The sequence below is a fragment of the Cryptomeria japonica genome, chromosome 7 (genome assembly GCF_030272615.1).
Source record: "Cryptomeria japonica chromosome 7, Sugi_1.0, whole genome shotgun sequence".
Classification (NCBI taxonomy): Eukaryota; Viridiplantae; Streptophyta; class Pinopsida; order Cupressales; family Cupressaceae; genus Cryptomeria; species Cryptomeria japonica.
Window position 1 is genome coordinate 510,632,253 of NC_081411.1, and position 144,179 is coordinate 510,776,431.

The window sequence follows — 144,179 nt, forward strand, 5'->3', positions numbered from 1 at the left end:
TCGATTCCATTATTATTGTTCATGAGAATATTCACTCTCTTGTTAAAGCGAAGAAGCAGGGTCTCATCCTTAAGCTAGATCTCTCCAAAGCCTATGATAGGGTTGACTGGTCTCTTCTTCAGAAAGTCCTCACTGCCTTTGGGTTTGCCCCAAGAGTTGTGGATCTTTTCTCCCAACTTACCACTACTGCGTCCTTTGTTGTTCTTGTCAATGGTTCTCCTTCAACCTTTTTCCAAGCTTCGAGAGGTCTTAGGCAAGGAGATCCTATCTCCCCCATCCTATTCATTATTATGGCAGAATGCTTTGGACAAACCATGGAAAATTTGGTGCAGATAGGATCCTTTAAGGGTCTCCAACCTTCTTCTACTAACCTTATTTGTTCACACCAGCAGTTTGTTGATGATACAATAATTATGGGGGATTCATGCATCTCAGAAGCTAAAGTTCTGAAGAATACCTTGTGTAAATATGCTTCTGCAACGGGGCAGCTTATTAACTGGGCCAAAAGTGATGTCTTTTTCATTAACACCCCGGAGAGAAGACAACAAAGGATCAGCAGAATTCTGGAGTGTAAGATTGCTGACCTTCCTGCTACCTACCTTGGTCTCCTCATGGGGATTGCCCCTCCTGACTCCTATTGGAGTTCGCTGGTTGATAAATTTCACAAAAAACTTGCAGGTTGGAAAGGGGCTCTCTTAAGTCAAGCTGGTAAGCTCCTTCTTCTTAAGGCTACTCTTCAAAGTATCCCCATTTATGCTCTAAGCTTATTCAGAATTCCAGTCAAGTATGCTGAAGCTATTGAGAAAATTCAAAGAAGATTCCTATGGTCTGGGGTTGAGGAAAAGCAAAGAATGTCCTTGGTGGCATGGGATCAGGTCTGCAAGCCAAAAAGAAAAGGTGGTCTGGGGCTTAGGAGGATTCGCACTTTAAATGAAGCTCTCTTGTCAAAACAAGTTTGGAGATGGTTTAACTCTGATTCTGAATGGTGCAAAATTTGGAGAAGTAAGTATTCTCTTCTATCCTCTTCTCTATCTTCTTTTCTTAATTTGGATCTCAGTATAAATGGATCTCATATCTGGAACCATGTTTCTAAATGTAAAGAGGTGATTGCTAAAGGTGTGACATGGAAACTTGGAAATGGTAGAAAAGTTAGATTCTGGGAGGATCCCTGGATTTTTGACAAACCCCTAATGGATTTCTATGAGTGGGCTTCCCATGCCCCCTCCTGTATTGGCTCTTTTGGTACCTTAGTGGCAGATTACTGGGATGGGAACAACTAGCAGAACATTGATAGTATTCATCCTAGTCTCTCCAAGCTCAAAACCCAATTGTCTGCTATCTGGCTGAATAAGGAAGAGGATTCCCTGATCTGGAGATATAACCCCAAAGGTACCTTTACTGTATCTTCGATGTATTGTATCCTCTCCCCCTCCCCTCCTATGAATCCTTTCTGGTCTAAAGCTTGGTTATAAGGGCTAACTCCTAAAATCAATATGTTCTTCTGGACTATTCTCCAGAATAAGATCCTTACTGTTGACAACCTTAAATGCAGAGGTTTTGCCCTTCCAAATAGGTGTGTGTTGTGCTTTCAAGAGGAAGAGTCAGTGGACCATCTTGCCCTCCACTGTTCTTTCTCAACCTCTATTTGGGAAAGCTTCCTCAAAAGCTTTAGTCTTGCTTGGGTGTTTCCCAGCAACATCAGAGATTTGTTCTCTTCCTGGAAAATTCATTGGACCAACTCTTTTCTGAGGTGTATGTGGCAGCTCTCTCTGCCTCACATTTTGTGGGGTCTTTGGAAGGAAAGAAACAACCGAATTTTCAGGGATGTGTCCTTAAATCAAGACATTGTTTTTCAGAAAATTCAAAGGGCTATTCAGGAAAATATGGGAACTATGGAGGTCTCTTGTTACTCAAACAACTCTTTGGAGTCAAATATCTTAAGAGCCTGGAATATGAAGATTACTGATGGTCATAATATCAGCCACAATAAAAGGCTTGAAGTTAAATGGCAAACCCCTCCCCATGGTTGGCTTAAAATCAATTTTGATGGAGCAGCCAAAGGAAATCCAGGTCCTTCAGGCTGTGGAGCTATTCTCAGAGACGACAGAGGCATTTGCAAAGTTATGGTTGCTGTCCCTATTGGCATTCAAACCAATCATAAGGCGGAAGCTATGGCAGCCCTTCAAGGCATTATTCTAGCCAAAAAATGGAACTGTACCCATCTCTGGATCGAAGGGGATTCCAATAATATTATTAAGTGTCTCAATGGGACCTCTAAGCCCTCTTGGTCGATCCACAATATAATTTTCTCTGCCATTGACATCATCAGAACCTTCAAAAAATGCCACATATCCCATATATATCGGGAGGCCAACTGTCTGATTGGGCTGCAAACGTGGCGGTGAAGAATGAGACAATTACCACGTGGACAGGTCAGAGCGGTCTTCCCGGAGATGTAAGACAAATCATAATAAATGAAAGATATCGAAGTACCCCAAAGAATCTTGATTGACAGGGCAATTATGATATGTACTGAAGTAAGCACTTCAAGTTACTTCGATAATGAGGGAATTACTCATTATAACATCAAAGCTAGCAGAACGTGCATTATAACTTGTCAAATCACTAATACTACGCATGCTTTCTGGGCTTTTGTTTTAGCTTCGAAAAGCTTTCTGTTTCACCTATTCTGTAACCTAAACTTGACTGTGAGAAACGACACCATGGGCGGAAATAGGAGAAGATATGAGCCAGGAAGTTGCAAGGAGTGGAAACAGAAAGAAGAGGTGTGGGAAATTTTGCAGAAGGGTGGTCTTTCGAGCTTCATTGAGAGACTCCATGGCCGTGATGGAAAGATAACCAGCTTCTTCTGCAAAAATTGGAAGAAGGGCAAGCTTAAAATGGGTGACCAACTGGTGGAAATTGACGAAGAGTTAATAGCTAAAGCTACGGGACTCAAAAGGGAGGGCAGCAATTTCTACAGAGACAGGAAGGTCAGCAGGGAAGCCATTGAAAGGTACCCGGTCATAGAGAAAGAGAAGAAAAGACTAGTAAAGTTGAGCAAAACCTATTACCCGCCTAGGGCTTTTGCAAAGCCCTGGCGGAAAATTCTCTTTGTTTTAATGAGGTATATAACTCTAGATGGCAGGTTTACGAAAGTATATGGATATCACTTTGTCCTCTTAAATCATTTTAGGCATAACGATAAGGTGAATTTCCCTTACTTCTTGCTCTGTTCTATGAATGCATCCCTAAAAGCATATAAAGAAAATCCTCGGGGTGACACTGCAATGCACCAGGGACTTATGGTCCTCATTTATGATCATCTAAAGGCCAGTAAAATCAATCGAATGCAGCTCTCTATGGATTCGGAAGAAGAAATGTTTGATTCTGATTTCTCGGAGGAGGAGGATTTAGATAATGATTCCTCGACTGGTAATGAGGAAAGCTCTGACGACTCAGAGTATGAGAGGAGCAAGAAGAGGAAATCAAGACCCTCTTCTTCTAAGAGCAAAAAACCCCAAAGCAAACCCTTGATTAGTATTTCTTCGGAAGAAGAGGACTCTGATTTCCCTGAGGAGAAGAAGAACCCTAAGGGAGTGCTGAAGGATAAAAGTAAGAACCAAGCCCAGCCCAGGAAGAAGCAAAAGAAAACAGAGGAGACTGGCAAAGATCCGGAGGACACGGGCAAGGAACCGGAAGAGGACAAGCAAACAAGAACCCTGGAAGCTGAACAAAGCCTGGAGATGGAGACTATGGAGGAGACCCTCAGGGCCGCCGACACTATTTTTGCCCTCCATATTGCTAAAGATGAACAGATAACCCCTGGTAAAGTTACTCCTTCTCCTGGTCCTCACCCCGAGGCCTTGAAGGATTTTATGAAAACCATTGAATGGCTTATTGATGGGAATAAGAATACTGCAGATGAATACAAAAAACTCTGCAACATAGTCATGACCCTGGAGACCATTAACATTGGAGAGGGGAACACTATGGCCGATTATATTGAAGATCTGAAGAACACTATTGCCAAAGCGGAAGACATCAAAGATGCCTTTAATCCCCGGTTTGAGAAAATTGAAAAGGAGATACAGGATAGAAAAACCCTGGAGGAAACTAGTGAAAAAACGCTCTCGGATACAGTTGCCAAAGTGGACAAGATAGAGGAGTGCCTCAAGAACATTGCAGAGCAGAGTCTCAGCATTCTAAAAATCTTAGCCAACAACACCCATACCCTCATCAACAAGCTCGATGATGAAAAGGAAACCCAGGAAATTGACCTGGATGCAGAAGGAACCAGGGAAGCCCAAGGTCCCAGAACTCGCACCCGTGGAAAGAGGAAGAAAAAGAAAGTGAATAAGGTTATGGAGGAGCTAAAAGCAGTTGGGGCAACCTATGATGAGCTGGTGACTAAGGCAAAGGATCTGCTGAATAAAATTACTATGTAGTGTCTCCTTGGGTTCTTTGTTGTTTTTTGTTGTTTAGTTGTTTTTTCTGTTTGCTGGTTTTTTGGACCAGTCGCTTTGTATGAGGACTCTATTTTCTCAGCTTTTTATTTAACTATGTTGTAATGGTTTCGGGTCCTTAAAACCTGTTTTTCATTCAATCAAAACAAAGGACTCCTCCAAATTTATTTCTTTTTGTTTTTAGCCCCTGATAGACTATCCAGGGTCTTTTGTCTCCCAATTGCAACATCCCTAGTTGTATCTGTAGCTTGGGTATCACTTTGAGAGGGTCTACCTTGTTTGTTTTCCACTCCAACATCAACTTTCTTCTTCTTTATTTGTTTACCACTAATTTGAGTCTAATCCTTCTTAGAAGTATCATTTTTGTATTTCTTATTAGGGGTTTAACAAGAAATAGTTCCAAATCCCAACAATGCCATAGACTCTTGAGTCAACAATTTCATTCCATGTCATTTTCCAAATTGAATAGACTGAGGACAACTACTCTTTGAGGTTGGATTATTAATCTAGGGGATCCAAGTCACTCAATTATACACACATCCAGGGTGTTTCTCAAAAATCTATTTTTTTACTAATATGATCTCATCTATTGTTGGCATTTTGATGATGTTTGTACTTAGTTGTGATTGTCTTTGATGGACACACACTTATTTGTTGTATGAGTTATTCTCAACCGGTAGTATGTGATGTATTGTTCAAACCGGTATTATATGCCAATGTATGCATAGCCTTTGTTTGTAGAAGACTATCGGTGTTTGCAGAAGGAGCTTACCGGTCAAAGCATGACCGAGGACCTCAAGCGGTACGAGGACCCCAAGCGACAGCCAATCTTTTTAAGATTGGAACACTATGTTCCAGTTTACCAGTCTTTGTTTGTAAACCGATAATCGGTATACTTTGTTTTGTTAACCGGCAAACTTGTAAAGTGTGATGAATTATCATCCACTGTTGTAAAGTGTGATTAGTTATCATCCACCAGCATCGATGCAATGATTTTGTGTCGTGTTAAAATTGTGTCTAGATGCATTGTACCTAGGAAATTGTAATCTAATCTCATTGCACTGACATGAAATCCGATTCCTATATGAGGACATCATGTCTAGGGTTTTGGGTGTGAAAGATTAGGTCTTTGCAAAAAAGGTATCTTGCGACAGAGATTGAACGTGCGAAGGACATAAGACTGAAGTAATGCTGCAATGCATTAACAGAGAGCAATCAAGGATATAACTAAGCATTTTGTGTTACTTTGTAGATCACTTACTTGTTGATTACTAATCTCTTCGACAAGTCAGAAACCCTTAACCGAGTAGGCTCTATTAAGCCTATTCTAAATCCTCTAACAAGGTGGTTCACAGTTGTGGATCTGAAATCCTTTAACAAGGTAGTCTTTAACATGACTTATCTCCTAACAGAGATCAGGATTCCTAACAGGACCTGTTCTGGTGAAGAACATTGTAAGGCCCTAACCGGTCTGACCTTAACCGATCTGGTTGCTATTTTGCAGATAGTAGACTTGTGAGTTTTACTCACCGTGGTTTTTCCCATTTGGGTTTCTACGTCAAACTATCTTGTGTTATGGTGATTGTGTTATTGTGGGTGAATGCTTTATTTGCTATTTGGCTTGTTTTTGTATTAACCGGTTTGTTGTTTAAAGGGCTATATCAGTCTGTAGTAAAATTTCTTAAGTGTTTGGTAAGGTTTTTGGGTATACTAATTCACCCCCCCTCTTAGTATTCATCAAATTATACACACATCCAAGGTGTTTCTCAAAAATCTATTTTTTACTAATATGCTCTCATCTAGATTAGCACTTGTGTTAAATTACAAGTCCTAAGTTGAGTTCAATGGTATCACGAGGCCTAACTAGTCTTCAATGATCATGAGCAATTGTGCCAATTGAAGCAAGATATGACACAATTTAATTCCTCTCAACATTTCATCTTCCTCTCTTTTTGTATAATAATGTACACTACTATTCTTTGTAGTTAGTTAGGGAGGATAAACAAGGACAACCATCATACATTATTCTCACAAATATCAAACATACACAACTTTGTTAAATTTTGATTTGGTTGCCAAATGCCTTATCTACTTTTTCTTGTGTAATTGTACTCTACATAATTCAAACCTATCATTCGTAAATTGTTTTCATACGTGATTCAATTGTCCATCAAATTCTTCTCTCAACTTGGGATCAATGGCATAAAACCAAGTAAAGCAAAAAGTTGACGAACAATAAAGTGGAAGAATTGATTTCTCTACGACTTCAATCATATAATCTTGCTATCTTAAAGAAAAAAAATGGATAACAAACTCTCACCCCAATATTATGGCCCTTATTAAATTTTGCGAAAGATTGTTATTGTTGCATATAGAGTCACCTCTGACAAGAAAAATATGTCAAATGTGTCTCTTGCATAAAGAAAGTTATTAGGCAATGGATTCCAAAACAAATAGTGGTCTTGAGCTCCATGTAGAGAAAATAATATCTCATCTTAATGTAATTCTCTAGATAGGCATATAGAAATTAAAGGATTAGGAATTCTGAAGTTCCTCATTAAATAGAAGAATTTGCCTATTGAGGGCATTAACTGAAAAGACGAAGTTTCCATGCACAAGTGTCCATGATTAATGCATGTTAAAGGTAATTCTTGTTTAAAGGGGAGGGGTACAATACATCCTTAAAACCATTAATTATATCGAGATATGGGATAACCAACTATGCCTTACATAATCCTTATTGAGGTCATTTGTTAATTTCTAAATATAAGTTTTTTTGCTAAGTTAGCCTCATTGGAAATCAAGAATTAATATTGTCTGGAGCAAATGAGTGTTTGTTGAGTATTGTATTACAAGTTCTATTCTTATTATAACATTTTTAGAGGTTGCCTCCTCAAAATGCCTTATTTGAATAAGTATTCACATCTCTTTTATCACATATTATTGTCTTGTGCTAAGCAATTATATTACACATGGGCACTTACACCAATGATTTTGGTATTTACGAAATTGTCACCATTATACTAAATGGTGAAAACAAGGGGGTGGAATACCATGTCTATCATGTTGAGAACAACTCACACATCAATATAATATCCAATCACAAAGGTACATATCTCCCTTTTTCTACAATGGTTTATTTGCATTCTAGACTGTTCATCAAACCAAAAACTCCTACCCAAGTTGAGGCTTATTCAACATTTTCTCTTATTCCCTATTTAATGTCACTATTTTTCCTTCACAATTAAACCCATTCCCACACTCTTCCAATGCATGCCCTACCCTTTTAGGTTGGGAATGGACTTCTTACACATGCTTCAACAACAAGAAGCTTCGCCCAACCCTAAACATGACATTGCACCTCTCCTCCTAACCTACATTCCATCTAAGAAATCATCCTCACACACACACACACACACACACACACACACACACACACACACACACACACACACATATATAATTTATTAATTACCTAAGATGTCTAGTCGTCTAGTGGGACCTATAGGCTTGGTGGCATCCTACTTGGCGATGACTGTATAACAGATATGTTGCACATGTGGAGTTAGGCATCCCACTTTGAGGATCTTGACAAGTGTCATGCTATGACACATTCTATGACATATTGGACAAGTGGTAGGAGATACATTTTTGTACACCTTTTTGCACGGAGAAGGTAGGTGCCCAAACTGGGTTATGACAAATTGTAAGAGAATAAGCTAATAATAGTCAACGATGGATTCTCTTACAGTTGTAAGTGTTCTCTTACAGTTGTAAGTGTTGTAAGTTATGATAGTTGTAAGATGTGTAAGAGCATCTGTCATACCTCGAAATAGTAAAATTTGAGTGCCCAACTTAGGAGGTTTGAATGGGGAGTCATTTGAAAACATACATGTCATTTGCATGCTTTTTGATGGTTGAAAAATAGGGCCAAATATTTTGCACAACCTCATCTTCTTGCTTTATCTAGAAGCTTCCTTCTTTGTTGTGTTTCTCTGAAATAAGATAGCCTTGGAGAGAATTAGTCATGTTATCTTTGCAGATGAAGTATTATGCTGCCAAATCAATTCAAAGTGTTGTTGGATTGATTGTTGAAGATTCTTGTTGAAGAAACAATGTATTGCAATATTGTGTTGTAATTGTTATTTCAGTAATGCAAAGTATTGTGCTTTTGGAGTGTGGGATTTTTCTTCGGAAAGGGTTTTCCCCACGGTATATCTTGTGTTCATTATTGTATATCTTTATGCATGTTCATTATCTCTTTGTGACCGTGTTTCTATTTTTGTAATAGTTAAGATTTGTAAGAAAACATAAACTATCTCCCTCACTAGATTAGTGTTAGGAAGTGTTTTCTGCACCTTAGCTTCCTTTCAGTTGGTATCAAAGCCTGAGTTTTAGTCATGTTGTTGGGTAGCAAGTTTTTTATAATGATCTCAGTTTGAGTGGGAGCTTTTGCAAAGTATTTTCAAAATCTTGTTGTAGGAAGAAGATGGCAAGCACATCCAAAAAAGTTGATATGGAGAATTATAATGGCAGCAACTTTGAACTTTGGAAGTTGAAAATGGAAGATATGCTCATGGATAAAAATCTATGGGCTGCAATATTTGAAACAAAACCTCAAACCACAATGTAGGATGTTTGGGATAAGATGGATCAAAAAGCTAAGGGCCACATAAGGCTCTGTTTCGAAGACTTTGTTCTATTGAATGTCCATGAAGAGAAGACTATGAAAGATTTTTGGAAGAAGTTTGGGGGTGTTTATTAGGCTAAATCCTTAGTAAACAAGATTTTTCTAGGAAGGAAGATGTATTTTCTGAAAATGGAAGATATAGGATTTATTGCTAATCATCTCAATGAATTCAATATGATTGTTGCTCAGTTGGGTTATGTTGGTGATAAGATCAAGGAGGATCATTGCATGCTCCATTGTGTTCTTTGATTGACTCATGGGACCACCTTGTTATGGTTATTGGAAGTACATCTACCAAGTTCAAGATGGATGAGGTGGTAGCATCATTACTTTTTAAAGAGATGTGGAGGAAGAATTTTGAGTTAGCTAAGGAGGATCTTGTTGTTTGTGGTAGCTCAAAAGAGAAATGGTATTTCCAAATTGAGGGAATAGATTATGGTAAGATTTTTTCTCCTATTGCAAAGCTGACATGCATTCAGTTCTTGCTATCACTTACTACAATTCATGATTAAGAAATTGAGCAAATGGATGTGAAGACAACATTCCTTCATGGTGATTTGGAGGAAGAGATTTATATGTCATGGCCAGAGCACTTAATGGTGAAAAGGTAAAAAGAAATTGGTTTGCAAGTTGAATTTTTTTTGTATGGTTTGAAATAATCTCCTAGGATATGGTACCAAAAGTTTGATACCTATGTGTTATGGGATATCAGTGGTCTAAATCCAATCATTGTGTTTACTTCAAAATTGATAATGGTTGCATTCTCATTATTGCATTATATGTGGATGATATGTTAATGTTTGGGAATGGATATTTGATTTCTGAGTTGAATCTCAATTTTCATCATAGTTTGAGATGAAAGATTTAGGTGCAGCTAGGTACACTCTAGGAAAGAAGATCAAAAGAGACAAATTTAACATAAAGCGTGAATTCAATGTTGGAGATTCAACATGGAAACTTGTAGATCTATGATAGTTCCTATTGCATTGGGAAGAAAATTATCTATGGAGGATTCTTCAGGATCTCCTTTTGGGTTGGAAGACGTGGCCAGTGTATTATATATGAGTGTTGTTGGGAGTCTCATGTATGCTATGGTTTGTACTAGACCAAACATTGCCTAAGTGATGGGTCCTTAGTCGATATATGGTTAATCCTAAACGAGTGCATTGGGATGCAATTAAGCGAATGTTTAGATATTTTAGGGGTACTTTCGAGTATTATTTGCGTTATCATGGTTATTCTAATAGACATTGACATTCTGTGAGTGTTCGTGAATATGTGGATTCAAATTGGGTAGATGTCATTGATAATAGAAGATCCACCAATAGTTATGTCTTTACTATGTATGGTAGTGCTATTAGTTGGATGAGTAAGTGGAAAATTGTCGTCGCTTTGTCCATGACAAAAGTAGAGTATGTGGCAGCTACTCATGCTTCTAAGGAAGCCATTTGGCTTAGACGACTATGTTCAGATATTGGGTTTGATGCAAGATTGATTATTATTTGTTGTGATAGTCAGAGTGCTATTTTCTTAGCAAAGAATCTGACATTCCATGTTAGGGAATGTCAGAACAAAGCACATTGATGTTCAATTTCATTTTGTTTGAGATATAGTAGAGGATGGAAGGTAGAATTGGAAAAAGTTGACACTTTGATGAATGTTGCAGATGCTTTGACGAAATTAGTGAGCACAGAGAAGTTCAGATGGTGTTCTAATTCTATGGGCCTCCTGGCCCCCCATAGTTGATCTATGGGCTATTTAAAAGGTCTTTGACAAGTGGGAGAATGTTGGGATTAAGGTGTCTCAACTTTTGCAAATCCTAACATTGATTTTTTAATATTTATTTATTATTTTAATTTATTAATTACCTTCAATTCTCCAGTCATCTAGTGGGACCTACAAGCTTGTTGGCATCCTACTTGGCAATGACTGTATGACACATGTTGCACATGTGGAGGTAGGCATCCCACTTTGAAGATCTTGACAAGTGTCAAGTGTCAACTTATGATAGATTCTATAACATATTGGACAAATGGTAGGAGATACCTTTTTTCATGGAGAAGGTGGGTGCCCAAGTTGGGTTATGACAAGTTGTAAGAGATAAACTAATAATAGTCAGTTATAATGGATTCAATTACACTTGTAAGTGTTGTAAATTACAACAACTATAAGATGAGTAAGAGCATATGTCATACCTCAAACTAGTAAATTTTCATTTGCATGTTTTTTTATGGCTAAAAAATAGGACAAAATGTTTTGCACAACCCCACCTTCTTGCTTCATCTAGAAACCTTCCTTCTTTGTTGTGTTTCTTTATATAAGGTAGCGTTGGAAAGTATTAGTCATGTTATGTTTGTAGATGGAGTGTTATGTTGCCAAATTGATTCAAAGTGTTATTGGATTGATTGTTGAAGAAGTAGTGCACTGCTATTGTATTGTAACTGTTGTTTCAGTATCATGCTTCTGGAATGTGGGGTTTTTCTCCCAAAAGGGTTTTCTCCACGATATATCTTGTGTATCTTGTGTTCATTATTGTATATCCTTATGCATGTTCATTATCTCTTTGTAACTATGTTTCTATTTCTATAAAAGTTAAGATATTATTGTATATCTTTATGCATGTTCATTATCTCTTTGTAACTATGTTTCTATTTTTGTGTAAAAGTTAAGATTTAAGAGTTGTAAGAAAATTTGCACCATCTCTGCCAATAGATTAATGTTAGGAAGCATTTTCCACATCTTAGCTTCCTTTCAATATTGTCTCTAAATTAATCAGCTCCTTGAGTGGGTTGCCCTAAGACATTAAGTTTCAAGCATAACAAAATCAAATCTTTTAATGATTCAATATGTTGGTGAATCCTTAAAGGATAACCACAGAGATGCAACACTCTCTAGGAGAAAGGGTAGGTGCTATCGAGGCTTCTGTATCAGTGGAACTGAATCTATCAATAATTTACTAGTGCCAAACGTCCCTTGCAAGAAAGAGCTGCTGACCATAATCGATTTCCACACTATCAAGTGCCTTGAGATCTTATATTGTGAAGCAGCTACACCTTAGGAAATATCTAGCCAAGTAACAACTTGAATGCTCGTTTTGATACCCCTATTGATTGTTGTGTTGACTGGACTTGGAACATGGACGAAGGCCCTTCACTTCAACAAACCTCAAGAAAGCGTCAATGCAAAACAAACCACTGTTCAAGATAAATCATGTTCTAGGTTCTGATCTTTCCAGTTCTTTTTATGTCTTAAGCTCTATATATAAATAATCTGATATAGAGCTTCTCAAGACCCGTTTGATAGACACTTTCATCTTCCTTCACAAGCTTAAGGCTAGTTGATGAATTCTATAACTATTACTTATTGATATCAATTCATACTATTTTGGTCCAAAAATAAATAAACTATCAAAATATGCTATTACCTCATATTTTTAGTTTGGCTTTGCATATCAGCACACTGATGCCGTCTTGTAACAGCAAAGTGCTAATCTATAAATATACCATCTAACAACGTAAGGTTATTCCTCCGAACCAGCCTCCTCCATTTTCTTCAAAATTTAGTAATTTTGAATAGACGAGAGGGCTGAGGGGACTGTGAACCATAACTGTACACCATCAAACAAAACTTCAGTTCACTGATATTTTGTAGTTAAAAAAGACACTGAAGAGAGTTTTTAGTATATTTTTTTACTTGACATGGCTTCTTGTATATATTCATACTTTAGCTTGCTAACTTATATCGTAAATCTATTGTAAAGATTGGCATATGATTTAACAAATGTTATATTCAGCTCATGCAAATATGTAATCTAAAATCATCAAGCATTTGTCTGCAAAAATGCTTACTTTTTTCCATTAGTGCTTTCACACATTACCAAAATACTCTCCCATAATAATCCTCACCATGCATACATTCCTAATAGAAATCCTTTTATACAGTTATGCAGGTGTCTACAAGTTCTCATCTTGTGAAAGTTAACATACCAGCTCAAGGATCTAACTACAATTTACAGTTTATCCGACATTGTCAAGAATCTTTCACAGCAATATGTGAAGCATCTTGAGCAGCAATTACATTGTGAACTGCTCTTAAAATATCAGAAAGTGCCACTAGTCCAATTAATGACCCACCTTCATTTATAACCCATACCCTATGCACATGAAAATCCACAGCCTTGGAAATTACTTCTTCTAGTGGTGTACTCAAAAGACAAGTGACTAAGGGTCTTGTACCACGACTCTTGCTACTCAAAGAAGCTGATGCAGCCAAATTGTGCTCAAATTTCTCTGTGAACTCAAGGACTGAAAATGACATCCACGACGGAAGAGTGCTAAGTGAGCAGCCTCTCAAATCACTGGCAGAAAAAGTACCAACCAATCTTCTTCCTTGTCCCTACAAAACCAAAGTAAATTCTTAATTGATTGTAAAAGTGTAAAGCTGCATCAATTCAGCCAATATATAAACCTTATGACAACATGGTTAATACCTTGTAAGCTTATTTCAGGTAAAAGTCCTAGATCAGTGGACCGGGCACAAGCTTGAAGTTCAAATTTTGTACTCACAAAGAAAGAACACTTATGACTAAGTTACTTTGTTGGATGCAAAGTTCAGCCATCTATTTTCTGTAATTTTCTTATTACCTTAAGGCTGAAGGAAATATTTCTCTAGCTTTCAGACGACCAACGAAAAATGCTTTGACCATCTAATTAAATTGGATCCATGCCTTGTGAAAGATCCCGGATAGATCTTTGCTGTTAACCTGCTGTAATTTTTTATTTTTAATTTTGTTTTCCTGTTTATTTAAGTTTTTCTTATAGAACTAGACAGAAGTGCAGAAAGGGTTGTTTGTTTTTGTGTTTTTGATTGTTTTATAGCATAGGAAGGAATAGATAACAGCAAATATGAAGCAATACTGAAATAAATGAGGTATACAGCAAAAGTCAGAATTATTGCAAATCGTACCAGGCAGATTTGTCTGAATTACAAAGCCAAACAATGAATCCAATGTATTTCCCAAGCTCTCATACAAATTCGAAGTCAAACTGGAAGATGAAGAATGTTCTCCAACCCCACATACACTGGAAGTGAATACAAGCAATACCCTATACACCACGTGGTGTATTTGCTGCAAATGGCATTCCTCCAGCTGCAATGAACCACGTCTCCACTGGAAAGATGGTAGGCTACGCTGAAACCTGTTGACGTGTATTTCATACACAATCATACACAGAATAAAATACCAACAGGCATCTTATCCTCTCTTGAGAAAATAGTCTCTAACTGCTGAAGATCTGCAAAAAGGATCAGTTAGATGGACTCCAAGGTTCTTTTAGTGGGGTCTCCACGTGTGGACAAGCTTTTTAGTGGTATGATGTGATTTGCTGTTTCCTTCAAGGCTTCTTACGGATTCAATGGTTCGAAGATTTCACTAATCTTAAAAGGATCTTTCAAAAAAAAATGGAAAAAGGATAGGGTTTAAGTAAATCTAATCTAGCCTAACCCTATGAACGACTTAGCATGAATGAGATTTGGCAAGACTCAACCAACTTCAATTTTGCCATAAGATAACAACTCAACTGAAATTAGTGCGATCTTCTAAGGTAATAATGGTGTTCAATGCATCAAAGACCAAGGACACTACTACGAAGGTACATATCCTAGATGCGAAAATGCTTGAAGGTTAAGGACTCAAAGTGTTTTCCAGTCGACCACGCAAGGCGTTCCTACAATCAGCAAGAAGCTAGTGGTTTGGATTGCGAATCCTACCAAATATCAAATCTCACACTTAGTCTTTCAAATTAACAAACTACTTTGATTGAGTGTGATTCAAGTACATCCAACAACCATGAAGATAACTCAAGAAACTTGCAACAAAACACCATAACTTCAATATTTTATTGATTTCCAAGTCATCATATACAACAATTGCTTGAATTTCTCTCTTCAAGACTCAATCTTGCTACAAAATAAAATTGCTTACAACTCTAATCTCTCTATTTCACTCTTAACTATTTTTTCTATTATTCTCCTCTTCTATTACAACTGAAATGAAAAAATGGGGAATAAATAGCATCCCCAGTTACAATGAAAGGTCCAGATTGAAAGCAAATCAATGGACAAGATCATGACACCTAAACCCTAATTAGGGTTTGCTACAAATGACCTCCTTTTTACTGAACAACATTAAATACATAGCCAAATATTAAATTTGGCACAAAAATCTAGGAGGTATCAACCAATGAGAAATAAGATGTCATGTCATCTGTAACAACCTTTCATCTAGAATCTTATTCCCTTTCCAATTCTCTTTCTTAGCATATGCAATGAATTTTGTCACGATTCCTTCGATTTCTGTGCTTGGAATCTCGGGAAGATTCTTGATACTCTCTTCTAAGTGGATGACCTGATCAAATGCATCTAGAAGAGCTGCGTCCCAAGTACGTTCAAGTTCCTTTGTTCTATCAATCAGGAGCATGGTGGCATACATCTGATCATACTGCTCATCTGTAACATCTGCGTCCTTGCGAAAGATGATCGTGATTCTATCCTCAAATTCTTGTAAATCCACATCTGTCTCGACCTCGATCCTTCTGCCAAGAATGGTACGAAGTACCTCAAATACTCTGTCCTGGATCGGATTGATCACCTCCTCAACTTGACCACATCTAACACTGATGTCCTCGAAGAGAACACTCTTTATATGGAGTAAGGTTGACCACTGAAACAAACTGTGAGAATCACCTTCTAAGATCCTCTCCTGCGCTAAAATTCTTCTGGATGTGTGTCTTATAACTTTCAAGACAGGGATGACAACGTCCTTGGTATGGGCAAATGCAGCTACTGTTGCCATCAATCTGTGAATAATCTCAAGAACTTGGATAGCCTGATGGGTGATCTTCGACATCCTTGTAACAAACTCAATGGCCACCGTGTGAGATCTATCCATCCAACCACATGTACGCTGGACCAGGTTCCTGAATCTTTCTGCTTCATTGATTGATTGAAGGGGCAATGCCTGCAATGGTGATCTAACTGGATCCTGACGTCCCAAAGGTTCATTGATGTGACTGAAATATGTCCTCCATGCACCGACCTCTCTCTCAAGCTTTCTATTCTTTTCTACTTCTTCTCTAAGCTTGTCCTTCAATGCCTCAAATGTGTCGGTGGCATCATCTAAAGTCTGCTCTGTTGTGGATGGTCCTAACTCAATAGTCTGTATATGATAGTCTTCTGCTAGGATCTCACCCTCATATTTGTCTGCTGCCGGTGTAGCTATCTGCAGTTTTCTAGATCCAGTCTCATCTCGAATCATCTTGGACATCTTTGTAGCCTTCTTCTTCTCTGTTGTCATATGTGAACGTCCCACGAGGCTCTCTAAATCAATTGCACTGTCCTCGTCCTCTATTACGATCACCTTAGTCAATCTTTCCTTCAACCAATCTGGGATATTTGATCTTGTCTCTTGAACTTGAATCTCTTTATGTACTACTTCTTCTTGTCGGGGAGGAGATGTTACTTCGTTATCATTATCTAAATCATAGTCTTGGAGAGATCCATCGGATGAAACATGCTGTGCCTGTTCTTCCTCCTGTTTGTCATTCTGTACCATCGATTCCATGGACTCTTCCACTCGAGCTGCTCTATCTTCTGGTCTGGAAGAAGTACCTGGTGTTTGATCTTTGTTGGCACCTAACTTTTTCTTGGAAGACTCTTTCTTTTCTGATCTTTCTTTTCTCTTCGAACCTCTCGAATGGAGATTGCCCTCACTGGCACATCGAAGGTTACCTTCACCTGAATTCCTAGGATTAGGATTGCCTTCACTAACACTGGCTCCACCCTCGGCTGGCTTTTCTTCCAAAGTAAAAGACATAGCTATGCCTTGTTCTCTCAACTTCTGATGCTGAACGTCTACCCATCTGCGAGTACAAGACAAGACTGGTGCCATCAAATCATCTAAATCCACGGCCTCGGGCTCATTCCAATTCAAACTTATTGTTTTGCTTTCTCTATCATATGAAGATTGGATGTGCCTGCCGTTGTCCTGAGCTTGGTCGGCCACTCTGTAAATCTTACATTTCCTGATGAAATCCAAAGGCAATCTAGAATGTATCTTTCGTTTCACTTCGAGATCATCTAGGAGATTCATCATAAAATCTTCAATTTGGTACTCATGTCTAAATCTTCTACCGACCGTCTCCTCTAAATGTCCATGAGGATCAAAACTATTCCTCCAAGCAAAAGATGAAAAAGGATACAAGGCTAACTCCCTCTCTGCGTCATCCATGGCTGAGACATTGGGACATACCTCAACTGAATTACCCAAAATAATAGGTACCTGAACTCCATTCTGATGTCTGTGTCTGAATGCCTTCACATATGCTACCAACTGCCTTGTTACTTCAAGTAACACAATTCTATCTGTCGGGTACCTTGGCAACATGTATGGAGGTAAAGGACATCCATACACTCTAATGTAAGTGAACTTGGGAAACTGAATGAACCAAGCACCGTACCTCTTGATTAACTCCTGGGCATCCTGAGATAATCTGTTGTGAATCCCTCCTTGCAACGTCCTTGTGATGTTCATCGTGAAAGTATCATTGATTAACTTGTAGTTCTTCCCTGGTGGATGATGCAAGTAGGTATAGGATTCACAAACTCTGACCTCGCCAGGTCCTCTTCCAATCACTCCTCTGTGAGGTAGTCCTGCGTACTCAACGCTCCTGATTAAGGCATAGATGACGTATGAACTCATGTGGAAGGACTTAGTAGCCCTGAGTCTTCTCAACTGTACGTCTAAGCAATGGCTAATTATCCTAGCCCAATGTATTGTACCCTTTCCTTGAACAATCACCTGGATGAAATAAAACATCCATTTCTCAAAATAGAAGGCATGAGGTGCTCCTGTAACTCTGTTGAGCATAGTAATCAAATCTCTGTACTCCTCTTGGAAATCAATCCGGTGTGGTGTGTTCGGTACTTTGCTCAGACGGGGACGACTCTTGAGTAGCCAGTTCTTGTTGATTATGCTTAGGCAAGCATCTGGATCATCATCGTACACTGATCTGGCTCCCTCAATGCTCTTGTATCATGTCCCTGTGCTCTGGAAGATGGAAGGCTTCACTTATGGCTTCCTCTGAAAGGTACGCCAAAGTGTTTCCCTCATTGGACACAATTGTCCTGGACTGTGGATTGTAATGACGGGCACACTCGATCATCAACTCGTGGCACTGAATGGCTGGAGGAAAACCGGCCGCCTTGATGATGCCACTCTCGATTATTCTCCGGGCGACAGGTGATGGCTTGCCGATGTAAGGGACCTCTCGGAACTTCTTCGTGCTAAAGTTCCCCAAGTTTGTATCTCCAACGTTGCTCCACTTGGACACGATCTTGGTCTCCACTTCTTCGGTCTTCTGATCTTCTTTCATGAGAGCCGAGCGACTGGTGGATGCTCCCGCCTTTGGGGTCGCCATACCTACACAACATTTCATTATAAGAAATAGATTTTGCAATAAATAACGTAAATAAGAGAGATAGATTTTAGGAAACCTCATGATAAGTCTCTAGAGTTATCAGATCCTAAAATAAACGATTGAGCTAAGAGAAATTCAAGAATCAAAATTTCAAAATTTGAAATATGACGATGAATGAATAAAGCAATAACAATTAAATCGCCATACCTCAACAGAGAGCTAACTCTAGAATGCAAAAAACAAAATTTGCCTAGGCAAAATTGAGGTATAAAGATAATCTTCAATATGATCTCCTCAAATTTGACTTCGCCACCTCTGGAGAGAATGTGATCTTCAACTATCGCCTTGGACGTAGTCTCAAATGGATCTTCAAGTTCGCACTAACAAATCTCCAAGTCCTTAGCAAATTCCCCTTTGGCGTGGTTTTAGATGGATCTTCAAATTCGCCTTTGGTGTGATCTTCAAATTCTTGCCACCTTTTGATTGCTTACGCCACCTTGGATGGAATTCGCACCCCTTCAAACACACTTCGCACTCCTCACAAGATGATATTAGCGCCACCTTTGGGTCTTCAATGCAATTCGCACCACCTTTGGAGTGTCTTCGCCACCTTGGATGAACGAAACTCGCACTACATTCGCCTCTTGTCAATTCGCATGAAGGAAGGTAAAATAATGATGTAGAAAATGATAATTCTACCCCCCTTATATAGCGCTTGCCTCCTTCACCCCTTAGGCCGACTTAATAAAAAATAAAACCATTTTTTAAATGATTTGCAATGAAATGACAAGGCCGACCTCCACATATGAGCGCTCAAATCGATTTTTTATTAATTAATTAATTAATTATTTAATGCCTTGCGTTTTTTAATTGCAAATTTCGATTTTAAATAAAGGCAAAAACATAATTAATGTCTAACGCCATATTAAATGCCAATAAAAGTGGATTTTTTTTAATTTTTAAATTGATTTAGCATTTAAAGCAAATTCGAATTGTTTAAATTTGGCGCCAAAACTGGAAAACAAAGGGAACGTACCTCATCGCTCTGGTCCCTTGGAGAGGGACAGGAGCGATCCATGATTTTGGTCTAGATTCTTGCATTTTCAACGTTCAACTCCTTCATTTCCACGTCCCAAATCGATCACCTGGTGGTCCTTCGAATTTGATTGCCTTTCTTGTGCGAGCAAATACATCTTATGGCCATTATCGCCCTGGTCCCTTGGAGAGGGACAGGAGCGATCCTAAGTTTTTTGCTTGAAATTCTCCATTTTGGTACGATCCTTTCCTTGTATCATCTTCCAAACGTCATTTAGAACCTTGTGCGTCCTTGTCTTAACGTGATTTTCAAAAATATCATGTGTTCTATCTAACATCGCCCTTGTCCCTTGGAGAGGGACAAGAGCGATCCATTATTTCTCCTTGATCTTGGCGACTTTTAAACTTCGATCCCCTTTGCAATGTCCTTCAAACGTCGTCCTTCGCACTTCCTAACCTCGCCTCGCCTTGATCTTTGAAGGAACGTGAGTGTTTTGATAGTATCGCCTTGGTCCTTGTCCAAAGGACAGGAGCGATATGAGGCCTTCACACCATTTGGCGATGCTTGGACGTTCAAAACTCTTGTTTATCACCTTGTTGTCATACCATGGATCCTCCAGAACATTGCAATATATTGTCCTTACGTGAATTTTGCATGAAATGATCAATACATCTAATATCGCTCTGGTCCCTTCCTGAGGGACAGGAGCGAAGTTCATCATTATGTGCTTGTTCTTGTTTTTACCAACTTGCAATTATCTTCATTGCGTGGAATGATGTCCTTTCGACCCTCTTGGTAACTTGAAACTTGTTTGCCTTTTGAAATTTACGCCATTATGTAGATATCGCTCTGGTCCCTTCCCAAGGGACAGGAGCGATCTGGGTCTTAGAGCGCAAATCCTTCCATGTGATGACCTTTGCAACGTTGCGCTTGATGGAAATGCCTTGAAATGTCTTCGCCACCCTTCGTCTTGACTTGGATCAGCCTTGAACCTTGGAGGGACGACCTTGAACTTGCGTAGAGAGTATTATCATCATCATCGCCCTGGTCCCTTGGAGAGGGACAGGAGCGATCCTTCCCTTGTGGCTTTCATCTTACTTTGCCATGCTCTAAGTTTATATTCAACGGATTCGTCCTTCTTCACTCTATCCGCCCATGCCTTGACATTGTTTGTAATTTTGCAAAAAAAGGCAATTATATCAAAAATCGCTCTGGTCCCTTCCTGAGGGACAGGAGCGAACTAGACATTTAGGACCTTTGTGGACGTCCCAAAAATCTTCATTTTGTATTCAATGCGTCCATCTCATGTTCTTCCTTGCTTTTGAACGTAAACTTGCCTTGACCCTTGTCTGGATTTTGCAAAATGAAGGAAATCGCTCTGGTCCCTGGGAGAGGGACGAGAGCTACAAGGTACCTCGCCCTGGTCCCTTGGAGAGGGACAGGAGCGATTTAGTCAATATAGGTCATTCTCCTTCGTTTTTGCATCTCAAATTATATTCATTTGGCAAAGTATCTTCCTTCGGACGTCCTCAAATTGCTAAGTTATCAAAATCTTGCACGGACAAGGTGAAATTTGAATTGTAGCTCCGGTCCTTCACTGAGGGACAGGAGCGATTTTCCTCCTGGAGGCATGTCTGTGCTCACGAAAATCTTCAATTTATATTCAATGGAAAGATCTTGTCGTTCTCTATCACTTCAAACGTAAAATTTGTCTGGACTCTGCAAGGACAATGAGATATTCGAAAATGAGCTCCCGTCCTTCACTGAGGGACAGGAGCGATTTTGCTCCTACAGGCCAAAATAACAAGATTTTTCACATTTTAACACTTCACGAGGCGAAAACAAATCAATTCCAATGCTCAGGATCAAAATTCAAAAAAGTCAAAATTTGGTCAAAATATTCAATCGGACAAAAATTCACATTGACGATCAACCTTAGACAAATTTAAGCCCTGCATGAACATTCCAATTGAAAAATTAGACCATTTTGGCGAAATCATTGCATTCAAAATTTGCATTCTAGAAAAGAAGCTCAAAAGCTCTCAAAAATGACTGGATTTTGGCTTGAAAAGGCAAAATTTAAAACCCTAAGGCTTAGCCCTAAATCCAGACAACTAACTGACTAACAAAACCCTAAAAACGAAAGCGAAAACGAGCGAAAAACGAGCAAAAAGAGGGGGTCCCCATTTGCGATGGGGCGATGTGTGAAATGGTCACAACAAAACCCTACTGAGAATTGATGCCTCTGTCCTTAATCACCACGCACAATGCCTTATAAGTCCGGTGCCAAAGATTGCTGAGGGCTACGTCCCAGCCAATCCTAATCCTGGGGTTTGCGTCCCAGTCTAGAAATCGCTCTCCAGAGCAAATTCATACAAGTTGTCAAATATGCAAAAGATAATCATAGAATGAAGCTCCTATCCCCTTATAACCCCTCTCAATTGCAAATCGAACCCTAATTGTCTCCAAGTGGCGTGGTCTAGTGGAAATGTTATAATTTCTTATTTTAAAGTGGTCATGTTACTAGAAAATGACCTTTTTCCCCATAGACAGAAATCCGCTCACTGAATTGCCCTGAGACCAAAGAGAAAGATTTAAAGAATTTCAAGATCTTTCCAACGAGCTATCACACAATAGGGTGCGCATCCAGATGAGGCCAAAAATCCCCTTATTACTCCAAAATGGCTAACAACTTAGCCTTATTTAATTATTAAACGCTAACTTAGGAAATATTAAAAATATAACCCAAATAGCCACAAAATGCCCAACTGACATTACAAACCCTAAAATCATCCTGTCACCTGTCTGTGACTGAAGTCGGAAATCAAGGATTCACTGGTAGTCTCATCCCTAAAATCTAGGGATGCTCCTAAAATTTAGGAAACAAGCCCAATCTCTCTGAAACTGAACCCAAAGAGGCATCTCATGGAGACCCAACCTTGGGCATGATCAAACCTCCTAAAAAGTAGGAACTGCCTCCTAAAAACAAGGAATGTCTCCCAACTGATCAATAACTGCTAGAACACCAAGTCTCCAACACTGAATAACCAAACCGGGTCTCTGTCCAACCCTGTTAGCCTACAAGACCCCATAATAAGCTGACTCACATGTCTCTGCTAGACTGAGCTAGAGTGGGGACATGACAGTCCTCCCCTCTCGGAGATGCTTGCCCACAAGCAACTGTAATGCTGGATGCTGTAAAATGCTCTCACCTTCCCAGGTGGCATCCTCTATGGGAAGATCTCTCCATCGAACCAAATACTCTCGAATCACCCGGCTTCTCAGTCGTCGTTCCCTCACCTCAAGAATCTCATCAGGAACCAAAATCAATTTACCCTCCTCATCCATAGGAGGTAACTCGGGTGAAACTGTAATATGCTGTCCAAGTGCCTTTTTCAGGCAAGATACATGAAATACATTATGAATCCTGCTGCCAGGTGGTAACTCAACCTCATATGCAACCTCTCCCACTCGCCTGAGTACCTTGTATGGACCATAAAAACGTGGTTTGAGCTTCTCAGCTCCCCCCCTTTTTAGGGTGCTCTGCCGATATGGTTGTAAGCGTAGAAAGACCATATCATCCACCTCAAATGCTCTCTCAATCCTATGCCTGTCTGCGTACATCTTTTGCTGATTCTGGGCCTGCTGTAAATTCTCCCTGAGAGATCTCATGACATCCTGGTTCTCCTGTAACCAATCCTAAGCCAAAGGAACTCTACTATCACTAACTGCCAAATCAGTGAAAGATAATGCCTCATATCCATAGAGAGCTCTGAAAGGCGTCATGCCAATGGACATATGGTGAGTGGTATTATAACAATACTCACCCAAATACAACCAACGTACCCATGCTTTTTGTTGCCCTGACACATAGTTACGCAAATATCCCTCAGCCCACTTGTTGACTATCTCGATCTGTCCATCAGTTTGAGGGTGGTAACTAGTACTAGGTGTCAACTCAGTGCCTGTAAGCCTGAAAAGTTCCTGCCAAAAGGAACTCATGAACCTGCTGTCCCTGTCACTCACAATGGTCTTGGGAAGACCATGGAGTCTAAATACCTCCCTGAAAAATAACTCAGCCACCTGTGATGCTGTGAAATCCAGTGCAATGGGAAAGAAGTGGGCATACTTTGTTAGCCTATCCACAACAACATAAATACAATCTTTCCCCTGAACCCGAGGAAGACCTGTAATGAAATCCATTGAGATCCCTGTCCACTTCTGTTCCGGTATAGGTAAGGGTTGCAACAACCCCGCTGGGTAGGTATGCTCCGACTTGTTCTGCTGACAAGTCATACACTCACGGACATGGCGTAAAACATCATCTTTGAGACCCTTCCAAGAGAATCTCTCACGAACCGCCCTGTAAGTCTTACCATATCCTGGATGTCCTGCTGTAGGAGTATCATGGAGAGCATGCAAAATTTGTTCCTTCAACTGAGAACTCGGAACAAGATAAACCCTACCCTTGTAGTAGATAATATCATCTACCACACTATATCTGTCATCCACTATCAAACCATCCATGATCTCACAAGCATGCTGATCCTTGGAATACTCAACTAAGAGTTGAGCCTTCCAATCTGCTGAAATCTCGCTCAATGAGCAAAGGGCAGCCAATGAAGGTTTCCTAGAGAGTGCATCAGCCACAGTATTATTCTTCCCCTTTATGAATTCAATATCGAAGTCATAAGCCTGAATTTTGCTAATCCATTTTTGTTGTCTATCATTAAGCTCTGTTTGATTTAGGAAGTATTTCAGACTGTTGTGATCAGTTCTTACCACAAATTTGCTGCCAACAAGATACTGTCTGAATTTGGCTAAAGCATGCATGATAGCCAACATTTCCTTGTCGTAGGTAGAGTACAACCTCTCATTAGTTTGCAACTTTCTGCTCTCATAGGCAATGGGATGTTTGTTCTGCATCAACACGGCTCCTATACCAAATCCTGAGGCATCACACTCTAGAACAAAGGGCTGCGAGAAATCAGGTAGTGCCAAGACAGGACAAGTGCTCATCACCTCCTTGAGTCTATCAAAGACCCCCTGCGCTTGTTCTGTCCATCTGAAGGCCCCCTTTTTTGTAAGATCTGTCAAAGGTGCTGCCAACTGAGAGAACCCCTTCACAAATCTCCTATAATAAGCACACAATCCAAGGAATCCACGTAACTCCGTAATGTTCTGAGGGACGGGCCAATTCTGAACTGCCTGAATCTTCTCCTCATGCACCTTCACTCCATCAGCACTGATCACATGTCCCAAATATAACACCTCCCTCAATCCAAACTCACATTTGGAAAGCTTAGCAAATAGAGACTGATCCTCCATTATGCCAAGTACCTCCTCAAGATGTCTGAGATGATCCTCCCAAGTACAACTGTAAATCAATATATCATCAAAGAACACTAGAACCGACTTCCTCAGCTGCTTGTTGAAGATATGGTTCATACAGGACTGGAAAGTAGCTGGTGCATTGGTAAGGCCAAAAGGCATTACCAGGAACTCATAATGCCCATAGTGACAACGGAAAGCAGTCTTGTGTACATCCTCAGCGCGTACACGAATCTGATGGTAGCCTGAACAAAGATCAATCTTAGAGAAATAGACAGCCCCATGTAACTCATCCAACAACTCATCTATGCGCGGAATAGGATATCTGTTTTTATTGTCTTCTTGTTCAAGGCTCTGTAATCAATACACATCCGTAGAGTCCCATCCTTCTTCTTAACCAACACTACGGAAGAAGCAAATGGGCTAGAACTCGGCCGAATGAAACCCATATCTAATAGTTCATGAATTGTCTTCTCAATTTCATCCTTATAAGCTCTAGGATGACGATATGGGGTAGTAATCACTGGCTTTGCTCCCTCCTCCAACTCTATACCATGCTCAAAACCTCTATCTGGTGGCACTCCAGGAGGTATATCACCAAATACTCTACCATGACGATCCATCACTGACTGAATGTCCACATGAAACACACGGCCATCCTGGGGTGTGGGTGTTTTGGACTTAACCAAACAATGCGTAGCCCAGAGTACATCATTATGCCTGAGGATAGTCTCCATCCTGCGAGAAGTCACTTCCCTAGGTCCACCATCTGAAGCTGCCCTCAAAATCACTTTCTTCCCTCCAGACAGAAACTCCAACTGCATACGGTGGTGATCAATAATGTAACGCCCAATACCCTGTAACCACTGCATGCCCAAAACCACATCATAATCCTCTATAGGAAGCACATAAAAATCATCAGTCAAAGTATAATTCCCCATCTGAATACTAAGCTGTGGAATCCGTTTGGTGCAACCCAAAACTGCACCATCTGCCACCTTCACTCCAAAACCACCAAACTCCTCATACTGCAAGCCACGCCTCTCAACTAATTTCTGATCAATAAAGTTATGCGTAGCACCTGTGTCTACCAAGCTGGTGACCCGCTTACCCTTAAGTGTACCTTTCAACCGGAAGGCATGAAACTTAGGATAACTGGAGAGAGTAGCCATAGCTACTTTGGTTGACGCCAACGGCTCAGGGATGTCTAGCTCCAACTGTGTCTGAACCTGCTCAACATCCTCTGTATCATCCTCAATATCAGTATCAAGAACCTCCTCATCTCCTAACTCAGAAGTCACCTCAATCAAATGAACCTTTCCTTTACCCATGCAACGGTGTCCTGGTTCCCAAGGTTCCTTGCAGGAAAAACATAACTTTTTCCTCCTCAATTCATTCCTCGTTTCCTGATTCATCCAAGGGATTTTCGCTGAAGTCCCTTCTTTGTTCTGGGACGTATTGGCCTTCTGTGCAGGCCGTGAATCTCTAAATGGTTTCTTATCTGCCTGATAAGAAGTGGGAACAGTATCTAGTCTCAATGTCACCTCAATAGCCTCCTTAAGAGTTGCTGGTTGGAAAGCACGCACTAGTCCCTTTAGCCTATCCTGCAAGCCCTCAATGAACAACATCACACTACGTCTCTGGGGCATATCCGGTACCATCATTGCAATACGTTGGAACTCATTAATATAGGCTTCTGCATGACCGGTTTGTCTAAGGTGAGCCAACTCCCTGTAATAAAGTTTTGTATCCTTACGGTCAAACCGTGCAATGAGACGCTTAGTGAACTCAGTATAGGAGTGAACTAAGGTGTGATCCTGGGTGACCAATCCATGGTGCCACCAATCATAGGCAATCCCCTCTAAATGCAATACAGCAAACTGAATAGCCTCACGCTCAGGCATGGGCCTCAATGAAAGATATATGTCCAGCTTGTGGACCCACGCCCGTGCGCTAGTGTCTCCTGTGCCATTATATGGGGCCAATGTAATCTTCCCAGTAGCTCTATTCAAATCATAATTTTGTTGCTGGTGGTGTGGTCTATTACCACGATCTCCCCTAAACCTGGTTGTATCTCTACGCTGTGCACAATACTGGGGAAGAGGGAAAACGTCCCTAACCTCAGGGGGTAGAGCTCTCCACTTAGCTGTGGCTGCTAAAACTGACTCCTGGAACCCAACCTCCGGTGGTTCCACTTGTGCTGGTTGTTCACCTGGTATGAACTGAGGAAGCAATGGCCTATTCGTAGTAGGTGTACGATGGCGGTGCCTCCTGCTGGAATGATGGGAACTCCCAACTGAAGATTGGGACTGATGGCTGCGGTGACTACCAGCCACTGAAGGTGACCTACCACGCCTACCTCTGTGTCCATCCATATCCAAACGATCCAAGGTATCTTGTAACCTATCTAATGCCTGGGCGATCCTGGGCTGAGTAGTGATAAGAGTCCTCATCATCTCTCCCTCTTCCTCATCCTGATTTCTTCTGCCGCCCACCTGTTCCTCAGCCATGACTGGATCCTGTTCTATCCCAAACTCACGCTCGTACTGAGCTCTTCTGCGTGTGTAATACCTATTTATATCCGCTCTACCCGAATGCATAGAAATAAAATCTGACTAACCCCACAGGCTGGCAGAATACATAGCTCTGATACCACTGAAAGATCCCGGATAGATCTTTGCTGTTAACCTGTTGTAATTTTTTATTTTTAATTTTGTTTTCCTGTTTATTTAAGTTTTTCTTATAGAACTAGACAGAAGTGCAGAAAGGGTTGTTTGTTTTTGTGTTTTTGATTGTTTTATAGCATAGGAAGGAATAGATAACAGCAAATATGAAGCAATACTGAAATAAATGAGGTATACAGCAAAAGTCAGAATTATTGCAAATCGTACCAGGCAGATTTGTCTGAATTACAAAGCCAAACAATGAATCCAATGTATTTCCCAAGCTCTCATACAAATTCGAAGTCAAACTGGAAGATGAAGAATGTTCTCCAACCCCACATACACTGGAAGTGAATACAAGCAATACCCTATACACCACGTGGTGTATTTGCTGCAAATGGCATTCCTCCAGCTGCAATGAACCACGTCTCCACTGGAAAGATGGTAGGCTACGCTGAAACCCTACTGAGAATTGATGCCTCTGTCCTTAATCACCACGCACAATGCCTTATAAGTCCGTTGCCAAAGATTGCTGAGGGCTACGTCCCAGCCAATCCTAATCCTGGGGTTTGCGTCCCAGTCTAGAAATCGCTCTCCAGAGCAAATTCATACAAGTTGTCAAATATGCAAAAGATAATCATAGAATGAAGCTCCTATCCCCTTATAACCCCTCTCAATTGCAAATCGAACCCTAATTGTCTCCAAGTGGCATGGTCTAGTGGAAATGTTATAATTTCTAATTTTAAAGTGGTCATGTTACTAGAAAATGACCTTTTTCCCCATAGACAGAAATCCGCTCACTGAATTGCCCTGAGACCAAAGAGAAAGATTTAAAGAATTTCAAGATCTTTCCAACGAGCTATCACACAATAGGGTGCGCATCCAGATGAGGCCAAAAATCCCCTTATTACTCCAAAATGGCTAACAACTTAGCCTTATTTAATTATTAAACGCTAACTTAGGAAATATTAAAAATATAACCCAAATAGCCACAAAATGCCCAACTGACATTACAAACCCTAAAATCATCCTGTCACCTGTCTGTGACTGAAGTCGGAAATCAAGGATTCACTGGTAGTCTCATCCCTAAAATCTAGGGATGCTCCTAAAATTTAGGAAACAAGCCCAATCTCTCTGAAACTGAACCCAAAGAGGCATCTCATGGAGACCCAACCTTGGGCATGATCAAACCTCCTAAAAAGTAGGAACTGCCTCCTAAAAACAAGGAATGTCTCCCAACTGATCAATAACTGCTAGAACACCAAGTCTCCAACACTGAATAACCAAACCGGGTCTCTGTCCAACCCTGTCAGCCTACAAGACCCCATAATAAGCTGACTCACATGTCTCTGCTAGACTGAGCTAGAGTGGGGACATGACACCTTGTGATCCTCGCAAGGTTATATTTAAGATGACAATTTGTCATTGAGATTCGATTGGCACAGATATGAGATAGAACTCAACAAAAACAATGAAAGAAGACATGGGGGATGGCATTCCATTTGAAGTCAGGTCCAAAAATCTTCAATTTTATTGGTTTAGCTGGTAAATATGCAAAATATAGCAGAAAATTTCCTCTTTAGAAACAAAATAGAAAACTAAGTGCCATTTAAATATGTACTTCATCTCGGTAAAGAATCCGTTGTCTGCAGGGAAAATTTCAGAAACAGTTTCAAGTAATTATTTAGAGCTGTAATTACTATCTAATCCTTGTGCATCTGCCACAGATAGGGTAGAACTAAATGACTTGCTCTCTCCTATTATACCCATGGTATGTTCATGGATGTAAGTTGTGTTTTGCTATCATTTGACCTCTATTCCTTGGGGAGCTGACACAGATTAGCAGGGTAGAATCTAAATGACTCGCTTTCTCCTATTATACTCATGGTATGTTCATGAATGCATGTTGTGTTTTTCCCAACATTTGACCTTTATTGCTGTAGAAGGATAGAGTTAGACATCTGGACCACTATAAGATGCAAAGGGAACTCTGGAGAGGAATACAAGGTACAAATTCATGGATATCAGATTATCCGAACCTTTGAGAGATTAAGGCCATTGTAACTAATTACAGCTCAAACAATGCCTGTAGAAGCTGTGTCAGGAACAATTCAAGTGACAATAAGTGATTAGATTTCAGCCCGACTCAACCCTTAAGTTTCTGAATATGCAAAGGAATCAATTTATGCCACTAGAAAATGTGCCAAAGCCTGAAAGCTTCTAATCCTTCTCCCATACATGGCCCAAAAATTGCTAATTATGGTAAAAAGTCCAAATGTGCAGGTAGCAATCTTTCAAAAGGCTGAGGCCTAACACTACCCTGCCAACAAAGAAAAGATCCAAAGGCCATTGATCAGACTGGATCCAGTGTTGTGTGCAATTCCAAAAATGAACTAAGGAAAAGGAATTCTCAAAAGTGGTGGATCCCTCCCCACCATGCAGCAACTAGTCAGATGCCTCAGTCTGACAAACCCTAGACAATGAAAAGTTTTGAACATCATTGATTTGATCTAACTGAAAAGTCTAAGAACATAGAAGGGATGAGCAAAAACCATAGTCACCAGGAGTGGGGGTACTTGGAGATGCCAGAGAATGGTACTAGTACCAGTACAGCTAATTTTTAAAAATAGGAGATGGAGGTACTTGGAGACACCTTTTTTTTTCATATAATTTAATAATTTCTAGAAAATATCATGACATTGAACTTCGAAAACAAGAATGGCAAATTAGTCATATAAGAACAGTAAATAGTAAAGGTAATTTCTCTAGACCAATACAATGGCAGGAAATCAGCCATACAACTGTTTATGTCCCTCTCAAAAAGTCTACATTGTCAGTAGATCCAATCACTATAACTTCGCATGGACTTTTTTATCATCCAAATCATCAGCATGAAACATTATGGAGGCTTATTTTATTTATTTTCCCTAATTTTTCTGGCGGGAAATGTCAATTTCTGGTTGGGAGACTTTGGAGGTGGTGGGAGATGGTGGCCATAAGAACCCTGTGTGTCAAGACGTCTCCAGATACGTCTCTGGTACCGGAGATGCGTTTCAAGGGGTAGGAGACACATCTCTAGGTTACTATGGCAAAAATTAATTATAGATGTGCAGATGGAAAATTTTCAAAGGATTTGCCCTTGACATCAGCCTGACAAGAAGTACAATATTTGGAAACTATCGATGTAATTCAATATAACAGTGGTCACAGATTCTAAGGTCTGATATTGAATCAGAGTTCCAATGAAGAAAAAGGGAACTTGGCCCTTTTGATGAACAGGTGATCTTTCAGAATATTGAACCCCTAACATTGCCCTGTCAGAAGGCTTAACTTCCAAATGTTGGTGATCAAGATGAATCTAGCAAGAGATTGTGGCTCCAAAAGACTCAATAGAAGTAATTAAACAAGAAGAAATTAAGTGAAATATTTGGAAACTATTGATGTAATTCAATATAACAGTGGTCACAGATTCTAAGGTCTGATATTGAATCATAGTTCCACGAGAAAAATCTAAGAAAGAAAAGGAAAAGGAAAGTTGACCCTTTTGATGAACAGGTGCTGATCTTTTCGAATATTGAAGCCCTAACATTGCCCTGAGTCCTGAAAGAAGGCTGAACTTCCAAATGTTGTTGATCAAGATGAACCTGGCAAGAGTTGTGGCTCCAAAAGGCACAATACAAGTAAATAAACAAGAAGAAATTTTACGAGATGTGGGTTCCTTTTGGCCATGCAATGACCGTCATGAATCCTTGGACCTTCCAAATGACTATCTCACTGAAATCCACATGTGAAAGAAGATCAACTTCTATTCTTCTACAGTGAAATGCAGCAACACAAACTTTATAATCAGTTTTGAAACTGGTCAGAAATGGAATCTCAGGATTCTCTGCTCCTTTTCACAACACGATCAACTGAAATTTTTGGGGGATAAAGAAATAATTGTTACAAGAAATGTGTGTGCTCTCAATATAACAAGATGAGTATGCCATTACAAGAATATTCTACAACCATCATTTGATGAACCCAAGTCAGCAGTTGTTGAAATCATCAATTAAAGCAGGGAGAGCCTTTCAATCACAGCTGATCATCCAAATAAATTCCAGCAGTAGATAACTTTAGCAAATCATTCCCTGAGATTTTGAAAAGTATGAACAATATTCGGTTATAAATAAGAGCATTGAACATATTTTGTCTCCTTGACTTGAGCTCTGTGTTGCAACAATTAGATATTAACATTACTTTTATATTTGTAAGCATTTTAAATAATTCAAGGCTGAAACAAACTCTATCTATGCTTCTTGATATTTGAATATTAATTCTTAGTATTTTTGTTTAATTTTTTCTATTGTATTCATATATCATTTCTGCAATCTCCTGGTGTATTATTCTTTCACTTCTTCAACTGAAAATTTGTTTAAGAATGCTGCTCCAGTTTCCTTGCCTAAAATCCCATCTAAATCCCCCTTTTCCTCGGCCAATGGTTACTAGCAACAAGGTTCATCTTAACCACCTTATGCTCAACAACTACTTCAAATTATTGCTGGATGACATAAAAAAACCTAACAGGACATTTACCAATTAGTTGAGAGATTTGGAAAGGAAGAATGCACAAAAGTTCAAAACTATTAAAAGCCATTATATTCCAGTAACCAGAAAAATCATGGGTATATGATCAAAGTCAATGGCATCAAAATCACAACGGTCAACCTGGAGCACAATTTCCTTGGCCAGATCCTCCCTTTCGAAGAATTCAAGGTCCCTCATAGGCCAATAACAACAATTCTAAAGCAATTATGCCTATATATCAATACAAAATAATATTTTTAGCGCTTGGCTTTGTTGGTACACCTACAAAACCTTTCCCTTGGTCAAATTTGTACAATCTAACCATGTCACTCTTTTCAACGGTATATGATCAAAGTCAAGGGCATCAAAATCACAACTATCAGCCTGGAGCACTTTTTATTTGGCCAAATCCTCCCTTTTAAAAAAGTCCAGGTCCTTCATAGGCCAATAACAACAATTCTAAAGCAATTATGGCTATATTTTATCAATACTAAATAATTTAGTAGAAACCCAAGACTTTTAGCACTTCCCTTTGTTGGTACACCTACAAAACCTTTCCCTTAGTCAAGTTTGTAGTATGTAACCATGTCACTCTTGTCATGTTGTCAATATCATCCAAGTTTTCGTTCCTATATAATTGCAAGGATATCAGTTCTTGGTCTAGTTTGTCAATTAACAATGGTTGTAGGTTGCTCAAGCATGAGATGTGCCAAATAAAATGAAAAAGATCTTGATAGCTTGATAGCTCAACATAGAAAGGAGGAGGATGAAATGTCAAAGTTCTGAATCTGAATGCAAGATTGGCAAGTGTCAAAGATAACTCCAACACTCCATTCAAGTAGCACATCAGGATAAGGAAAAGCAAGAAAGAGGAAGAAATCAGTCAATGTGGCACCATTTTTGGTGGTAAAGACAGATCACAACCACACCAAAGTTTCATGAAGTGTCAAACAAACATTATGAAGCTGCACTAACAATTAAAAAAGTACCCAAGAGCTAGGGAAAGTGCACCTAATGAAATAAGGAGATAAGGAAGTCTAAGTGCTTGGTGCCATTTTGGAGTGGCAATGTGTTGATGTGTCTTTTGTACATGACCAAACACAAAATAAAATACCTAAAGGTACCTTATCCTCTCTTGAACAAAGTTTCCCGAATGCTGAAGATCTCGCCGAAGGATCAGTCGGAGTAACTCCAAGGTTCTTGTATGTAGGTTCTCTACGTGTGGATAAGCTTCTCGTGGTATGATGTGATTTTGCTGGAATCACAAGGGGACTTACGTTTGACTGCCTGAACGTCTGATTTGCTTTGGATATTGCTGGAACGTGAGATTTTACTGGTCCTGGATTTTGAAAAAAAAGGAAAAAGGAGAAGGGTTGAAACGGGATCTATTTCTAATACTAAGAATGTAAGAGTAATGAATGACCTTTGATGAAATTCTAACTAAGTCTTGTTTTGACATCCCAGGACCATCTCCACAAGGTTAGTGTGATCTTCTGAGGAAAGCTTTATGATGTTTAGATCACCGCTATAGGCATGGACACCATCAGGCTGATGCATATCAATGAAGAAGCGACAATTGAAGTTAAGCTTAAGCTGAATGATTCCAGCTGACTACACAAGGCAAGTCTGCAATCAACAAACTGCTAGTAGTATGGATATACAAATTTCACCATCGATCATACACATTTCTTCCACTCATCTAATAACATGAAATCAAATTTGAGAAGTATAGAGACCATGCAAATTGTTGAATCGACCCATAGAATTCACCATTTCTTCAATGAAGTTTACAAGTCCTTTACAACATCTTGGCAACAATCTTTGCCTTCTCTTTCTATTCTACTCTAACTATTTCCTACTCTCTGACTATTCACTACTATCTATTCTCTATTAAGCAACTATTAACTATTAACCTTTACAAATGAGGAGCCAAGGCTTTATATAGAGAAACCCTTTACAAACAGACGGCTCTGATTGACTTAAAATCAAAGGCTCAGATTACAAGATAAAAACCCTAATTAGGGTTTGTTACAACAAACTTCCTCTAGCCAATGAGAAAATTACACTTCAAGGGTGAGGACCAATAAGAAGCCGGGGTAGATACATTGAAGTTTGTGCCATCCCCGATGAGTCAGGTACATTGAATCTGGACACGTTGAGGTGGACCAATCTGACTAGAGGAATGATGACTGGGATGCCACCTTGTTTGACACTTGTAACTTGGTTGATGTCAATTTGATGATGCTAAGAAGCTAACTTTAATTAACTCTTTTGAAACTATCTGCTTCTTCAACAGACCTTTGCTTTTGTTGTCGGGAAATATGTATATCTTATGTTCTGGGTAGTAATGTTATTTTTTAGTAGTTAGTTAGCCAATGGGTAGGTAGTTGGAGTCGCGACGGTTGTGTCGCACCCCTTCGGCTGTTATATATTGTACTACCTGTGAGTATTGAAGGATGTGTTGTTTTACGACAGATAATACTATGAACATTGTATACACTTTGAGTTATTAAAGGAAAGCTTATTCTCGAATTCATGTTGTTATTGCATTGCTTATTTCTGCATTATTTCTGTATTCCTTTTGTTTACCCAGTGAGGTAAACATTTGGCGTCGTTGCCTAGACGTACTTGGGAAAGGAAGGAGCGGATGGCGCACGGACACGATGGGCCTACCCATTGGTGAGATAAACCCAGAGGCCGACGACGCGCAAACAGAGCTCTACCACAGAGAAGACACTGCGATGAGGGAATTTTCAATCCTGCTCCAGGTAGCCATCGAGACCTACGTCTGAAGAGAGGCCACAGAGGCTGAAATCCCACCAAGTGTCGTGTGGACAACACTGGAAGTTAGCCCGGCAGTAAATTGGTTGATGAACCACCTCCCCCAGTTGCTTGCGCAAGCATCACTGGCACAACGAACTCGCCTGGAGGAGATTACCCGGGAAGAGCGACGCCAACAAATCCTCCAACAGTATGAAGAAAGCAGTCGTCGGGAAGGGGAGCAGGATGGCACGAGGCCAAGAGGGAATTGAACCCTGAATCCCATAGGGATGAAAGAACATTCTATATTCAAATAAAGGTGTCATAATATTGACACAAGTTGTATCTGATGAAATAAATTAATAGAGGAGTGTTCTGGTTTTATGTGTTATTACTTATGGAAATATACGGGAATTAATGCCCAACCTATTAAATAAAGATAGAAATAAGAAAGAAGAAACGGAGGAGTGGGAGGCCGCACAGAGGGGCCTTGATTCTTGAACAACGAGTAGAACGTAGATGGAGGCTAAGGCAACTTGCCGAAGGACGACCTGTCGAGAGGTTGCCTGAAGGGAACCAAGGAGGTGTCATAGAGGGTGCAAAAGCCGAGGGAAATTTCCACGCGTCGCCAGAACACCGTAGGGTGAGAAGCCACAAAGAGTTTCTGGAGGAAACAAGGTTACGGAGGGTGGGTTTGTAACCCCGCCTCACACCAAAGAAAGGGCATGGAAGAATATTGGTGTTTGGTGGGGTCGTAGACCTGTCATACACCATGTTTTGGTGCATGGCGAGCCTACGGCTCCGCCAAGCACCAAACTTGGTAATACATAGCGAAGGGAAAAAGTGACAAAACATGGTGCGGGTCGCGGTTGTAGATCTGCCATGCACCACTACAAAGTGTGATGTGTGGCGGGCCTACGGTCCCACCTCGCACCATGGAGGTAGTAAAGACAGTGAAAAGTATAAACATGGTGCTGAGCGGGGTCGCAGACCCGCCCAACACCACTGAAACTTGTGGTGCGTGCCGGGCCTACGGCCCCACCCAACACCACCATGGAAAGACAACGTAAAAAACAAAACAACGCCATGCAAATAAGGAACAAGGTGTCACCTAGGTCTATTGACCCAAATGACATCACAAATGTGGTGTCGTTTGGGCCAATGAACCCGTGCGACACCATGGGAATAAAGTGTTGTAAATCTAAAACAAAATGCATTGAAAATGAAATGCAATGCAAACCATTTCATTCAGAATATAAAGGGTTTCTAGATCCTAACACAAAGAACAGTGATTAACAAAGATACTAAGGAAAATCGGGATGCTTTGAAGTAGAAATTGAAATAGAAATTCTTCCTCCATGACCTCTGAGCGATTTAAAATGAAAACAAGGATAAAAATGCAAGAAGGAAAAGATTTAAAGTCAAGAGATTGACTCCTATTCGATTTAAACAAAGGGGCATTAAATAACATGGAGTGCCATAAATAGGTGCAAATTGGGTTTACTTGCTAAGTTGTAAATCGGGTTTATAAACGCGATTTGCGCCTAGGGGCAAAATGAGTGAAATGAGGTGTAAATCGGGTTTATAAACCCGATTTGCACCTAAAAACCATACTTGGTGTAAACCGGGTTTACAAACCCGATTGGCACCTAAATTTCACACTTGAGTGAAAAAGGGGACAAACAAGGGAGAAACACACTTACGACAATGATGACGTCTTGTAAAGCGTTCATAGAGCTCTAAGACCACAAATGGGCAAAAAATTTGTGGGGTACCCTCGATTTTCATAATGCGAAAAATCGAAGATAACACACCACTAACTCAAAGTGGGACCACTGCCAACTAACCAAGTCGGTGCCCAATCTATCACTTACTAAAAAAAGTAAAAATAGACAAATTGTCCAAAACTGCTTTAGAAAGTGTCATAATGCAAATCTTACCAAACTGAGCTCAAAGCAACACCTATTAATGCTGAATTAGTTGGACTAAATGGTCACCAAGTCCCCAAGAGTTCCCTAACCCTAATTCATTAGCCTATGAGAACCCGCTGAATATGCTAATGGCCACTAAGCTATCATTGCTTAGGAAGGGGACATTACATAAACCCATTATACTATGATGTAATATTTCCAATAGTGGGATGAATCTAGAGACTTTTCATGGATATCCTATTAAATACCATCAATTAATTATTCCATGATGAGATAATTCCACTTTAATTAACTTACTCGACTATCATTAGTTTAGTAACCTCCACAAACCCAATGACATACTAGCTAGTAACATAGATTTATTTATTTACTTAACGATTTTACCGTTTCTAACCTCAAACACTAACAAAATTCGTTTACCTATAAACTCACTTATTTTCAACATAAGGATGACTCTAGAGACTTCTCATGGCTATCCTATTGAATTGTAATTTCCCCTTATGTAATCTCTTAAGATTATAGGACTATTTACATTTCAATTGCAAGAGACTTCTTTCTAATTTAAAATCTTACTTGTATAACAGAATACAATATCTTGATACTTTGCGAGAATTATATGGCTGACACCTCTTGTGTAATAAGGGAAACTTTTTAACTCAATCAATTGTCTTTAACTTATGAATTGCTATATTATAATCCGTAATGTACCCAACTGCACGGTACCCGAATTTCACCTTCGACGGGGTTTCACTCTCGGCAGAACTACACCTTCGGCACTTTTTCACTGTCGACAGGATTAAACTCTCGACATATTGGATTACATTCTCGGCGTACTGGATTACACTCTCGGCGTACTACAACTTCGATGGGTTTCACTCTCGGTGGAACTACACCTTCAGCAGGTTTTCACTGTCAATGAGATTACACTCTCAACGTACTGGATTACACTCTCGGCAAGATTACACTCGGCGTACTGGATTACACTCTCCGTGTGCTACACCTTCGGCAGGTTTCACTCTCGGCAGAACTACACTGTCAACAAGATTAAACTCTCGACGTACTGGATTACACTCTCAGCGTACTGGATTACACTCTCAGCGTACTGGATTACACTCTCGGTGTACTACACCTTCGGCGGGTTTCACTCTCGGCGGATCTACACCTTCGATAGGATAAGTATTTCTTGAGCCTTGTGTAATTTGCCAACCATCGAAAGTTACTATTCAAATTATGCAACAGAGTTACACACAATATACTCTTCGGATATATATATTTATATTAGTTTAGTGCATAGAAAAACTCTGGGACATGTATTTTATCTATAACTCGATTACAAATGTATTTTCAAATGAAGGCATTACAAATTCGAACCACCAACATGATAGGGTGAGGAGGTATTCCCATCGAAACTGCAAATACAGAATAGGGAGGTTCTTGCACATCCGAAACTGCAACAGAACGGAACTCCAACTGGAATTCGCAAACACAAAGAAAACATCAAATTCACTATACCTACAACTATGCCAAACTCGGCCTTATAAAGAGCTTCAGGAAGTTTCCCAAAGGGTTACAAGCAAGACGACAATAGTTTCTTATTTTATTAATTTGGGCCCCTTTATTTAATAATTGAATTAATTAATTAAATAAGTCCTTATGATATTATTTAAAATTTAGGACCACTTAATTAATTAACTTAACTGAGTCACTTTATTAACATTGGGGACATTACAGTCCTCCTGGCCCAAAGATTGCTTGCCCTCAAGCAATCCGTAACTATCTGCCATCTGACAAGCTCCAGGATCCCAGACCATGCACGGATGCTGGTAGCCGTATCCGCTGAAAGCTTGATGCCGCACCATGACTGCGAGCACCACTTGTAAATCCCCAATCAGCTTGCGCTGCTCCACTCTAATATAAACATTGCCCTGCTCGGAATTGAGGAATTATTCATCAAAATCCAACTTGCCTTCTTCATATAGATGCCACTCACACTGAGAGATGACAATCATGCACGCCTCATGCCCAACCAAAGGGTAAAGTTCGTATTTAACCAACTGTAGAGATTGCTCCTACAAGGGATCATTGCTAGAGTTTGCATCTCCATGAAGTTGATCAGCCACTGTTGGCTTGACAAAATTCATACAAACATCTTCATCCTTGTAGTTGTCATGAAATTTTAAGTGTTCTCTACTTGAAGGGAAAATTGTTGTCTTTGGCTTGTCCATATCCTCCTGTCGCTGGGGTGAACATGTGAGCTTGTCTTCATCTTTCTTTGATTCTGATTTGGTAGCCTTGATCTCCTCAGGTTCATTTGAGTATTCATCAAAGATTCTGATAACCTCCTCATGCACAGGTATACTTTTTCCTATCAGAATAGATATTCTTGAAATGTCAGAAGATTCTTCCTCTTTTGATATTTGTTATACCACTTGGTGATTTTATTGGCAGCAATTGCATTATCCCTTTCTTCCATTTATGTAGTCATCCCAAGCATTCCACAGGCTGGCAAGATTTTGGCTCTGATATCGCTGTAATATACCCAACCGCACAGTACCCGAATTTCACCTTCGGCGGGTTTACACTCTCGGCGTACTAGATTACACTCTCGGCGTACTAGATTACACTCTCAGCGTACTACACCTTCGGCGGGTTTCACTCTCGGCAGAACTACACCTTCGGCAAGTTTTCACTATCGGCAAGATTACACTCTCGGTGTACTACAACTTCGGCGGGTTTCACTCTCGGTGGAACTACACCTTCGACAACTTTTCACTATTGGAAAGATTAAACTCTTGATGTACTGGATTACACTCTCGGTGTACTACACCTTCGGTGGGTTTCACTCTCGGCAGAACTACACCTTCGACAGGTTTTCACTATCGCCAGGATTACACTCTCGGCGTACTACACCTTCGGCGGGTTTCACTCTCGGTGGATCTACACCTTCGGCAAGATAAGTATTTCTTGAGCCTTGTGTAATTTGCCAACCATCGAAAGTTACTACTCAAATTATGCAACAAAGTTACACGAAATATACTCTTCGGATATATTTATATTAGTTTAGTGCACAAAAAAACTTTGGGGACATGTATTTCATCTAGAACTCGATTACAAATGTATCTTCAAATGAAGGCATTACAGATTCGAACCACCAACAAAATAGGGTGAGGAGGTACCCCCACCGAAACTGCAAATACAGAAAAGGGAGGATCTTGCACCTCCGAAACTACAACAGAACGGAACTCCAACTGGAATTCGCAAACACAAAGAAAACATCAAATTCACCATACCTACAACTATGCCAAACTCGGACTTATAAAGAGCTCTGACAAGTTCCCCGAAGGGTTACAAGCAGGCCGACAATAGTTTATTATTTTATTAATTTGGGCCCCTTTATATAATAATTATAATTAATCAATTAAATAAGTCCTTATGATATTATTTAAAATTTAGAACCACTTAATTAATTAACTAAATTGAGTCACTTTATTAACATTGGGGACATTACATAATCGGTGTACAAGATGAATTTGAATTGCTCTAACTCTATGAATCTTGTATCATGTAATATTCAAAGATTATATTGATATAATAGAGAAAAGGATATCTTCGATATTCTAGTCTACAAAATATGAACCTTATCGACTTGATATTCTGGAGTTAATCTCGTTGTTTCAAATATAGTTGTGTGAATTTATGTAAAAGATCTCCTTGTCATTGCTTATGGCGATGAAAATAATAATTGCCTGTCTGAAATACTGATTATAAATGGCAAAGTCTCTTGGTGCAATCCAAATATGGATGAAAATAAGAAATAGAAATAATCCACAATGTTTACTCTCCTCCTTCAATCCTTAATATATATCTTCTTATAAATGAGACATATCTCTTCGTGAGAGGTGATGTCTCTTCCTTGCTAAATGGCACCTTTTGGCAATTGAATATTTGGTTCTTGGTAATCGTACCTTATGTGGATAACTAATTGGTATTGAAGATTAGTTAACAGCATATGATATAATTCCTTCTTGTGCGGTGATAATGATGTCATTAATGTTTTGTTGATGTGGCTAAAATCGTATTGCTACAACTCTATTCGGCCAACATAGAATAAAATGTTCTCGATGAGTATCCTATCCTCTCTTGAAATAAGGGATCCCCAATGCTGTTTTAGTTGTTCAAAGGGGACAACCTCAAGGTTCCAAATGTCAATTCATGACTGCGGGATAGCTCAACGGTTGATGTGTTTCGCTGGTAGCACAAGGGGCCTTACGTTTACAACAAGTTGGTTTGCATCCTAAGATGTTGCGGGAAAAATAAATGCGAAAGGATGGGGTTAAGAGACTTAAAATTAACAAGACTGGTGTGCGAGTAGACGGATTTGACATAGCCAATTCTTGCTTGGCCAGAATAACTCACAACCTCACAAGAACGGTGCAATCTTCAAGGGGACTTAGAAGATTTTCAGACTGCAGGTGCATGCCCAAACACCCAATTCTGGCACAACTCATACAGACACCTGCAATGGAACGAAGCACGATTTTAAAGGTTCAGACTAACCATACACAGGGATACACAATCAGTATATCCCCAATGGTATGAACCTGAATCCATCAAATACCTGAATACCAGAAAGATCTATCTAAACCTGCTGAAGGAAACCATGCAAACAAAAGAAAACCAAGATAACAAACACCATACTTCAATGTTCATATATTGATTTTGGCTATCATTACAACAATTTCTGCAGCAGTTCTACTCTATTCCTAACCACTAAATTCTAACCTTCTACAAAAACTCTAACTTGAATCTAACTGTCTAACTCTAAAAATCTAACCCTTTATAAGAGAAAGGCTCCTGCCTTTTATAGATTTTACAATTTGAATCGATGGCGAGGATTGACTGCATCCAAGGGCCTTGATCTTCCTTCTAGAAGTCTGGCAGCCTTAACCCATGCCCATTTAATCCTTAGTTATCCTCTAGCCACTTTCTCAACTACCTATAACTGTTTGGCTTCAATTTGGTCAATCAGGTAGTTGGAAATAACTGACCTGTGTCCCCTCATTTTGAATTCATTACACGGGGCCCATAGGCAGTCCTTTACATTGATCAATTCAGTTTTGCAATTAATTTTTTGGAATTTCTTCTAGCTGTGCATTTCTGACTTTGCACATTTTATAGCAATCTGAGTGCTCTTTTGTCTTCATTTTTGTTGGCTCGTCAACTTGTTATCCAGTGGTGTGCTTCCTCGTGCTTCGTTTTACGCTCTACGCTCCTGCATCTTTGTTGGTCGTGTTCCGGATTGTCATCTTGATACTATGCACTGCATTTTCGCTTCCTGACCTCGATCACAATCCGGTCTTCAAATTGACATCGATCTGCAAACAATGAATTTCACCTTGAATTAATCATTTTGAAAAATTAAATAAATTAATTTTAACAAATATCAAATTTTAAGCGATGTCGGGCTTTATCTTGATGACGACAAAAGATGTTTCAATTTAAAATCTCCCCTTGCAAAATTAGGGTTTTAACACCACGATTTAAAAGTGTGAGTTTTTGACGTCTCTTTTTCAACATGTGCTAACAAGTTCGGGTCATTTGATTAAAATACGAGGTTTAAACGTTTTGCCCTCCTTAGATTGTAAACTTCGGGCCAATCACCTAAATGAGAGATTTTATTTTTTTAAAGTTATAACTCTTCTCTTCTTTTTTTTTTGCCATTTTCGAACCTTTTGGAGGATTTGTGTGATTTTGGTTTAAGTTGAAAAGTCTCTCCTTGAAATTTTTGGGCAAATTGACCTAAAGGGGCGAGCTTGTTCTTAAACACTTAGCTCCTGAAATTTGGGCCATGAAGTTATCTTGTGAACTTAACGCCTTTTCACCTTTTCGGCTCATTGGGCGATTTTCACTTTGGTGAATTTCGGTCTAATTGGGGAAGATGTGCGATTTTATTCATTCCTTGCAAACTTCGGCATTTTCTTGTAGAATGCGCAAAACTTGCGATTTTTTTTGGTTTGCAAACTTCGGCATTTTCCATGAAATTGTGTGATTTGTTCCTTATGTTTTTCAGCCTTTTGAAGGTTAAAATACGACTTAGACTTGCTCTTTGGTTTTTCGGGCTAAGAAGTCATTTTGTGTGATTTTAACTCATGTTGAACGCCCTTTGCCCTACTGTAAAACTCGGGCCTGTGAACTTATACATGCGACATTGATTCACATTTCGCCCTCCTTTCATTTCCGGGCTATATGATACAAATATGCAATTTGTTTTTGAATGATTAAACGCCCCTCTTGAAATTTCAGGCTATCAACGCATATTGTAGGAATTCTTAGATGCCCTCTCTTATCATTTTCGGCCTTTTGATTTTCGGCCTATTAGACCTGTTTGCACGATTTGGATCTCTTACCCTTTCACAAAAACGAATTTTGGGTTTTCAGTCCATTTTGAGCGATTTTTATTTGCTTGGCCTTATTATAAAACTCTGCTCTACTAAAAATGCACGACTCCGCACGACTTTGCCCTCACCACAATACGAAACTCGGGACATTTGATGTTGATGGGCAAACTTGGTCTTGCAGATGAAACTTGGGATTCTAGGGAAAAATGAGCGATTTTCACTCTTTTCGGATCTCTTTTAAAAATGTGCGATTTTGTTTTTCTTGTTACTCCATGCTCGATATAACAAATTGTTCATGGAGGCTTCGATATGTGTATTGCTTTATGCTGATGATGATCTTGGTTAAGTATATGGATCGCTTGATGTAAACTCATAAACATATGGCTTAGTCAGGTTGACTCAAGCCTTGAACATACATGTAGCACATGTATTTTGGACATAGTTGATCACTTGGTTTGCTTATGTCTCAAAGTGGAGTTGTCAGTGGTACTATTTCTTTTTTGTGCCAAGGGTATCCCTGCAACCCAGCTCAGTGCCCAACCTGCCTTACCTTGGGCTTACATATTGCCAAGTTGGGGTTCAAGAAGGGGCGAGCTGAGGCAATACTAATCCCCTGGGGATGTACCAAGCCAACCACAAGCCAGGTGCATTGGGTGAGTCCAAGCCTCAAAGTCAAACCCAAGACCAATGGGGAGCAAACCCATGGCCCAAGCCAACTCTGCTACCAGTGGTACCATGCTTACTCCATCACTCACATCAACAAAACAATATCTCCTCTTCACACCAAACAATCCACCTTACTATCTATCCTTTAGAAGATGCCTGATCAAAAATTGTGAAGTCTTATAGATAAGATGATTTTCCTAGATATGATATCACTTGAACTTTGATTCCCTCGATGTTATTCTTATTCATATTTGTTGCTAGTATGGGCTAACTGTTTGTAACTCTTTAATGCTATGTACAATTGATACTTCTACTTGCTAACTAACTTGAAAGTGTCCAAGGTCTGCCACACCTTGATCACACACGTGATTAATGCTAGATTGTTTTTATGTAGAGGATGGGGACATCACATGAATACCTTAAATTAATTATTCTATGATGAAATAATCCCGCTATCATTAACTTAATACTGTGGGAAGAATGTCATTAATGTTGCTCACTAGTGACTGTTTATTAAAATAAAAATGTTTACTGATATCTCAATGTTTTGTTGAGCGGTGCTTAGTTCAGGCACTATGCATCTCTTCATGTTCATGCATATTATGGCCCAGTCTTTTGAACTTCCTTGCAATCAACTTTTTCATCCAATTCTTGTTGAAGCTTGTGCTTATCTTGGTTGCCTTTATTCTCTGCTTGGAGTAGCCATTTAACCAGAAGGTTTCTGCATCAGAATGAGATTTTTGCATTTCTATCATCTGCTACAATACAAAGTTTGTTTTCAAGTTTCAACCATTGGTTCTCATCCTTTAGTTGTTCAAAAGTGGCTTATGCTTATTCGTGTGTGCCCATAATAGTTCCATCCATTGGATATGTTGTCCTCTTGCCTCTTTTTCCAGCTCACATTTCCCATGTCTACTGCAAAATTCCTACAAAGCAATTTCTGCTCTAATAGCATCAATCAAGTTCTGATCAGGAACCCAAATCCAAAGAAAAACACAGTAGAATGTTAGGAATTTAATGTGTTGTAAGGGAAAGAAATTAATTACAACAATTGTTGCATTATAAAAATGTAAATAAATGAGTCGCAAAGAATGGAAATAAAAAATGCACATAAACAACAATGTTTTGAAAAAACAAAATTCACTGCTTCATAGATAAGAGAGGTAGGCATGATTATCTTTTGGAAGAGATGTAAGCTTATTCTTCCATGTTATTAGCAAACTCTAAGAAGAGATGTGAAACTAACACTCTGATTTTTTCTGTGCTCTGCATAACACAAAATCGAAGCAATCTCTGTGAAAAGAAATTTTGCGACAAAGTATTGTCTACTTGTATTTCCCTCTTTATCTCTCTAATTTTTAGCTTCAATTGACACCTCCTTTATCAATATTTTTATCAAGAAACTGTCTAAAATTAGAAGACCAATTCATTTTCCTTGAAATGTAAAAATCCCTGAGATGAACGCTACCCCAAAAAGTCGCAAGGATTTGTCATAACTTGAAACCTGTCAAAACACAAAATTTTAGTTTTCCAAAAATCACAAGATTTTCTACCACTCCATTTTTTCCATGATTTCTAAGCCCTTTAAATCATTTTTTAAGGAGTCATTTTTCCGGCAATAACATATGCCAAAGCAAGCATTTTGGTTGGTCCAAAGCATAACCATATATTTACAATGCTCTAAATAGTTTCAAGTTTTTTATTGATAGTGAAGGAGTTGTGCTTCCAATATATGTATATAAAATTGTTAAAGAATACATATTGCTTCCTAAAACAATAAAAAATCAGACATATATCAACCCAGGAAGTGCATTTATATGATGAGGAACTGGTGCATATTTGAGTTTTGAAGTGTGCCTGTCAAAATGATTTATAGCTTTCTTATGGATGAATTTGGCCAATCACAAGTTGGTTAAGAAAGGGGGATCAGGGATGGCACCCTTGTAGTAATCCATCTTCACTCTGATTGCCAGTGGTCTGCTCCTAAGGCTTTTGGTATGATACATTTCGTGGCCACTTGTCCACAAGTTCCACAAATGGAGCACTGGACTCAGTGGAGGAGTTTTCTTGGTTCTCTTTCAATTATGTGGGCTCTTTTGCTTCAATCCAAACTGTCTGGTACTGATTGAAGCACTGAACGGGTTGTGTGGTGTACAATTAAATTTGAGGTTGCAACAGTACCATTCTTGTGCTTTTCAATCAACTAATGTGATTGACCAAAGCAGTATAAAAAATCAAATACATAAATTAAATTGCACATACTGTTATCAACATTGGTCCTTGTTGAGGATCTACAGAACCTTCAACAATTGCAACAGCATTCAAAGAAGCATTTCGCATGCATTTGATACACTTGCCACTTTCATGTTGGCAGAAACTACAAATGCATGCTTTTGTACAGCACCTAACTGACCAACACTTGAAGAAATAAATGGCTTCAGTTCATTGCTATGAAGGTTCAAGAACCGAACAATATCCATCTGTGTCAGCATCTGATAACCTGGTGATGTCTCTTTCAATTCCACAATAGAACCTCGATCTGTGCAACTCTCCAATGGAACTAATGCCCGATGAATACCCTTGCTAAATGGTTCCATAACTTCCAAAACACTGCAATCCAATATAATATCTGTGTCATATGGGGCATGAAAATTCTAATAACATAAGGTACCTGATTCAAATAACGATTCAATGTATGTACTCCATAATTAGCAGGATGGATTTTAGATTTTCAGTTGCATTTGTTCAAAAAGTAGAGATATGAAATATAAGAGTAAAGAGTTGATTTTCACCAAGAATCTCACAACAGAAATGATGCACAAAAGAATTATAAATGAGGTGATGTCTGAAGGAAACAACTAACAAAAGAACAGGAAACAACTCACAATAGAACCTCAAGTGAGATTATGTTGCAGCATGATTTGACATATTTAACCAAACCATATAAACAACTAACTTCTAGTGTTTTGCAGGAGATCAGAAAATACATAAACACATCAGATTCAATATTTTCAAGCAAATCAGAATTGGACATAATACTCACAAGTATCCTCTCTGAGAATGTGGCATGGCTCTAGAAATGGATCTCCATAGAAAGGTCAAAACTTTAGAAATGGGACCCATCAGATGGTTTATCTGTGCATAGCGGGTCTTTATGTCCTTTGTAGGGAGGAACCCGATGGCATATTTAATGATTTTCAATCAGCTCAAACAAAAACAATCATTTTCTTCCTTTTCCAGATGATTCTGGAAAGGAGAAAAGTCCATTGTGAGGTGTTCATGCTGGTGTGAAAGAGGACTATCCTTTCCCCTTCTCAAAGGCTACAGGAGTTGATGCAATCCTCTTGGAGAATTTAATGCATAGATATCCTAAATATTTTCAGCTTACAATAGTGGATAAGTGTAATGTCCCCTTCTCAGTGATGTGCATTCAGTGGTCCATTGGCCTATTCTGGAGACCCATAGGCTATTTGGAAAGGAGAATTAGGGTTTCCAACTTTTGTGGAGTTTTGCACGAGCTTTTTAGGGTTTGTCAGGAAGGAATTCTTCAGTTCTGCTTATGGTTTCCTTCTGGATTTTCCATGAACTCTAGGGTGGCATAACATGCATTTGATTCTTTGGTGAAGTCAGAACTTACTATTTTTAATAAGTTAAGGTTTGGCTATTTGGATGATGCAGTTCCACTAAGCCTTCTAAGCTCTCTCTAGGTGCGAAGATTATGTTTTTCAGAGCAGTATTTCTTCACTTACTATTTTTAGTAAGTGGTCATGTTGAGCATTTCTATTTTTAGCAGTCTCAAACAGGGTCCTGACTCGGCACAGTTCAGTAGTCTTTATCGCACAACTTCATCCTTGATTTTGGTATTAATCAATATTGGAGTTATAAGTTATTTAATTAAATATTAATTCCTTATCCTAAGGTTTGATATTTAATTATTTTTATTACTGATTAATTGTGTTATGCGCAACTTAGGAAAAACATCTATCTACCAGCAATATTGTTATTTTCCTAAGTCAGTGGCATTAAAAAGGTGGCGTTGAGAAAGATGAAATATTTCATGTTTATATTATTTTATATTGCAAAGTTGTCACCTAGGAAAAAGTTTGAACTTTGCCTAAGGAGTTTGGGAAAATTAACGCCATGTCTAGGGGAGGCTATGACATGAAATGAAATTGAATTTCAATGGTTTTGGGCGCCATTTGCATTTGAATTTCAGAGGGAAAAATCTATAAATATAGGTGCTTGGCCTCTCATTTGGGATCCAAAGAAATTATAATGTTATGCTGTCGGAATGATTCCAGACTTCTTCGAGGGTGAAAACCTCCTAGATTATCCATTGTAGTTTCGAGTGTGAGACATCACTCCTAGCTGAGGTTCGTTTGTGTGGATTGCATGGTGTTCTAGTGGATTGCGTGTGTGGTTTTGGAGAGTTGGTTTGCTGCTGTAATTTTCCAGATTTGTTGTTCCCCTGTGGCTGAAGCAAAGTTTCGATCATACCTCCCTGCCTGAGCGACTTATCATTCTGGGTACTGGCTCGAACCATTTCTATGCTATTGGTGATATATGTTGTAAGTTTGCAGCCCCTTATTCGGAGTCTTAGATTTTATAATGCAAATCAAACTTTTCTAGCTTAGGTGTGGGTTTTGGGAGTGCTTTGGGATGCATGCAAGGTGTTTTGAGGTGTTTGGTAGCTCTTTTTCAGTGTGTTCTTAGTCGCTTGGTGTCTAGTGTCAGTTTGGGTGTGTTGTGGGGTGTGTGGAGTGAGTTTGAAGAGAGTTGGAAGCATTTTAGTGAGTTTATGTGTTGCTGGTTATGCATTTCCAGCCTGCTGTCTTTTATATCAAATTTTAGGAAGTTGGTGTTGAGTTAGTTTGATGATAGTTATCTCATGTGATCAGCATTATACTTCTACTCTATCTTTCCTCTCTATTATAAGGTTAAGTAGTATTACTACTAACCGTTTTTGGATTGTATTCTCCATGTCCCGTTGAAAAGTGGAAGAGGCTGGCTTGCCGCCTATATCTGATATATTGTAACTCAGTCCTCCCGCTGCATAAGTGGTTGAGTGATATTTGTTGTAATGATCCTTCTGCTGCATAAGCGGTCGAGTTGAGCTTGTTTGGTGTGTTCAATCCTCCCGCTGAAATATTGCAGTAGAGTGATTTGTGTTTGGAGTACTTTCTCTTGGTTGGTTTACCGCCAAGTTCCTTGCTTTCCTACTGGATAAGCGGAAGGGGCTGGCTCGCCACCCATTATTGTATTCAGCATTTCAGCAGACTATCACTAACGATCCCCTGCTACCATATGCTCTCACCCTCCCAGTCTGGGCTCTCGGTGATCAAAAGGTGTAGGGTTCAGTTTAGTTGTTTGGATTTCATTATTCTAACCCTAACGTGTGACTGGTGTGGTTGTGATATCGCTTTAAAAATCAAAAACAAAATTGTGGGAATATTACAATAAGGTCCTAGTGGTGGATATATGGGACTCTTCCTCAACATAAGAGGCAAATTCTCTCAGGAGTTTGACAGTTATTGGCTTCTGCAAGAATAGGTGGACCTTGGCAGGGAAGATTAAATCATTGGAGGCAGGGTTGTGGAAGGATGAGGTAAAAGTTTTCACTATTCCCAAAGGGCATTTTGTGCTTGTTTTCCCTCTCATGTCTTCAATAGGAAGCTTTATCTTCTCCATCGTGGCTCCATCAGGACTGGAAGAATTTTCTTTCCCCATGGCAAGACCTTTTCCATGCTCTTCCACTGCTTCTCTTTTCTTGGAGGCCTAAATATAGCTCTATGGACTCCCCTTAGAATTATGGAGTGAAAAATGACCCTAAAACTCTTAAGTAAATTGCATACTATGTCTGTGGACTCAAGATTTTCAGATATCTGAATCTCCTGCTTCTGATACAAATAATTTGATCTATTCATTCAAACTCATTTGCTCAGGAGATAAATTATAAGAAGTTCCCATTCAGGTGTTTCTCTTATCGCAAGGTAGGCTATGTTGCTAGCTCATGTTTTATTAGACAATCAATGCCTTCATCAAGGCAATCACTTTGTCTTCCTCATGGAAAGGTGTTGAGTCACAAGATTATTTTCAAAGAACAGCAGGATTTCCTCCATTACTGAAACTGCGCTTGGTTATTTTCTAAGGATCCCTCCTCCTTTATGGCTTTCCCATCTCAGAGACTACTAATGGTTCTTTGGAAAATAGACCCAACAGCAATGATGTGAATCCCTCCTCAGAGACTTTGACTTTTGTGACAATTATTGCTTCTTTATAAGAACAGACATATGAAGGCCTCTCTCCTAATATCCCAGATTTTCAACAGAACCAAGAAGTCATGATTGCTATGGAAGATGGGGAATGCCCTTCATCTCAAAGTAAATTCAAGAACCCTAACGATGATGAGGTTTTCATTGCAAATCATGAAGTTAAGACTAAGCTGGAAACCTTGGGAGGCATTACAATTACTAAGATTGATTTGGAAGCCTCTATCAAGAGAAAGATAAAAAGAGGTAGGAAAATAGTTTGATAGATTTCGAAGATTCTACTTTGGAAGAAATTGGCATAGGCTCTCACCAAATGATGGATGTGTATTTATCTTCTTCACATTGGAGGGGTGGGGGCCCTCCCCTAGAGAGATGATCCTTTTTTGGATCATTAAGGGCTTGGATGCCCCTAATAAAAGGTTAGTTAAACACCAGCTTTCCTTGCTCAAACTAGATGTGGTCCTCCTTCAAGAAACTAAAATGGTAGAAGCTATGATTTTCTCTATTTTGAGCTCTTCATGGCTGAGATGGAAGGGACTAATAGTGGATGCTTGCAATGCATTGGGAGGCTTGTGCAGTCTTTGGAATCCTTTGTCTATTTTTTGGAGTTATTAGCAATAAAAGTGATTGGTTGTGTTGTTCTTTCAAGGGGTTGTAGGAAGATCTATCCATTTTCCCAATTAATGTGTACAACCCTAATAGTATTATTAGAAAGCAAAGAGTGTGAGATGAGGTATAGCAAACTCCCAACATCTCTCTATTTTGGACTCGCAATTGATTTTGATTGGGGAAGACTTATAATCACATATATGGTTCCTTGGATAAGTGTGACGGTTCAGCAAAGATCACCCAATTAGAAGTGGATTTTAAACATTTCATTTTGAGAGATAACCACAATGATCTCATTCTGACATATGGGGTCTTTTCTTTGAATAGCAAGAGGAAACGTTTCTGCCATGTTGCTAAGATTGGATTGCTTTTGGTCTCCCTTGAAGTGTTGTCTCAAGATTCATTTTAAGAAACATCTACCCTTCCTATTGCTGGTTCAAAACGTTACCCTATTCGCCCCAACTTTTTTTGCAATTTTGCTTGTCCAAGGGGCCCTTTCAAATTTGAACTTAAGTGCCTTCAAGATCATAGATTGCTTCAGAAAGTTGGACAATAGTGACCTCTTACCCCTCTGTCCGGCTTGATCATGTACAAGTTCCACCTTAAACTCGAGCATATCAAGCATTGTATCTTGTCTTGGAACAAAGATGTGTTTAGGAATATCTTCATAGAAAAGGCTGAAAATTTTCAATACCTCAAATCTGTAATATCCTAGATATTTTTTGTTTTGTTTTTAGGACCAATAATAATCATCAACCAACAGATAACCCGTTAAGGTTAGAAAACATAAACTCAAAGCTTGCTAAAAAATGCAACCCTTCCACTTTCTGATCACCAAGTGCCCAATATGGGAAGGTGAGAGCATACGGTGAATAGGGGATCGTTAGATCTCAAATCTACTGAAAAGATAAGTGAATACAATACTGGGCGGCAAGCCAGCCCCTTCAGCTTATCCAGCGGGAAAGCAAGAAACTTGGCGGTGAACCAGCAAAGAGAAACATACAACAGACACAAATCACTCAACTGCAGTATTTCAGCGGGAGGAATGAATTACAAACAACTCAACTCAACAGCTTATGCAGCGGGAGGACCATTACAACCAATCATCACTCGACCGCTTATACAGCGGGAGGACTGAATTACAATTTAACTGAAATAGGCGGCAAGCCAGCCTCTTCCACTTTTCAGCGGATGAGAGTTTACAAGCCAGAATGGTTAGTAGTACTACTACTTAACCTTACAACAACAAAGAGAGTGAGAGTAGAAGAGTAATACTGAACAACCAAAATAAATAGCATGAAATTTTGCTTACATCAAATCTGCAGGCTGGAAATGCAAAACCAGCAGCCTATGAACCCACTAAAATACTCATAACTCTCTCAATACTCACCCAATTCACCCCAAAACAGTTCTAAACAAATACTATACCAGCAACAATGAAAACAAACCCAAATTGAGCTCCCAAAATACTCTCATTTATTTGGCACGCATCCCAATGCACCTCCTAAACCCAACACCTAACCAGAGAATTTTGATTTGCATTATAAAATTCCATACTCAATGCAAGGTGCTAAAAACTTACAAGATGAATCGCCAGTAGCTGGAAAGATGGATGAGCCGGTACTCAGAATAATGGAATCGCCTAGCCAAGAGGTATGAGCAAAATATAGTTTCAGCAGCTCCACGACCAGCAACCAGAAAACACTCCAATCCCACACAAAACACTCCACAATCTGCAAACTCACTCACCAACAGCACTGGAAAGACAAGGACACAACTAGGTACTATCTTCCAAGTACGAAACTGAGACTTAGCTAGGAAGCCACACTTCGAAGCTCAGATTTTTCAATCGCCAATCCCACAGCATAACGATGCAATTTCATAAGATAACCAAAATGAGAGCCCAAGGCTCTTATTTATAACCTCTAACTCCACCAAATTCAAATGCAAATGCTCACAAATTCATCTTTCCCATTTGCATTTCATTTACCCAAGTGGACCCCAAGGATGGCGTCATTCCTCAAGTCAAACCTCACGCCAAGCAGCAAGGACCATGATTTGACTTAGCAAACACTTTGTTGAAATAAATAGCATCTCCCATTTTAATGTTGGTGTCCCCCTTCCAGACATAAATAATTCACCAAGCACTTAGGAGACATCATGTTATGCATAATTTCCCAAAGTCATTAATCAGTAGCAACAATAATCAAATTAATTAAATATTAAACCTTAGGATAAGGAAAAAATATTTAATTACATCACTTATGACTCCAATACTGATTATTAACAAGACCAAGATGAAGTTGAGCAAGGAAGACCACTGAACTGCTGCAGGATCAGGACCCTATCCACTGCCAAAAATAGAAACACTCCATACTGCCACTTACTAAAAATAGTAAGTCAAGAACTACTGCTCTGAAAAGCATGATCTTCGCACCCAGTGACAGAGCATGGAAAGCTCAGTAGGACAGTATCACCAAAACAGCCAACCCCTGACTTGCTAAAAATAGTAAGTTTTCACCTCATCAATGTTTGACCCTAATTCTTCATTCCACATAGCCTACGGGTCTCAAGAATAGGCCAATGGACCACTGGAAGTACATCAACGAGAAGGGGACATTACAAAATCTATAAGCTCAAGATTTAAACTTTTGAGTTTGATTGGTAGTCTTTCAGAATAGGAGCAAGCTTTATTTCATCATCACCTTATTTTATTGAAGTTGGAAGTTTTATGGAGGAAGAAGTCTAGATACAAATGGGTCCAAGTGGGAGAGAGAAATTCAAAATATTCTCATGTAGTGACTTCAGCTCGATGTCAAGTTAACAAAATGTATTATGTTTAATCTTCAATATGCACCCTCTTGACTACCCCACTAGATATGGAAGATGAAGCTACCCTTTACTTTCAAGCTATATTAAAGCACTAGAGAATATAGATCCAACATTGCATGCTCCTCTATTGGAATGTATTCCTTATATCATTTTAACTAAGGATAATATGGTCCTAATGGCACCTTTCTCAAATGATGAGATTTAAATTGTGGTTTGGCACTCAAAACTGACAAAGGTCTAGATTGAGATGGCTTTCCAATTGCATTTTTTTAGGTTTATTGGGATATTGTGGGAAATGACATTGTAGTTAATCTTAATGATTCTATAGTTTTTGGAAACATGTTAAAAGTATTCAAAAATACCTTCTTGGCACTAACCATCAAGAAAGCTAAACTTTCTTCCTTTGTGAACTTTCACCCAATTGCCCTTCGCAACACTACCAATAAGGTCATATCCAAACCTATAGCTAGAAGTTTGAAAGTTCTACCCTTTTTTATTCTTCCCGAACAAGGAAGTCGTGCATGGCCATCAAATTCTAGATGGTATCATTTTTACTCAAGAAGTCTTATAGTCGCCTAATACTTCCAAAGAAAAGGCAAATGTGAAAATTAGGACATTGCCAATTCTTATGATCATGTTTACTAGTCCTTTTTAGCTTGTGTTCTAAATGCCTTTGGGATACTAGAAAATTGGATAGCTTGGTGCTTGCATATTGGTACAAAATTTGGGTGTTCTATAATGTCCACTTACCAACACTAGTCCTTTTGGATGACTTTTACCCTATTTCAAAAGCTCATAGGCTAATTAGAGACAGAATAAGGGTTTCCATCTTTTGGGAGGTTTTCAGGGGGTTATTTGCAAGAATCTGACAATTTTCTCTTTGGGTCTTTCTAGGTTTTCAAAGAGCTTTAGAATGGTGTGATATGCATTTCCATTAGAGGAGATTTCTAGACTTACTATTTTTAATAAACTTTCGACGGCAACATGAAATGTGCTTAAAAGGTGTTTGAAGTCACTATTTTTAGCAGTATGGTACAATCGTACAACACTTTGTTTCTAATTCTAGCAATCCGGTTTGAGGGTGGTTTATCTAGGGTTCTTGGAGTTCGTTTCTAGAAGGTAATAACTGAAGTTATTTTATAATTCCAGGTTGCTTTATGACCCCCACGCCTAGACTCAATGACTTTTAAGTTGTTCTCAAAAGATGTTCTCATGTGGGTATCCAAGTTGGGAATATTTTTTGAATTTTATTAAGTTATTTGTGCACATGAAAGGGGACGTCCAACTTGGAGGGGAAAAAAGAAATTTGAATTGCTGGGTTTTGAGCCCATAAATACAAGGTCCCTCCTCTTTTGGTATGCTATTTTTTTTATAAAGAAGTGTTGCTGAAATTTTTCAGAGACTCTTGCTTCAAGGTTGAGTGCTTCCTAGCTTCTTCCAACTTCGAGTTTGAAAGATAACTCCTCGCTGATTGTGGTGCAGCTTCACCCAGAGGTTGCCATGGAATTCCAACGGAGATGTTTGCTCAATCATTCAGTTTTGTGTGGATTCAATGTTACCTAACTCGTGTGAGTGGTGTTTGTTTGGTTTTTGAAGTGTGAGACCCTATATGATGACTCAAGTTTATACTCATCGACTGGAGGTTTGGTCCGATTTTTGTGGGTATTGGCTTGTTCTTTCCCAAAGATTTGGGCACTCCTATGCCCAAGGTTTCGTGATTTTTGATGAAAACACTGATTTTTGCTGCCCATTGTACCTTTTAACTAACCATACCATCTTGCATGGGCTGCATTGGGATTTGTGTCATCTACTATGTTGTTGGTTTGGAACTTGGAATGATTGGAAGTTGGACACCCAACCCTTATGGTGTTTCTGATTTCAGTTTGAGCTCATTTGGAGAAGAACCAAGGAAGTTATGATCATTTGAAGCTTTCTAGGGTTGCTAGTTAGAAAGATCAGTTTGCAACTGTTGCATATCAGATTGGGTATCACTGTCCTAAACTCCTATTTTCATCATAATTTGTCAAAATTGAGTTTGGGATTGATTCTCTAGCTTCTTGAACCATAGCAATAGTGTTTTCTTATGATGCTTCGTTGTTAGCTCTATTGTAATTCACTGTTATACTAGTACTAAACACTGTTCCTTAATTTTCAGATTTTGAAGCTAACCTTGTTACCCACTGAATAAGTGGAGGTGGCTGGTTTACCACCAATCTCTCATTATATTACTTTCAAGCATTTGATATTAACACTCCCATTGAATAAGTGGTCAAGTTTAGCCTTTGTATTGCCCACTAAGAAGTGGAAGTGGCTGGTTATACCACCAAGTTGTATTCCCTTTCATTTTCCAGTATGTTTTTCCAAGTTGTTATCTAATACTGTCACTGAACAAGTGGTTGAGTTTGTTAGATTTTCTTATGCTAACGTTAACGGGTGCAAATTCTTGTGTTTTACAATGCGAAAAAATTAAGGGGATATTCTAGTGGTATCAGATCTAGTCTTCCTGTTAGCTTGTGAATTCAATTGACAATAATTGTCTACGATTGATATTGAAAGCAAATACTATGACAGAGAACAAAAAAGACAACAATTTCAGATTCCTTTAGTTCCAATTGAAGAGACATTCTCAGAAGTTATCAGAAACCATGTGGGAATAGTTGAAAGAATGGCCGAAAAGGAAGCAGCCTCAAAGGACTCTCCTGAAGTCAGAGCAAAAAAGAAGTTTGATGCTATGTTAGACATGATGGCCAATTTTCTTGCTAAGATGGATTAGAATATGACTCTTAGTCAACAAAACCATGGGGCCAACGCAAGTACTTCCAATACAAATACCAATGGAAGGAATGTGGAATAAAATGTGGAAACACCTAAAGGATCAACCCCTAGGCCACTTCAACCTACATTCATATAAAAGGAGGTACCACTGGTTGAAACTGAAACACCTTTGGTGGATGAAGTGAGGAATAGCTACATGGAGTATGTTTCTCTCCCCATTGAGATCCGAGACATTCTCTCATTGGACCAGTACCTAAGCCAAAAGAAAATAAGAGGAGGTGGAAGATATGAGAATCACACTCCTCCGATTCCAAGAGACTACCGGCAAGACCTTGGTAGAGTCACCTTAGCTCACTATGATGGAAGTGACAAGTGTTCAGCTAGATCGTGGGTTCAAAAATTGGATAACTACCTATCATTAAGGCCTATGCTCAAAGAAGATGCTATCAAGTTTGCTACTTTACATTTGGATGGGGCTGCCAATGAATGGTGGTATCATGGTTTGGTCACTCTTGGCCATAATGTCGTTGTCACCTATGAGGAGTTTACCAACAAACTCATTGAAAGATTTGACACCAAGGATCCTGAGGTGAAATTTCGTGAACTTGCCCAACTAAAACAGCAGGGTTCACTTGACACATACATTACTGATTTTTAGAGGATTTCTATGATGGTCCCTAACATCACCAAAAAGAGGCTTGCAATTCATTTTTCAGGACTAGAGGAACCATTGAAAGGATGGGTCAAGGCATTCGATCCACCAACATTGGCTCAAACAATTAAGAAATTCCGAAGTATGGAGTTGGCTGCCCCAAAGTCAAAATTTCAGTCCAAGTCCTTCGCTCATAAGAAGGACAAGAGGTTTCCAAATCAGACCAAGAAGTTCCCTTCTTGGATGGATGATGAGCTTCGAAGGAAGAATTTGTGCTATACTTGTAAGGAACCATGGGCCCCTAGTCACAAGTGTTATGTAAAGGGAAATGCTCATTGCTTGGAAGCCTATTCTGCTAATCGATCAGAATCTGATTTTTCAGAACAACAGGTTGATTTGATGGAAAGTGAGTATGAAGAGGTTTCGGAAGAAGTAGAAGAAGACCAAGGAAGTGGAGGTGTAGTCGCCCAACTTTCCAGTTTCCACAAAAATGAATCTTTCAAGGTTAGTGGGGTGCTTGGGGAGCATCGTATTATTGAGTTAACTGATACCAGAGCAACACGTAATTTCATAAACGGAATGATAGTTGCAAAGAGAGGCCTCACAACAAAAGAATTTGAAGATTTCAAGGTGATGGTGGCTGATGGTTCTACTATCTCTTGCAACCAAGAGATCTCCAATATGTCTATTTGGTTGGGTAACTACAAAGTCAAGAATGGCTTCTATGTTGTTATCCAGTGCTTGGCATACAATGGATGCAATCTATTGGAGAGATCATCTTGAATCTGCAAACCATGGAGTTGAAGTTCTCATCAGAAGGAAAGAAGGCAGTGTTAAGAAGGATGTCAAATGGAGGCCCTCGTATTGTGTCTTTCAAGAGGATGGAAAGGCTGGCCTGTCATGATCAAGTAGAATGGGCAGCAGAGTGTTTGATCATGCCATCCAATCCTACAGAGGATAAGAGACATTACCATCCTGATGTTCAAGAAATAATCACCAAACAGAGTAAGATGTTTGATAGTTTACCTCCACAAAGACCTCCAGAAAGGGGGACTAAGCATATCATTGAGGTTAGAGAAGGAGCCAAACTAGCTCCATACTAGTATCCGTAGAAGCAAAAGGACAAGATAGAGAAGGCCATCAAAGAACTCTTGGATATGGGATACATTCACCCAAGCAAGAGTCCCTTCTCTTCTACAGTACTTCTACTAAAAGAAAAAGGATGGGACTATGCACATGTGCATAGATTACTAAGCTCTAAACCAAAATATGATTAAAAACTGCTATTCTATACCCAAGATTCATGAGCTCATAGATGAGTTACATGGAGCTGTCTACTTCTCCAAGATTGATCTTAGATCAAGGTATCATCATATCAGAATGAGAGAGTCAGATATTGAGAAGACAACCTTCAAATTCCACTTTGAGCATTTTGAGTTTCTAGTCATGCTTTTCAAGTTGACTAATGCGCCCGCTACCTTTCAGTCTTGTATGAACATGATATTTCAGAACCAGTTGAAGAAGTTCGTGCTGATCTTTTTCAATGACATCCTCATCTATAGTAAGTCATGGGAAGAGCATCTCAAGCACTTGGAGGAAGTTCTTAGCATTCTGGAGTCGGAATCTTTATTCATCAAGGAGTCCAAATGTGAATTTGGAGTGACCAAGCTACTTTACCTTACACATGTGATCGGCTCTATAGGAACTCCTATTGGTTCTGACTTAAATTTTCAGTTTTAAACACTTAAGAATTTTGTCAAACACTTTGCAAAAAACCCCTTTACTTGTTGTTTCTATGTTTCAGTCTGATAAAGATTGCTTGAAATGATGTCAAATGTGATTTAAATGTTGTCAAATGGTTACTCAGATGTCTAGGCAAAGAACCATAATGCAAATGCAATTCTTTTTGTCTTTATGAATGCATATAGATGACCCACACTATGTAAATATGCATCTACAACAACTAGACATTACTTCAAACAGTTGGCATGCAATCTATTATGCTGTCTATGAAGATTATAACCATAGGCATTACATCAAACATTTATCATGCTACCTCTCCTTCCTTTCATTGATGTTCTACCTCATTACAATACTAGCATAGAATGAGCAGCCTAGACTATTGGCCTTACAATGATTTCCCAATGCTACACAAGTCTGATATAAAATGATCATCTATAGCAGCCTCCTTAAGGTCTGATATAACAATTCATTGCCTAGGAAACAACACTAAATGCATGAAGTGACTATGAAAGAAGCTGATTATGAAGCCTCCACAATCAATGAAGGCCTGGCATCCCTAGCTCATGCAATGAGGACTCCTGGATGCCAAATCGATGCACAAAGGTAGCCGCCCCTGTTTCAGACCTGAATCTTTATACAATGAATTATTTGCAGCCTTTATGCCATCTATTGTGCATTAAACATGACGCCCAAGATAGCAAGAGTAATCGATTAATATTATACTCACAATCTGCAAATAGATGAATGTCTGATATAAGAATCGATGATTGTCAGTGTGTTTCTGAAACCCATGATTTTCTCCCAAGTGAATATGAATATTTGCGCCACTAATGCCTCCAATAATTTGCTTGTTTGATTCCAAAATTCCTCTATTAATCCAAATGTGAACTCCGTTTGAATTCACCAATCTTGAAGGAATGGGTTTCCGTCCAGCCTTCACTAATTCCAAGGGTTTTTGTCCTTAGAATATCTAGTCATTGATTTCCAGCAACCAAGGAGAAATAGTTTCAATATCCAATTCTCATTACAACCCTCAAATGAAAGGATAGCCTTGCTTATATAGCTTCTTAAGTCGTTGAATGCTTGTACTTTTAGCAATGTGGGATAAAACATTCTTTACTTTTAATTCCTCCTTATGCAACTTATCATAAAGTCATTCAATGCTATAATGGCCCCACTCTTAATGACATTTTATACAGTTAAATAATAACTTTATAATATAATCTTTAGCAAATAATATCATTAAATACCATTATAATTTTAATCTCATTAATTACTCATAATTTCTCTGTCCCGTCAACCATTGTTCCTGCTACACATCCAACTGCCTTACTAAAAATAGTAAGGGTCCCTCTCGATCAAATACTAACTTACTATAAATAGTAAGTGTGTGAAACAAAGTCAAACAAAGGCCAAATTGAACCAAACAAAGAGCAATCCTGAACACTTATGACCTCCGGAATAGGAATAAGCCTTCTGCACTGCCAACTGGGACCCTCTAACCGTCAGTCTTACCCTACGAGGGCCAATAATAGGCTAATTCAATCATAAACCATATCATCCCAAAAAGAGGACATTACAAGCTCTAAGGGGGTTAGTGTTGATCTAGAAAAAATTAAGGCAATCTTGGATTAGCCTCCTCTAGAGAACCTTACTCAATTGAAAGGTTTTTTGGGACTTTGTGGTTTTTACAGAAGGTTTGTGAAGGGGTATTGTCATATGGCTGCTCCCCTTACTGATCTCACCAAAAAGGGGGCATTTGCATGGTCAGAAAATGCACAAGTGGTCTTTGATAGATTCAAGTAACTCATGAGTTCATGTCTCGTTTTGGCAACACCAGACTTCTCCAAACCATTTGAGTTGCAATGTGATGCTTCAGGGGAAGGAGGTGGAGCTGTATTAATGCACGACAAGCATCTTATTTCCTTTCTAAGCAGGAAGTTGAGAGGATCAGAAAGAACATACTCGATCTATGACAAAGAGATGCTTGCAATCATGCACGCATTGGCCAAATTCAGACAATATCTAGTGGGAAGTAAATTTGCGGTGAAGACTGATCACAACAGTCTCAAGCACTTCATGCATCAGAGGGATTTGAATGAGAGGCAACAAAAATGGGTGAGTTAGCTCCAAGCTTATGATTTTGACATTGAGTATGTCAAGGGGAAGAACAACATTGTGACTGATGCTTTTTCAAGAAGGCCACATTTGAGTTTGTTGGTTCATATTACTACTGATTGAAAACAACAAATTGTTGCAGAGTATGCCAAAAATCAGTTTGCTACTAGTCAAGGGTATTTTGCATGATGAAAGGTATCAATGTTGCAAGGTTGATCAAAATGAGCTATTGATGTGTTGTCATTGATGTCAACATGCTTTGGTTGTCATTAGTGACTAATTGGTATAATTGATGTTGAGTTCTCTATGCAGTTTTGTTGAGAGATTTTATTTGCATATCTTCTATATTGTACATCTATTCATGCAGTTTGGATATGTTGTTAAGAAGTGTTTAGAGATGTTATATTCTGGAATTGGTGCTCTAATTGTTGTGCTAAGGAAGTTGTGTTTACTAGTATGTTTGATAGTGTTTGACAATGTTTCCGTATGAAATGCATGCTCCACATTTCTCCACATTATGGTTTTTGGTGTTGTGGTTTTGGAGTTAAGTTGATAATGTCTTTAGCTTCATTATATTCAGTTAGCATGTGTTCTTGGGCTTCAAAAGCATGGTTTTAAGATTCAATGGTGTTTACTCTAGATTTGGCCAACCTCGGGTGTTTACAATTCATATTAGTTATCTGATGATTATAAATTGTTGTATAACGTGTTTGATGTTTATTTTGGTCTCAGTTCAGATGTGTTGTGGTCCCCTTTACATTTTTTTCCACTACGAGAATGTTTGGTGCCAACCTAATTTAAGTTATGCTCGGTTGAGATGCTTAGCCGACCTTGGGAGACTTTGCATATGTGAGGATGATATAAATAGATGTGTTGTGAAATAAAGAGGGTGTGATGAAGATGCGTGAAAGAGGATCTATCTCCCTGATTGTTTGGTGACTGGTGTTTGAGTTGGTGAAAAGTATGAGCAATATTTTCGGCAAGTCAGTTTGAGCAGTTGGTCTTCCAAGCATTTTTTGTGCAATTTTTGGCAAGGGTTCTTTAGCTCAGTTTAGTGACTATTTCTGGCAGGGCAATTCTCTTAGCTTGTTTCCCCATATCCTTGGAGCTTGTTTTGGCAGGTTTAGTATTTGATGAAAAATGATGTTTTAAATTAAATTATAACTTAAGGCAAAGGTTGGACGATTTATTTTAAAGGGATTGCTTAAGTTATATTGATATCTAGGTAATTTCCTTAATTATATCTTGGGCGATTTATTGTTGAGGAAAAATAATTTATAAAGTGAAATATTAAAAAGGCAAGATGGACGCCTTATGGAGAAATAAGTTAATTTTATAATATATTTCACTTATCTACCTTGGATGCCACATTATGATTTTATTGTCATTTTTATAAAGTATATTTGCTCCTATGAGAAGGCCAATTTGGAGAAAGGAGCAATGAAATGTAATTTAAAAATAACGTGAAATGAATGTGCATTTGGGTTTGGCATTCATTTGGAGGGAAGGTGAATTTGAATTTGGAGACACAAAGTCTATAAATAAGAGTGTTGGGCTCTTGTTTTTGGTATCCAAGAATTTTTTAAATGAAATGTTGCCAAAATGCAAAGTGAAAGCTTCGGGGAACGCTTACCTCCTAGCAATAGTTTGATTTCTTCCTTGCAATACAACAACTAGTCGAGCCAGAGACTGCTCTTCATTCAAAGGAGTGAATTGAAGATAATGTTGCAGATTTATATATTAGATTTCTGATTTGTGGGAGTGTTGTAGTGTGTTCTTGTTGCTAGTTGCGAAGTGTGCTGAAGTGGATTTTGGGTCGGAGGTCTCAGTCTCCTCGTTCTGGGTATTTCATCATTCTTTCTTTATGGTTTAGGCGATTCATTTTGCAAGTTTATAGAGCTTAAAATTGTGTTTTGGATTTTATTTTTGCAAAATCGTACCTTAGTTGGTCGTACCATGTGGCTGAGTGCTTTGGAATGCGTGCATAAATGATTGGGGACAGTTTGCCATGTTTTGTTGTCCTAGGAATGATCGCCTACCTCCTAGTGATCATTTGCTTTCAATTTCGTGTCATTTGATTAGGAATTGGGTGTGTTGTGAGTGTTTTAGTGGGAATTGGTGTTGCTGGTTTGTGTGTTTTCAGCGTGCTGGGAGTATATCAAAATTAGAATTTTTGGTGTTTGGAGTTGGTTTTGGGGTGTGTGAGTTCATTGGTGCGAAGAGAAAGGACTTGGTTTCATTTGCAGTTGTTGGTCATGTTATTGCACTTGGCTCATCACTCTTATATGCTATGATTCATATTGTAATGCTGATAGTAGTACTAACAGCAGTTTCTATTGTTCTTTCTTATCCCACTGCATAAGTGGAAGAGGTTGGCCTTGCCGCCTATCTTTGGAATAGTGATTTCCCTTAAATTGTAATCCACATTGTGCATTGTAAAGCTGGTTAGTAGTACTAACAACTATCTAATTGGATTATTGCTCTTAGTCTCACTGCATAAGTGGAAGAGGCTAACTTTGCCACCTATTTTGAATATTGTAATACTATCCTCCCGCTGCATAAGTGCTAGAGTTGATTGTAATTTCATTTGTAGTCCTCCCATTGAACAAGCGATTGAGTGATTGCATTCTTCAGTTCTTTAGCTTGTCCTTGGTTGGTTTACCGCCAAGTGATTGCATTGTTTTCATTATCCTGTTGTCTAAGCGGAAGGGGCTGGCTTGCCGCCCGAAGATTGTGGTCATTTTCAGTTATTGGCATCTAACGATCCCCTCGACACTGTATGCTCTCACCCTCCCAGATTGGGCTCTCGATGATCAGAAAGTGGAGGGTTTCTTTCAACAGCATTTGGTTTTCATTTCCTAACCATAACAAGTGTTGTGTTGAATGTAATTGTGGAAAAAATTAAGGGGAATATAACATTCGTACCAGAGCTAGTTTTCCTGCCAGCCTGTGTGTTCTGAGTGATCAAAGTTCTCCTTGAGTGACAGAGAAACAGTGGTGGATTCAGTGGCAAAGAGAACATCAAATCAGAATGACGCCAATGGGGTTGTGGAGAGATGTAATGTCCCCTTCTCAATGATGTGCTTTCAATGGTCCACTGGCCTATTCTGGAGACCTGTAGGCTATGTGGAATAGAGAATTAGGGTTTCAAATGTTGGTGAAGCGAGAACTTACTATTTTTAGTAAGTTAGGGTTTAGTTGTTTGGATGATGTTGTCTTACTGAGCTTTCCATGCTCTGTCCCTGGGTGCAAAGATTATGCTTTTCGGAGGTGTAATTCATGACTTACTATTTTTAGTAAGTGGCAGTATGGAGCATTTATATTTTTGGCAGTGAACAGGGTCTTGATCCTGCAGCAGTTCTATGGTCTTCTTTACTCTGCTTCATCCTGGTTTTGTTGATGATCGGTATGGGATTCATCAGTGATTTTATTAAATATTATTTCCTTGTTCTAAGGTTTAATATTTAAATATTTGTATTTACTAATTAAATGTATTGAGGATGAATTAGGGAAAAATAATTATCTAATATCAATGTGTTATTTTCCTAAGTCAATGGCGTAATATTTGGTGGCAATTTGGAATGATAAAACATCTCATGTTTTATATTATTTATGTTGCAAAAAACGTCACCAAAGGTTAAGTTCGAACTTTGCCTAGGAAGAAGGGAAGTGGGCGCCATGTTGGGTGGAGACTTGAAATGAAATGAAAGGAGTTTGAGTTGAGTTTGGGCACCATTTGCATTTGAATTTGGGGGAGCATGAAGTTATAAATATGAGCCTTGGGCTCTCATTTTGGCATCTTGAAAAATTGCATCATTATGATGCCGGATTGGCGTACGAACTTTGAAGCCTCGGAGTGTGGCTCCCTAGTATTACCAGTTTCGTACTTGAGATATAGTACCTAGCTGAGTGGTGTATTCTTGTGACATTTTCAATGCATATTTCAGTATTTTCGAAGTGTGGTGTGTTTTCTGGAGTTGTTGGTTTCCCTGTGGCTGAAGCAAGTTTTCGATCATACCTCCCTGCCTAAGCGACTGGTCATTCTGGGTATTGGCTCAAACCTTCTTTATGCTATTGGCAATATATCTTGTAAGTTTGTAGCACCATATTTTGAGTTTTAAAATTTATATTGTAAATCAAAATATTCTAGCTAGGCATGGGTTTTGGTGAGTGCATTGGGATGCGTGCAAGGTGTTTTGGAGTGTTTGGTAGCTCTTCTTTGGTTTGTTCTTAGTTGTTGCTTGTCTAGTGTTGGTTTGGGAGTGATTTGGGGTGAATTGAAGGAGATTTGAGTGAGATATGAGCAATTTAGTGAGTTTATCGGTTGCTAGTTATGCATTTCCAGCTTGTTGTTTTTGGTATTTAGTTTGATGATCATAATCTCATGTGTTCAACAATATACGTCTACTCTCTCTTTCCTCTCTATTGTAAGGTTAAGTAGTAGTATTGTTATCAATAAAGCTTGCACCCTCACAAAAGTTGTTAACTTCAATAACCTATTGAAACATGGGAACACTTCCAGGTTGTGGGTGACCTAAAAATAAAGTGGACCTCCAGAGCAAGCTGGTTCTTTCTAACTGGCATTCACCTAAACCTAATGATTTTGCTGAGAAAAGAGAAGGAGAACATAAAAATGAAACTACTATCTAACAAGTGATACACCAAAATGAATATCTGAAAATCTGGGCAAACTGATTCACACAAAATAACTAGTAATAAAAGGAACTCTTGCACAACTCAGAAAACTCATAACCTCTGCATTAACACTTCATAAGAAGGCTGTAAAAATAAGAATCTCAGAAGGAGAAAAGATGTTTTCTCACAACATGAGGTTACTCTTATAACTGGCACAACCTATGACCTGCAAATAATTAGAAACTCCTGCATAAAGGTGCTGACAGCAACACAATCACAAGGATAAAAGACATCACTTGAAACTGCATTAGCACTAAGCACACAAAAAACAAAAAATTTGAGAAGGCAAAATATGTATTACTGTCAAAAAGGTGTTACAAAGCTTAACAAAACTCTTTGAAACTGGTTACAAACTCCTTCCTTTCTGTAGAGAGAAATATAAAAATTACAGTCTGCAAGAAGCAAAGGTCAACACCCTTGAAAAAATTAAGTCCTGTTGTATATATGCTTTTACAAAAGGTAGTCAAAAGGACTCCACCTCCTCTTTTGACATGACAAATCTGCCTGCTCTCTGATTTTTTACCATTACAATGGTGTTGTATGTTGCTTCCTTTTGAAGATTTTGGAAAGCTCACCGTGCACATTTTATACTGCTATAATCCTGCTTATGGCTGCTATATTGCAATAAGTCTGACGATTGTGTTTGTTCCAGGCCTCTGTATGCTATAAACTCTTGAATTAGTCACTATCACGGTGGCTGCCCTTAAAAATTTACACTACCAAACCTGTCTCTTGTGAATAATATGATTGTTTGGCGAGATAGGCATTATCCCTACTTACCAGTCAATGTACTAATGTTCATGGCTCCATACTTTCAATAAGTTCATTGTCTGGAATCTTTGCACTCTTGTCTGACTGTGAAGTGAATGGATTCTGTATTTTCTCTGTGAGATAGTCATCATGCTTTGATCTGTGCTCTTTGTTCCTTTTGCTTGAAATAATGAACTATCTCACTCTAAGGCTGCTATTGTTGATTGCCATTAAAGATTGTTCACTGTCTTAATGTGGGCTCACTGAGAATGTAGCGTTTTGGCAAACAACAAAAATAACTTTCCAGCTTCTTTTCCTTTATATTTTGACAATCTTTGTATTGACTGTTATTGTCAACTGGATCAGACCTCTGCTCCATTGTACCTACTTAACAATGTCCTTTGGAAACTCACATTTAATGCTCTTAAATGCTTTGATTGGGCTATTCACCGTGTATTATGATTCAAAAGACACCAAACATATCATAATATCTTTGGGCTGCATGTTGTCTGTAACTATTAATTGATGCACTAGGCTGCTTTTATTTGTCACGAAGTCATATTGTTATCCTCCTTATATCCATCTCATCTCAGGTCTATCCCTCTGTAAATAATTGCAAACCCTTTTGTGACTACATTACTCTGAAACTATATCCTTGTTGGGTGTACGGCCGTGCTTTGATGGTATATGATTGCCTCGCTATTTGTAGTTGTTCTTGAAAAATTATGGTTCGCTGCTATGTGCATACTGGAAACCATGTCAATCATTGCAGGATGACTGCATCATTATTTAAAAGACAGATACATGCTTTCCTCTTAATTATTGTAATGGTATCTATTGTTGTTCATAGAGTGTTTAACAATTTTCTCTGATTTTATTTTACTGAGACAAGCCTAGTTATGATTTTGACAGTAATGTCTGTCATTGAACTTATGAAGCTGTTTTTTGCTTTGATTTAACTGTACTTGTCCTAGGACTGCTATGTACCTTGCCCATTCTGTAATAAATAGCATGTTGGGCTCAACCCTTGTGGGAGCCCATTTCACCCCACATGCTGAAAATGAACATGATCAGATTTGTAGCTGCACATGAAATAAAATATTAGATAAAAATATGCCTATGTATGATGATTTTCTTGATTTCTTCTGATTTGATATTTCCCCTTCTGAGATTCCTCTATGATGCTAATTATATGCATCTGATGCACTTTAAGATTTACATATACATGCATGTGTTAGTATATATGTTAGGAATGTAATCAGCCATTGCTTAGAACAATATGTTCTAACTCATTGTATTTTTTTTAATGCAGGTACTAGAAGGCAGACGCAGACAAGGACGAAGCAGCAATACAAAGGCAACCTGAAGGCTACTCCAACCGTACCAGTCATTCAGGCAATATTGGTTCCACTCTCAACATGCTCTCTTTTCTTTTGTACTCATGCATACATGTTTATGTATCTCTTTCTTGCCCCAGTTGCGTATAGCTAGTCTCACGGCTCTTTGCGTGAGACACGTGTTTGAATATCAATAAAAATACCTCTTTTTTTCAAGAGGAGATGTCTCTTTTTTGCTGCTATGAACTAGAAGCATTGAAATATAATCTTCAGTTCACTCTCTCTTAGTGCACTTGGAATGCAATATAGCAGAAGTAATATGTATCTTTGCTCCATCTTGTAAAACAAGCAACTTAACCTATTTTTCAGCTAGAAGCGAAAAATAGGTAACAAGTACTACTAACCGTTCTAGATTGTATTCTTCATATCCCGCTGAAAAGTGGAAGAGGCTGGCTTGCCGCCTATATCTGATATTTTGTAATTCAGTCCTCCCGCTGCATAAGCGGTTGTGTGATATTGGTTGTAATGATCCTCCCGTTGCATAAGTGGTCGAGTTGAGTTGTTTTGTAATTCAGTCCTCCCGCTGAAATTTTGCGGTAGAGTGATTTGTGTTTGAAGTATTGTTCTCTTGGCTGGTTTACCACCAAGTTCCTCGCTTTTTCACCGGATAAGCGGAAGGGGCTAGCTTGCCGCCCGTTATTGTATTTCAACAGTTTAGCAGTTTATCTCTAACAATCCCCTGTTACCGTATGCTCTCACCCTCCCAGTCTGGGCTCTCGGTGATCAGAAAGTGTAAGGTTCCTTCCAGTTGTTTGGATTTCATTATTCTAACCCTAGTGGGTGATTGGTGTGAATGTGATATTGCTCTGAAAAAAATAAAATTAGTGGGAATATTATAGTGATATCAGAGCTGGTTTTCCTACCAGCCTGTGAGTTTCAAAGTGGTCAGGGTTCTCCATGAGTGATAGAGACGTCCGTTACTACAACAAAGAACAGAAGAGATAGCAGTTTTAGATTCCTTTAGTGCCAGAAGAAGATACCTTTTCAGAGGTATTAAGAAACAGAGGGAAAGAAGTGGATTCTGCAGATTCAGTGGATTCAATGGCAGATAAGGCTACAGAACAAAATGAGGCACCTGATAAGAAGGCTGAGAGACAATTCAATGCCATGATGGATATGATGTCTCAATTGCTGGCCAAACTTAACTAGAATGTTGTTGGGACCCCTAATCAACCCAACAATGGACCGGAAGGCAGTACTTCTAATGCTCCTGTAGGAAATGGAAATGGGAGTAACAATGGGAGCGACAGTGGAGGTTCAGCCCCAAGACTTCTGCAACCTGTCGTCCTACCAAGAGAAGCACAGCAAGCTGAAATTGAGATACCTACAGCTGATGATATAAGGAACATCTATATGGAGTATGCTTCTCTTCCTGGAGAGATCCGAGATATCCTCACCCTGGATCAGTTCATGAATCAGAAAATGAAGCGAGGAAGGAGGAATGACAATAGATTTTCTACCCCAAGAGATTATCAACAAGCTCTTGGAAGGGTGACTCTAGCACATTTTGATGGGAGCACTAAGAGAATAGCTAGAGCATGGGTGCAAAAGTTGGACAATTATTTGTCCTTGAGGCCTATGCCTGAAGAAGACACATCAAGTTCGCTACTTTGCACTTGGATGGAGTGGCCCACGAATGGTGGTACCATGGGTTGGTCACCCTTGGTCATAACTTGATCACCACATATGCTAATTTCACCAACAAGCTCATTGAAAGGATTGATATCAAGGACCCGGAGGTGAAATTTAGAGAACTTGCTCAGCTCAAACAGCAAGGTTCTTTGGACACTTTCATAATTGAGTTTCAGAGTCTTTCAGTTATGGTTAGCAACATCTTAGAGAAGAGGTTGGTGGTCCTATTTACTGAGGGACTTGAAGAACCATTGAAAGGTTGGGTAAAAGCCTTTGACCTGCCCACCTTGGCTGATGCAATCAAGAAGGCTCGAAACATGGAGTTGGCTGCCCCAAAGAACAAATATCAGTCCAAGCCTTTCCCTTTCCGAAAGGATAAGAAGTTTACAAATCAGACCATGAAGTTTCCTTCGCGAATGGATGATGAGCTCCGTCAAGAGATCCAGAGGAAGAATCTTTGCTATTCTTGCAGAGAACCTTGGGCCCCGGGGCATAAGTGTCATGGGAAGGGCAATTTGCATCAAATGAAGTGCTATTCTGCGGATGGATCAGATTCTGAAATGTCATAACAACATACTGAAATTGAGGACAGAGAGTATGAATAGGCTCCTGAAGGACCTGAAACTGAGTCAGAAGACAGAGTGTGGTGGCTCAACTCTCGAGCATTCACAAGAATGAGTCCTTTAGAGTTCGAGGTGTGATAGGAGAACATCGTGTCATTGCTCTCATTGTTGCAAAGAGGGGCTAGTGGCAGAGAAAGTAGAAAGCTTCAAAGTCATGGTAGCGGATGGCTCCACTATATCTTACAACTGGATGATTTCCAACATGTCTCTAAAGTTGGGAAATCATGAAATTAGAGATGACTTTTTTGTGGTTAGCATTGGTGGGATTGATGATGCGGTCCTCGGGATTCAGTGGTTGAGATCTCTTGGCGAGATCACATTAAATTTGCAAACCATGGAGCTGAAATTCATGTTTGATGGGAAGAAGGTGGTATTGAGAAGAATGTCAAATGGTGGTCTTAGAGTTGTTTCATTGAAGAGGATGGAGAGGCTGATCCACCATAACCAAGTGGAGTCGGTAGCAGAGTGTTTAATAATGTCGTCAAATCCATTAGAAGACAAGGGCAGTTAGTCACCAGACATTCAAGCATTGATCATAGACAAAAGTAAGGTCCTTGGGAAGCCATATCTTGGTAGATCTCCTGAGATCATGGTCATGCCTTCCAAATCACTAGAGGAGAATCGAAGCTATCCCGAAGACATCCAGGCTTTGATAACCAAGAGAATTAAGGTGTTTGAGAATCCACCTCCTGGTAGATCTCCTGAAAGAGGTGCAAAACACATCATTGAGCTTGAAGAAGGAGCTAAGCCGGTTATGACTTCTCCATATCGGTACCCCAAGAAGCAAAAGGATGAGATCGAGAAAGCAATCCAGGAATTGCTTGACATGGGTTACATACGGCCAAGCAAAAGCCCATTTGCTTCGGCTGTTGTCTTGGTGAAAAAGAAGGATGGGACCATGTGCATGTGTGTAGATTACTGGGCCCTGAATCAGAAAACTATAAAGAATTGGTATCCTATTCCGAGAACTGATGAGCTACATGGTGCAGTGTTCTTCTCTAAGATTGATCTTAGGTCAGGGTATCATCAGATTAGGATGAGAGCTTCAAATGTGGAGAAGATTGCTTTTAGATGCCACTTTGGGCATTTTGAGTTCCTAGTCATGCCCTTTGGCTTGACTAATGCCCCTGCCACATTCCAGTCATGCATGAACAAAATCTTCCAGAAACAATGGAGGAAGTTTGTGCTCATATTCTTTAATATACTCATATTCAACAAATCTTGGAAGGAGCACTTACAACACTTGGATGAAGTGTTGAGCATATTGGAATCCGAGTCCTTGTTTGCAAAGGAGTCCAAATGTGAATTTGGATTGGAAGAATTGCTCTACCTTGGTCACATTATCAGTGCAGGTGGTGTGAAGGTAGACCTTGAAAAGATTAGAACTATCATTGATTGGCCTCCTCCTGAGAACATAACACACTTAAAGGGATTCTTGGGTCTTTGTGGCTTTTATCGGAGGTTTGTGAAAGGATACTCTCAGTTGGCTGCCCCCCTCACAAATCTTACAAGGAAAGGAGCTTTTGAATGGTCAGAAAAGGCGCAAACAGTATTTGATCAGTTTAAGGGGATCATGAGTTCCTACCCTGTTTTGGCTCTACCTGATTTCACCAAGCCTTTTGAATTGTAGTGTGATGCATCTGGAGAAGGTTTTGGTGCAGTCCTCATGCAAGACAAGCATCCTATAGTCTTTGAAAGCAGGAAGTTGAGAGGGCTTGAAATACTATATTCGATATATGACAAGGAGATGCTTGCCATAATGCATGCCCTTACAAAGTTCAGGCAATATCTTGTGGGGAGTAAGTTCGTTGTTAAGACTGATCATGACAGTCTTAAACATTAATGCATCAAGAAGATTTGAATGAAAGGCAACAGAAGTGGGTGAGTAAGCTACAGGCTTACGACTTTGATATCGAGTATGTCAAAGGAAAGAATAACATAGTGGTTGATGCCTTGTCCAAAAGGCCCCATTTGAGCTCACTGTGAGAGCTTACTGCTGATTGGAGGGAGTTGTTGCTTGTTGATTATGCCAAAAATCAGTTTGCAACCAGTATCATAGAGGGTTGAAAAGTACAAATTGGTTGAGGGGTTGATTCTATACAAAGGAAGGATCTTCATTGTGGCTGAATCTAAGCTGAAGGAGAAGATTTTGAAGACTTTCCATGACATTCCCCTTGCTGGTCACCAAGGTTACTTCAAGACATACATGCAGATCCGAGAGAGATTTTCTTGGAAGGGACTAAAAAATGATGTTTTGAGGTACATCAAGGAGTGTCATACATGCCAGAGAAACAAAGATGAGTACACTCTGCCAGCTGGTTTGTTACAACCCTTTCCCATCCCCAATCAAAAATGGGAAAGTAGATCCATGGACTTCATCACTGGGTTGCCACGGGCTCAGGGGAAGGATAGTGTTTATGTGGTGGTGGATAGACTAACTAAGTTTGCTCACTTTTTCGCCATCACCAACTCATTTACAGCAACTCAGGTTACTGAAGTGTTCTTTCGGGAGGTGTTCAGGTTACATGGGTTATCGAAGAACATTGTGAGTGATAGGGACAACAAGTTCCTAAGTGCTTTTTGGTAGGAGATTTTCAAATTATGTGGTACTGTGCTCACTCCAAGCACAAGTTATCACCCACAAACTAATGGCAGACCGAGATAGTGAATAAGTGGTTGGAAGGATACCTTAGAAACTATGTGTCGGAGCAGCAGAATACATGGGTGAGATGGCTTCACCTAGGAGAGTATTGCTACAACTCCTATCACATGTCCATCCGGATGTCACCATTCATGGAACGATATGGTTATGAAGCTCCTAGCTTCGTTGACTTGGTATTTGGTGATAGCAGAACCCCTCAGGCGAAGGATATAATGCAACAGAGTCAAGATATTTTGAGGATTCTAAGGGACAATCTCCAACATGTGCAGAATCTGCGCAAGTTGTATGCTGATCAGCAGCGAATTGAGAGCACCTTTGAGGTGGACGACATGGTTTATTTGAGGCTCCAACCTTAGAGACAGTCTACTCTCAAGAAGAGTGGAGTTGAGAAATTGAAACCACGATTCTATGGGCCTTTTAGAGTCAACAAGAGGATTGGAGAAGTAGCATATGAGTTGGAACTATCGGTGAGCAGCAGGATTCATAATGTATTTCATGTGTCTCATCTTAAGCAGTAGAGTTGATTGTAATTTTATTTCTAGTCCTCCCGCTAAACAAGCGGTTGAGTGATTGCATTCTTCAGTTCTTTAGCTTGTCCTTGGCTAGTTTACCGCCAAGTGATTGCATTGTTTTCATTATCCCGCTGTATAAGCGGAAGGGGCTGGCTTGCCACTCGAAGATTGTAATCATTTTCAGTTATTGGCATCTAACGATCCCCTCGACACTGTATGCTCTCACCCTCCCAGATTGGGCTCTCAGTGATCAGAAAGTGGAGGGTTACTTTCAGTAGCATTTGGTTTTCATTTCCTAACCATAACAAGTGTTGTGTTGAATGTAATTGTGGAAAAACTTAAGGGGGATATTATAGTGGTATTCAACCCAGCAATAAGAATAATAACTATAGTTAAAGTCTCAACCCGAAGTTTGGACATTCACTCTGTGAAGTTACTATCTCCATAGTTGGTGTTCATTTGATTGTCAACCCAGGGATGTAATACTTGAAATGGGTCTGCACTATATATGCACTAAGTTCCTGCGATAGCTACCCTGCATTACTATAGCAACTAACATCTATGCGGGAAAGGTAAGCAAGAATTGAGACAACTGAATGGCTACAGGAAAAGCTTCTGCATTAACATAAATTTCATTCAAGAAATACTAACTAGGTCCAAAGCTGACAAACAGGAATTACTCTGTTTGCTTTGGCAGCAGGAACAATCAATGGATCTGTTTCCAATGGCTGCAGAAACAGTCAATGCAAGAACGTCTACTGCAACTAAAGAAGAAAACTAATTTTAACAAAGGCACAAGAACACTCACCAAGTGGGCCCCTTTGGATGAGTGCTTCCAGGCTACCAAAAATAAATCTAAGTGCTCAGAATAACATATCTTTATTCATTGTTCCTCAAAAGTCATTACATTATTCAGAATCAAAAGAAACTCAAAATGCTCTGTCACTTTATTTCTAAATCTTCTGCTCTTTTTGTTCTCTTTTCTTTCTAACCTCTGAAAAGAGACAAAGATCCTTATTTAAAAGAAAACAACTGCTTCCTACAACACAGATCACGCCGATGAGAAGAGGCGGATAATATTCATGAAGGGAAACTGTCAGAGTTAAGCCACTGAAAATGTGGATCTAAACCAAACCACAGCCATAACATAGCGTGGCGGTATTTACAATACTAATGCCCACTTGAGTCAGACATCAATGAGTATTGTGCGCCTACTTCTCCTCTGTCGTTCCTTACGCTCATCATCTTCTTCACTAATTTGATCTTTCAGTCACCTCCTTGAATATCTCTTACTGCAATTGGCATGACAGGAGATCTTCACTGCAGCATCATAATTATTCCTGCAATTCAAAAGAAAGAACATACAAGCACATACACATCTATTTTAATTAATCAAAACATCTATTAATTTCACACATGATATTGCTTAAGACAATCCGCATGGCAATGGGAATGAATCGCATGGCTGCAAGAACAACTAGCAAAGACAAAACATGATTTAATAGGTTCAGCTTAACATCTGAAATGCATATAGTCAACTTTTAATACATCATCACTATCCCATCATATAAATCAAAATATGAGAAAAACTTATGAGTTCTGGGAATAAAAAGATGCTAATGTCTCAACTCATCAAGTGGTATCAGAGTTGATTTTTCTGCCAGCCAGTGTGTTCCGAGTGATTAGAGTTCTCCTTGAGTGACAGAGAAACAGTGGTTGATTCAGCAGACTCAATGGATTCAATGGCAAAGAGAACATTAGATCAGAATGTTGCCAATGGGGCTATGGAGAGTGTTGAGAAAAAGTTTGAAACCATGATTGACATGATGCCCTTGTTGCTGGCCAAACTTAATCGGAATTATGGTGGGACTCCTAATCAACCCACTAATGGACCTGAAGCTAGCACTTATAATAACCCTAGAGGAAATGGAAACGAGAGTAACCATGGAAGCAACAATGGAGGAACACCTAGAGGGTCAGTATCAAGACCTTTGCAACCTGTCTTCCTACCCAAGGAAGTGCCTCAAGCTGAAATTGAGATACCAACAGTGGATGAAATAAGGAATAGTTACATGGAGTATGCTTCCCTTCCTGTTGAGATCTGGAATATCCTCACTTTGGACCAGTTCATGAATCAAAAGATGAAGAGAGGTAGAAGATATGATAACCGCCCTCATGCTCCGAGAGACTATCAACAAGCTCTTGGAAAGGTAACTCTAGCACATTTTGATGGGAGTGATAAGTTTTCCGCTAGAGCATGGGTGCAAAAGTTGGACAATTATTTGTCCTTGAGACCAATGCCGAAAGAAGATGAAAAAACAGTAATTGAGGTTGTGCATGATGAATCTCTTAATGTTTCTTATGGAGCTAGTAACAGTGTTGAATGCACTCATGTGCTTCTAAAGGAAGAGCAGATGAAAATTGAAGATGTTAAACAAGAGGAAAAGGTTAATAGATTGTTGGATGGAGATTCATGTTATGAGCTGAAAATATTGCAGCTAATGATGAAGTTCCTAATGACCAAGAGGTTGTCCTATTTCGTGAGTTTAAAATATGCCAAGATGATGACATTCAAGGGGCAACTTTAGAGGACCAATCAGAAATTGCATTTCAGAACAATGGTATTGAGGCTCATAGTTTGAAGAATGAGCTTGACCAAATTCTGAAAGTCTTTGACTTGGAGCAGTGTCCTAAATTGGAATTTTCAGATTTAGAACAGCAAAATAGTTGGTCTAAGCTGGAAAAAGGAAATACTTTTCAGATTGTTGATAACCCATTGTTTGAGATGGGTATAGTGAAAACATATGACAATCCACTTTTTGAGCGGGACGATGGAACATCACTTGGTTCTAGCATTGCGCTTGGTGAAAATAACAATGTGTGGAAACCAAGAGAAGATTCAAGATCTAAGTTGGATGATACTTGGAGCTATGGTGAGCACCTTTTAACTGAGCAAAGTAATCAGCCTTTTAGTCTTTGGGATCCAGGTGTGAAGGCAGGTAAGGATGATGAGGAGACCGTGTGGGATGAATTTCCCTTTGATCCGGATGATGAAATGGAACTTGATGAGAATTCTATATCAGCAAACAATGGTGACGTTACACTTGATCTTGGGGCTGCCTTCTTGTTTGATCAAAGTGACAATGAGGTGGAAGCAGATTTAAAAGTCTATAAGGCTCCTGATATTGAAGGGTTTGATGGTGTTCTTGAACATAAATAAGATTTATTAGTGCACAGTGTTGATCATCATCTTGGTGTTGAGCAATGTCATCACGTGGATGATGTGGGGTGTGAGATTAGGGACAACCAAGGAGTCATTGAAGACAAGGATGGAAATTTTGACTGTAATCAAAGGCTTGAAGAATTAGTGAAGTCTAATCCTATTTATGATGCTAATTGGTGGAGTTACACAAGAGTCTTGGAGCAGCTATGGGAGCACCGATTGCAAGAAACAAAGTTCTGATTTTTTCTTGCAGCCTATCAGCAATACACCATCTCTGTGTTCTTATGGGTGGGATGGCTTCCAGGTTCTTGATAACCCTTTCTTTGAAGCAGGTATTGAGAAAAGTTATGATAACCCTCTCTTTGTGATAGATGATAATACATGTGGTGAAGTGACCGAACATGAGACTGAGTATGGTTTCCAATGTATGGATGATGTGACGTCAAAACATGAGGATGTGCCACGTTTTGTGATTAGTAATCTTTCGAGGTTGCTTGATACTGAATGCATAAGTGGGATTAAGGATGAAGACTCCACTTGGGAAGTGTTCAATCAAGATGATTTCAATATCTTTGACATCAAGGTGTTGTCGAAACATAGTTTAGTTGTCGTACAAGGTTTCATTGCAGCAGCAAGGAGTGAAGGTTTCAGACTTGTTACTCATGAAGTAGCGGAGAAAGAAGGACCAAAACGTGGTGATTGCATGCTTGATAACCTCTTCCTTGGGTTGAATGATAACAAGGCTCATGCTAGTCCATTTTGGGAGTTGGATTTGAGGACAACATTTGCTCCATACTCTAATGTTGAAGCTTTCATGGTTAGACTTCAAGGGTTCACTAGAGGAGACATCAATTTCTTAAGTATGCACTTGGTCCTTACTAGCACTTGGGGATGTGTTGAGTTTCCTTTTCAATGTGTTGAAAATCACTTTTGGTTGGGTATCCAGGCTCGTGATTGTCAACATGGTTTGATGGAGCTTATTGCATGTGGAAAGAAGGATCTTTGGAGGGATAAGGAACAAATTTTCAGACTTGATGGCGTTGTTCCCTTCTTTACCAGCCATTTGATGGTTCCTTTTTCTCATCAACTAGTGGATTGGGAAGATATTCTGAGCAAAGGATGGTTCTATGAGGAGTTGGAGTCACTAGAGAGAATATTTCCAACCTTGGACGTGAGCAAACATGTTGTTCTGGATGACGATTTCATGTGTTGCAGCAGCTGTTCATCTTCTTGGATGCTGATTTTCCTAAAATCAGATCTCAAGTCTATCATTTCAGACTTGGTGGATTGTTGGTGTACTCTTTTTCAGACTTCACAGTCTCTTGGCAGGACGGGTTTATGGTCTCAAGTGAGAGGGATGGTGAGATGGGGAAACCAGTATCTGTGTATGGGAAGTGTTCAAGCTCTAACTAGTGGTTATTCTTATGCCCTCTCTTCTACTTATGATTGGGACAACGAACCTTTGCTCTCTATGGTTCATCATTCTAAGGTGCTTGGAGTGGGAACTATAAGAGATTTCATAAGTCTCCATGGTTGTATCAAAATAATTCAATTGAGGCCTAGTAGATTCATGTGCAGATACGAGTGTGAGTTTGTTGAGCTCCTGCAAAGGATTGTTTTCCTCCTCGCAGGGAGATTTGGAGAAGTCACATTTACAGTCATGGCTCTGCTTGACACCTTGGGAAAATATGTTGTGGAGTTTGATCGTGAGTTGAATAGGCTTTATTTCTTATTGCCCAAGCTTGTGATAGACAGTGGCATTATTGATATTGATTACTCAGATTTTTATGGGCATGAGATGCTGCATGATATTGATTTCAGTCCTTCGAGGTTTCCCAGTTTGAGTATCATGGATGGTAACATTTTGGAGTTACAAGGGAGGTTAATAGAGTTTTGGCGTGATGTTTTAATTGATGTGATCAGAGTGGCGCAGCATCGGCATGGTGGGTTCTTCTTGAAACGAACATGGGACTCTAGGATCCTACTTGCTTGGGTGTGGATCAGTTTAAAAAAATTTGGAGTTGTGATGGCATTGCTTGAGGACAAGCAATTTTGGGAAGGGCAGATTGTAATGTCCCCTTCTTCGCAATGATTAGTTCAGTTGGCCATTAGCCTATTTCGGAGGCTCGTAGGCTAGTTGAGAGCAGAAATTACGATTTCCTATTTTCTAGGAGGATTCTTTGGTGTTTTCAGTATGTGGGAGTTTGACGGTTTGGATTTTGGATTCCTTCTGGGTTTTTAGAGAGATTCAAGATGGTTCGACATGCATCTGCATCGGGTGACTTTTTCTGGACTTGCTATTTTTAGTAAGTGCAACGGCTGCTCAGAATGTGCTTAAAATCACTTTGGAAACACTTACTATTTTTAGCAGTATACTATTTTTAGTAAGTACTGTTGTCCTCATTTTTGTTTCCAAAAATGAAGGACCACTACGATGGAATTTTTATGAAAAAATAAAAATTATTACTCTATGGCACGCTTCCCGAGGCAGAATTTTGATTAATCCTTGGACTGGCTTAATCCTCAATCCATTCTCGAACTACGTTTCAAATTTCGTCCAATTCTGGGTTCGTTTGCTATGCCTTTCCTTCAATTTCGGGTTTTAAAACCCAGACTGCAGGTGGAGAATTTTTTTCAAACTGCAAGTTTTAATGATATTCATTGTTGTGGTCTTTGTAGGGGAATTTTTGATCACTTACATGTGCATTTTTTATTTCAAATATGTCACTTGTAATTTATTTTAAGTTTCCTATTTAATGTTTTTATCTTTTTGTTGTTTTTTGGTCATTTTTAGTTAAAATAGGGGTTTTTTAGCTCAACTGCAAGTAAACTTGCAGTTTGTTCAAAAAACCCCTACTTTAATGGTTTTCACATGTAATAGGGATTTTAAATCCCCATTACATGTGTGCAAGTGTTTAATACTTGTTGTAGGGATTTTATTTCCCCCTTACAAGTATTTTTAAACTTGTTGTTTGTCTTTTAAAACTCGATTTTAACATAAAAGTTCATTTTTGACAATTTTAAACTTGTCATTTGTCCAAAAAAACCCGATTTTGGCTTAATGAGTGAAAAAGTGAGATTTTAAACTTGTCATTTGTCTTTTAAAACCCGATTTTAAGCATGAAAGAGGGAAAAAGTGAAAATCGAACTTGTTGTTTTATATCCAAAACCCGATTTGCTTCCTTTTGAAGAAAACGAACTTGCCTTTGGCTCTCCAAAACCCGAAATGCAAGAGAAAAACGATTTTAGACCTTTTCAAGGCGAAATTTGTGGAGGAATCGTTGGATGAAGGAGGCGTTTTGGGTTTGCATCCTATCTTCATGCATTGTTGGACATCTCTCATGCCATTTGAAGGATACATTCGCTGGTTTTTACCCTAAATCAGCAACCACGCTATTTATTAATGCCACGTTTTTAGGAGTTAAATCTATAACAATTTGCACACTCCTAAATCGTTTTGCTCTTTTCTACTAAGGCGTGGAGTATGGGATTGGTTTCAAGACATTTAATAATCCATTGAATGTGTATTGAATACCACGTTTTTTGCAAAAACGTGATTCTCTTTGGCTGCATTTTAAACCTTTGGCATTGTTACCTCTTCAAATACTTTTGGTGTTATTGCTTCAGCAAATACCTTGATCGTTTTGCTTCAACAAACTTGAAATGAACACTTTCATTGGCATTTTGCTCCTCCAAGTTTAAGATTGCTGCCATTTTTGGGAGCATTTTCACAAAAACGTGATAAGGGTTTAATAGTCCAGTTTTGCTTCTTCATCTCAAGAAGTATTGCATTGTTGGAGAAGCATTTTGATTTTCTAATCAAGGTATGTTCTTCCTTTCTTCTCTTCTTTTTATTATTTTCATGTTTTCTTCATTTTTCGTTATTTGTTACATTCTTCGCATGTGTTGTTCTTCCCTTAAAATTGGTTTTCATGAAAGAAATCTTCCCTTTGAAATGCAATTGTTAAATTGCATTATTCTTCTCAAAATTCCATCTTAGCTTGTATTCGGGATTTTTAATCTCGATTACAAGTTCGCTGGAAATTCTTGTTCTTCCCCTACGATTAAGGAATTTAATCATTTTTGGTTAAATTTCCAAGCTTGAAAAGTGTGAAATACCCCTCTCTTGCAAATTCGGGTTTTGAAAACCGGATTACATGTTGAAAAGATCTTCCCATTTTCATGAAAATGACTATCCCGGATATTCCCATTTCTATCCATTCACGTTCCCCATATCCGTACTTTCCATTTCCATCATTTCCCGCAAGTCAAAATCCCGTTTTTCATCCGTTTCTCCATTTTCGAATTTACAAGTATACTTGTATTCGGGTTTTAAAATCCCGATTGCATGTATGTACTTTCCAACTTGTATACTTGCGAAAATTCCCCCAAGATCCGAAATTGGTCAAAGTCAAGATTTTCCCATTTCTACATGTCTTCCCTCTTCTTCTCACAAAACCGTGAAATTCAGAGATCAAAGTTTTACCCATTTGAAAAAGAAAGAATGATATTTGCAGCTGATTATGATGTGGCCTTAACCCTTTTTAAGTCTTCATCACAGCATTCCAGGTTCGCAATCAATGTCAGATTTGTCGGCATCGCCAACTCCAAAGAAAATGAAATACAAATATGACAAATACCAGAATGAGGTTGCACCTTCCCAGGTATCTTCTCCATTGGATCGCATCAGGGACACAGAAATAGGGCACGTTGATATGGCAGAATTCATCCACAGGGTAGAAGATCCACAGGATAACAACTTGCAGCGGCTGTTGGACAGCCATATCCATCATGCGTCTTCTTTCCCAGTGGCTGCCCTAAAACCTGAATTTGTTCTTGCATGCGCCCATCATTTTGACAAAGAGTCAAGAGTCATAAAAAATGATGATGGTGAAGCCATAATTCGTCTTGATGCGGATACAATCGAGAAGGTCTTCAAAATACCTCCTGCACCTGTTTATATGGAAATCACCAAAGAAAGTGCAGCAGAGTATTATGTGAAAAGAGAAAAAGATTGCAAGCGCCACATCAATAGGTGGATTCATGAGCCACGTCCTTCCTTCTCAAGATGGGCAAAGTTGTACCGTTGTGATTTCAAGTGGGAGATAGGAGACACCATCACTCTTCTCAGCAGAATGTTAGGCCTTGAGCACTCTAATGTCTTTGAGCCATGGATGTATCAATTCATCATGTTCGTACGGCAGTCGCATCACATTTCATGGGGTGAAATCATCAGCGATGCTTTGTGCAAACAACTTGCAGCGGTTCCTACCACTATGACCTTCTTTATGAATTCTTATTTGGTATATTTAGCAGCATCACTTAGACACTTTCCAGGTCTTTCTACAAAGGGTGATCGCTCGCTCATACCAGTTTGGGAATATTATGACCAGCTGCCTTTGAAACCTAGCAGACTACATTTCAGAAGAGTCCAAGACGCATTCTTTGGATATTTTATGTGTCAGTTTGACATGGATCTCAGAAATAAACGAGTATCAGATGAGGCATGGGTCAAGGTATCTGAGTATGGGTGTTTATTCCTGCAATTTCCCACCTTCACCTACATGAGGATTGGGTGCTATGATGGACAACCATACATGCTTCCAAGATACCCGACCGATAGGATAATTCTTATGGAGTTGGGAAGACAAATTATGGCTGTTCATACTCTTCAGTCTGCTAGACACAAGGTTGGAATGGGGATCTCCAGCACAAATCCATTGAAAATTGGTCGATACTCCCTTGTCACATCTGTGAAGGCTAAGGCCATGGAGGTTGAATTGCAGGAAATCAAGCTTAAGAGGTTCAAACCTAGAGCTGATTTTGATTATAGAGGTATGAAGGAAAAGATCAAGAAATCCTTTGTGCATGTTCATCGCATTGAAGACATCTGGGCAGATCTCCGCACAGAAGCTGAAGTTCTGAAGATGGATTACTGCAGGCTCACTGTTGAGCAAATTGTTGACTTGAACTTGGCAGATATCCCACAAGGGATGATTGATGACGGGCGTATACTTGATCCTGAATACACTTCACGGAGGGTTGAGGAAGCTCCACTTCCTTTGATCCAATGGTCACATAAAGAGTGCGTCTCCATTCTTGACAGATTTCAGCCTATCTTGGCCAACACTAACGCATGGTTGAAAAGCAATGCTGTTAGACTTATCAAAATCAAGGTTGGTAAAGAAGATGATTCTACAGGGCCTCTTGGACGGAAGTCTGAGATTCAAATTGATAATAAGGAGGGTGCTTCATCTTCAAGCACAAGGATCAAATTACGAGTTAGTCGTGCAGTAGTGCTTCCACCTGAAGAGACAACTACTCATGAGAAGGAGAAATCACGGTTCCATGTTCAGGTGGTCGATCTGGATAATCCAGAAGAGGGGCAGCAATCTGATGATGCGCCTAAGTCTCCAGTTCTAGACACGCCTCACGAGGTCATTCCTCCAGTTTCCATTGAGACGCCTCTTTCTCCTCCTGATTTGCTCATTGATGAGTCTCCTCAGAATGCAGTTCCCATTTCGGCATACGAGCCTTCTCCTAATCAACAGCGAGAAAGTGTGTTGAAAGTTCCTGAAGATATTCCCATTTGCATTCAGTTATCAGAAATTGACACTTCCACTTCTGGTTTTGAAGAATTCATGAGGCAATCTTCATGTCCGTTGGTAACTGAGCAAAACATAGTCGCTATTCAAACAGATATTCCTCCCAGGGTGACCACGGTGATTCAAACAGAAACTGCTTCTCCTTTGCCTACAGCTGCTACAGGAAGTGAGTTGATGACTTTGCCTCCATGGCTTAGTTCTTTCACCCCGAAAAGAAAGAAGCAAGAGATCTCACCTGATGCCTTTGACTACCAGCAACTCAAACAGTCCAGATCCAAAGTTGCTAAGAAGGCGAAGACTATTTCCAGGGCAACTGTTGATAGCAACAAGATGAAAGTAGCTGAAATTGTGGAACCTATTGCAGATAAACCACTTGATGAAATGTCAGCTGCTGATTATAAGGTTACAAAGGTAGAATTGGGCAAGCAAACACATGAGGTTATTAAACATGATGCTCAGTTTTCTGTTGCTTCACTAGTGCAAAGATGTGACGATCTTCTTGCAAAGAAAAAAAAGCTAGAAGAAGAAAATCGACAGCTCATGGCAGCCATCCATAAAATCACAAAACCTGCTGCCGAAGGGAGTAACTCTATAGGTTCTTCTGGTTCCCAAGAATCGATTCGTGGAGTGGAAAGAGCTGCTCAGAAAGTACAAGCACTGGATTCCTGGGTTGATCAGCTTCATGATCAATGCGTGCAAGTGATAAAAGACATTTTTCAAATAATGTCTAAGTTGGAAACCATTGAGGAGAAATTGGATCAGACTTCTAACACTTTCAAAAAGAATCTGGAAAGTGTTGAGAAAAGTCTGGCAATCTGGCGTACCATGCCCCAACAACAGCTCAATATCCTGCAGGATCACGCCATCATTTCTTCCAGGGTCATGTACTTGGAATTCGAGGAACTCATGGAAAACAAAACTCTTGTTCTTAAATCCCTCATCGAAGAGATCAGTGATGCAAGGAGATTCCGGGATGAAGTTTATCAAGGTATTGTCTCACATTGTGAAAGGGCCTCTTGCAATATAGTAAGTCAGGATGGAGAGCTAATTCCAGAAGAAGAGGTTCTTGCGGATTTACAGATGAGGATTCACGGTGAATGGAGGAGTGAACAATTCTCAGCAGTTTCAATTCAAACATTGATGAAACACCAAGCCTTTTTGCATGAGATTCAGTCCATCTTGGATAAAGACAATTCCGCGCTTCTCCGTTGCCACGACACTATTGTGAAGACTATGGTAGTTGCTAAGAACACTCATGAACCGAATCCCGAGGAACTACAAGCGAGCATCCGGAAGTTTCAAGGATTCATGTCTTCACAAAATTCAACTTAAGTGTTTCTCAGCACTTAGTTGAATTTTCTCTCTTTTTGTAATTTCTTAGTTGTAATTTTGTTTTAACAAGATACATGTAAAAGTAGTTTATGTAAAATGCAAGTTACACATTACTTGTACTTTTGTAATTACATGTAAGGTAACTACAAGTTGTGTCCGATTAGGACTGTAGTCTGAATAAGTCTTAGTTAGTTAGAATAACTCTTAGTTAATTAATGAAGTCTCAGTTATTTATTAAAAGAGTCTTGGTGGTTGAGAGAATCTCTCAAATTAGTTGGGATCCTTCCACCTTTTTCTCAAGCCTCCTATTCTATAAATACTTGAGAGGTCCATTGTAATTGATATCTTTTTGAAAGCAAGCAAAAACTCTGCCAAATTTACAGCAAGAAGTCTTTGAGCTTATGAATGTGAATTGAAGGTTTTGGAAGAATAATAAAGAAGGATTACTCAAGTTTTGAGTCTTTGAGCTACATGTTTGAGTTTGAATCTTTTTATTTCTTCTATGCAAAGTGTTTCTAAAGGAGCTTAGTCCAATCTGATTTGAAGTCTTTGAGCTGCAAGTAGAGAAGATTAATTAGAATAGGAAACTCTCTTGAAGGAGCAGCAAGTCTTTGAGCTTGCGTCCATTCTTAAAAAAAAAATTATTGTTTGATAAGAAATAGCAGCAAGTCTTTGAGCTCGCATTATTTCTTGTCTTCGTGTTAAAAGAATAGATTATTCCAGTCTTTGAGCTGTTATCTTTTATTCGTTGTAAATTTTAGTATAGAAAAGGGTAGATAGGACTTCCAATAGTCAAGTCTTTGAGCTTGATATTGCTGTCCCGTCCCGAAGGAAGTGACGGAAGTCTTTGCGCTTTCAGGAAACTTCATTTCCTTTCTCTCATTTCACTTGAAAGTAATTACTGCTGTTCATATTCAATCGCTATCCTTTTCTGTGAAGAGAAAAGGATATTGTCTTTCTTAAAAAAAGAAGGAAGACTGCTGTCCCATCCTGTTTTTATTTCAGTTTTAGTTAGATAGGGGGAGCCTTCCCTTAATTAGGAGAGTTTTTACTCGTGTGCTGTGGTTGAAATCACAATTTTGTATATTTCCCCTAAGTGTACAAAATTTTCAACCAACAAGTACTATTTTTAGCAAGATGTCAGCAGGCCTGTTCAAATGGCTATTTCCAACAGGTCAGTTTGAGCAGTTGTTCTTCCAAGCATTTTTTGGTGCTATTCTTGGCAAGGCTTCTTCAGCTCAATTCAATGACTATTTCTGGCAGGGCAATTCTCTCAGCTTGTTTCCCCATATCCTTGGAGCTTGTTTTAGCAGGTTCAGAATTTGATGAAAAATGGTGTTTTAAATTAAATTATAACTTAAGGCAAAGGTTGGACGATTTATTTTAAAGGGATTGCTTAAGTTATATTGATATCTAAGTCATTTCCTTAATTATATATTGGGTGATTTATTGTTGAGGAAAAATACTTTATAAAGTGAAATATTAACAAGGCAAGATGGGCGCCTTATGGAGAAATAAGTTAATTTTATAATATATTTCACTTATCTACCTTGGATGCCACATTATGATTTTATTGTCATTTTTATAAAGTATATTTGCTCCTATGAGAAGGTCGATTTGGAGAAAGAAGAAATGATGTAATTTCAAAATAATGTGAAGTGAATGTGCATCTGGGTTTGGCGTTCATTTGGAGGGAATGTGAATTTGAATTTGGAGACACAAAGTCTATAAATAAGAGTGTTGGGATCTTGTTTTTGGTATCCAAGAATTTTTATAATGAAATGTTGTCGAGATGCAGAGTGAAAGCTTCGGGGAACGCTTACCTCCTAGCCATAGCTTGATTTCTTGCTTGCAATACAACAACTAGTCGAGCTAGAGACTACTCTTCATTCAGAAGAGTGGATTGAAGATAATGTTGCAGATTTATATATTAGATTTCTGATTTTTGGGAGTGTTGTAGTGTGTTCTTGTTGCTAGTCGCAGAGTGTGCTGAAGTGGATTTTGGGTCGCAGGTCTCAGTGTGTCATTCTCCTCGTTCTGGGTATTTCATCTATTTCTTTATGGTTTAGGTGATTCATTTTGCAAGTTTATAGAGCTTAAAATTGTGTTTTGGATTTTATTTTTGCAAAATCGTACCTTAGCTGGTTGTACCATGTGGCTGAGCGCTTTGGAATGCGTGCATAAATTATTGGGGTCGGTTTGCCATGTTTTGTTGTCCTAGGAATGATTGCCTACCTCCTAGTGATAATTTTCTTTCAGTTTCGTGTCATTTGGTTAAGAATTGGGTGAGTTGTGAGTGTTTTAGTGGGATTTGGTGTTGCTGGTCTGTGTTTTCAGCGTGTTGGGAGTATATCAAAATTAGAGTTTTGGGTGTTTGGAGTTGGTTTTGGGGTGTGTGAATTCATTGGTGAGAAGAGAAAGGACTTGGTTTCATTTGCAGTTGTTGGTCATGTTATTGCACTTGGTTCATCACTCTTATATGCTATGATTCATATTGTAATGTTGGTAGTAGTACTAACAACAGTTTCTATTGTTCTTTCTTGTCCCACTGCATAAGTGGAAGAGGCTGGCCTTGTCGCCTATCTTTGGAATAGTGGTTTCCCTTAAATTTTAATCCATATTGTGCATTGTAAAGCTGGTTAGTAGTACTAACAGCTATCTAATTGGATTATTGCTCTTAGTCCCACTGCATAAGTGGAAGAAACTGGCTTTGCCACCTATTTTGAATATTGTAATACTATCCTCCCGTTGCATAAGCGGTAGAGTTGATTGTAATTTCATTTGTAGTCCTCCTGCTGAACAAGCGGTTGAGTGATTGCATTCTTCAGTTCTTTAGCTTGTCCTTGGCTGGTTTACCACCGAGTGATTGCATTGTTTTCATTATCCCGCTGTATAAGCGGAAGGGGTTGGCTTGCTGCCCGAAGATTGTAATCATTTTCAATTATTGGCATCTAACGATCCCCTCGACACTGTATGTTATCACCCTCCCAGATTGGGATCTCGGTGATCAGAAAGTGGAAGGTTACTTTCAGTAGCATTTGGTTTTCATTTCCTAACCATAACAAGTGTTTTGTTGAATGTAATTGTAGAAAAAAATTGGGAAAAATTAAGGGGGATATTACAGCCATATTGTTAGTATTAACAAATTGCAACTTGAAGGAGTAAGGGAAGATCTCTCCCTTAGGAGATATAAGAACTACACCAGTTCTGGATCCATTTGTAGCGCAACTACCATTGAACTCAATAGTCCAAACATCATTTGAACTGTTGTTTTCATTAGAGTGACTAGTACTACCCTCATTCGGGATGGATGCATCATGAAAAGAAATGTTGTCATCTTCTTCCATAGGAGAGGATGAACCTTCTTCTTGTGTAGGGGAAGACTGAAATTCTTCTTCTTGAGTAGGTAATTGAGCATTTTCATCGGCAGCAAAAGATGAAGCATCTTCAACCATGATATATGAACCGGAAGATCCAACTTTCAATGCTTGATCTTGCTCAGCATCAGCAAACCTTTCACTTGTTGAAAGTAGTGAAATGTCAGAACTACTAGAAGGCCAATCTTCAACGAACTCCGAGATTTCATCTATGTGAAGATAGTAATTCCCAAAACCAGCAGATTCAAAAAGAATCTGGGCATGGGGATCATTAGATTTGACAATTGTGTATTTAGTCTCTCTTTCAGGGACTAACTTTTGCACTATACCTTTGGCAGGTATCATTGCTTTGGTCATATCCATGTTGAGTTCACCTCCAACGTCCTTGCAGAAATTACAGCCAAGTAACATTCCATATGATGCAAGAACGTCAGCTACCAAGACAGTCATCTTTATTTTGTTCTCTGGAAAAGCTGCAAATGCGAATTGAGCATCTTTGATTTGCCCAATAAGAGGCACTTGTTTGTTTTCCATGGAATACCAATGACCAAAAGTTTTGGTCAAGGTCAGTCCCAAGGCTTGAGCAACCTTAGCGGGCATGACATTATCAGAAGCACCAGAATCCAAGACACAATTGCTCAACTAAAAACCATTAATCAGCAAGGAAATATAAAAGGGTTCTATCTTTCCTGGGGTAGCGGAGAATGGTCACCAAATGATTGGGCAAATTCTTGGGTTCTTGAGGGGTAGTGCTTTCAAGTATAGGACAAGTTTCCTTATTTTTAACAAAATTAACTAGCCTATCAAATTGATCAGGATTAGCTTGTAAATACTCAACCTCGAACATTTGAATTTTTGTTTTCCTAGCTAGGGAGGGATGAAAATTGTTCAATTGTGGTTTGAAGTTAGGCATATTGGGCTTGGGATCAACAGAAGAAGCAAAAGGAGGATTATTGTTACTTACTTGGCTTTTCGCTACATCCTTTGGAATATAAGGCAGTGGTGTTCCTCTTTTAGCAATAGTAACAGGTAACTGGAAATCACCTGCAGCTTTCGTGTTTTCTTCTTGTTGAGCCAACCATGTCTGGGATCTTGTCATCATAGCAAAAGCTTGACTATGAGTCCTTTTGGCAGCAACAGAGTCATCATAGTGCATATAGCATATAGTAGAATCGCCAGTTGTGTCTTCTTCCTCTTGTTGAGGAATAGCAGCATCATCAGACTGATAATCAAAGTAAGAAGACTCACTTTGATCAGTCTCATAGTAACCAACAGTTGCCTTTGGAGGAGGTGGTTCAAGTGTGAGCCTCTCAGGAGGAGGAGGGAGCTTAGATTGACTCCTAGCAGCATAACTGGCAGTAGTGTTAGGATATGTCTGCCTTGGGATATCCTTTTATGGTGTAGGATAGGAATTCTGAGATACTTGCTTTTTCAAAGCAAGGAGTTCATTTGCTAGTTTCTACACTATTGGGTCAGTAGAACTAGAAGATGAAATCTCCATATGAGAATTTCCTTTGGACCGATTAGGATCCCTTTTGATTTTACCAGCTAGGATCAAATCGTCTTCAATTTCAGTAGCCATTGTTGAGCAGTAGCTAAATCTGTTGGAGTAACTCACCTTAGCAAGAAACTAACTTCCGGTAACTGAGTATTGATGAAAAAGCACTTGAGATTCTGAGTAGGTTGAGAATTGATAGGAATTATATTTGCTAGTTTGTTAAACTTAGAAATGAATTCACGGATGCCTTCATGGGTATCCTTCTTCATTTGGGTCAATTGGGCCAACAAGGCGTGTTCATCTTCCGCGGGCTTGAAATGTTCCTCGAACTTGTCTCTCAAAGAGTTCCAAGATACAAACGAACCAGCAATGAGATTGAAAAATCAATCGGCTGCAATACCTTGAAGAGTTTCTACGAACAAGCAAACAGCAACATCTTGATGTTCTACTCCAAGAACACCACAAGCCATGTAAAAAGGTTTGATATGCTCACCGGGATGTTGCTTTCCATCTCCATAGAACTTGGGAAGATTTTTCCCGGAACCTTGTGAAAGTGGATGAAGAGGTGGGGTTAAGGCTAAAGGGCCAAAAGTTGCTCCCCATGGACCGAGAGGAGGAGGTGGAGGAAGATTAGCCATGCTAGATGATGAAGATATCATACGGTGTGAAAAAGAAAGAACTTTCACTTGGGATAGACTTCTTTTTCTTTGATGGGAGGTAGCTTGTAGTTCATGAAAGGGAGGATGTACTAGTGAGCAAATGAAATCTAGCTTGTTCACCGGGAGATATTTCTTGAGAACTTTCACCCTTCTTACGATGAGCGTAGAAACGAACACCTTCCAGCTTAGAGAAATCTGAAAAACCAAAGTGATAATATTCTGAAAAATCAGCAAGACACTAGACTTCAAACGAAAGCGTGAAGCTCTCGAATGCGTTTGTGTCCCCAGCAGAGTCGCCAAAACCAAAAACTGTTGGTTGAAAATTTTGTACACTTGGGGAAATATACAAAATTGTGGTTTCAACCACAATGTGTGAGTAAAACTCTCCTAATTAACCTAATTAAGGGAAGGCTCTCCCTATCTATATCTAATATAAAACTAAACGGGATGAGACAACAGTCTTTCTTCTTTCTTCAAGAAAGACAATATCCTTTTCTCTTCACAGAAAAGTGATAGCAAGTTAATTTAAAACAGCAATGACAACCTTTTGAAATAAAATGAGAGAAAGGAAATGAAGTTTCCTGAAAGCTCAAAAACTTCCGTCACTTCCTTCGGGACGGGACAGCAATATTAAGCTCAAAGATTTGAATATATGTAGTCCTATCTACCCTTTTCTATGCTAATGATATCAAGAACAAAATATAGCAGCACAAAGTCTGAAATATCTTATGCTCTTCCACACAAAACAGTAAGAACTAGTATGAGTTCAAAGACAACTATTTCTTATCATAAAATCTATTTCTAATCTCTCTCAAGAATAAGTGTGAGCACAAAGACTTAAAATTCTTCCCAAGAGAAAATTTACTCTAATTGATATTAACCTCCAATACTTGCAACACAAAGACTGCAAATCAAATTCGATTAAGTTCTCTAAGAAACACTTACAAGAAAGATAATATGGAACACAAACTCAAGAATGTAGCACAAAGACTCAACACTTGAGCAATCTTCTTCTATTTCTTTCAATTCTTTAATTTACACATAAAAGCTCAAAGACTTTCTTGCTGCAAACTTGGCACAGTTTTTGCTTGTTTTCTAAAAGATAAGGAAAATACAATAGACCTGTTGGTGTCTGTTTTATCATGTACCAAACATTAGAATAAGATACCCGAAGGTATTCTATCCTCTCCTGAAAAATCACTACTCATTCCAAGGTCTATATGTGCGAACAAGTGACTTTAGTGAAATAGCTACTTGGGTAGTGTATGTTGAAAATCTCAAGGGGGACTTACGTTTACAAATGTCTTTTAAGCTTTTGGACTTAGACGGATTTAGCAATTTTAGGCTCTCTCTTTTTTTTTTTTAGATTTTCCGAGGATTTAGACTTTCAAAAAGGGAAAAGGGAATAGGGTTTCAGGAAGCTGATCTAATCCTACGAATTCCGAATACACTATTAAATGGGTGTTCTCAAGAAACCACACTTTGCTTCGCCACACTGAGGACAACTACACAAAGCGGGTGCAATCTTCAATGGGTTGTGCTTATGATCGAAATGTTGGCATGCATAGAGGATAGGCTCAGACTAACTTTGAACAATGAAATGGAAATCATCCATTCACCAAAAGTATGAGCAGAGATACACCGTCACTTAACACTTATCAAATCCTTCATTCAATTCTAACAACATGAAAAGCAAATCTAAATTAACTTTAACTAAAGTGTTGAGGAAATTGAAACCATGCTAATCATTCAAACAACAAAGATTACAAAGCCTTAAGAGAAACCACACATGCAATATATTATTTGAAAATGACCTTTACGCAATAATACATCAAAAACCTCACACTCTCCAAATGAGAGGAGGTAGCCTTATATAGTTTTCAGAAAATAAATGAACAGCCGAGATCAAACAGTGATCAAGGGCCTAGATTAAAAGTTATAAACCCTAATTAGAGTTTCCCAGAACTCTATCAGTTTGAATGAATGAGAACATGACAAGTGGCACACTTGCCATTCTCACTAAAGTATGCGTCTAGTTTCCTTTTCGGATAAATCAAGTTCATTGAATCTAGGCATGTTGACTCTGAGCAATCTGATTGGTCGAAAGTTGACGAGGCGCCACTGCAGCGTGAGTCACTCCTAATCTTGTTGAGGTAATGCAGGAGCAGGTACGGGAGATGGCTCTTGTTCTCTTCTTATCTCAGCGTTGATACTGCGACAATTTCTAGCTCCTCATCAAGGATAAAAACACATGCGATGCCAATCGGGAGTGTTTCTTTTTACCTCCCACGCCAAGCTGTACAATTCTATGATAACGTGCTCTTGTTCGTTGCTGAAATCCAAGTTTGGCTGAAGTACTGGACAAAGTTCTCTGCTTGGTTCAAGAGGAATGATTGGCAGGCCCATGAAGCTCGGAAGGAAAATTCTTGAATTTCTTAGAATAATTTCTTCTTGACGACTCTATGCTTGCTTCTTCGTGGCTCCAATTTATGTTGCACGAGAGGAGGATGAAAGCTCTAGATAACCCCTTGCAAATATGAAATGATAGGATCAAGTTGTTCAGACATTCGTTGTGATCATGCCCTCCTTCTTGATACCCTGAAATTTGGAGAAGAATTTCTCCATGCCTTCATCATAATTGAGGAAATTGGAATTTTCTTTGTGAAACATTTCCCATACTTAGCCAAATTTTGGCTATCTTCATGCTCGGATGAACCTTCCTCGTGAACTTGTCCTCAATCCTCCGTTTGGCTTGAAACTCCAGTTGCGATCTCTAAGATGATCCCGCTTCTACTACCATCTACGACCTGCAAAACCAAAGGAAATTAAGTTAGAAATCTATCTTTTAGTGCAAAGTTTCGAAGGTTAGATGGGAGAATGCTTTGATCATCTGATTTCTCAATTTTTTTTTGCTTTGAAACAAGCTACGAATACTTAGAAGGTCATGCTTGAAAGAAAGAACGTTTCATCCAAAATGATCCTCTTATCAAAATTTTGGATAAACCCGATAAAGACACCTCCAATACACTCAGAAAAAATGAGAAAATTGATAAGTCTGCCCACCAATCAACTTCACCTTTGACAGAAATGAGAATATAGAAGGAACAAAACTCAAAAAACTTGAAATTTTTGCCTTCTATTAGTTGACTGGACTCCAAAATCTGCAGATACTTGATGAGGTTGAAAAATTAAAACTCCTTCAAAAGTTCGCTCAATCTACAAGAGATCACCCTACAACACCTCCAATCTGCAAAATCTTCTTTGAAATAACCCTCAATCTGCAAAATAACTCTCAATATTACTCTTAACTTGCTTAGAAAGTTCGAACCTTATGTGTGAGAATGAAGAAGTGAGGAAGGTATTTGCAATTTACAATTAGAAACACGCAGATCTTTTCCAATTCATGTTTCTAATTCGATTTCAACCTTGAGAAAGTTTCCAATTTGATTTTGAGTTGCAATGTCATCTTCCTTAAGTTTGAATCCTTCATTTTACAACTTTCTAATTTGATTTTCCACTTCATATTTGATCTTCAAATATCTCTTTTTAAAACTTTCTAATTTGGAACTTAGTTCGAATCTTATGAAGATTTGGATGACATCACCAAGGAATATTCCCTATTCTCAATACTTAGCAAATATTGTTGGCTTCACTTCATGAAGTTTATTTCTCATTGTGTTGCAAGGCAAAGTCGGACTTTTATAAAGTGGGAACTTTCCTTATGTTTATGTGCACTTTATGTCTTAACTTCATCATGTTTCCCTCAAGGCAGACTTTTGGAAGCTCAAGACCATCACCAAGGCGGACTTTAATGAGTGCTCCTTTAGGGCGGACTTTTTAGGCATCTCCATAGGGCAGAGTTTAAGTGTTGCTTTGAAACCATCTTCTAGACAGAGTTTGGAAGGCTTAGCCACTTCATGGAGGGCGGACTTTTAGTATCTCTTCATAGGGAGGAGTTTTGAAGCTACTTCACTTGCTATCATCCCACAAGGCGGGCTTTGACTTGTTCCTGATCATGGGCAGAGTTTTGAGAGATCAGCATCATGGCGGAGTTTGAGACACATGCTTCGAGGGCAGACTTTCACAGACATCCATTCATTAGCACCTTGGGTGGAGTTTTTAGGCATCTCCATCATCATGCATGGGCGGACTTTTGGAACTACCTCCAAGGCGGACTTTGAAGTGTGCACTCTGAGGATGGAACAATTCTTGACACCAAGTTTGTTTTGTCTGTATATGAAATATAACATTTAAGTATAGGTGGCATTTCAATATGTCTTTTCTCTTTCTTATACTTTAAGTTATATTTCATATATATTGTCAGGATGTTTGAGTGTGGTTTCAGATCTCTAGGACTTATAATGCAAATTCTAGTTTTTAGGAGATCTTTCAAAATTTCAGGCTTAGTCAAATTTCAGGCCAAATCAGTATGACATATGCGAATTTCCAGACTTAGATGATTTTTCGAGCTGATTATCCTTTGAATGTGCCATTACCCCCTAAAATATAGGAACTTAGCTTTTTGGGTCAAAACTTGAAAATTTCCGATAGCTTTCGATGCATGCCAGTGGTACCAGTGCAAACCCTAGGTCCCCACTCTGAAAAAGCAAAAAGCAGACATCCCTAAAAAATAGAGAAAACTTTCTAAAAATAGTCATACTGGGGATCGGGCTAAAATGCCAAAAATGAAACTTCCTAAAAAATAGGAAAAAAGCAAAAAAACAAACTTTCTAAAAATAGAAAGTTGTTCAAATTCGTTCAAATCAATTGCGTTCTTCGTCCTTTGGCCTTTCTGGGCACTTTGACGATATCCGGACTCTGTTATCACTTGGTTTGCAAAAACTGACTTTCAATCTCTAGGACTCGAACCGTTCAAAACTGAGCAAGGCTTGGCAAAACTGAAGCGGAAGGCCACGAGACACTAACAAAAACCCTAGAAAGCAAGTAAAAGGGAGGGGCCCCATTTGCAATGGGGCGATGTGTGAAAAAGATCACAACAAGACCCCCTCGAGTATTTATAGGAAAGGAGTCTTGAGAAAAAGGTGGAAGGATCCTAACTAACTTCAGAAATTCTCTCAACCACCAAGACTTATTCAACAACTAACTATGACTTATTCAAAGTTACAAGTCCTATTCTAAATTGACTTGTAACTTGTCTACTTGTAATTACAAAAGTGCAAGTAATGACTTAACTTGCAAGTTACAAAAATGTTTTTACAAGTAAATATGTCAAAAAAGAAACTACAACTAAGAAATTACAATTCTGAAAATGCAACTAAGTGTTGAAAAACACTTATGTTGCAGCATGTGTAGACATGAATCCTTCAAACTTCCGGATGATCATTTACAGCTCATCAAGATTCGGTTCATGGGTATTCTTTGCCACGATCATGGTCTTCACAATAACATCGCTGCAACGAAGGATTGGGGCATTATTCTTCTCAAAAGAAGACTGAATTTCCTATAAGAAGACTTGGTATGTAACCAAAGCTTGAATAGATGCAATTGAAAATGGTTCACTCTTCCACTAATGATGAATCTTCAACTGCAAATCTGAGAGAACCCTTTCTTCTGACAATAATTCCTCATTCTGATCCATGATATTACAAGAAGCTTTCTCACAACGAGAAACAACATCCTGAAATACTTTCACTCGCAATCTCATGGCATCATCAATGTCTTCAACAAGTGACTTGAGAACAAGGGCTTTGTTCTCCAAGAGTTCTTGGTATTCTAGATACACAACCCTCGAAGGAATAACCTGATGTTCCAGAAGAACACTTAACTTTTGTTGAGGAATCTTGACCCAAGTTGTCAAGCTATCTTCCACCTTTCCCAAGTTTTGTTTGAAAGTGTCAGAAACCTGGTTCAATTGTTCCTCAATGGTCTTCAATTTGACCATCATTTGAAAAAACCTCCTTCAAGACCTGTGCACACAAATCATGAAGTTGATCTACCCAAGATTCCAATGCTTGTACCTTTTGAGCTGCTCTCTCAACTCATTGAATTGATTCTTATGGGCCGGAAGAACTTGAAGGATTGCTCCCTTCACTAGCAGATTTAGTGATCTTTTGAACAGTTGAAACAAGTTGCCTATTCTCCTCTTCTAGCTTGTCCTTCTTCGTTAGAAGCTCATCATATCGTTGTACTAGTGAAGCTATGGACTATTGGGCATCATGCTTGACTACTTCATGTGTTTGCTTACTGAACTCTACCCTTGTGACCCTGTAATCAACTGCTTGCATCTCCTCATGTGGCTTGTCTACAAGAGGTTCAACAATTTCAGCCACCTTCATCTTGTTGTTGTCAACTATTACCCTTGAGATTGTCTTGGCTCTTTTTGCAACCTTGGGCCTAGATTGCTTAAGCTACTGATAATCAAAGACATCAGGAGAAATTTCCTGCTTATTTCTCTTGGGAGTGAAAGAACTGAGCCATGGAGGTAAAGCCATTAGCTCTCCTTCAGTAGCAGCTAAAAGCAAAGGAGAAGCAGTTTTTGTTTGAACAATCGTGGCCACCCTAGGGAAAGTATCTGTCTGGATGGCAACCATGGCTTGCTCGGTAACCAAAGGGCATGAATATTGTCTCATAAACTCCTCAAAGCTGGAAGTAGAGGTATCAATTTCTGACAAATGAATACATGCAGGAGTATCCTCGAAGATTTCTAGCAAACTCTCTTGTTGATGATCAAGAGGTGGCTCAATTGTTGAAATGAGAATGGCATTCTGAGGGGACTCATCCACTACTATAGGAACATCATGAGTAGTAGAAGAAGCATCCACATTTGTGTTAAGAGGAGATAAAGGTAGCTCCATGGGGATTGAGGAAGGGACCTCATGAGGTGACTCTGAAGCTGGTGACTTAGGAGCATCATCCGACTGTTGTTCTTCCTCTGGATTTTCAAAATCAATCACATGAATATGAAGCTGGGATTTCTCCTTCCCATGAACTGTCACCTCATCAGGAAGAAGTACCATTGCCCGACTCACCCGCAACTTAATTCTAGTGCCTGAAGATGATGCACTTCCCTTGTTATCTATTTGAATCTCGGACCTACGACCAAGGGGTCCTGTAGAGTCATCTTCCTTACCAATTTTGATCTTGATAAGTTTAACTACATTACCTTTGAGCCAAGTGTTGGTGTTAGCTAGGATAGGCTCAAATCTCTCAAGAATGGAAGTGCATTCTTTGTGTGACCACTGAATTAATGGAAGTGGGGCTTCATCAACTCTTTGTGAAACATACTCTGGATCAAGCACATTCCCATCATCAATCATTCCTTGTGGAATGTCCACTAGGTTCAAATTAATAATCTGCTCGAGGGTGAACCTGCAATAATCCATCTTACGAACCTCCTTTTCTGTACGAAGATCCGCCCAAATGTCTTCTATCTGATGCATATATATAAAGGATTATTTGATCCTTTCTTTCATACCTCGGTAGTCAAAATCTGCCCTTGACTTGAACCTTTTAAGTTTAATCTCCTGCAACTCGGTCTCCATGGCCTTGGCTTTGGTAGACGTGATGAGGGAATATTGGCCAATCTTCAATGGGTTAGCTGAAGAGATTCCCATTCCAACATTATGCTTGACCGATTGATATGCATGAACAGCCATGATCTGTCTTCCCAACTCCATAAGAATAATCTTATCGGTTGGGTATCTAGGAAGCACGTGTGGCTACCACTGTAACATCCAACTCTCATGTATGTGAAAGTTGAGAGCTAAAGAAACAAACAGCCATACTCATTCGCCTTCTCCCAAGCTTCGTCTGACACTCTTTTGTTTCTCAATGTCTTGTCAAACTGACACATGTAATGACCAAAGAAAGCATACTGAACCCTCCTGTAATGCAATTTGTTGGGCCTCAAGGGCAACTAATCATAGTACTCCCACACAGATATAAGCGAGCAATCACCCTTGGTAGAAAGACCAGGGAAATGCCTAAGTGATGCTGCTATATACACAAGATATGAGTTCATATAGAACTTCATAGTGGTAGGAATTGCTGCAAGTTGTTCACACAAAGCATCACCGATTACTTCTCCCCAAGAGACGTGATGGGACTGCCTTATGTGATGTGATGGTTGAAAATTTTGTACACTTGGGGAATGTTTTACAAGTATACAAGTGGGGAACAACAAATGTGCAATCGGGCTTTGGAAACCCGAATGCAAGTATACTTGTAAAAAGGAAAATGAAGTAGTGAGTGAAAAATGAAATTTTGACATGTAGGAAATGGTGGGAATGGTATGTACCTGAGTTACCGGGTTCGCCTATATAGGCCCCCGTATTGCCTGAATACAGTTCGTGGTTCGTATGCGGTACGAAATACAGTTCGGCAAATCCAATAGCTATACGCTACGTCACAACATTTGCCTAAAATTTGTAGGGTTTTAAAGAGTTTTTTCTATTAAAATATATTTGATAAAAAGCCCTTATATTTGTGTTTTTTTCCACGTTAGAGGAGAAGAATCGCTGGAATGATTCCTAAATTTCTTGTGGTGGCCAATAGCGAGGCTGTTCTTTATCCACGAACAGCTGTAGTTGCAATCCAATTGATTCGAGGGGGAACGATACACAGTCTGTCTACTCTGTCTGCTCCAGCGACGAAGAAAATGAATGTCGTAATAATTAACATTCGGTTTTATTTAATCTTTAGGTTTGCTTTATTTTAAATTTTTCTTTTCAAAATAAAACATCTTTATATTTTATGTTTTATTTTTAAACTATGTTCATTAGTTATTAATTTTCAAGTTTTTAATAAATCAAAATTCAATGATATATGATATATTATATTATATAATAGATATATTATTATATATTGTATTATATTATATTATATAATATTATAATATTATTGATTTATAATTTTATTATAAAATATAAAATAATATATTATATGATAATGATATTATTATACTATATATATATATATATATATATATATAATTTCTACATTGTTTTTGTACTAACGAACCCAAACTGACCAAACCCCCTTTTCAAAATTTTGTCATACAGCATACTGGTTCTTCGAACCTGAACCAGTGCCCGAACCCGAACCAGCAACCTAGGTATGTACGGATGATGGCAATAAATATGAGTGAAAATGAAAAAAAAATTTGGGAAGATCATCTTTATGAAAAAAGGGAAGAACTTTCAACTTGTAATCTTAGACAAGTTTGAGGAAGATCATCTTTATGAAAAAAGGACAATCCACGTGGGAAGGAATCTTAGATATCAGATTGAGGATTGTCCACGGTGCATTTCTTGGGCTTGGCATGTATCTCTTGGGGCCATCGTATGATGTATTGCTGGTCTCATGTAAGAGGCCAGGTGTCCCCACAAATATCCCTAGTATCCTTTTTCGTTTTCGAAATCCATGGCTGCAAGGAAATGTCACTGCCCGCCACTTAAAAGTAAGGGCAGTGCCAATAAATAATGTTGTAATTCTTTTGCATCCTTCCCTCTCATTCATCTTTGCATTTTGCACCCAATCATTCGAAATCTTATGAACACATTCATGTTCAAAATTCAGTAGTTATGATTCGTAGCTTATACTCCAGTCTGTATAGGCATTTACCCTAGGTAAAGCAGTTTGGTATAGCTCAGCTTGTTAGGTAGTCTGCTAGACACCGACAAAGCTAGGTTTATCAGCCTCTATGTTGGCATTCTCGTATGCCCAAATTTTGTAATATTTTGAATTCTCGGTGAAAATAAAACCATCTACGTTTATTTTTCTTTCAATCATCTCTCTTGCAAATTGATAAACATCGTGAGCATACAATGAAGATGAAATCATCTAGGTTAATTTTTCTTTCAGACATTTCTCTTACAAATTGACTTGAATGGTGTCTTTTGAATATACAATAGTTGAGTCTAGAATTTCGCAATTCATCATTGTATTATTAAATTTACAGATTGATTATGTTTGATAATTTATAGCAGTGGTGTCTCCTAAATTTATAAGGCTTAGCATCTACTTTTTAAGGAACGAGGATCTGTTTGGTTTCTGCAAATGGAAAGACTGTAACTTATCAAGTAGAACTTGATTGATTACTTACTTCTACATGAAGCTGGTGAAATTTCGCCATCCTCATCATGACTTGTGCCAGTATAGCGATCATAAAACAGATCATTTGACTAGTGTTTTCTTCAACCAATCATCTTGATAGTCAATCAAAAGCCGCTTTCTGCGTTGGTGAGTTTTACAGTTACCATATTCGGTTTGAGGGACTACTCCATTTCTGACTTGGGGTGGGGTGGCCGGAAAGGCTGGCTGAGGAGGAAACACACCTCCTTGACTAAGCTTTTACAACCGAAGGATAACCAATTCCTGAAAACTCACCTACAAATTTGAACCTGACCTCGTCATTGAAATAGACAGTACTCACAGTTGGTTGCAATATGTTAGTGAAAAAATTACAAACTAACGTGTCTTTCAAAGATTTCAACATGGGCTTTTGCTATAAAATCCCCATTTGAATTTAAAACTAATTAATCAGTGGGACACAATTTGGTAAAGTGAAACTGAAACGATTTGTGTTCCTTTGCCTATCGGTTTGCACTTAAGACAAGTAATCATCTAAGTCTCAGATTTCAAAAGTTGTGCCCAAATTTTGCCCTGGTGAATTTGAGCAGGAATATTTGCCAAGTTTGTCATTGTATAAAGATCTTTATTTTCTCAAATGTTGAACAATTCTAGCTCTCTGCATAGGACACGGGGCATTTTTATGAGCTGTTTTTTCAGGCAAATACAAAAATTAAATAGACCAGAGGAAGCTTAAAAAGAGAAATAAGTTAGAGAAAGCGAACCTGGTGTTAGGATTAATGGTCCACAGGCTGAGACCCTCGAGAGAGTGGCCTATGATAGAAGAAACAGAAAGGGACATGTCATCAGATTCTGCAATGTGGACCAAAATGTCAGTGCTTTGAATGAGCACCAGATGGTTTAAGGCACGTTAATATCATGGAGCCTCCTGCTCCCGTCCACTTCCCAGTTGGAGCAGCCACTGCCACTGCCACCACGTCATTCGCAGCCATTACTTGCACAGTGTCTGCTATGCTCGCTGCGTATGGCAGCTCCACTAACCTCCTCTTGTGCTCCACCACTTCCATAACTCTTGTTCTTCTCACCATGTTAGTCTCCACCATTGATCGACATCCACTCTGTATTGCTGTGCTGCTCCTTATATAAACGCATGCAAACTTCCATGCTTACACGTAGCAATCATCAAATACAATTTATTATAGCCTTTAGCCCGTGGTTTCAAAGCACATACAACAACTATGCAAAACCGATCTCCCACCCTCCATGTCTTTTCCACTGTCCAGGTTATGTATGAACATTTTAAGCTCTGGGAAATATGAGATTTGACATCTATGAGAGTCTATGGGATTGAAGATTGGAAACAGCGGCTGGACTTAAAACAGTTTACACTGAGTATTAACTGTTTAGTTTGGTTGTTTAATGTGGGCCTCACTTAACTCATTTCTATTACTTTTAGCTTTTATTTAAATAAATTTTCATTTACTCTCTCTGTCACATATTTAGATTATATTTCTCTTTCTTAATATGATTAAACTTATATTTAAATTAGTATACCTTTTTTTTTAAATCTATGACAGAAATGCAGGAGCTATATTAATTGTATTTTTTTATTTACATTTTTCTTTCTTTTGAGTTTTTTAAATTACTTATTATGTAATTTGATAAATAAAATAGTAATAATTATATACTTAAGTAAATAAAAATATAAATTAATAAATAATATTTTTAAAATAATTATCATTTTAAATTTAAATAAGATTTTTTATCACATTATTTATTTGATATTTTATTAAAGAGTTGTTTTATTTTTCAATAAGTATAAAAAATATTGAATAAAAAATTTAAAATATAGTATCTCTTTCAATATATTGGAGACACAATCACTCGTGTTAAGGTGCATGTATAATTAATTATATTTATTTAATAGTATTTCTAAGATTGGGTTGATTAGAAGGTTTTGCAACTTCTAGCCTAGTCTCCTGAAACTCCATGAAAAGATTTCAAAATCATGGCTTCCTCTAATGGAAGATGTAGACACCTAAAATTGTCCAGTCTAATTAAATAAATAAAACCTAATTCTAAGCCTAATTCTTCTATTAATTAAATAAATCTTTATTTATTTAATTAATTCATTTATCCTCTTCTAGCCTCATTTCTCATTTAAATAAATACATTTATTTATTTAAATTATCCTTTTCCTAAATTAAATAAATATCTTATTTATTTAATTATCCTACTTCTTCTATTAATTAAATAAATCTTTATTTATTTAATTAATTCATTAACCTTTTCTACCCATGACACATGTCATTCATCTCTTAATTCCTACACTACCTACCCCTTTCATTATTTTGGTATTTCTTTTACCTACCCTCTAATCTTAGCCGACCTCTCTTTTTACACCTCTCAATCTTATCCCTCCATTTCATATTGTGTCTTCTATTTAAGGAGATGTTTCCTTCATTATCAAACCCTAATCACTCATGCTAATGAAGCATTCTAATGATCATTTTGACTACACTACGATCCTACTTGCAACCACATTCCGTTCTTTGTTGAGCTCTTGTGCATATAAAATCTGAGAGCAAATATATCAAGCAAGATCAATGGAGATAGGAAGAATGGAGATCAAAACCCTATTGGACATGTGATGGTATAATCTTTGTGATTTCATGTGATTTGCATTGTCTTAGGTAATCTTCATATGTTATGGTGGATCTTTGTTGATTGTTAGGCTAGGGTTTTGTGGTTGAATTCATTTAGCCTTTCAATATTGTTATTATTGTTATCCATTTTCACCATACACATTTTGGCACGCCCGGTGGGACTCTTGTCCCTTTTGCATTTAACCTTTTTGTCGCAGATTTTGCGTTTTTGAAGTTGCAGATCGGACATTTTTCGACGACATTTTAGGTATTTCCGCGTCTGCGAGTGTTCGGGTCGCGTCTCTGAGTTTCAGGAGCGTCTGCGGAGGCGGGAATCGCGTCTGTGTTTTCAACAAATTTTGTTTTGCAGGTCTCAGACAGGGGCGTCTGTGTTACATAATCGCGTCTGCGTTACTTTTGATCACGCCTGTGTCCGAGACGGGCGTCTGTGTGTTTTGGCCGCGTCTGTGCATCACAGAACCGCGTCTGTGTCTGGTATAACAGCATCTGTGTTTTTACTGTTTCAAAATTTTCAAATTTTCATTGATTCGGTTTTCGGATTTCATATTTAGGGTTTCAGATCTGATTTATTTTTGGACTAACCCTTGCAGATCTAGCTAACCAAGTTTGTGCAGCTTTTTTTGGAAGCAAAAACGTTTTTGTTGAAGGCCCCTCTTTCACAAAGTCTTTTGGGTTTTTTAAATTCACCTAACTTGTGTGCTTGCAGGAAGGGGTGATCATTTGAAACAACCCAAACTACTAACAAATTTTGTTGTAGGTCCTTGGCTAGGGTTTTGAAATTTTGTTGTGTGCCTTGTTTTCATAGATTAGCAAACACTTCCATTGGTGCACTAAAATTGAATCATTGTCTTTTGTGTCTTGAGCAATAGGCTCTTTTTGTTTATCTTTAGAGGGTCTGTCTTCCCGTGTGGTCATTAGGACTACTAGTGAGAAGAGAACGACCCAAGTGGTAGCGAGGAAAACCCACCTCTTCCAAACCACTATAATCAAATGTATTCATGGTGAAAACTATGGATAACGTGTGCTGATTAGTTCATACCGACACTATGTCTCCCCATAAACCCGTTTGATCAAATTTATTTGATCATTTGTAGGGCGTAACCCCTACCGGCTGGGAGCCTTCTGTATTTACAGAGCTGAAAGTGCCACATGTATGGCCACACGAGCGGATGCCCTTACTAGCACCATTTTGTTTTAGAGGCCCAAATCCTTCTAGTTGTTGGGGCAGGAGGTCGGACCTCTGGTAGCGGCCCACACACATACGGTTCTTAGTAGAGATACAAAGTTCGCCATGGGGAGTTTTCATGGGGACTGATGCTTGGCTGACCCGAGAAGTGAGTGCCGAGGGTGGAGCCAGTGAGGTCAAGCATCTAAGTATCCGCTCTGAATAGCGTAGCCTCGGGGGTAAAACCCCATGTGGGATCAACAACTATTGTCTTGGCCAGCCATAAGAATTGTGCTTGACTTATGTTAAATATTCAAAACAGTCAAGACCAAACAACAAAACATTGTGTCTTTTGTGTCTTCAAGTGTATGCAAAACAATTTTACATCAAACAACACACTTTTCTTGGAGTCATTTTGGAGTCTAAACACTAGCAAACATTGAGTCCTCATCAACATTGTGTCCTCTTGTCACGAAAAACAGTCAAATAGTCAGATTTGGTCACAACAAAAACAACTTCACAGATTGGAAAAATTGCACGAAGTTTACAAAAACGCGTCTGTGTCTGTTTTAACCGCGTCTAAGTAATCTAAGCGTGTTTGTGAAGGGCATAATAGCGTCTGTGTGTCTAGAAGCGTCTGTGTCGAACAGAAACACGTCTGTGTCTGGGAATCGCGTCTGTGAAGTATACAGTCGTGTCTGTGTCCAGAATTGCAAAAACCTTTACAGTCCAACAAACATAAACAGGAAAATCTCATAATCGCGTCTGTGTTAAACAGAGTAGCGTCTGTGTCAGGAAACCGCGTCTGTGAAGTATACAGGCACGTCTATGTTCAAAATTGCAAGAAAAAAATTTCAGAGTCCAACAAACAAAAGAAATCAATTTCGGAATACTTGAGCTTCCTAGGTTGTTTCTTCAGGTTTCATCTAGCATTCAACCTGTCTCTGGGTCTCATACAGTCCATCATTGCTTCACATCTCATTTTACATTCACACTTGTCTAAACTTGAGTCAAAAGGTCACTTGCTTGTCCTCATCATACTTTGTCAACATACTACATACAACTACACTTTGCTAAGTGGTCCCTCATCAAGGTTTCTTACCTTTGGGTCTCATTTGGTCTTACTTAGGGTCAAGGTCAGCTTACCTCATCAAGAGAAACTATCCTCTCTTTGGAAGTCACACCTACTCTACTACTTACATACTTGGTCTTACACTTTGGACATTGCAAGTAAACTTCAGATTCATTTACGCTCCATACAACTCTTGGTCTTCCATACTCTTTCCATTTTTCATCTAGTCTTACACATCTTGGTCAAACACCTAGTTCATGGTTGAAACCCGTCTTCAAAAATCTAGGAGAAAAGCTAAAGAAGCTCAAGAGTCCACCAACATGAGTTCTTATGAGTATGACAATGATTTATTTTTCAATCCTGAGCACACTACACTGCCTGACATGGACATTTATAGACACATTCCAAATGTGGAAAACACAGACACTGCAAACAAAAATGCTACACACAATGACAATGTGGACAACTTTTCAATACAATCAGCAGATATAGAAGAATCCATAATGAATCCTCATTTCAATAGATTGGTTGAAGAGATAATGAGGAGGGATAGACAATACTTCTTACACATGATGGCACAAAGTGGAGCTAAAATACCTCATGACTTTGACATGTCTCAACTTATGGAAAACCGACCCTCGCAACAAACTCACTCCAACATGGATCAAAGGAGACCTAATAGTGGAGGAAATAGAGGACCGCATATGGTACCTGAATCACCATCAGCTTTACTTCAAAAACTAGAAGTCCCACATACACACGGTCAAACATATGATACTTACCTTCGAAGACCATTATGGAAGTCTTATGCAGATAGATATGCTCAATCACATGCTCAAGCTATGGATCAATCAAAACAAGTGGACATTCAAAGGCATGCTCAAAATTTGGACACAAGGAAACCTCATGTCAAATTTGGGGGCAACACAATAGAACATGACGTGCCTATAGAATATGGTATATATGCACAAAATAGATATGGGGTTCCTCAACATGAAGCTATACCAAGTGCTCCCTATATGCCACATCAATATAAGCCTCCTCCATATGAACATGTCTATGATCAATATCATCCATACATGCAACAAGCTCCTCCTCAAATTGGTGTCCCAAACATGGGGTATGCTACAAGAAATCGATCGCCACCTAAGAATAATTTGGAGCAACAAATCAGAGATTTACAAAAGAAAATGGAGGACATGAGTACACCAAAACCAACATACACTATGAGAGACATATGTCCTTATCCATTTGATAAGAGCATTCCAATGCCTCCATTTCCGGCACACTTTGTGATGCCAAAATTTGACAAGTATAGAGGAAAAGGAGACCCCAAGGCACACATACGACAATTTTTCACAGCTTGCATAGAGGTAGCGGCAGAAGAAACATATTTGATGAGGTTATTCCCGCAAAGCTTAGGCGATCAAGCTATGGAATGGTTCTCTCAATTACCTCCTGGTATTAAGTCATGGGGTGACTTAGCAGAGGCATTTATTCAGCATTTCTCCTACAACATAGAAACAGATATCTCAGTCACTACTTTGTGCAATACTAAGCAAAAGGAGGGAGAATCTTTTGCGTCATTTTTACAAAGATGGAGAAATCTAGCCAGCAGATGCTCTTGTGAAATTCCCCAAAAACAAATGGTAGAAATGTTCACTCAAAACGTTAACAAGGATATTGGCTATGATCTAAGGAAAGCTTGTTTGTCCACCTTCAAGGACGTCATTGAAAAAGGCTTAGCAACAGAAAAGGTCCTAATTGAACAAGGAGTCATCAAGCTATTCAAGGAAAACAAAGATGACTTTAAAGGAAAAGACAAGCCAAGATTTTGGAATAAAAACAAGAACACAGTCAACGATGGCGTTGTTGATGCCAATACAGTGAGACCCAAGTTCATCTTTTCAGGATCAAGTTCTACAAACAATCAAGTGAATACTCAAACAACTTCCAGATCATGAAGGAAGTACACTCCATTGGGAGAACCACTTGAATCAGTCTTCAAAAAGCTAGTGGCAAACAAAGTGATCACAGTTCCAGATTTTCCTCCATATGAACCAAAGGTCAAACCAAATTGGTGGAATGATGATGAGTATTGTGAGTTTCATAAGAGCAAGGGTCATAAGACAGGAAATTGCCATCGACTGAGGAATATCGTGCAAGATCTCATTGATAGAGGTGACATTGAGATTGAGGGACATTCGTCTAATCAAGAACATGAGATGTTTCAGGAACCATTCCCAAAGCATGACAAAGGAAAAGCCCAAGTCACAGATGATCAGGCCAACTATACTAGAGCACCTTACAACTATGACTCAACTATCAATCACATCTCAATGGATAATCATATCTCTACTATTACCATCAAGAACAAAAATCCTGAGAATCTTCCTCAGAGACCCAAGATTGTTCTAAGAGGTGTTGGATCTTCTTCCGAACCTACCTCTGAATGTCATGTTGCAACTCGTCGAGGTAAGATTACGTTGTCAGGTGCCTCCACTAAAAACACCGCTTCTTCATCAACCAAACCTGAGTATGACCTTGTAGAACAGTTAGGGAAGACACCCGCGCTCATCTCCATCCTTGAGCTCTTACGCATATCCCCTGCTCATAAAGCTATTCTTGACAAAATCTTGAGAGACACCGCCATTCCTACTGATCTGAACGTGGACCAGTTTCAAGCCATGGTGGGATACCTTTCCATTCCACATTCCCTTACATTCACAGAAGCCGATGACGCCTCCGCAAGTCAGCCACATAATGCACCATTACATATTGAAGCCTTCATACACAAGCATCGAATAAAGCGAGTCCTGATAGATGGAGGAGCTGGTCTAAACATTTGTACATTGAGCACCGTTAAACAATTGGGATATTCCAATAAAGCTGTGAATTCAAAAAATCAAATCACCATCAAGGCATACGATGATGAAGAGCGCTCATCCAAGGGCACGGTCACCTTACCTCTAAGAATTGGGCCAGTTACAAAGGATGTGGTTTGTCAGGTCCTGGATTTAGATCTCACTTATAATATATTGCTAGGACATCCTTGGATTCATGAGATGAGGGCAGTCCCATCAACATATCATCAATGCATTAAGTTTCCTCATAATGGAGTCGAGGTAACAGTTAACGGTGATCCTAATCTGTTCATATATTGCAATAACCTGAGATCACATACGGAGACCATCATTCCCAGTAATCGTGAGGTTGTTCCTTCTTCGGCATACATTGACCCTGAGTCATTAAAACCTTCGACATCAAAACAAGGTGAACTTAAAGGTAGATTTCAGGACAAAGGCATGGGAGAATACACTTTAAATTAGACCATGTATTTACGACAAGTCATGAGCTCTCCAAAAGAATTTGGAAGGCCACATCCTAACAAGCAAACATTCATCATGACGCTCAAATGGGATCCTACTACCTTTCAAAGATGGGGCGAACTGGAAGAGGAAGATTTATACAAAATGCTCTATAAAGACATTGAAGATGACACACATGATCAGATCAATATACCTTGTGAGAAATATGGCAAAGGCTTCAAGATTCTACAAAAATTTGGGTATGATGGAAAAAGCCCTCTTGGGTTACGCAAAGACAGCGTCATGGAACCCCTACAACCTGAATTGACTGTAAGAAGAGAACACTCAAAGGGACTTGGTTTTCTGACTTCCAAGATCCACACAAAAGGGACAGAAGAGGCATCACAAATCAAAGTTGCCAAAGTTCAACAAGAAGATTGCTATTCCACAGATTCCAACGAATGGGAATGGGGTTCAGACAAATCCTCCAGTGACTACGAGCTCACCGAGACATTCAGAGAGCCAGATGAACCCACAGAAGAAGAGGAATTTTATAAAAAGTTCAGAGTTGGTCAAGAAACAACCCATAAGGATTCTGCACAGTCTTCGTCTCAAGGTTCTAGGTCGAAATCACATAGGATGAGGACACCTGTCCCGGAAGGCGCTACTAGTAACGACAATTTGGATTCGCTTGCGATCGAAACTGACGAGGAGAGTGCCATCGATGACCTCGACGATTGCCTCGATATACCCGAATATAACCACATCTTCACTCTTAGCCCCGCAAACTCTAAAAACATTAAAGGCCTTCCCCTTGTTCACCACCAACTCATTGACTGGGATTATGAAGGACCAGCACAATTTGACACATTTCAGAATGACGAAGCTATTATTGACTATCTTGGCATACGAGATGATCTTCCCCCTGGGGACCACAAAGCAGGATACACCATAGAACTCAACAACATGGCATATTTTGGTGAGGGTGTCGGACCTTCCAATCGCAAAAATGTGAAAATAAGAACAAATCAAGGGTCTTATGGTGAAAACCACACTGTGGCGCTATCTGACCCCAAAAAAGTAAAAAGAAAGGACGTATCTGAGGGCAAAAACCTCTCTGAGGCACCCGAAGATGGAAGGCTCGACATTCTCCCAGCATCATATGAGGAAAAATCATCCATGTTGGTAGAGGAGACTATCAAAACAAACATTGGTACAGAAGAAGTTCCACATAACATATTCCTGGCTCAATCATTAACAGAGTCCGAAAGATCAAAATTCATAAGCTTCTTCAAAGAACGACAAATCAACTTTGCATGGTCATACGCTGATATGCCTGGACTGGATCCGGATTTGGTAATGCATCATTTGACGGTCAAACCGGGGGCAAAGCCAGTGAAACAGAAATTAAGGAAAATGCATCCACAAGTGGCATTACTAGTCAAAGCAGAGCTTGAGAAATTACTTGATGTCGGATTCATACGCCCAATTGATTACCTCGAATGGATCTCCAATTTGGTACCTATCAGTAAACCAGATCGCAGCATTAGAATTTGCACAGATTTCAGAGACATCAACAAAGCTTGTCCAAAGGATGACTTCCCATTACCAAACATTGACTTGATTGTTGATCTCACAGCAGGTCATGAAATGCTATCATTAATGGATGGATTCTCTGGCTATAATCAGATAAGAATTGCACCCGAGGATCAACATAAAACATCATTCACTTGTCCGTGGGGAACTTTCTGTTGGAATGTCATGCCCTTTGGGCTGAAAAATGCAGGTGCTACATATCAAAGAGCTATGACTACTATTTTTCATGATCTCATGCATGTAACTGTGGAAGATTATGTTGACGATCTCTTGGTCAAATCAATAGACAGAAATACACATTTGGACATACTTTCAGTTACCTTTGATCGGTTGGAAAAATACAAAGTAAGATTAAACCCTAAGAAATGTGTCTTTGGAGTAACCTCCGGGAAGCTCCTAGGATTCATTGTATCCAAAAGAGAAATTGAAACGGATCCAGCAAAAGTCAAAGCTATCTTGGAAATGCAACCACCAAGAAATATCAGTCAACTTCGATCCTTACAAGGCAGACTCCAGTCCATCCGAAGATTCATAGCACAACTGGCGGATAAGTGCAATCCTTTTCAGCACTTGCTACATAAAAACATCAAATTCAAATGGGATGATAACTGTCAACAGGCTTTCCAGACGCTCAAAGACTATCTCCTAAATCCACCAGTTCTGATGCCACCAGTTCCAGATCAACCACTGTTATTATACATTTCAGCTACTCCAACAACACTGGGGGCACTCTTAGCGCAACAAATTGCTGACGGCAAGGAAAAAGCAGTATACTATATCAGTCGCACATTGGTGGGATACGAGCTAAACTACACACCAATCGAGCGTGCATGTCTCGCTGTGGTCTTTGCTTCACAGAAATTACGACATTATATGCTCACTCACAAGACTAAGTTGATTGCAAGAATTGATCCATTAAAATACCTTCTCAACAAAGCTACACTTACTGGGCGGCTGGCCAAATGGGTAATGATATTGAGTGAATTCGACATCGAGTATGTGGACAGAAAAGCAATAAAAGGACAAGCCATCGCAGATCAATTAGCAGATGCTCCCATGATAGATGATGTTCCTTTAAATTCAGAATTTCCAGATGAATCCATTTTAACAGTGTCACGTGCAAAGCCATGGCAACTGTACTTTGATGGCTCATACACACAGCATGGGGCAGGAGCTGGTATTCTCTTTATAACTCCTCAAGGCGATTCTATACCAAAATCATACCGCTTATCATTTCCTTGCACTAACAATATAGCGGAATATGAGGCATTAACAACAGGATTACGAATTGCAGTTCAATGGAAGATCCAGGAACTTCGTGTTTTTGGAGACTCCCAACTTGTTATCCGTCAAGCAACTGATGATTACCAAACAAAAGATGAAAAATTACTGCCTTATAAACAAATGGTGGATAATCTGAAACAACACTTTACAAAGATAGACTTTGAGCAGATACCAAGAGAGCAGAATCGTGCTGCAGATGCCATGGCTACAATTGCTTCACTAATTGACCTGCCTCAAAATGAAACCTGCTATGAGTTCTTGGTAGACAACCTGTTGGTTCTGTCATATGAGATCACTCCTACTGAAATGATATGCGTTGTTGGTCCTGAATCCCAGTTATATGGCTCCATCTTCACATACCTTCGCAACAATACCCTACCTCCTGATCTATCAAACAACCAACGCCGCACTTTCATTCGCCAATCCTCTCGATATGTCACTTTAGCTAATATCCTATACCGACAAGGTCTAGATGGCACTCTTCTTAGATGTCTAGAAAGCGACGAAGCTCAGATTGCGTTACGTGAAGTGCATGAAGGGATATGTGGTCCACATGCTAGTGGTCCTACCTTGGCCAAGAAACTCATCAGGACTGGATATTATTGGCCCAATATGGAAAAAGACTCATATCAGTTTGTCAAGAAATGTAAGCAATGTCAAATTCATGGAGACCTCATACATGCGCCGGCACAAGAACTACAACCACTTGCGTCTCCTTGGCCCTTTTGTCAGTGGGGACTCAATCTCATAGGCAAGATTCACCCTCCTTCTTCCAATGGTCATAAATTCATTATCACTGCCACAGAGTATTTCACAAAATGGATTGAAGTCGTGCCTCTCACACAAGTCACTGGAAAACAAATTGCTACTTTCATCCTTAACTATATCATTTGCCGATATGGTATTCCTAAGTCCATTATTACTGATAACGGGCGTCCCTTCAAAAATCAGGATGTTCGTGAACTCTGTGACTGCTTCCATATTTCCCATCGTTTCTCCACACCATATTACCCCCAAGGTAATGGCCAAGCTGAGGCGTCTAATAGAATAATTCTTAAAATCCTCAAAAAGACAGTCGACGACGCTGGCCGTAACTGGCATATCCAACTCAATCCTGCACTTTGGGCCTACCGCACAAGTGTCCGCACACCTACAGGAGCTACACCATATTCACTTGTCTACGGCACTGAAGCCATCTTGCCTATTGAGGTCGAGTTACCCTCTTTACGGGTCTCTTTGCAAAACATCATCACTGATGAAGACTACAGGGTCTCTCGCTTACAAGAACTAGAACTGTTGGATGAATGGAGACAAACTGCTTTTAATCATCTCAAGGCTTACCAACAATGAATGAGTCGTAGCTACAATCACAAGGTCAAGCCTCGCACATTTGAGGTAGGTGACTTGGTTCTCAGAGAAAACCCCAAAAATTAGCAAGACAGAGAGAAGAAGGGTAAGTTTGAACCAAATTGGCTGGGTCCTTACATCGTCACAGCAGTATATGGATCTGGGGCATATCAGCTCTCAACTACAGAAGGTGAACCTTTGGAGGATCCTATCAACAGCATGCACCTTCGCAGGTTTTACACATAGCTCTTCGGAATATCCTAATTCAAAAACACAAAAAAAATCAAAAAAAAATTCAAAAAAACAAAAAAAATTATAAAACAAAAAAATCGTTACTTGGTGAAAACCTGGCAAACAGGCGCCTTGTGACACAAAAAACATTGAAAAATTGAAAAAAGTAAAGAGAAATAATTTCGTCCAACGGTGAAAACCACTTCGGTGGTGCCCTGGGCAAGTACCATGGTGAAAACTGGGTTCCCAACGCCATGTGTAAAGACTTTGCTCCTCCCTCCTTCAGGATTCTCTTTCATCATTTCACTTTGCAACACTCACAACCTATTCACTCATAATAAACTTACCCATTCCCATCATGGCTTGTCAATTGATCTACCCAAGATTGGTTAGCCATTCACAATAAACCTCCTTTTTCATCCCTTTCCATCCATAATAAACCAGATCCTATCTGTGGCTAAGGCAAATCCTACGTCTAGTGATGGGTGTGGAACTAAGAACATCACATGTTTCGAGGGGTACAGTTTCTTCCAGCTTCCTCCAGTCTATTCGCGCACAATCTGCAATAAAGCAACATTTGCATCACCAGTTCGCAATAAAGTTTCGTCTTCTCCGCAATAAAGTATCAGTTTCATGGATTCAGTCAGTTTCAGATGAGATACAGCAGCAACAATAGGCTTCAACAAATCAAATCTTTCAACAGACTCAGACAACAATATGGTTCAGTGCTATCTATCCTTTCTGTGAAAGTAAACATTGTGACCACAATCAAATAAGACTTATACAAGTGACAAGAGACACTAAACTTGAGGACTACAGTGGATGTTGGTGTCGAGTCTTGGTTTTCTTTTGATTTCATCTTTTTTGGTGACATGTCTTTTAGCTTTTCCGGGATGTCTTTGACTAGAGATTCTATCTCCAGGATGTCTTTGACTAGAAAGGCGAGGATGGGGTATCGTCACCTATTTGTATTTGTTGTCTGTGGATTGTCTCTTAGTAATGCTATGACTTGTCCAAGGATATGAGGACACTGTGAGTCTAGTGTGAACTGGGGCATTCCTTGTTTGTGACTGTCTTATCTCCATGCAAACAGGTACAATGACTTTCTGGGTCGAACATATGCCTCGATTGTCATAACCTATTTTGCCATAATAAGCTCAATGATGATAACACACAAGAAGCTCTTTCACTTTCATATCTTCTATCTTCCATCCCCCTTTCTTGATTGACTTCCATCATCCTTCTCGAGTCCGCGTAGCTCGCTATCACATGACTGAGTATAATGACACACCAAAAATATTTGCATTTCATGTAGCTGCACCTACATTACCACATATAAGCATTTCATACATACATATAGGGATCACAATGGCATCACATCCTGCACACAACACCTGTTAGCACAATTTACATTTGCATTATCATATTCATTTTCATCACATACATTCACATTTGCATCATGCATCGCATATACAACATAAAAGAACAAAAATATATAGTGCATTGCATCATGTACATATTTGCATCCATATCATAAGCATCACATAAGAACATCTCATCATATAGGTACACATGCATATAGCTGCCGCAAAAAAAATGAATCATCTCTCATATATAATCAAATGTGTCATGATACAATGATGTCAAAAGAATCATATGGCTACAAAATCACCCGCAGGTGTCTACAATACAAAAAAATGGTACAAATACTGATACAAGGGAGCCCTCTATGGCTATGATGAACTCCCTCCCTCGGAGCCGCCTGGCCTCGACGGAATCTGAGCTCTAGACGGACCCGCTCTAGGATCACCCTGCCTGTCTGGTGGTGGAGGAGGACCCATGACCCCACCACTCAATGCTTGTCTCCTCCAGCTCCCTCCCGTAGTCGTCGCTGTCCGCGATGGTCTATGGAAGCTCCTCGCCCACTGATCTGCTGGCACGACACCATAATACAGGTCCCTCCAGTAGGCAATCTCTTCTCCGGCTCGCAGGACATATGCGTAGCCTGCTCCTGTGTCCTCCGCTGCCTGCCTCCCTACCCTCAGCGCTGTCTCAGCCTCAGTGTAGCGCTGAATCGCCTGATCCCTCTCCCGCTCAGTATCCCTGAGCCGGGTCCTGAGTCGGTCCCTCTCCCTCTCCAACTCCTGGATCTCGTCTGCCTGGCCCTGGCAGATCTCCCTGAGCTCAATCAGCTCATCCTCCTCTGGATCCCCACCCTCTGCCTCTGCCTATGGCTCTCCCTCTGCGGGTGCCTGCTCTTGTACCTATCCCTGTACCTGTCTTGGTACATGTCTAGGTCCCTGTACCTGTCTCTGTGCATGCCTAGGCACCTGCACCTGTCCCTATCTCTGTCCCTGTGCCCTAGGACCCTGTGCTGCTAGTACCTGCAGGGGCACTCCACCGCGACCCCTCACCACCTGAGCTTGTCCCTCCTGTTCACCTCCCTCCGAGGTGCCACCCTCCTCTCCCCAACTACTCCCCTCCGCCGCTGTCGGCCTCTACCCCCACCATCATCATCATCATCTCCTCCTCCATCTCCATCCAGTAGCTCTCTTGGATCTGTCAATCGGGGGAATGGATGCTCGGCCCAATACGCTGTGTACTCTGCATCCTCAATCTCCGGCCACATATCCCAAGGTAGGGGCACCATCTCTGCCAGCTGTGTAACTGCTTGATCATATGACAACAGCGGTCCAAACTGCGCCTGATCCCTGACTGTACGGGCATACATACCCGAGCCTCGTGGCATCCGCTGGATCCGGCCAAACTGTCGGCCAATCCTATCTACCAGCTGCCTCTCCAGTATATAGGGCGTCCGCCCAATCAAATATCTGCTCCTGAAGGTGTAAGGCAGCTCCACTGCATCATCCTCCCACTCCTCGCACCCCAGATACGGCCTCCAGATGACTGTGTCAATGTCATCTATCACTCGCCTCCAGTGCTCTAGCCTGCCAATCCGAGGCTGTGACGTGATCATGTCGTACAGATGAACAAAACTCCGTCCATGACCCCTACCTCTGAAGTGTATCGGCCGTGTGACAGGCAGATGCTCATATGCCCACACCTGCAGTAGTGTCACTCCACAAACCAGTCCCACTGATCCATGGTAGACAAACTGGTGAAGCTCATAATATAGGTGTGCCAACACACATGGACCCCATGCATATCTGGTGTGATGTGTAACCAATGTCTCCAGTGCTCCTCCCCAGCCCACTGCCAACCCCCGTGTCGCCCTGTCCGGACACAGGAAACCACTGATAACTCCTACAATCACAGTTGGCAAAGCTAACCCTGTCGCAGTCATGGTATCCCATGCCACATGTCTTGCTCTCATCTCTAGTCCGGGATCCTGGAATACCCGTCTCAGTGCCTCCCTGTCTCCGTCACGATCATATGGAATCAGCTCTCCATCAATCGGTATCCGCAGAATCCAGTAGACATCCTCGAGGGTGACTGTCATCTCACCCATCGGCAAATGAAATGTGCATGTCTCTGAATGCCATCTCTCGGCCAGCGCAGTCAGCAAACCCATATTTGCCCGAAACTCAGGCACATACAACACGTGTCTCAAACCCATCTCCTCGATGGCAGCTCTATCCTGAAAAGACAACTCAGGTCGCAACCTCTGTGTGGACGGGAATCTCTCCCGTGACTCTAGCATAGGCAAATACTCCTGCAGTCAAACAAATCAATCATGTCAGTCATGGTGGCATTCCCTGTTCATCATAAAATGCTACTCGCTATCTAAATGCATATGGTTATCTATTCTAGTGACACTCACTGTTCATCACAAAGTGTTGCTATCTATCCTAGTAGTGCTCCCTATTCATCACAAAGTACTACGTGTGTGACATTCCCTATTCATCACAAAGTGTTACTCACATTTGCACTCCCTGTTCATCACAAAGTGCTGCTCATACTTTGGGTACTCCCTGTTCATCACAAAGTACTCTATCTTGGTGCTCCTTGTTCATCACAAAGTGCCTTGATCTATCCTAGTCTTCCTAGAGGACCTGTTTGAGTGTATCCTCTCAGCAGCTTATCCAATTGACAGCGTATGTTCATCACAGAACTGCCGATTTGACCTAGAAGACCAAAAACCTTGCATTTTCAGACGCAAACGCGTTTCTAACTCACAAACGCGCCTCTAGACTGCACAAGCGTGCCTGAACAACACAGACGCGCCTGTTTGACATAAACGTGCCTACATTATTCATAAACGCGACTTTGGCACACAAACGCCCCTACAGGACATAAACGCGCCCGCTTCAAGCACAAACGCGGTTCCAGACGTAAACGCGCCTGGAACTGACACAGACGCGCTTGGCGGACACAGACGCGCCTGGCACCGACGCAGACGCGGTTGCACGTTTTTGCACTTTTTTGTGCCCTATTCCTAAGCGCATTTATTGCTAACTAGCATGCATTAATGACAAAATTGAATGCGTCAAAGTACGAGGAGGTTTGGTGGTACTTACCGGCTCTCCTGCCTCTGCTGGTCTCTGAAATCGGCGAACGCGATCGAATCTGTGTACGAAAGCCATCGCTGCTGACTGCTGCTGCTCTTTTTCTCGCTCTGCACTGTGATCTCGTGAAGGTGTAGATGACAATGAGGATGTCTTTTGCCCGTGGTCTATCTTATAGCCTACCCTAGCCCTCGCCTTCATTTCCCGAGTCAGTCTTCTTCATCCCGTGACTTTGTCACTTTATCCGACCATTCCATTCTAGCCTTTCTTTCTTATCGAGAGATTGTCTGCAATCTTTCCAGACTTTTTCATCCAATCTCTCGAGGGGGCATATCATTCCCATTCTGGGGCAACTCTGTATTAGTTCATCTTATCTTCTTTGAAACAACGCGACAAGCCGCATTGTCTCAAAGAGGGGCAAAATGTAGACACCTAAAATTGTCCAGTCTAATTAAATAAATATTTTATTTATTTAATTATCTAAGCCTAATTCTTCTATTAATTAAATAAATCTTTATTTATTTAATTAATTCATTTATCCTCTTCTAGCCTTATTTCTCATTTAAATAAATACATTTATTTATTTAAATTATCCTTTTCCTAAATTAAATAAATATCTTATTTATTTAATTATCCTACTTCTTCTATTAATTAAATAAATCTTTATTTATTTAATTAATTCATTAACCTTTTCTACCCATGACACATGTCATTCATCTCTTAATTCCTACACTACCTACCCCTTTCATTATTTTGGTATTTCTTTTACCTACCCTCTAATCTTAGCCGACCTCTCTTTTTACACCTCTCAATCTTATCCCTCCATTTCATATTGTGTCTTCTATTTAAGGAGATGCTTCCTTCATTATCAAACCCTAATCACTCATGCTAATGAAGCATTCTAATGATCATTTTGACTACACTACGATCCTACTTGCAACCACATTCCGTTCTTTGTTGAGCTCTTGTGCATATAAAATCTGAGAGCAAATATATCAAGCAAGATCAATGGAGATAAGAAGAATGGAGATCAAAACCCTATTGGACATGTGATGGTATAATCTTTGTGATTTCATGTGATTTGCATTGTCTTAGGTAATCTTCATATGTTATGGTGGATCTTTGTTGATTGTTAGGCTAGGGTTTTGTGGTTGAATTCATTTAGCCTTTCAATATTGTTATTATTGTTATCCATTTTCACCATACACAGAAGAAAATCTAGAAATTCATCAATGTGCTAGAGACTCTTTCAGTGTGATCTTTGACAATGAGAAAGATAGAAATATCATTCTTAACTATGTATGGTTGTGGAGAGAGAGTATGCTACTACTAAAATTGTAATGTCCCCATCCTAGTCACAGGGAGTGGTTTGAGGAGTTAGCCTATTTTTGGACCCTTGTAGGCTAACAAGGTATGGATAAGGGGGTTGGTGATGCACTATCTTGAGGAGTGGTCAGTCTATTTGTTCTAGTTCAGTGTTGAGTTCAATTCTAGTCTTCGTTTCATCAATTTTTGACATCATATGAGGGTTTCCTGTTTTTTAGGGAAAACTGCTAAAAATAGACATGGTCTTATTTTCATTGGCATGGCGAATTGTGGCCCAACTTCTAACGGATTTAGTTTATGGGCGATAATGAGGGAGATATGAATTTTTAAGTGGTTCTCACATGCAATTAATGTTTTAATGATATATTAAAATAAAATCATAAAGTGCATCACTTAAATTTATTTAAGTGAAAATTCTATATCTCCTAAGTTGGGCGTCCCTTTTAGGGTTAAGTTGGGAAACCTAAAAGCAAGTTATTATTTTTGAAACCCTAATTGTTGAAAATCACACCTTTTGGGTATTTAGGCGGCCAAGATGAAATTAGACCTCATTAATTGATATTGAGCATTTGACATTTCTTATGAGCACTTGGCTATGGCGGCTAGGGTTTGGACCTGTTTTGGAGAGTGTGCATTCTTTAGAATTCAGTAGCTTTGAGATTGTGAAAGATCAATCGAATTGTTGCAGCTTGGTTGGCTTCATTCAGAAGTCAAATTGAATCAAATTGGGGGCAGATTTGGCTTTTTACAAGGTAGATTTGTTGTAGGTTTTCTATTTGTTGTTATTGTTGATATTTTTTTGTGGTTTGGAAGCCTCTTTTCCCAAACACACAACTTGCTCATTTATTAGCATCATCTTCTTACTGTTTGGGCGTCTTATTATTAAATAAGAGCATATCTGAATTGTTTTCAGAATAAAAATCAGAACTTTGTAAGTTGTTGGTTTAAATATTTTAATTTCAATAAATTGGCTAAGGACCTACAGGTATGCTTCTAAATTCTCCAATTTCTTGTTTCAACTGATTATTTTCATGTATTCTTTCAATATGTATTGAAATTAAAGAAACCCCTTCTACAACTTCTGTCTATTATTGAAACACCATCTCTAATAATAAAAAAACACAGAAGAATATTAAATTATAGTAGATTGAAGAATTGAACCAGCAAGGGTTCATCACAATGGTATCAGAGCTCTGATCTTTCCATCCTGGAGAGTTAGGGGATTTCATATGCATCACCAACAGTTTGGGCATCACGGATTTTATACCCACGGGAGATTCGGTTTACAGGGAAACCAATATCAATTTGGCTAGAACCGAATTGAAAATATGGGTGACAGGAATGAAGAAGCCACCAGAATAATTGCACAAAATGATGACAATGAGGCAAGGGAGGTCATGACAGGTATAGAAACTAGACAACAATAGGTAGCAACAATGTTGCAACAGCTGACTATCGCCATACAACAACTTTTCATACCTAAATGTAATGGTCAAAATCAAGAAGAGAATGGCAGTATTGTTGGTTGCTCCAAAGCTTGTGTGACTAACACACACACACATATGACAGACCCACATGCCCCACTTTTGTCAGAGCTGAACCTAAAGATGAGGTTGATTCTGAAGCTGGAGATGACATGGTTTTTGGTGACAATATGATGGCAATGCAGGATGAGTGGGATAGGTTACCACAGAGAGTTAAGGATCACCTTAACTTTGACAGGTTTAGTAGTCAGAAGAGAGATCATAATGTAGGAATTAGAATAATCAGAAACCTTGGAACAAAACTAATGATCTCAAATATGCAATCAATAAGCTCACACTTTCTACTTTTGATGGCAGTGGTAGAGTTACAGCCAGAGCGTGGATTAGCAAGTTGGATACCTTCTTGACCCTATGTCCTATGTCAAAAGAAGATGCTATTAAGTTTGTAGCTTTGCATTTGGATGGGGTAGCCCATGATTGGTGGCACCATGGGATGCTGACTTTACATCATGACCTTATTACTACATACCAAGAATTCACTAACAGTTTGGTTGAGCATTTTGATAAAAGAGATCCAAAGTTGTATTTCAGATATTTAGCTTAGATGAAACAAATGGGCATCTTGGAATCTTACATTAGTGAATTTTAGAAGCTTTCGGTTATGGTAACTAACATCTCAAAGAGAAGACTGGTCATTCTTTTTGTTGAAGGTCTTTATGAGCCTATGAAGGGTTGGATTAAGGCTTTTGATCCCCCTACTTTGCAAGAAACTATGAGGAAAGCACGTAGCATGGAACTTATGGCTCCAAGTAGTAAGTTCAACTCAAACAATTCAAAACCATCTGCATCCTTTAATGATAGTGAATCTGATCCAAAGAAATCAGAAAATGGTGATCAAAAGAAAAAAATTGTAGGACCTTTGGATAGGGAAACAATTAATGATTTGTGTAGGAAGAGGTTGTATTTTTATTGCAAGGGCCCTTATGATCAAAACCATGATTGTCATCTCAAGCTTAAGGGGCAGTATAAGAATATGGAATGGTTTTATGAGGGGGAAAACATGACTGAAAATACAGACCAGCAAGTTGATCAAGAGGATTCAAGGTTTAACACTAGTAGAAATATGGCCAATAAATGACCAAGTGACTAAAAATCTTAGTCACAATAAGTAAAAATGACCAAATTTTAGTCATTTTTTGCAACACAACTATAGATGACTAAATAAATGACTAATTTGGTTATCGGGTAAGAAAACACAACTATAAATGACTAATTTGATCAGTGGGTAAGAAAACACAACTATAAATGACTAAATAAATGACTAATGATCATTAGGTAAGAAACACAACTAAATGATTAGTCACATAAATAAAAATGACTAAATAAATGACTACTAGTACTCCTCTATACTAGTAGTCATGAGCTATCCCTCATTTGATAACACATTTATTGGGAAACAAGGTGAAAGTACTAAGATAACATATGTTACAAGTGTATGTAAATTTAAAATTTAAATTTTCTTATCAAATGATTACCACATGATGATTATTTGATTGCATAAAATTGATAATAAGATTAAAATCAACAAACAATATGAATACAATATTTACATGGAGAAACCCTTTGAAGAAAAAAAATCACACAGGAAAAAGGATAGGTATTATTAATCTTTAACAATAGGTGTATTCAACACATTATTGCTCTCTTAACTTGGTAGCACTTTGGAAACACTTGTATATAAATGCATACATATATATATATATACATACGTACGTACGTATGTACGTACGTACATACATACATACAACAGTATTCTATGTTTTTATCTTAAAGATAATAGGTACTTGTGGAAATGATAGAAATATTCTATGTATATTTAGGGGAGAGGACCCAATAGACGTTGTGAACCCTAACTATTCACGCTTCTCAAAATCTTATGTCGAAACTTCAAATCACTCCCAAATTTTTATAGCAGCTTAATTACTTGGAAAATCTCCTTCTTATAACTAAGGTTTCGGAACCACATCATCAAATTATATGATGCCACATCAGCATGTTTTTTGCTAAGGTGTCCAAAACAACCCAAAAAAAGGTGAGACCAATAGGCGTGCAAAGGGCCCCAATACTTGTGCAGTTGATGTGACATCACATGATTGGTTACTTTTCACAAAAAATGGTAATATATTTCATTCAATTATTGGTATATCATCAACAATAACAACTTTAAAGTCACAACTATTGGTGCAATGTTATACAAAAGTTGGACATTAAATCAGCAAGTATGGGGTATTAAATCAACAATTTCTATCACAAGAATTGGAATGTGCTCAACTACTAGGTACTTTCCCCTATTTAGCTTTTAATTGAAAATGAAACAACATTGCTTTCAAACTAGGTACTTTATATTCTATGTGCATTTATACATAACTTTTGATTTATAATAGTTTTTTTTTTAAATGATCGATTGTAATATTTTTGTTTGTAAATTATTAATTATTTTAAATATTAATTATATTTATAAATAATAAATAATTATATTAGCATATGTATTATATTTTATTTTATTTTTATTTTCATTAAAAATATAATAAGAATAAAAGTAATAACATTTCGCCACTACTACATGAAAAGGAGGTTTAAGACAATTTTTAAAGACAAAATAAATATTTTCTTAAACATTTAAATTATCTTAAATTAAAAATTAAAAGTATTTTGATTTCCTTAAATAAAAAATTAAGATAGAAAAACTTGCATTTTAGCATATTAAGCTGCTAAGGGCAAGTGAATGGCGCGAAGTGGATTTTTGTCTGCATTAAGGGCTATCTACAAAAAAAACATTTTACCATATCAAGCGACAAATGAATGGCGTGAAGTTTATCTGCATTACATAGTTCTCTAAAAATACATTTTTGCATCTCCAGGCGGTAGGTTATTCAAAGAATATCTGCTTTCATCTCATGTCTACCTTTGTCTCTAGTTGCTACAAGGTCTGCAGGTATGTATTCATCTTGCCTCTAACATTAAATGTATTGTTTGCTCCTGGTTTTGCCTTGTTTACTTTTGAAGCAATAGTCATAGCAAGGGTAGTGTGCCTATTGATAAATATAGAGATGCATTCATATATAGTCAATTGATTTTGCATGATGATCAAATAATTGATTAGATTCCAAGAGCTCATATGTCAGAATAGAAATTATTTCATGCTAAGAGAGACTCTCAAATGTTCCAAAAATGAAAGTTTTGGGATGCAAACTACTGCTAATATATAGGCATGTCTATAAGGTATCTTTTTTCAAGTCAAATTTGCTTTTAAGTGTCCAAAATTGCTCTACTATTATCATCAAAATTGCTCATCTTTTGAGGTTTGCACCCATTGCCCATGAATGACCTAGCTTTTTGACAGGGATTTTGCTTTGATAGTGCTTCTATATTACTATTCTAGGTCATTTACTTGTCCTTCTTCACTATACTTTCATGATTGGATTGTCTTTGTCTAATCTTGAGGGTTTTGATCTTCATTATTATGCCCTTAGACTAACCATTGTCACTCTGCAAGGTTATTAGACCCTTCAAGTGACTGCATCTTTGTCTTCACAACTGTCTTTTGTGGCTTTATAACCTTTTTTAGGATTTTATGCATTTTGTTCTTTTGATTCAATCATAGTATTTGTTGCAATGCATGCTTTGATAGGCCTCATGATTGAATATCTCTGCCCTTTTGATGGATTTTCTAACAAACCTTCATTCATTCATTCCTATATGTGCTAGGGTTGCAATTGTTTGTCTCAAGTGCTGCTACAATCTTTCATGCAAGCATTAATGTCTTTTGGCAGTGACTCTTGATTGTGAGAATCTGGATTGTTCTCTTCTAAAAGTTGTGACTGTTCGAAAGACTATGTTCTGTTATTATCATTGAAAGACTTTTTTAAAAGCTCTTTGTCACTTGATTGTGGAAATTGAGAAAAACCCTCCTGACTGCAACAATACCCTTTTCTAACATATCACTATCATTTTGATACTTTTTTTCATTGTGTTTGATTCAAACGTCATACTGTCTTGTAGCATCTCTAACTCTTGACCTTGGAAGGATCCTTAGCCTACCATACTCTTCATGTTAAACTCTATATCCATATTCACCCCAAAGTGGTTAGAACCCCTGGTATCTTCTGACCTCAAACTACTGGGGCCTTAATAATCATAGGTAGCTCCTTTTAGAATGTTCATTCTTACAAAGGAAACAAGAACTCAACCAACCGAGATCAATAATTTTACAAGTAAAAACAGTCTTATGTAGCTGAGAGGAAAGAGAGCTAGGGAAGAAAGTAGTAGGTTTTGAAGAAATCAGTACACTATCATTCATTTGAGTCAAGGAAGATCTCATTTATTCAACTTATGGTTGTAATAATAACCTTGACCCATCTCATCATTATTTTGTAGGCAAATAAACAAATACATCAACCTCTCCTCTTTGTTTATACACAAAATGGTGAATCGAAACCACTTCATATTTAATTTTCAAACTTTTCAACTCGTGCCATGTTTTATACAAAGATACAAACAAAATTTTCACGTATATTATTGTCAGTAACAACCCCTTCACTATCTTGTGCTGAATGAAAATCCTTCAACTGAAATATATCATTGTAGCCACCATTACCAACTTTGTGCATTCATATTTCTTCACCTGCTTATGAATCAAAGAGGATGGCTCCTTGCACTAATCAAGCCTCAAAAAATGTGACACCCTTGTTCAACAAGGGTTGATACTTGTAAAGTGGAAAATTGAACCCTAGTAATTCTCCACCTAGGAGAGAGAAAGGAAATCACTAAGATGATTTTCACTTGGGAGATACTTTACATTCAAAAGAGGGGTTGAGTCCACTAGATCCAAATCCAAGGGAAACAATGATGTGAATTCTAAGTGGATTGCAAGTGTTGGAATGTAATTTACCCTCTTTTGTAAGTAGAAGAGTTGACTTATTGACTATGTAGAAAAGAGAGATAAAATGAGTGAAATGAGGAGCTACCGGTTTGGGATCGCGTTGTAACTTCGGATCTGAGATGTTTAGACTGATACAGATCTACCCTGCAAATTTGGAGAAAAGTCATCAGGACCCTGTTGAAAGTGCACACAGTCCTCCTAAAAATCCATGAAATGAAAAGGGGTTTTTTCGTCTCTGCAAATAGAGCCCAAACTTGCAATTATAGTTGTGCACGTACAACCTACACATAGAAAAGAGGGGAAGAAGGGTTGTGGATAGAGGTTTGCCTTAGTCAAACCCCAATTGAGGAATCAACCTTGAAAGAAAGTAATTGCAAATGATTAAATGTAAATAATGGAAATGTATACCTTGTAGATCTGCAATTTGTTGATGATGGTTGTTTTGCTTCTTGAATGTAATCACAAATGTTGCATGAAATGGCATGTAACATGAAAAAACCCTAACACACACATATGCTTGCAATTGAATGTTGTAAATGTTGCTCCAATGGATGAATGAAGAAGACACGTGTAGAAGAAGACTTGATGGATTCTTGAAGACTTGAATGCTTGAACTTCTCCTATAGTGTATTTCGTGTATATTTCTTGTATATGCAAATGAGAGGACCAATTCCCCTATTATACATGCCTCAGAAGATTAATTCATCTCACCAAAGGCCGACATCAGGGGGATTTGGAATCCCAAAATGAAGATAGGACTGGAGGGACCTATCTTGGGGTCACCCTAAGAGGGGGGGATCCCCTGTCCTAGGGGGACAGGGGCACCACGCCCCTATCCCACCCTATCTTTTGTCCTGGACAAGGTCTTGAGGCTATCTCAAGGCTCAAATAGGAAGGACTCAGGGGTGAATGTGCAGAAAGGGGTCTCAGTTGGAGAAGAAGATATCATCACCAAGGTGAGGGCTTCAAATGTGGTTAAAATTGCAAGGATCGCAATTTTATGACACTACATTTAGCCCCCACTTTAGCGGGAGTACAACTTATGCCAATACTATCAGTAAAGTAGAAGAGATTGAGATGAAGATGAGAGATGTGGAGCAACATCGCAAGGAGTATAAGACATCACTAATCTCGAGGAACCAAGCCCCCAATCTTATGATCTTAACTCACTCAAACATATGCAAGAGAACACAAAACAAAAAGGATGAGACAAACAACACAAGACAAAGCACGAAAGACACACTACAAAAACAAAACACAAGACCACACATCAACTATCTGTAGAGACCTCGATATAAATGTCTCAAACAACTAATTGAAACACATAGACAAATGCCATTACATAAACACGAGTGATCACATAAAAGAGCAAAGTTGGCATCATCCATGAATCATCAATAGTAAAACTATGGCTTCATGAGAGGAAGGAGATAGAGGACATGAATACACACTTTCATGATCCATGAGAAGAAAGGCGAACAAGAGAGAAACCATGGACATCTCGCCCCTAAAACTAGGTGATCCATGGAGAGAAGGACATGGAAATCTAGCCCTCAGAGTCTGTCTAGCTGATCCATGTAAGGGAGGAGAGTGAGAACACCGTTAGTTCCACCTAGCCTCATGCGTGTGTGTGCAAGTGAGGTTCGAAGTGCCTCATAGGATTCTATGCTCGAGTAGGCTACAACCTATATAAGATGTATAGTACAAATGTCAAGAAAGGTGTGACATCTCGCTCTAAGAGTCTATGTTCTGGTTCCTGAGAATAATCATCCCGCATAAGAGAAAAGTGGCATCATCTCGCTCTAAGAGTTTGTGCTCTGGTTTCGAGAATGACCCATTGTACAAGGAAAAAGTGATGACATCTCGCTCTAAGAGTTTGTGCTCTGGTTGAAAGAATGACCCACTGTATAAAAGAAAAGTGATGACATCTCACTCTAAGAGGTTGTGCTCTGGTTCCAAGAATGACCCACTGTACAAGGAAAAAGTGATGACATCTCGCTCTAAGAGTCTGTGCTCTTGTTCTGAGAATGACCCACTATATATAATAAAAAGTGATGACATCTTGCTCTAAGAGGCTGCCCTCTGGCTCCAAGAATGTCCCATTGTACAATGCACGAGAGAAGTATAGTACAAAAGGAGCAGTGTGGGTGGCCCCCCCTTAAGATGTCAACATAGTTTAATGTTGATATCTTAAGGAAAGTAGAACAAGGATACCTACCTTCAACACAAATAAGATATCCATTATGCAACAATGTCATAGATCTATGCAAGAGAGGGAATACTCTTCAAGCAAGGTTAAAATAATTGAAAAAGAGATATCTTGTTGTAAGTGTAAAGGAGATCCTTGGAGGAGAAGAGATCTTTGCTCAAAAGACATCTACCTCCAAGAGGAGTTATCTCAGACAAATATAACATCTTCTAGAACGAAGCACAAAAGAGAACAAGAATTCAATCCTTCCTCCTATTGCTAGGTGAAAGGGATTCTTGATGAAGGATGACTCACATTTATCCCAATGGGGATGGGTGAATTTATTATAGATGTACATTACCAAGTGTGAAAGAGATTGTAGTCAAGGACTTACACCTCTTGTATAAGAGAGAACCCTTGAGTGAACAACAACAATTCCACACAAGGAATGACATGAAGTAATAAAACTCACAACATAGGAAAGAGTGGATCCTTAGAGAAAGAGAGAGGGATAGAGATAATTACCCCCCAAGTGTAGGACAATGAGAAGAATTACACAACTTCTAGAGAGAGACTACTCATAAAAGACATATCATTTCAAGAAAGGAATACATCCTAACCAACGAATATGTGCTTGGATGAAGGATAACTCTATTCAAGAAAGGACATCAAGTTATGAATAACACAATAGAAGAGGTAATTTTAAAAGAGAGAGAAATAAGAATGTTCACAAAAGTTCTCTGAGGAGAGGTTGTTCATAATAGACGTAATGTTTCAAGCAAGGAGAAGATCCCACTCACGGAATAGACATGTGCTTGCATGAAGGAGAACTTTATGCAAGAAAGGACATCAAGTTTATGAATAATGTACTCCATAAAGAAAATAGTGAAACCTTAGAAAGAGGAAAAGGAATATTCTTTCCCCCCAAGCATAGAGGCAAGAATAAATAGACTATTATGTTGCTCACTAAGTATGATTGCACCTGAAATTGTACCACCACGAATGACAAGGAGCCCCCAATAGGTGGGCTAACTATGTCACATAGTGAGGAGCAACATAATAGGAACTTGAATGTTATTTTAAATGATCATGATGAATATGCCATTCATTGTTAGATGTTATTTTTAACAAGCTTGAATCAATGTAATGTTGTATTTGTGTTTTCAAAGCTTGACACTCATTAATAGAGTGGCTTTGGGTTTGATGATATTTACAAAAAGAAGAATTTTGAGAATGTTGTTTATGTTTTCTTCTTCATTTAGGACAAAGAGGAGATATTAATTTGGATTTAGAAGATTAGTCAACATATTTTCTAGTTGTAACTCAAAAGTAGAATGAGAAGGTGTGGATTTACAAGACAATGGAGAAGAAGATGTGGACAAAGGAAAGTGTGATTTCTCATGACCTTGTCGTTCACACTCAAGCATTCATCCATTGCATCCATGTGTGTGTTCAAAAGAGGGTTCACTCTTAGGGGGAATGGGATTTAAGTTTAAAGAGGCCCAATCAATTTCAAGACTTGTGTTAAGAGAAAAATTAGGAATATGAAATTCAAGCATCTTAGACTTTCTAGAAAAGGTAGGAGTAAAATCTAAGGACCCCCAATTATCCTCTAAGAGTTTTTCTTTAGGAACTTATTTGGTATGAGATGGTGTATTTGAGTGAATTGAAGAGAGGATTGTAGGAACTAAGAAATAATATGATGTTTCACTTATGTTCTCATCAACTACCTCATTAGTATATGTGTAAGGCACAACATGATAATCAGGAAGAATTTTTGGTTTCCTAGGAACATGAATGGAATTGATTTGATTTTTGTTAGGCTCTTGATTTTTGGGAGAGAGAGAATTATGATGGGAAATAATATCATCCTCTTGTTCTAAGGTATCTTTATGTTTAAGACACTCATTAGAAAAAGGACTATCATATGTAATTAATGCTTCATCTTTAGAGGGAAGATCATGAAAAGAAGGTGTGGTATCACTAGGATAAATAGCCATAATATCATTCTCTTGCACCAAATAATCCTTTTGAGGGAGGTACTTTTTAGGAGAAGAAGGAACACAGTTCTCCAAAGATTCATCTTTAGGAGGGAGATCTTTGAAAGAAGTGTCCATATTCCCTTTTTGCACCAATGTGCCCTCATTAATGAGATCAATTTTGGGAGAGGGTAAATCATAGCTATGAATGAAAGGAAAAAATAAATTATCATCATATGCATGAAAGGGAACATCATGAACATCTTTAATGTAACTTGAAATTGAATTAGAAAAATAAGATAAGAACTCCATATGCACTTATGATCAAACAAGAAACTCATATGTCATTTAACCATAATAATGTTCATCCTATACATGCATAGAAAATTAAATAAAGGAGGGAGAATGGAATGTGAATTGCAGATTTGAAATTTGAATTTGAAATTAAAATTAGGGCCTATTGAAAAACCTTTTAATTTAAAAATTGAAAGTTGTTGAATTGAAATTATAAAATTTAAAATTAGGGTTGTTCTCAATTAACCACTTAATTTTAAACTATATCTTGAAAATTAAAATGTTGAAAGTGGAGATTTTTTTTACTTTAGGGGGATCAAAATTCGACAAAATCAACCAATTTTTTGGATTTAACCAATTAAATATAGTCATAACAGTCTCCCGAAATTTCGAGAAAAAACCCAAGGACCGTGTTGAAAGTGTACACAGTCCTCTCAACTTTTTTGGAAATTTTTAGGGATGAAAGTTACAATGATTTTAAAGCTAACCCCCCAAAATTGGTTGATTTTACAATTTCTAGATAGCTGAAATTAAGGCTTGAATGTGAAAATAGGACCCTATTAGGGTTGTGAGAAAAATGAGGAATTGAATTGCAAATTTGAAAAAGGTCACACCTAATGGATAAGGCCACCTTAGATGATGTTTAGGAAACTGAGATTCTAGGAAAATGATTGAGATTTGCACAAAATCCAATTAATTTGGACCTAACCACTTAATTTTTAAATTTTGAATTTTGGAAAAAGGAGGGAAATTGAAAATTTGAAATTTAAGCAAGAAGACAAGTCTAACAACAATGATAAATCTGAAAATTGAAGTAAGATCCAAATTTTGCACAAATTCAATTTCAAATCTAGATTGTTTGTAAATTGCAAGCAAACCAAACATTCAATTTTGAATTTGTTTTCGATCTTAGGAGGTGTTAAAATTGATAAAATACGCCAATTTTCTGGATTTAAGCAGAAAAATAATGTCAAATTTCACTCCCGAAATTTTGGGAAAAAAACCAGGGACCATGTGCAAAGTGCACTTGGTCCAACCAACTTTTTTTGAGATTTTCAAGGATAATAGATAGTATCATTTTATTGTAGAATCCAAAAAAATAGCTGATTTGGAGATGTCTAGATCAGTCAAATTAGCAGTCAAAGGTCGAAATAGGAGATTCTTAAAAATTAGGGTTTAACTGTGTTGGTAAACAAATTTGTAATTGTTGTCATTTACCTCAAACTGACCCTGTTTGCCCGATGAGCAGTGACAAACGTTCCGACAGTTGGAGAGATCATTTTGTGAAACACAATCTTCCTCTGTGTTTGAGAGGGATAGCTCCCTCGTATGATAGGGGTGTTTAGGATTTTCGTGTACATTTAACCTGAAAGTACATAAAGGAGAAAACATAAAACTAAAAAGAAATAAAGATAGAAACCCCAACAATAGACATTCGACCATCAACTGAGATTTCTCAACATTCACAACAAATTACAAGGGGAGTTTATAAGGTAATATGCTTAGCCATGAGATGACGATAAAGAAGAATGACAAATCTCAACATACGGAGAGATACGATACTTCAACACATTCAAACTGAGATACCAAAGGTTGCTTGTGCATCATCACATCACTTGTAAAAATCACATATGCATAAAAAGACTACCAATTTGACATACGAGAAATCAGCAATGATAACACATGAATACATTTAGAACAAACGAACTAAGACGTATTCTTCATTATCCTTTTGAAAATATACAAGTCCAAAATCCTTTCTATACATAGTGCAAATAAAAAATGTCATAACGAGTTCCTCCTCGAATTCCAGCAGAGTTTTCCCCTTTGTAAAAAGTCCCCCATACATTACAAATAGCCTTGTATTTATAGGCTTCCTAGAATAACCACCTTAGTAACTAACTTTAATCCTGGGTTAATAACTAACTCTTTTTTGCATGAATTTCAATGAGTTAATAACTTACCCACTTATGCGCAGAAAAAGTCAATTTCCTAACCTTTGGTTACAATAAGCGACATAAGTCATTTTTTTACAAAAATACAAGTTTAAACTTGTAATATCGATGAAGAACCAATTCATGAGTTATGTTGAGGCACTTCTCCATCTTCATCCACTTCATTTGCTATCATCTAGTCACTTAAGGATACAAAACATATATATACATTTGGAAAGAAAATAAAACTTTGAGACTCTTCATAAGGATTTAAGGGATTGATTGTTGCAATACGCCTATGCATTGATAAAATGATCATTGACATGAAGAAATATGTGTCCACCGATAACCTATCTTTGAGGAGATGCTCTCCAACCACCTCTACATCTACTAAGTATCTTCACTTGATTATTATCACTTGACTTTATTCAAATCCTTGCGAGTTGGTGTTTGCCATCATTGGAAGTCTTAAGTCTTATTTGGAACAAATTTGATATTCTTCACAATATAGAAAGTAGTGTTTCTTTAATGAATCCCTTTTCAAAGCATCCCACTTTGCCATTAAACCTCCATTCTAATATATAAACAAGAAACTTGTCGAGATCTTTGATATTTAACCAAGGTAATATTGTGAGATGCCATGAGTATACAACACTTTGCGAACCTATCATGAGATCATATCTCTTGTGACATTCCATCGAACAACTACTATGCATCTTCAACAATCTGGATACATGTCTACTAGAGCATTTCAAACTATGATATCAAAATGGACCTCGTCTATTGCGTAAGTTTCGTCATTTATCATTAAGACAATCTGCCCAACAAATTGCGCACATCCTTATATGTTCAATAAAATTCAATTACAATATGTTTCTATGCCTTGCAAGCAGGTAAAAGAAAGGTTGATAACAAAGATTGATGAATTTCATTTTTACACCTACCAATTGCACTTTCTGAAAGATTAAAACTTAATAAAAAATTTGTAGATCTTGCGTTCATCGCATTAGATGAGATGACATCTTTTTGAGGTGGTATGTTAAACGCATGTGTGCTGCATGAATTCAAACATTTTGAGAGCTTCCTCGCAAACTCCATTCCGTGCATATCCTGCATTCATCGCATTCCATGAGACCACATTTCTTTGAGGGATTCAGACAAACAATTGACATGCGTGAGTCTATGCGTGCACATTTTCCACAATTTGTAGCATCATTGAAGAATTCTGTCAAACAATACACCTACTAGAATTAACATCTACCACATTCCACATGCATTGTCAAACGTATATACCATGAGACCATGTTTCTGTGAGGGATTTTGCCAAATTTTGATACGCACTACCATGTGTGGTATACATGAGACTACATTTATTTGAGGAATTTCACCAAAGTTTACATGCACTGCCTGCACCATTTACATGAGACCACGTTACTCTGAGGAATTTTGCCAAATAGTTAACATGCGTGCCATTTATACTCTCACGCTGCCTTCCAAATCTGCCAAAACAGCTCACATGCGTTGTCTTGACTTACATGCTGCCTTCCAAATCTGCCAAATAATTTGGTCAAACACTCCACATGCGTTGTCAATGTTCCATATTTGTACCGTTCAAGTGCATTGTTGTGCAATTAAATTTTGCTTTCTTGAAGCTCAATACATTGCTGGTAGTTTTGAAAATGTTTTCAATAACTCTGTTGTGTGCATGAACTGCAATTTTGACAGCCATAAGATGGCATCTCTGTGAGGCACTATGTCAAATGGTTTGTAGCTTGTCTATGCCTTCCATATTTCGCACACCTTCTTCAATTCATTCTACAAACATAGTGGCCAGGGCTGTTAGAACATATCCATTATACTTTGGTGCGTGTTGATATCCCTTCCAGAATTTCCATTCCAGGAAAGGCAAAGAGAATGTTGACATAGTTTGCAGAGTTTGGCTCTTATAAACAAATGGCTGCATTTACTTGAAAATTTCTAAAGATTCCTCGTCAAATCCATTTGGTGCATATGGTGCTATCTTCAGTGCATTGATAACTTGCTACTTGAAGCTCTCTTTTCTTTTCTTTTAAAAAAAAAAACTATTATGAAAAAGAGTTAAGAATGCTCATTTTTTTAGCATTTCTAACCTTCTTGACAAAGTGGGACCCACAAGGTTAAGAAACGAGGTTAGAAATGCTCAAAAAGTGAGCATTTCGAACCTTTTTGTGAAAGGTTAGAAATATGGGTTAGAAATGCTCAAAAAGTGAGCATTTCTAACCTTTTTGGCAAAAGGTTAAGAAATGAGGTTAAGAATGCTCAAAAAGTGATCATTTCTAACCTTGTGCTTCAACGAGCTATCCTTTACACATTGGAAACCAGTTTTCACTAAGAATGGATCAAGGAAGAATGCCACCGATGTCTGAAGATGATTTTCTTATCGCAAATGACCAAACATAATGAAATAATTTAAAATATTAAATTATCATTTGAGAAATAATTTAAATATTTTAAATATAACGCTTTGGCTAGAGAAAAATGACATAACATTCAAATGGTAGGGAGTTAGGTCCCAAAATTTGAAACATGCATCAATAGTAGGGAAATAGATCCACACAATTATTTACGCCTCATGAAGAAACCTTAAATGAGATATTTTAATCATTTGGGGACAACAGACACCGAAAATTGAAAGTTTAAAATATGACAAAGTTTAAACTGGGTTTAGGTGAAAGTTGGCCACACGATATAAAATGACATTTAGATCCTAACTGTCAAGCGATTTCCATCAATTTGTGATAATTTTCAAAATTCTTCTATTTTTCGTATTTTGACTAGTAAGGACCTTGGATTACGTGTTCACTGTTTACGCATAAACACCTATTGGATCTTTACTCAATACTAAGACTGATTTGAAGTTCAAATTTTATGTAGGCCAAATATGGGGGCAACATCTGGCTCTGACTGGGGACAAGGATTGCAAAGGATGCAGTATGAACTCAAAATCTCTGGTTCGCAGGCTAGTGCACTATCCATTAGGCAACAGAGTGAAAGAGGAAACAACATAGGGAATAGATGGAGAAACCAGACACAAACCAAAAATGGGACAAACACAACAAAACTTCTAACTAAAGTATGTACATGGTAGGCAAAGCCCACCTTAAACTTCTCCAGGATTATCATACGAAAGCATTCACAGGCTGAGAGAAATAGGCACCTTTGCAAAAAAGTGGCGTGCATCCATGTGACACATGTAAGCTCAGCAGGGTGGAAAGATCAACATGTATAAGATGAGAAATATCTTTGAGCAATGAACCAAACAACCATATCTCATCATAAATTTGTGAGCTTTCTTGAAATATTTGGGTACCATTTTGAACATTATTGGCAATTTGTGGAATATTCCCAAGTATACCTATATCCTCTATCTGAAGATCCCTCTGATAGTCTGGTTTGCAATAAATTAATCTATGAATTGGACAACCTTCATATAATCTGTGATCTGAAGAAAATTGAGTAGACACAACCATTGAATAAAGTTCATGACAATCAGCTTGAAAATCACCTATAGAAATACACTCATCTGAAAACAAAGGATTGAGATACACATTTTCACCATAGGAGAAGTCGCCATTTGAATCCTTCAAACACCAATCTGGAATACAATCATCATGAAAATTTACTTCATTGGCTTCCTTCATTAGATCATCCATTACCTCATTTATCGCTGCATTCCTGGTATAGTTCCCAAAACTATCCTCTTTGATGGGGGAGTCTTCTTGATTTAAAGATTCAAAAGGAGGATTGCTTTGAACCTTGGAAACTTCATAAGGCATAGATTGCAATTCCATTGAGATAGGGACATTTGTTGATATTCCTACATGGATTTCATTTTCAACCTGCTCATAGATGTCTGTATTACTTTTTGTGTTCTCTTGTCCCAATGATTCCTCTTTATCACACTCTTCATGGAATTTGAAAACTTCATAGTCAGGTGGCATGCATGATAAAGAGTGGATACTTGATGGTTCATCTTCTTTCACTCGGGGTTGATCTAAAAGTTTAGTAAAGGTCTCTAATTCTTTTATTTGCTCAGAAAAGATTTTATCTTCGACTATCAGTGTTGGATGATTAAGAATATCCTCTCCACATAAAAAGTCATCGTCAGAAGAATTGAGACACCAAGTTGGAATGAAGACTATAGGGGATTCTTCTTTACCCCTCTCCTCTTCACCATTTTCTTGAAGCTTGGGCTGCATGGAAGTCTTGAAATCATTTATTTCTCCTTCAAACTCTTTGTTTTCAGGTTCATGGAAAACTCCATCCTTGCTATGGTGATCTTCATAATGCTCATGACATATAGGAACACAGTCTTATTTTTCTTCCTCACACACTTCATCTTGATCTTTCTTTTGACATGTATCCTTATGAGCTAATATGGATTCATCTTCCTTAACACATGCATAATGTGATGGATCTTTTTCAAAACTTAAATCACGAGACATCTCATCAGCAGCGTGCACATATTCAAGAAAACAATTTTCTCCTTCTTTTTGTTTAATCTCTTGCCATGTTTGAAGCAGAGAAGGATGCATTTTGTCATGATGAAGTTCCCTATTTCCATAGAAGCTTTTCATACACTTGATATGTGAATCATCGAGAATCTGCTTTTGTTGCGAAATGGGTGGAGGAGAATGAGAATCAACATTATTATCCATTGTCGATTCAAGAATACAATCACAAGCAAAAATTTGGTTCTCTCTCCCATCTTTTTCCTCAATCTTTTGCAGAGTCTAGAGTAGAGAAGGATTAATTTTATGAGGATCAAGTTTCTTTCCACTATTTAATCTCTTCAAGAAGTTGACATGTTCAGGTTCATCATGACTTTGATTCAATTGAAGAATTTGTATAGGAGAAAGGTCACTTTTCTCTTCATCTTTCCTGATTGTTAACTTGGGTAAATGATCACAAGCAAGAAAACCAATCTCCTTTCCATCCCTTTCTTCAATATCTAGAAACACTTGACATAAAGCGGGATGAACCTTATCGGGATTAAATTGCATGCCACCATAAAATTTCTTCAATAAGTCGACTTGTATGGGCTCATTAGGAACTGGCCTCTTTGGATATATATAATCTTCATCATCACTTTCACTATCACTTTCCAACTTTCCTTTGTACCAAACCATTATTCTAAATTTGATCTTTCAGTCAGAGTCGCCAACCTTCATTCTGAAGAAGGTGCCTTACAATTTCTAAGGAACAAAGCACACTACTATGTTGCTCCCCAGCAGAGTCGCCAAAAATCTTTTGGTAAATAGATTTGTCACTGCGGTCGTTTACTTGAAACTGACCCTGTTTGCCCGATGAGTAGTGACAAACGTTCCAACAGTTGGAGAGATCATTCTGTGAAACACGATCTTCCTTTGTGTTTGAGAGGGGCAACTCCCTCGTATGATAGGGATGTTTAGGATTTTTGTGTACTTTTAACCTGAAAGTACATAAAGGAGAAAACATAGAACTAAAAATAAATAAAGATAGAAACCCCAACAATAGACATACGACCATCAACTGAGATTTCTCAACATTCACAACAAATTACAAGGGGAGTTTATAAGGTAATATGCTTAGCCATGAGATGACGATAAAGAAGAATGACAAATCTCAACATACGAAGAGATAAGATACTTCAACACATTCAAACTGAGATACCAAAGGTTGCTTGTGCATCATCACATCACTTGTACAACTCACATATGCATAAAAAGACTACCAATTTGACATATGAGCAATCAGCAATGATAACACATGAATACATTTAGAACACACGAACTAAGACGTATTCTTCATTATCCTTTTGAAAATATACAAGTCCAAAATCCTTTCTATACATAGTGCAAATAAAAAATGTCATTACGAGTTCCTCCTAGAATTCCAGCAGAGTTTTCCCCTCTGTAAAAATTCCCCCATACATTACAAATAGCCTTGTATTATAGGCTTCCCAGAATAACCACCTTAGTAACTAACTTTAATCCTGGATTAATAACTAACTCTTTTCTGCGTGAATTTCAATGAGTTAATAACTTACCCACTTATGCGCAGAAAAAGTCAATTTCCTAACCTTTGGTTACAATAAGCGACATAAGTCATTTTTTTACAAAAATACAAGTTTAAACTTGTAATATCGATGAAGAACCAATCCATGAGTTATGTTGAGGCACTTCTCCATCTTCATCCACTTCATTTGCTGTCATCTAGTCACTTAAGGATACAAAACATATATATTCATTTGGAAAGAAAATAAAACTTTGAGACTCTTCATAAGGATTTAAGGGATTGATTGTTGCAATACGCCTATGCATTGATAAAATGATCATTGACATGAAGAAATATGTGTCCACCGATAACCTGTCTTTGAGGAGATGCTCTCCAACCACCTCTACATCTACTAAGTATCTTCACTTGATTATTATCACTTGACTTTATTCAAATCCTCGCGAGTTGGTGTTTGCCATAATTGGAAGTCTTAAGTCTTATTTGGAACAAATTGATACTCTTCACAATATAGAAAGTAGCATTTCTTTAATGAATCCCTTTTCAAAGCATCCCACTTTGCCATTAAACCTCCATTCTAATATATAAACAAGAAACTTGTTGAGATCTTTGATATTTAACCAAGGTAATATTGTGAGATGCCATGAGTATACAACACTTTGCGAACCTATCATGAGATCATATCTCTTGTGACATTCCATTGAACAACTATTATGCATCTTCAACAATCTGGATACATGTCTACCAGAGCATTTCAAACTATGATATCGAAATGGACCTCATCTATTGCGTAAGTTTCCTCATTTATCATTAAGACAATCTGCCCAACAAATAGCGCACATCCTTATACCTTCAATAAAATTCAATTACAATATGTTTCTACGCCTTGCAAGTAGGTGAAACAAAGGTTTATAACAAAGATTGATGAATTTCATTTTTACACTTGCTAATTGCAGTTTCTGAAAGATTAAAACTTAATAACAAATCTACAGATCTTGCGTTCATCGCATTAGATGAGATGACATCTTTTTGAGGTGGTATGTTAAACGCATGTGTGCTGCATGAATTCAAACATTTTGAGAGCTTTCTCGCAAACTCCATTCCATGCATATCCTTCATTCATCGCATTCCATGAGACCACATTTCTTTGAGGGATTCAGACAAACAGTTGACATGCGTGAGTCTGTGCGTGCACATTTTCCACAATTTGCAGCATCATTGAAGAATTCTGTCAAACAATACACCTACTGGAATTAACATCTACCACAATCCACATGCATTGTCAAACGTATATGCCATGAGAACATGTTTCTGTGAGGGATTTTGCCAAATTTTGATACGCGCTGCCATGCGTGGTATACATGAGACTACATTTATTTGAGGAATTTTGCCAAAGTTTACATGCACTGCCTGCACCATTTACATGAGACCATGTTACTTTGAGGAATTTCACAAAATAGTTAACATGCGTGCCATTTATACTCCCACGCTGCCTTCCAAATATGCCAAAATAGCTCACATGCGTTGTCTTGACTTACATGCTGCCTTCCAAATCTGCCAAATAATTTGGTCAAATAGTCCACATGCGTTGTCAATGTTCCATATTTGCAACGTTGAAGTGCATTGTTGTGCAATTAAATTCTGCTTTCCTGAAGATCAATATACTGCTGGTAGTTTTGAAAACGTTTTCAATAACTCCATTGTGTGCATGAACTGCAATTTTGACAGCCATAAGATGGCATCTCTGTGAGGCACTATGTCAAATGGTTTGTAGCTTGTCTATGCCTTCCATATTTGACACACCTTCTTCAATTCATTCCACAAACATAGTGGCCAGGGCTGTTAGAACATATCCATTATACTTTGGTGCATGTTGATATCCCTTCCAGAATTTCCATTCCAGGAAAGGGAAAGAGAATGTTGACATAGTTTGCAGAGTTTGGCTCTTATAAACAAATGGCTACATTTACTTGAAAATTTATAAGGGTTCCTTGTCAAATCCATTTGGTGCATATGGTGCTATCTTCAGTGCATTGATAACCTACTACTTGAAGCTCTCTTTTCTTTTCTTTTGAAAAAAAAAACTCTTACGAAAAAGAGTTAAGAATGCTCATTTTTTGAGCATTTCTAACCTTCTTGACAAAGTGGGACCCACAAGGTTAAGAAACGAGGTTAGAAATGCTCAAAAAGTGAGCATTTCTAACCTTTTTGTGAAAGGTTAGAAATGTGGGTTAGAAATGCTCAAAAAGTGAGCATTTCTAACCTTTTTGGCAAAAGGTTAAGAAATGAGGTTAAGAATGCTCAAAAAGTGAGTATTTCTAACCTTGTGCTTCAACGAGCTATTCTTTACACATTGGAAACCATTTTTCACTGAGAATGGATCAAGGAAGAATGCCACCGATGTTTGAAGATGATTTTCTTATCGCAAATGACCAAACATAATGAAATAATTTAAAATATTAAATTATCATTTGAGAAATAATTTAGATATTTTAAATATAACGCTTTGGCTGGAGAAAAATGACATAACTTTCAAACGGTAGGGAGTTAGGTCCCAAAATTTGAAACATGCATCAATAGTAGGGAAATAGATCCACACAATTATTTATGCCTCATGAAGAAACCTTAAATGAGATATTTTAATCATTTGGGGACAAGAGACACCGAAAATTGAAAGTTTAAAATATGACAAAGTTTAAACTGAGTTCAGGTGAAAGTTGGCCACACGATATAAAATTACATTTAGATCCTGACTGTCAAGCGATTTCCATCAATTTGAGATAATTTTTAAAATTCTTCTATTTTTCATATTTTGACTAGTAAGGACCTTGGATTGCGTGTTCACTGTTTACGCATAAACACCTATTGGATCTTTACTCGATACCGAGACCGATTTGAAGTTCAAATTTTATGTAGGCCAAATATGGGGGCAACATACTATTTAACCACTTAATTTTTAGAATGAAAAGATAGAGTTGAATTGCAATTTTGAAATAGAAATCAGATCTGAAACAAGCAACCAAAATGCTATACTTCAAAAGCTTAATTTCCTCCAAATGAAAAATTAGGGTTTCTATGTAATTAACCTCTAAATTTTGCAAAAAGATCAAACTTGGAAATGAAATTTTGAAATGAAAATTGCAATTATTCAGATCTAATAATAATAAATTAAAATCAAAGTTTAGGACATCGGGTTCACCAAAATGTAAAGTGGAAAATTGAACCCTAGTGATTCCCCACCTAGGAGAGAGAAAGGAAATCACTAGGATGATTTTTACTTGGGAGATACTTTATATTCAAAAGAGGGGTTGCATCCACTAGATCCTAATCCAAGGGAAACAATGATGTGAATTCTAAGTGGATTGCAAGTGTTGGAATATAATCTACCCTCTTTTGTAAGTAGAAGAGTTGACTTGTTGACTATGCAGAAAAGAGAGATAAAATGAGTGAAATGAGGAGCTACCGATTATGGATCGCGCTATAACTTCGGATCTGAGATGTTCAGACTGATATGGATCTATCCTACAAATTTGAAGAAAAGTCATTGGGACCGTTTTGAAAGTGCGCACGTTCCTCCTAAAAATCCACGAAACGAAAAGGGTTTTTCCGTCTCTGCAAGTGGAGCCCAATCCTGCAATTATAGTTGTGCACCTGCAACCTACACACAGAAAAGAGGGGAAGAAGGGTTGTGGATAGGGGTTTGCCTTAGTCAAACCCCAGTTGAGGAATCAACCTTGAGAGAAAGTAATTGCAAATGCTTAAATGTAAATAATGAAAATGTATACCTTGTAGATTTGCAATTTGTTGATGATGGTTGCTTTGCTTCTTGAATGTAATCACAAATGCTGCATGAAATGGCATGTAACATTGTGAGATTTTGCCAAGATCAAGAGGCAATGGAAATCACAAATAAGAGAGAACAAAATAGATGATAGAAATAAACTGTATTCTATCAAGATGAAAAATATGATCAACTGGATCATTAAGCATTGAATATAGGCCTTCTTATATAGGCAAGGCCATATGGATGTACGAGCACACAATCATGACATGTGGCTCAATGAGAAACAAGGGTAGGTAAGAAATACTAGGGGTAGGTAGGAGAAATAATATAATATTCCACAAGAGGTGGATGACCCACCGAATGTGGAGTGTAACAACAAAACAAGACCACAAAAGGTGGAATTTCTCCTTCAAGCTCTATCCCTATGTGCACACTTCCCTAAGTGTCTCAAATCCAAACTACGAAGAAATGCATTATCCTAAGTTAAGTAAAGTGTAATAATATCCATAATGAATATTTATTTACACCAACACCCCCCCTTAAGTGCAACTTAGGGGAATGAAGACTTAAGTCAACAATGCAAGATGGGTCTCGACTACTAGGCCATGATAGGTACCCATGTACAATATGCAAATGAAAGCAAAACTATGCAAAGCAATCTAAGTCACAACCACAATAGGAAAAAGGACAATCATCCTCTCCATCGCAAGGTGATTTTTCATCCTCTTCCAAGAAGGGGACACCACCTAAGAAGGATAAGCCAACTTGTGCATATTGCAAGAAGTATGGTCATGATGAGCATCGATGCCACACAAAGCAAGTTGATGAGTTAACTAATCTTCTTAAGAAAAAAAAAATCAACTTGCCATCCACCTACAAAAAGAAGGATTCATCTCCTTCCTCTTCCTCACAGTCTAAGGGAAAAGGGCAAGCATTTATGGCTACAACAAGTTCTTCACAGCAGTGGATACTTGACTCAGGTGCCTCATATCACATGGGTTCTACAAAGGAGAAATTTTCTTCATTGGAACCATCTAAGGTACCTCACATTTACATAGGTGATGATACACAAGTAGAGGTTGAAGGGAAAGGTTTAGTTGACATGGATGATGGAACATTTGAGAATGTTCTCTATGTTCCTAACTTGTCTACCAACCTTCTCTCTATCTACCAAATCACTCACTATGGGAATGGGAAAAAGGTTGAGTTTACACTAGATTCAGTTGTGGTAAAGGAACTTGATGATGATGCCTTGGTAGTAGTGGGACAAGTCAATGACAACTCAAGGCTTTATTCATTCTCCCACTTTGTGCCAAGTTCACCTTCTAGGGCCTTGCTTACTCATTCAAATTCAAAAAGTAAGCTATGGCATGAGTGGTTTGGTCACCTCAACTACTGCTATCTTCAGTAGCTTAGCACTAAAGACATGGTCATAGGTCTACCTCGAATCAGTTTTTTGAGGGTGTATGTTCAGGTTGTTCCATGGGCAAGCATCCCGAGGAAAAGTTTGATAAAGGGAAAGCTTGGAGAGCTTTGGAAGTTATTCAACTTGTTCACAATGATGTAGTAGGTCCATTTCTAGCACCTTCATTTAGTAAGGCCCACTATGTCCTCACCTTCATTGATGACTACTCCTGCTTCACTTGGGTCTACTTTCTTATTCATAAGAGTGAAGTATTTGACAGATTTCAGGACTTCAAGATTCATGTGGAGAAGCAATCTGGGAAAGTGGTGAAGATTCTTCGTACAGATAATGGAAAGGAATATGTGAACAAGAGACTTGAGGATTTTTGTACATTTGAGGGGATTGATCTTCAGCATTCTGTAGCATACACTCCACAGCAGAACGGAGTTGCAAAATGCAAGAATAGAACTCTCAAAGAAATGGCTAGTTGTATGATACATGCACGTTCTCTTGATCCCACCTTTTGGGCAGAGGCTATCAGTTGTGCCACACACATCCAGAATCGGGTTCCTCACAAAGATTTGCAGGGTATTACTCCTTTCGAGGCTTGGGCTGGTAAGAAACCGATTGTGAGACATTTTAGAGTCTTTGGGTGTCCAGCATGGGCTCGCATACCTCTGTAGAAACGCAAGGCATTGGAACCTCAGAGTCGGCCTTGCATATTTGTTGGATATCCTGAGGGTGTTAAGGCATATAGATTGATGGATCCTGAGACACATGAGTTGTTCATTGAGAGGAGTGTTCACTTTGAGGAAAGCTCTCCTAGCTTAGCCTCTCTACCTCCTCCATCTTACTCCATTGTGGATAGTGATGTTAGTGATTCAGATGATGAGACTCCTTCAACTCCGACTCACAGGGTTACACCTCCGCAGGGTCCACTTGCAGTTGAGGAGCCTCATTCTCCACCTCCACCTAGACCTTATTGGGCTCAATAGATACTTGAGTCAGTAGGTTCTCTTGTTGGGGATCCTTTAGATACACGGAGAACTCGATCACAACATCAGGATCTTCCACATGCATTCGTTGCTACTGCTTCCGATCCACAAACATTTCAAGAAGCATCAGGGGTTCCTGAGTGGGACCAACCTATGGAGGAAGAGTACAGTTCCTTGATGAGAAACAACACATGGGATTTAGTCCATCTCCCTAAGGGGAGAAAGATGGTTCGATGTAAGTGGATCTATCAGACCAAGTATGTTGCAGATGGTAGTGTGGATAAGTATAAGGTTCAGCTTGTTGCGAAAGGTTTCTCTCAAGTTGCAGATGTTGACTATATTGAGACCTTTGCGCCCGTAGCCAAGATGAACTCCATTCGCTTGACACTTGCTATTGTTGCAGCTCATGGTTGGCTTGTAGCTCATGGTTGGGCTGTAAATCAGATGGATGTGAAGAGTGCTTTTCTTCATGGTGATCTTGATGAGGAGATTTATATGGAGCAGCCATAGGGTTTCATCCAGGATACTTCCTTGGTTTGCAAACTAAGGAAATCTCTCTATGGCCTAAAGCAGGCCCCTAGGGCTTGGTACGCCAAGATGGATTCCTTTCTTCTCTCCGCAGGGTTCACCAGGTGTCATTCTGATCCGAATGTCTACATTTTGCGACAGGATGACTCTCACTTG

The 144,179-nt window shown here is 38.8% G+C and overlaps 1 pseudogene; it reads right to left on the reverse strand.

The window, feature by feature from the left end:
- Positions 1 to 13,042: 13,042 nt before the first annotated feature.
- LOC131060190 (SNF1-related protein kinase regulatory subunit gamma-like PV42b) lies at positions 13,043 to 101,311 on the reverse strand (annotated as a pseudogene).
- Between the last annotated feature and the right edge of the window lie 42,868 nt (positions 101,312 to 144,179).